At 41.9% G+C, this 118,672-nt stretch overlaps 1 protein-coding gene and 1 pseudogene across 2 annotated transcripts; both read left to right on the plus strand.

Moving 5' to 3' along the window:
• The first annotated feature begins 44,613 nt into the window (after positions 1 to 44,613).
• Positions 44,614 to 45,052, plus strand: LOC127197893 (60S ribosomal protein L27a-like; annotated as a pseudogene).
• A 2,071-nt stretch (positions 45,053 to 47,123) lies between these two features.
• Positions 47,124 to 107,020, plus strand: Rdx (radixin). 2 transcript variants are annotated; one of them, XM_051156443.1, is made up of 16 exons: positions 47,124 to 47,266; positions 61,132 to 61,203; positions 63,319 to 63,402; positions 68,096 to 68,191; positions 68,663 to 68,937; positions 70,485 to 70,568; positions 71,334 to 71,480; positions 72,173 to 72,269; positions 73,201 to 73,364; positions 77,313 to 77,443; positions 84,661 to 84,821; positions 86,086 to 86,178; positions 89,205 to 89,450; positions 90,749 to 90,909; positions 104,945 to 105,037; positions 106,671 to 107,020. In XM_051156443.1, exons 2-15 carry the CDS (start codon positions 61,192 to 61,194, stop codon positions 105,009 to 105,011), a joined length of 1,818 nt encoding a protein of 605 aa, XP_051012400.1. In that variant the 5' UTR covers positions 47,124 to 47,266; positions 61,132 to 61,191; the 3' UTR covers positions 105,012 to 105,037; positions 106,671 to 107,020. The 2 variants fall into 2 exon arrangements, with proteins under 2 accessions (XP_051012400.1, XP_051012401.1); XM_051156444.1 differs by lacking the exons at positions 47,124 to 47,266; positions 61,132 to 61,203; positions 68,096 to 68,191; ... (1 more) ...; positions 104,945 to 105,037; positions 106,671 to 107,020 and having other exon boundaries at positions 63,344 to 63,402; positions 90,749 to 91,909.
• Positions 107,021 to 118,672: the final 11,652 nt, after the last annotated feature.

Raw genomic sequence — 118,672 nt, forward strand, 5'->3', positions numbered from 1 at the left:
TTGGTTTTGTTTGGCTTTTTGTTTTTTTGAGACAGGGTTTCTCTGTGTAGCCTTGGTTGGTCTGGACTCTCTTTGTAGACCAGGATGGCCTCAAACTCACAGACAGCACCCTACCTCTGCCCCCCAAGTGCTAGAATAAAAGGCATGCACCACCACGCCCAGCCCCATAATTCTGTAATTTTAATGTCGCTTTAATTTTTTTATTTTCAAACATTATCTTTTTTTAAATTTATCTATCTAATTATCTCTTTATTTGTTTACCCTTCAGTTTTTATCCAGAGGGTTTTTCTGTGTACCCCTGGCTGTTCTAGAACTCACTCTGTAGACCAGGCTGGCCTTGAACTCAGAGATCCGCCCTCCTCTTCCTCCCAAGAATTAAAGGCATGTGCCACCATTGCCTATCACCATTATTTTTTTAATAATGATAAATAGAGTAAAACATAATCAACCATGCAACCTAGAAACTTACTGATAATTTATGGAAGACTAGCTTCTCCAAAGAGAACTGCCTGGACGAGTGATTGTATTTCCTTCTTAAATGTATGTGGAAGTGTATATATTCCTATGCATGCACACACAGTGTCACTATATGCATGTGGAGATCAGAGGACACCTTTCAGAAGTTGCTTCTCTACTTCTATCAGAGGTTCCTGGGGATGGAACTCAGTTGGTGCGGCTTGGTGGCAAGCACCTTTACCCGCTGAGCCATCTCACTGGCCAAGAAAATATTCCTAAAGAAAACAAAATGATAATAGCAATCAGGAAGAAGAGACAGTGACATCAGCACAGAGGAAGCGTTGAAAAAGTTCTGAACAATTCCAAGTGCTAGGATGGAGAGATGAGTGGGATGAACGACCACAGAAGAAGCTGCCGGCCAGGGCAAAGACTGAGCCCGTGCCTTCCCTGGGGAGCCAGAAAAGCTCCCCACTCTGTCAACAATGCTCTGATGGGCTGTGTGGCAATTATCGGTAGCCTCATTACTGAGCTGGGTTCTGTGCCTTGGGACATCTGGGCCCCTTTCCTGAGACAGGTGTAAACATAGCAAGGCAGATGAGACTTTGCCCTCAGGATAAAAGCCAGGGCAATGTCCTTTAGAAAGCCAGCAGTCAGCACACAGAAGGTGCCTTCAAGGGTCTTGTGACTTAAGAGAAGACAGGAAGAAATTCCCAAATCTTTATGATAAACTCAGAGGAAAACAGTCAAACAAGCTAAACCTGCCTCTCCACCTCCTCCAGAGCTGCCTCAGCTGCCTGCTTGTCTGCCCTTTTTAATTGACAGGCAACAACTGTACGTATTTATTGGGAGCAGTGTGGAGATTCTGCACATGTACCAAGTGCAGTCATTTCTACATCTTTCTCGTTTCTTTTTACTTGGAGCCTTCAAATGCTTTCTTGCAGTTCTTCCTAAGATGCATAACAGGGCTGGAGAGTCAGTCAGCAGAGTTCTTGCTGTGCAAGCATGAGGACTTGGCTTCCAGCCTCCAGCACCCACGTGAGAGGCGCACGACCTGGAATCCCAGCACTCAGGGATGGAGACAGGAAGATCCCAGGAGCCGCCTGGCTAGCCAGGGAGAGAGCTTATTTCAAAGGATAAAGTGGAGAACATAGAGGAATGAGCCAACAAACACACACACACACACACACAATGTATGTTGAAGCTATGTACGGTAGGAATAGGTGTATTCTATGTGTCAAGGACTAGAGCCTGTGCCTACTATCTGTCTACCTTGGAGCACACTGTCCTCACACTGCCCTCCTTGGTTGCTATTCTATTCTGCTCTTCATTGAGATGAGCTTTTATGTCCGCAGCAGGCCCTTTTAGGGGCATTATCCAGTCACCAAGTCCCACCATCTTGGATAGGGTTCCTGTTAGTAATTCTATTTAAGGATAAAAACAGACCTAAACAATTAAATAAGAATCTACAAAGCTATTTCTATCAAATAGTCTACTTAATTTCAGTTCATTCATAGGGATAAACAAGGGACCCCCAGATTTGTGAGAAAAAAACAATACAAAGTGAAAGCTTCAAGTACAGCAACATGACCTGAAGAAATTGAGATAATTCAAGCAAGGAAGAAAACTATGATTTTCTTTCTCTCCCCCTCCTTATTAATTTATTTATTTAATCACTTTACAGCCCCTCTCTCATCTCTTTCCAGTCTCACCCTTACACATCCCTCCCCCCACTCCCTCCTCCCCAGATGGGGATCCCCCCCCCAACATGAGTACCAAACCATCTTGGCTCATTTCAGGAAGACTAATCCTTTCCTCTCCCACTGAGGCCAGACAAGGCAGCCCAGCTAGGAGAAAGGGATCCAAAGGCAGACAACAGAGTCAGAGACAGCCCCCATTGCAATTGTTAGGGGATCCACATGAAGAACAAATGGTGCATCTGTTACATACGTGTAGGGTCCAGCCCATGCATGCTCTTTGGTTGGTAGTTGAGTCTCTGTGAGCCCCATGGGCCCAGTTTAGTTCACTCTGTAGGTCTTCTTGTGGAGTCCTTTATCCCTCTGGCTCCCTCAGTCCTTCCTCCCACTCTTTTATGAGATTCCCTGAACTTGGCCTGCTGTTTGGCTGTGGGTCTCTGCATCTGCTTCCATCAGCTGCTGGATGAAGCCCCTCAGAAGGCAGTTATGCTAGGCTCCTGTCTGCAAGCATAGCAGAGTATCATTAATAGTGACAGGGGTTGACACTCTCCCATGGGGTGGGTCTCAAGTTGGGCCAGTCATTGGTTGGCCATTCCCTCAATCTCTGCTCCATCTTTATTCTTACACTTCTTAGTGGCAGGACAAATTCTCGGTTGAAAGGTTTTATGGGTGGGTTGGTGTCTCCCTCCCTCCACTGGAAGTCTTGAGTAGCCACAGGAGGTGCTGACTTCAGGCTCCATACCCTGCCCCATACTAGGAGTCTTAGCTAGGGTTACCTCTATAGACTGCCAGGGGCCTCCCCTGTCCCAGAGATGCCCCCCAGATTTGTTATCTCTCTCAGCACCCCCTCTCCCCACAGCTAATCTACATCCCCATTTTCTAAATCAGTCAACTCACAAGTGATAATCAAGTTCCCAATACATGTATCATTAGATTATTGAAGAAATGAATGTTAAAGTCATTACTATAAAATGCTAATTAAGATCCGAGGACTTACTTGTGACTAGCTGCACTCTTTTTGTTGTTGTTGTTTTTGTTTGTTTGTTTTTTGAGACAAGGTTTCTCTGTGTAGCCTTGGCTATCCTGGACCTGCTTTGTAGACCAGGCTGGCCTAGAACTCACAGTGATGTGCCTGCCTCTGCCTCCGGATAGTTGCAGTCTTAAACAATTACAGTTTGCACTGAAAGGTTCTCCTCAACCTGGGGTAGTGGCTCAAGCCTTTAATTCCAGCACTCCAGAGGCTGAGGCAGAAAAACCATGAGTTTGAGGCCAGCCTGGCCTACAGAGTGAGTACCAGCCTGGGTTACATAATGACACCCTGCCTTGAAAAGGGAAATGAAAAAATTGTAGTTGGAAAACACAAGACAGTTCTTGGAAAATAAAAATAAAAAAGATCTAAGGGACTACTAAGGAGCCACAGTCACACTGAGGCCAACTGCTTGAAGAGAAAGCAAAGGAAGTAAAGCGATAGAGTTTATGTGAAAAAATTCACACAGATAAATAAATTTTGGGAAATCTAATATTATAAAAATATGGTTTTAGATAACTTAAATGACTAAAGAGAAAAATAATCTAAAGATAAGAAAGAAAATCTTTGTTGATAACTACTTAAGATTGAAAATAATACCACCAGTTACTAAGCTCCGGAGGAAGGAGAAACCCACACACACACACACACACACACACACACACACAATGGTGATGATGATGATTATGAATGCATAATGAGTATGCAGTGTGTGTGGTATACTGTCTGAGGTCTTTGCAACATGTAAGTGAATCAGACAGCACAGATCTTGCCTTATAGATCTTTTATTGTGTTAATCTTCAATCTTCAAAGTTCTATATACATTAATAAATATTGGAATATGTGTCTGGTCAGACTAGTGGTTGGATGTGAGGTTAAATACCTTTCAAAAGCAACCCATGAAGCAATGAAGCAATGCCATGTAAGCATGGTCCAGAGAAAGAACTCCAGCAAAGGAGAGAAGGCAGGAAGGAGTGATAGAGAGGAAAGGAAAGGCAGGGGTCAGAGGGAGGGAAGGGAGGCAGGCAGGCAGCAGCCAGAGAGACTGAGGGATGGAAGGCAGGGGTCAGAGGGAGGGAAGGGAGGCAGGCAGGAAGCAGCCAGAAAGAATGAGGGATGGAAGGCAGGGGTCAGGGGAGGGAAGGGAGGCAGGCAGGCAGCAGCCAGAGAGACTGAGGGATGGAAGGCAGGGGTCAGAGGGAGGGAAGGGAGGCAGGCAGGAAGCAGCCAGAAAGAATGAGGGATGGAAGGCAGGGGTCAGAGGGAGGGAAGGGAGGCAGGCAGGCAGCAGCCAGAAAGAATGAGGGATGGAAGGCAGGGGTCAGAGGGAGGGAAGGGAGACAGGCAGGCAGCAGCCAAAGAGACTGAGGGATGGAAGGCAGGGGTCAGAGGGAGGGAAGGGAGGCAGGCAGGCAGCAGCCAGAGAGACTGAGGGATGGAAGGCAGGGGTCAGAGGGAGGGAAGGGAAGGTAGTAGGCCTTGAAGCTTAGGAGAATCTCTGAATGGCAGCATTCTCGTTCTTCCAGATGGGGTTTCCACAACATTCACTGATAACTAGCCCACAGCTACAGACATTCTTAGTGCCCAGCACTGTCCTGAGTACTTCGTGCGGAATACCACTGACAACCCTCACAGACCCAATTATAACCACAGTAGGATGGAAATTTAGGCGAACATGGATACACCTGAAAACACATACACAGACACAGAGCTAAGAGGTGGGTCCTCTCACACAAGTGAGAATCAGAAGGCTCCACCCAGGGAGCCGGAGCTATAGAGTGAGAACTTATTTCAAAAAGAAAAACCAACAGAAATAGGAATTTTGATATGAGAAAACATTTAAGGATATAAAGAATAATTTTCAATATGGAGGTGTCATTTTTGGTTTCAGTTTAGTCTAGGGTTTTGTTTTGTTTTTGTTTTTGTTTTTATTTTTGGAGCTAAGAGTTTCACTCTGCTGCTCATGCTGACCTCAAACTTAAAACAACCCTCTTGCCTTAGTTTCCCTACTACTGGGGTTACAAGTAAGCCCTATGCACAGGCAAGTATAGCTTTTATTAAGAAATATAAGGACATTATCGGCACATGAGAAACTGAAATACAAGATCAGTCGTCTTTCACAGACAGATGCCAGTGGGCACTTGCTAGAGCAGATGAGTAGGGAGGCGGCTATAGACACATGTGAGTGACAACGACAAGTCTGCATGGTCAACAGCAGCTGACAACTATTAACTGCAAGATTCCAGAGAGTGTGGCCTGAACCCTAGACCTCTCTTATGCCTCTGTGAGACTTCCATAAAATAATAAGTTACTTCAATACTAAATATTTACATACCATTATGGATTTTTAAATAAGTAAGGAGTGATGCATGGCCATTGATCTTTTCTGTAAGCATGTGAATGACACTTCACACATGTATATATACTTACATATGTAACTATAAACTATCCATAATACTGGCCAAAGTTTGAAGATTTTTTAGTTAATGCATTTTAGGTCAAAAAGGATGTATTGTATTTATTGTATTTGTTATTGTACCTTTGTAACCTTTGTACATTTAAAAGAAAAAGTGAAATATTCTCTCCAGAATTTCTGACTATGGATTAGAGAAAAGTTGTAAACATCATGTCCACTAACCTTTTTTGACTTAACAAATGACCCCAAACTGCTCAACCAAACACTTTGGACTTTGCAGAGAAGGAATTTATCACCGAGGATTACTCATCTGTCAGACTGTGATAAAATGCAGCTTTGTGTTAGGTCACCTTCTTCAGCAGTTAATATTTATTGAGCTTGGGAACACTGTAGCACTGAGGAGAGAACGCAAGGGCCAGAGAGGCCTTCTGCCTCCAGCTGGCAGAGTGACCCACAGCTGCACACTTAATCTTAGTTCCTCTATCTGTGGAGCATGAAAAAAATTAATAAATACATACATTCCTCATGAGACTGTGTTGTTCCTATTAGGACCAAAAATGATCAAACAAAGGAGCCCCTTTGAAATCTGACAAAGACCTATGAGATTACAACGGAGCTCCGCCTGAGTCACAGAGTTCCCAGTTGGAAAGACCCTAGTAGCTAGCTAGCCCAGTTACAGGAGTTCAGTCTCCTCTCCCAGCCTATCACCTCCTCGGCCATTTTGCATATCTGCAGTGCTACTCTCGCAGTAGACACTGATTTAAAATGATAGCCTCAGAACTATTTCCTCTTCTAAAATGACAAGGAAACACCGGCCACAGATGCCACAGAGGACTTTGCCAGGAATCCATCTAATCTCCTTGTTTTAAAAATGAAGCAGAAGCAGCCCAAAGGGCATGAGTGGACTAAGGTAAATACAGGACCATGAACTCAGCACTTGGGTTAGAAGCTGGATTCCCCAGTGCCTAGAGACACGACCCTCTCTCCTGTCACTGCTGAAATAAGCAAGGAGAGGGCGTTTGTGAATAAGCATGCTTAATAAAGGGACAGGCACACTATCCTGATGAGATGAAACTAACTATTCTAACCATTCTTGTAATGTGAAGTTTTTGTTGCTTTACTCACAAATCAATTACACTGGATAAAACAAGCAACAAAAATATGAATTTTAAAGTAAAAAACTTTGAATTAAAAAACACTAAATCTATCCTGTAAATCTGATTGTAATTGAGCACTTGGTCAAATTAACTAGGCAACCTTTTAGTGAAAATGTGGCATCATTGAATCCTTAAGAAGACCCTCTGAAGAGAGGGGAAGAACCTAAGAGGTTAAGAATACCTGGTTTTAGCCTAGTATGGTGGGACACGCTTTTCATCTCAGCACTTAGGAGGTAGAGAAGGCAGGCAGGGCTACCCAGTGAGATCCTGTCTCAAAACTAAATACATGAATACAAAGGGGGAAATTGAGTTTTATATAACCACAGATTTAAGGACTCAGTATTATAAAATGTTTGCTTTACCACAAGATATCTATAGATCCAATGCAATCCCCATAAAAACTCTTACGCTATTCTTCAAAGAAATAGAAAAGAAATTTTAAAATTCATTTGGAACTAAAAAGACCTCAGATAATTGTTGAATGATTATTAATATCTGATGTAGAATTATTATTTTAGTAATTATCCATGGTTACTTCTTAACCAGTTTTATACCCAAATAACCAGAGACCAGGATCCATTTAATTAGCTTATAGCACAATGCTGCGCAATAATTACTCCATCTTAAACCTCCATGCTAGTATAGTTTCTTCCCATTAGATTTCCCGCATTATACATGCTTGTAAATCATCTCCTAAGCCTGGTTCATTTCTCTTAATGTTTCCCGGTCTCTCCTCATGACACCATCCTCTCCTTCCTCCTCTTTTTCCTCCCCTCACTGGATCAGGATGCCCTACCGTATTTTCTGTTATTGATCAGCATTGGCTAGTTGGTTTTATTGGCAACACAGAGAACAAATGGAGACACATTACACAAACTTGAGACAGGAGACGCTTAGAATAAACATCACAATACAGTGTCCTGGATTATACAGATAGTGAAGTAGAGGAGTCAGCATTTGAATGAAGACGGATACACTGAACACAGTCCACAAGAACATCATGCCAACAGATAATAAGGCAATTCTGAAAAGAATAACCCTGGAGGTATCACCATTCACAATTTCAGGTTATTCTGCAGAACCATAATGTCATAAATAGCATGGCATTTGCCCCAAAAAGAGACATGTAAATCAATAAACAGAACAAAGGATCCATATATAAATGTAGAGTTCTAGCCACCTGACTTTTTACAAAGATTCTAAATATAATTATTTTTAGATACTAAATTATTTGTATCTCCAAAAGTAATTAGAGAAAAGACAGCCTCTTTAACAATGTAGATAAAAAAAAAAAATATTAACAAGTATTTGAGATTATGGATAGGAGGTAATTTGATAAAAGTTATTAAAAACAGATGGCATGGGATTGAGACAGGGATCCCATGTTTGCTCCACTATGAGAGGTAATTTAAAAGATTGATATCTGCCCTGCCCCAGGTTAACTAAGGCTATTTTAAAATATAACAAGTGTCTGTGTCTTGATTGATTGCTAGCCCGGCCTACAGGCAATATAGTTAAATTTAAAAAACAATAGTTATGTTTAGAAAACTGAATATCCACATGTAAAAGAATGAAATTAGATCCTTCCCTCTTATCCTGCACAAAAATCAAGTTCAAATACATTGAAGAAGAACTTAACACAGGCCTTGAAACTGTGAAACCACCAAAGGAAAAAGTAAAGGAAACATTTAAAGATACAGGCAGAAGGAAGGAATTTCTGAGTAAGGTTCTAGCAGCTCATGGAATGAGGTTAACAATCACCAAATAGAACCTCATAAAATTAAAAGGCTTCTATGCAGCAAAGAAATAGGCAATTGAGTACAATGACAATCTATATGACAGGAGGAAATCTTTGCCAGCTATACATCTGATAGAGGATTAATAGAATGTAAAAAGACCTCAAAAAATGGAACAAGAAAACAATGAATTCAATTTTTTTCAAAAAGCTGATGAATGGAACAGTTGTTAAAGAAGAAATATGAGCCTGGTGTGGTGGCGCACGCCTTTAATCCCAGCACTCGGGAGGCAGAGGCAGGCGGATTGCTGTGAGTTCGAGGCCAGCCTGGTCTACAAAGCAAGGTCAGGGCAGCCAAGACTACACAGAGAAACCCTGTCTCAAAAGGAGGAGGAGGAGGAGGAGGAGGAGGAAGAGGAGGAAGAAGAAGAGGAAGAGGAGGAGAAATATAAACTCACAGAGATTCACCTACTTCTGCCTCCCGAGTGCTGCGATTAAAGGTGTGCACCACCATGCCCAGCCAATAACAATTTTTAAAGTGTTCAATATCCTTAGCCATCAGGGAAATCCAAATTAAAGCTGCTCTGAGAGTCTATCTCATCCCAGCCAGAGTACCTATCATCAAGGGAAAAAAATGATGACAAATACTAGCAAAGATGTGGGGAAAGAGCAATCCTTATACACTGCTGGTGGGAGTGAACACTGAGACAGCCATTAGAAAATTAGTGTGAAGGTTTCCTAAAAAGCTAAAAATAGAACTGTCATATGAGGGATGGAATGATGACTCAGGGGTTCAATGTACTTGCTGCTCTTGTAGAGGATCCAGGTTTGGTCCTCAGTACCCACAGGGTAGCTCACAGCTATCTGTACCTCCAGTTTCAGGGCAGCTAATGCCCTCTTCAGCCTCAACTGGCATTAAAGATGCAAGTGGTGTGTGTGTGTGTGTGTGTGTGTGTGTGTGTGTGTGTGTGTGTGTGTGTGTATGCAAACATTCACACATATAAAATAAAAAAAAGAATTGCTATATAACCTAGTTATGTACATACCAAACAGCTCTAAGCCAAATCCATGTTTATCACTACTCTATTCATAATAGCCAAGAAACGGACCAGGCTAGAGGCCTATCAACTGATGAATGAATTAAGTCAACATGGTACAAACACAAAGTGAAATTTTATTCGGACATAAATAAAAATAAAATTGTCAACTCTGCAGGAAAATGAATGGAATTAAAAAAGACGAGGGGAAGACAACTCCAGGAACAGTTAAAACATTAGGGGAAAACACATCTTCCCCCACCTCTGTGAAGCTTTACTCAAGGCTCCAGATCTTTCCATCACCAAAGGAAAGATTTGCTCCTTTATTCTAAGTAGGACAGCGTTTTCAGCCAATTTCAGATAATATGCCCTCTAAAAGCCGGGTTCCTTTCAGCCTGCCAAAGGTTGTTACTTGACTCTCAAGTTCACAGACCCCATGTGCTAGATCCATGTGGAGGGGTAGAGACCGATCTTGGTTACACGGCCTCTATTGTGCTGTTATCCTCCTTGCTCCTCCGACCTCCTGACGTGAGGCAGCACATGCCCTGACTCCCCCTCTGGACTGGGAAGGTCTTTCTTCCTTCTTATCCTGAAGCCTCAGTCCTCGCCCTTCAGGACTCACGTGCCTTTCAACATTTGCTTGTCTCTAACCGGCTCCAACCAGATTGGAATGTCCTATTCTCATTGCTAGAGAACCTTGGTTTTTTTTTTAACCCCTAGGAGCCAAGAGTGAGGTAATATGTCACTAGCTCCCCATAAATGTTTGCTGGGGAGGGGGGAGATTAAAAAGAAAGATGGAACAAAGAAAGGAAGGGATGGAGGGACAGAAGGGGGGAGGGAGGGAAAGATGTATTTGCTACGTTTCTGTGGCTGTAATAAACACCATGACCACAGACAGACTTATAAAGTGAGACTAGTGAGACACTGTCTAAAAACAAAACAAGGAAAGGAAGGAAGGAGAAAGAAGAATGAGCTTCTTTTAGTTTTACTATTCCACAGGCAAATAGTCTACAGGGATAGTAAAGGCACCAGGAAGCCTGGCACCAGGAGCAGGAAGCATTGGGGAGCTTGAAGGAGACAGAGAGAGAGAGAGAGCACTCAGGCCCCACCCCCAATGGCTGCTTCCTCCTGCAAGGGTCCACATCATGAAGGTACCACAAGCCAAACTCCAAACAGCATCAGCAGCAGTGGACCCAACTGTTCAAATACACCAGCGGGTGGGGGGCTCTTCTCATTCAAACTAGCATAGAAAAGCAGAGAAGGGAAAGGAAGAATAAGAAACAGATTGGTGGTTTGTCATTTTCTGAGCTAGGATGTAACGAAGTCAGTTCACTAAGTGAACAGAATCCATACGTTCGCTTATCTATTTTCCACCTACCTGTGTCTGGAAGGATTTATGATTGAAAACTCTTTTGTTTTAGTATCATAAATATTTACATTTTGGGAGGGGTGCTTGAACCATAAAAGTGGAACTGAAGACCTGAATTTAATACCAGGAGAGATAAATGTGCTAACTAAATTCACGTATCACCTTGGCTGAGCTAAGGCACACCCAAGAGCTGATGAAACGCTTGTTCTTGAGGGTGTCTTTTGGGTCATTTCTAGATGAGATCAGATTTTGAATCAGCGACGAGAAGAGAAGGTCATGTTCAGCCATGTGGGCAGGCTTCGTTCCATCCCCAGAGGGCCAGGGTTGAATACAAAGAGAGAAGGAGCTTAAATTTGCTTCCCGGCCGTGCGCTGAGACACTCATCTTCTGCTGCCCCAGGACATAGCTCTATGTCTTCACGCCCACACCGAAATTATTTCACTGGCTCTCGGATCTTCCAACTAAGCAGGTGGTACGTCATGAGGCTTCTCAGCCTCTGGAAATCACAAGAGCAAATCCCCATAGTAAAGTTTACATTTATGCATACGGTCCTCCTGTGGTGAAGAATTAAAGAAGGATTAGCTCCAGGACCTTTCCTGAATCCAAAGTCTCTTATATAAAATGACATAGTACTTGTATATAACTTACATACATCCTCTCTAAATAAGGATTATCATTTAATTTCTTTGTATGTGTTGTGTGTCATAGCACAAATGTAAAAATCAGAGAACAACTTGGGGTACTTGGTAGCTCTCTTTCTACCATTTAAGTCCTGAGGATTGAACTCAGGTCATAGGGTTTGGTGGCAGACACCTTTACTCACTAAGCTATCTCTCCAGACTTTTATATACATCTTCTTATGTAATCTAAATACATCTGTAGATGCTTAAACTATCTAACAAAATTCAAATGGTTATATTATACTGTTTACAAAATAGCAAGAAAAAAATTGAATTGTGTGTGTGTGTGTGTGTGTGCTTGTTTTTCAGATCTTTTCTGTGTTTAGTTGGTTGAATCTGTGGGTGCAGAGCCTAAGGGTAAAGAGAGGTGTAGGCATAAGGTTATTGTGTAATTCAAATGCTGATTTCTGTATCCCCTATATCTGTTTGCAAGCCTTATTCTGAGACTTTCCGGTCTTAGTGTTGTATAAACTCTGCTACTCAATTATGCCCGAGTGCCAATTAAGCAACTTACAGCCAGTTGCTGAGCGGGGGAGAGAACAGGACTGGACTTCCTGTCAGATAGGGGAGGAGGAGTTAGAAGAGGAGGTAGAGAATTCAAAAGGTGGAGAATTCACAGGCAGAGGTGCAGGAGAGATGAAGAAGGTTCAGCTGGAGCAAAGAAAGAACTAAAAGCAATTAACTTGGTGACTTTGGCAAAGATGGAGTCGGGATAACATAGAGAGTTAAAAACAGACTTAAACTGCTCACATTTGTGTTGTAAAGCTTTATAAACAAATATAAAAGAGTCTCAATTATTTGTGTGATAGCCAGGGTTAAGATATAAACTAAAAGAAACAAATACAGATATAAATAGGAGGGAGAGAGAGAGAGAGAGAGAGAGAGAGAGAGAGAGAGAGAGAGAGAGAGAGAGAGAGAGAGAGAGAGAGAGAGAGAGGAGAGGGAGAGGGAGAGGGGGAGAGAGAGAGAGAGAAGAGGAGAGAAGAGAGAGAGAGAGAGAGAGAGAGAGAGAGAGAGAGAGAGAGAGAACTTTAATAGAGGAGTAAGTACCAATCCTGTTGGTTCTGGTTATCTCGATATCTCTGATGCATCCTGGAGCTTAAAGTCCTGAATTCTTATTATCAGCTATGACCCCAGGCTGCTCTGTGATCCTGGGGTAATCATTTCTCAGTGTTGTTTAAAATGAGGGAAATTCTAAAAAAAAATGGCATTCTTACCAAGTTGCCATGACTAAAAATTATAATGCATCTTATATTGTCAACTTCCCATAGGATCCACAGAGGCGATCATTGTATTATCAGGACTTTCATGATCTTTGGATACCAGATTCTCTATTGTTTGAATTTCTTTCATTTGCGCCTTCTCCTTTACCTTGACTGACACCTCTAGAATCCATGGCTCAGGGCTATACAGCCATTTGTTCCCATTAATGTTATTTCTGAAATGGCTTTTGAATCTGTTCCTGGCCTCTCTGTTCCTTGGGACTGTCAAATCTTTAATACGTCTCAGTTAGGTGCAATAGCTCCCAAAAGCTGTTGTCTGCCTCTTGAGCCCATCATTCTCCATTAAGCCCATGCTCCTGGAACCCTGAAATGAGCTCAGACTGCCCAGGCCATTTATCTGTGAGGGCACTTAAAAGCTCAACCTCTGGCTGCAAGTCTCTTGGCTATATTGGATGCTCTCTGGTCTCTAATACCTTAGTTTTCTATTCCAGCTCTTAATACCTACCACGACTTTCCTTTGATTACCTGGATAGGTATCTCCCACTCTCTATACTCCCCACTGTGGGTAATATTGTTTTTAAATGGGAAGGGATTTAGGAGGTACGGCTCAGAGGCACAAATTTTGCCTAACTTTCATGAGGACCTGAGTCTGAGTTTAATTTCTAAGAGAGAGAGAGAGAGATTCAGGGTCTGGGATTGTTTAGTCAGAAAAGCCCTGATGCATAAGCATGAGAACCTGAGTTCGAATCTAGCATCACTTATCAGGCCAGGGATGGAGCCAGCAAGCACCTGTAACCCCAGTGCTGGTTATACTAGTGACTTGCCGGCAAGCCAGCCTGGACAAATTGGTGAGCCCCAGGATCAGAGAGAGACCTTGTCCCTCCTTCCAAAAACCAACAACAGGGAAAAAAAAAAAAAGACCTAAGTGGAGAGTGACAGAGGGAGACACCAGATTCAACATCTGGCCACCACATATGCAGATGCATGCACACATGTGCACCACATATGAACACATATACATATACACCTAAGTTTTTCATTGCTTCATTCTGGCCTTGATAAACTTATTCTAGTATCTAATCCACCCACTATGAGGAGACAGAGCAAGACTTGTCATCCCCAAACTTAGTTATAACCAGGTAGCCCCTTACTCCAGGCCAACAGTAAACTGTCAGTGTGTTTAGTCAAGAAGGCTGGTGGGACTTGATACCCTATGAGAATATATAGGGGGACGTAATCCCCCTCAGGAACAGTCATAGGGGAGGGGAATAATGGGAAAATGGGGGGGGGGAGGAATGGGAGGATACAAGGGATGGGATAAACATTGAGATGTAACAAGAATAAATTAATTAAAAAAATTAAATTAAAAAAAAAAGAAGGCTGGTGGGAAGGAAAGCAAAGGTTCACTCTTTCTTGACTGAAAACAGTCAAGGTGGAAGTGGAAAGAGGAAATGATCAGATAGGTTAGCAGCAAGAATCCTCGTTTTTAATCTTTAAAAAAAAAAATGCATATACACCTGGGGATGTGGCTTAGTGGTTGAGTGCTTGCCTAGCATGGACAAGACCCTGGGTATTATCAAAAGAACACACACACACACACACTAAATTCTTGACAACTCCATTTGTTCCTTCAATAAATACTTAGGCATCAGCTCTATCGGGCATAGTGTTAGGTGAACAATGGAAAAGGAAAGCAAGCATAGTGGCCTTCTCCTTGAGTTTGCCAAATAACTTGGCATGTATCATTCTGCTTTATTGTCTTGTCAACATTACAATTGGCTTATGGCCTACAGGTGAGGCTACAGCCGGGAGTTTTATGCATGCAATTTTCAGATGTGCTGGAACTATGTAACCAAGAGAACATTAGCGCCACCACCCCCTCCCTTCTGCTTAAGAATAATGGCACTCGTTTTAAACAAATGACTTCTTGATAGCCAGGTTTCAGTCACTCATGATTTTTGAGTATTTAAAGTGATCTAAGCAACTTTTTCCCCCAACTCATCACTTCCACATTGGCAGTTCAAAATAATCCCCGACATATGATTTTAGGCATTAACAATCTCAACGCAGTACTCAGAAATATACCCAAACATTATCCTAGCATCAAGTGGCTTCAGTGACCAAATATGAAGTTACTACACTTTTCTGAAGCTGCTTGTAACAGCAGGATCGATACCAAAATTGTGTCTAGAGGAGAAACTAATTCTTATTACTAAGAATCAGTGACTGACTACCAATTGTGGAAGGATTGTAGGCAACATCCCAGGCGAAGGCAATCTTGGCAGGTCTTGCCTTGGGACCCCTACATTGGGTGCCACTTGTTGACTCTGTTTCTTAACAATTAGACTTTATTGTACAACCCAACTATCCTATACAAGAGGGAAAAAAGGTTAAAGGGAAACAAGAATAAACCTTCTGGTATCTGTTCCACGAGATGGATCCCTAGGTGTCTCTGGCCTGCATGCTGATCTGGCCTGTACGCTGGTCCTTTCCTTGTGCTCCTGCTCAGAACCAGCAGCCTTATCCTCTCCTCTCTGCCTGCATCTCTCTCAAGGGGGCAATGGCCGGTTTCACTCCCGGATCCCTCCTCCCATCGATGTTCGATTAGAAACACAATAGGCTGGCTGGAGTCTCCAGTCTGTTTCCTGAATTCAGGACCCAGGATGGTTCCTCCCAGTCTTCAACACTGTCCATCTCAGTGGGGTATCTGTGGTGTTTCCAAGCAGCAAGCCTGAGGCAAGACCCGCCAAGATTGCCTTCACCAGGGATAATGCCTACAATCCTTCCACAAACAATCAATATTCCATAAGTAAGGAGAGACATAGGAGCTAGAAAGAGATGCATGACAGTTAAGAGCACCCAGAGGACCATGGTTGATACCTAGCACCCACATGGCCTTTCACAGTTGCCTGTAACTACAGTTCTAAGGGATCTGACACCCTCTTCTGGCCCCCTTGGGTGCTAGAGAAGCAAGTGGTACACAGACATATTTGCAGGCCAGCCAACCATACACATACAATAAGAATAAAAATGTAAAGATTAAAAAATAAAGAGAAGTGTGCTATGATCTTGGCTGAGAATGCAGGTTAATATGTCAGTTTTCCCTGAAACTAACTAAAAATGTTCATCATGGCCTCACACAACAACAAAAACATGAACAGAAATCTTTTGGAATTTATTAACAAAGACAAACAACAAGAAAAACAAAAACCATTTGTCTGGATGAATAAAAACAATCTAAAAAACAACCATGAAGGATCTAGCCCCAAAGTGCATCAGGGGAGACACTGGGAGTTGACTTAGCTACAGGGTTTACAGCTCCTGGTCTGTTGCAGGAACAGATGTGGATCCAAATAAGACTATGACTGGATTATGCAATAAGGCAATGGAAATAGATGTCATTCAAGACAACTGGCTAGTCCTTAGGAAAAGAATAAAGCTGAGTGGCTACCTTGAACTTCCAGATGGAATAAAGGTTGAAATGTTAGAAAGGATTTCAGTCTTGTGGCTGGACATTATTCCTCTGTGAAGGAAAGCATGAAGCCCGACTCTTGGCTTCACAATTTACATGGAAAGGATTTCCACTAGGGGAAGGGGAGCTGATGTGGTCCGGTGAGTGGCTTCTAGATGGGAAGGCGTAGGAGTTCAGCTCTTAGCACACACAAATGGCCTTGTGGGAAGTTCCTCGTGTGATTTTCGGATTCAAGAAGAAAACGTCAAATTATGATGGTTCATGCCTGTATTTTTGACACTCCCAAGGCTGAGGCAGGAGGATTGCAGTGAGTTCAAGGGTAGTATGGATTATGTAGTAAGCTATAGGGTGAGGCCCAATCTAAAGAACAAAGACAACAACAACAACAAAAGTAAGAGAAGGAAAAAGAAGAAAAGGTTAAGACTGGTTTTCAGGAGACTCTTCCTTGACACAAGGATGCCGCCACCACTAGCCCTGCTGGTGCAGCCCCTCCCCCCCCTTAGATGAGGCCTTGGAGAATGAATGAGAAAGAACAGCTTCCTAGAAATAGTCTTCTATGCAGATCACCATTACCTTCCTGGAAGGAAAAACAACATTCAGGATCTGATGGAAAGAGGACACACCAAATAGCCACTGGACTGGAAAATTAGACTCTGCCATTTCTTGGCAAATAGAAGACAAAGTTCATGTGGATGGGGGATGATGACTTTGGACTAGAAATAGAGAGAAACTAGAAATAGCTACTGCAGCCCAACAGGGGGGAGGGTGGTAACCCCTAGGTCACAGATAAGCATGCTGCCTCTTGCTGTGGGGTAACTGCCCCTAGTGAGGGGAGATAGGCAAGGGCAGTACTCAAATCCCTTAGGGGAGTTTAGGTCACTCTAATGAGTAAAAGCAAATTGAGAGCAAGACATCGGTTTTTTTGTTGTTCTTGTTGTTATTTCGGAGATTGATTCTAAGTGTTTTGGCTTTTGAGTTCCAGGCTGGAAGCTGCAAACCGACTGCCTGATGTTAACTTGACGCTATATTGCTCTTTTAAGCAGGAGGTCTGCCCACATTTTAGAAAAGTAGATCCTCTCGCCTACTAAGAGTTCTGCAGTTACATCACTGTCATTGGCAATCTTATCTCCAGCTCCTCAGCCCGTGCCCCCTGGTGCTGAGAGAGCACTGTCCTGTCTCTGCCTTCTCCCCAGTCTGTGGTCCCTCAGTACATCAGATGCCTCCACCTCCAGCTGCTCACATCCGAGCCCTTCTCCTACACCTTCAGCCATGGCTGCTCACCTGTGGCCATTTGCCCTCCAGGTTCTCTGAGACTACTCTAAACATGAAGCTTCTGTTCCCAAGCTTCTGAGGGGGAGCCGAGGCAGTGGCCTAGAGTACATACATCATTACTGTTTTTTCAGTTAACATTATTTATGGAGAAGCTGGAAGGTCAAGTCAGCATCCAGGCCCTTGAGTCCAAAATCAAATAACAGCCAATTAGTCCCTTTCACCTTTGGCCCTAGTCCCTGTGACTCTCCTTTTCCTGGCCAAAGGGCAGAGGAAGGCCTCTGAGTACAGAGCAGGAATCTGTTGCATTGTTCAGGACCTGCAGCTCCAGTGATAATTAAGGCTTGGGGGACCTTGGTTTTTCAACTGTATGTCAGGTTTCTCTTTTTGTTACAAACGTTAGTTATTCACAGACCAAACTCCCCCTTTCCCTGGGAAGATCATTTGCTTAGTGAATATCATATAATAAAAATATAAAGTTCTGGAAATTTCCCATTTCTTTTTTCTCAGTGATTTTTCCCCCCTCGGGAGGCCAGCATTTAGTCACAATTGTCATCATGCATATATTTAACACAACAGGATCACTGAGGTCTCAGGTTCTTTGGAAATAAAAATTGAGTCACTCTAGTAAGAACCTCAAACAGGGCAAGCCTCTATTTCAGACGTCACTATTTCCTCGTGAGTCTATTCCAGTCCTCCGTGTGCCTGGCCTCCTGTCCACTCGTAACTATGACTCCACTGGATGTGCGGCTGTGTACAGCCAATTTTTTTTTTTTTAATCTAGTTTTCTGGCTGAGCCAAATTTTTAATGCATATACCCAAGGCAACATAGGTGCCACTGGGAAGCTACATTAAAGCTTATGGGGTGGTGGGAGTGATTCTTCACACCAAGAGAGCAACTTACTAACTATTCATTTGAGATCTGAGGCAGGGGTAGGGGTGGGAGTGGGGAAGGTTGCCTTTTGATAGTATTTAATTTGATTCTAGGAGTTAGGCAAAGGAAGGTCTGAATGACTATGAATAAATAGGTAATCACGGACCTTACCTTTCCTAAAATCAACACCATTGCCTAATTGAGTGAGCAGACACAGGAAATGTGCTCAATGTACAAGACCAGTTTTCTAGACACTAAACTGTAATCCTGTAATCATGGCACTCAGAAAGCAGAGGCTGGCAGATGGCCAGTTCAAGGCCAGAATGGGTTACATAGCAGACCAACTCAAAATACAAATAAAATAATGCACACAGAACATACAGGCACACTCTATTTCTGCCTACGATTTCTCTCTAAATTCATTCTTGTTGTGTGAATTAGTAATTAGAACATGCATGCTTCTAAACCTCGGGTTCTCAGATATTTCCTCTACATGTTTACCTCGTAGTCTTCAAACACATGCAACATGAAACTTGCAATTCAGTATTCAGTATTTATCATAATAAGGGCCAGGTGTGGCTGTGCACACCTTTAATCCCAGCACTGGGGAGGCAGAGGCAGAAGGATATCTGTGAGTTGGAGGCCAGTCTAGATTACATATCAAGTTCCAAGAGAGCCAGGACTAAATAGAGACCCTATCTCAAAAGAAATCACAATAAAATAGTGGCCTTTGATAAATTTACAGATTCCTTTGTTGTCGCCTTAAAAATCACCACTAAGTCCCAAGTACTGTACAACCTCAAGGGAAATCTCATACTGTCAGCAATGTAAGTCAATTGTAACATTCTACAAATTCTTATTCGAACACTTACAGGGTGACTAAAAATGACTTCAGCTTGGAGCTGGAGAGGTGGCTCAGTGGTTTAGAGCACTGACTACTCTTCCAGAGGATCCAGGTTCAAGTCCCAGCACTCACATGGCAGCTCACAACTGTCTTTAACTCCAAGATCTGACACCCTCACACAGACATACACGCAGGTACAACATCAATGCACATAAGATAAAAATAAGTAGCCAGGTGTGGTGGCGCGCGCCTTTAATCCCAGCACTAGGGAGGCAGAGGCAGGCGGATCGATGTGAGTTCGAGGCCAGTCTGGTTTACAAAGTGAGTCCAGGACAGCCAAGGCTACACAGAGAAACTCTGTCTTGAAACAACAACAAAAGATAAAAATAAATAAAAGATACCAACTTTATTTTCATCAGATTTAGAGCACAGCTGACGGGATGGCTACAACAGGTCCTCACATAAGACAGCTGGAGTTCAGGGCTGTCCTGAGGACATTCTCGCCAAGGCTCTACCGAGCTTCATATGACTGAACCCAACAGCCATTTCAGTTAACTGTATTTGGTTTCTCCAACGTTGTCTGGTTAAACTGCACCCGTAGCCTTCCCGTTCAAACATTTCTTCCTCTGATTTCCAATTCTGCACTTTAAATGTTTATGATTCCTAGAGTTGTATTTTCAGCTTCTGTACTGTGTCCTCCTCAGTAGTCCCTCTGGGGTAGTTGGTGGGCACCTAAGTGAACCTGCTGCGCTGTGAATTCTGAATCTTCACTCTTCACAAGTCCAATTTCCTGCCTGTGCCCTAAACAGATTCCCTGTTAACAGATTTGATCCAACCCTCCATGGTCTTGGAATACTCTTGATCTTTCTTACATTCACTTTGCCAGGAAATCCTTCTGGGTTTATTTTAAACCCACATCACAATGTCCACATCCTCCACCACTCCTCACCAGTATCTCCACTTAGAGCAGGGCTGTCTACCACCTGGGCCTTCCTGGCACATTCTCAGCTGATCTCTCTGACCCTGGTCTTTGCTCTTTTCTCTCTAGAGTGAAGACAGCCTCCTAGGCTGGATATACTGCCATTTCCTCACGTACCTTCTCAGGGACTTCCTTCATACTGAAACCTTCCAAAGATGTTTTGCTTGTGAGTCCTAGATTCATATGTACAGTCTCTGCCTGCTTCTTGGCTCACCTTCTCTGCTGACCATTATTTGAGTTTTCTTTACTCATTTTGAAACTCTGCCATCTGCATTCCTTTACCCAGAATTCTATGTACCCAGATATCACTGAGGCTCTCTTCTGCAGTTCTGTACAAATGTCAGCTATTCAGAGAGACCTCTTCAAAACCACTTCAAAACAACAGTCCTATTCCTACTCTACCTCCTTCCTTCCTGGTTTTATTTTTTGTTCTTCCTGGTTTTATTTTTTGTTCTTACTGCCTCTGCACACACACTTCTCTCTCTCTCTCTCTCTCTCTCTCTCTCTCTCTCTCTCTCCCCCCCCGTGTGTGTGTGTGTGTGTGTGTGTGTGTGTGTGTGTGATACTAAAACAATGAGAGCCCAGTACATGCTAGATACCTCTTAAATATAAGCTAAGTGACTGTTGTAGCCAAGGGGAGATTATAATAAGGCACTGTATGTTGGATTGGTCTCACTACAGGTAGCGAAGGAAGCATATATCCCTTAGTAAATGTCCATAAGTTAAGATGGCAGCCATGCAAAGGCAGAGGGCTGGACTCCGTAACACTAGCTGGACGGTGGCATACTGCTCCTTGTGACCTGACTCACTGCAAGGCTATATTGAAAGAAAAAAATCAAGTGTAGCTTGTTGTTGCTCTTTCCCAGAGAAACGTGACCAGCACTATCTGATTGATCTGTGTAACAGACCTGTTTAGGAGTTGAACAAGAGAGATGAAAGAAAAGAGTATCAGTTCTGTCTTACTGTAAAAAGCAACGAAACAGAGAAGTCCTGTGACAACCCAGCTCGGTGTGTAACTGAACCGAGCTTATGATCTTGCTTCCAGGACCTGAGACGGGAGAAAAGGGCGGGGAGAGGGGAGGAGGGGGAGGGGGGGAGGAGAGGGACTATGAATGAGAATGAATTGTCTGCATATCAGAGTGAATATGGTTTTTACATATCTCTTCAACCCTAATTCTCCCCACCCCTAGTTATGATCATAAGTTCCTTAAGATATTAAGATACAAGGAGAAATAAAGGTGTAGAAAGGAAAATGTATGTGTGTGTGTTTCTGTGTGTACATCCATAAACACACTCAGGTACAACTATAATGATTGAGGCCTATGCTTATAAAATAAATTTAATTTATTAGCATGAAAATAGATTTACAGAATGAAATAGGGGATTTTTGTGGTGAATTTATTTCCTTTTTTGGCCCCTGCATTTTCCCTTTACTTTTATTTATTGAGGGTGTGGTGTGCATGCGTGCGTGCATGTTCACACTTGTGTGTGCTATGTGTGTGGTCGCCAGAAGTATCTTCCTCTGCCTTATGGGCTGGGGCAGGGTTTCTCCCTTGAACCCAGAGCTCACTGACTTAGCTAGCCTAGCTGTCTAGCTCGGTCCAGGGATCGCTGTTTTCATCTCCCTGGTCCTGGGAATATAGATGAGTCACTGACTGAGGAGAGCACTTTAACCTCTGAGCCACTCCCCTAGCCCCTCCATTAACCTTTGAAGTAACATTCCAGTTAGCACACAAAATAATGAGCTTCACTGTGACATTTCATACATACACCATTGCTCATATTTGGCCCCTTCTTCATCCCACTCTGTCCTGACCTCTGCTCTATTCTCAGCTCTATTTATGTAAAGTACTTTTTCTTCACAGCCACAGAGGCCGGTATGTGTTGAGGACAACATTATGGATACATGCAGCTGACGGTGTGACTTATGCTTCCCTGCTCCAGCTGAGGCACATGGTAAGACCAAAATAACTGAAAGAAAGCAAGGAGAGTTTGAACTGCTCCTGTACATAGCTGTAGCTCATGTTTTTGGCTGTTCTCAGAAAGGTGGTGTCCCTGGCTACCACACAGTCCTGAAGAAAGCTCCCTTTTGCTAGGTGTAGAGATCTGCAGGGCCTCGGCCTTCAGCCCATCACGATCATCTTCTTTTCAATGTGCCCATGTCTCAGCAACTCCCCCAACCTTGCTTCCAACTCTTGTTAACAACACTGATGATCCTCTGCTTCCATTTTCCCTTATTCTCACTCACAGCCTGCCTGCCCCTCTCTGTCCTTTCTGGGACCTGTAAAGTCCTGTGGTTCTTATCTGGGGTGCTACCTTCACATAACAAGTTGTTTTGACACAAGCTGTGTCTTTAGAATTAACCCTTCATTGTTTTCTACTCATGAGGGGGAGAATGGAGGATCAGGGAAGATAATTGAATGGTCACTCAAAAGAAAATCATTAGCAGACCCTTTCTCCATGGATGCCTCCCACTATAGAGCCTGAAAGGCTTCTAGGGCTGCCTTAGGACCCAGTTTGGGCCCATGAGACACAGTCGAGGCCCCTGGTCAATGGAGAACAGGTTGTGCAAAAACTCCTACTTTCCTGAAAAAATGAAGAAGACAAAGCTACTGTTGCCTCATCCCCTTTCTCCTCTTCCTCCCCATCCCCTTTCTCCTCTTCCTCCCCTATTGAACACAGAATTGATGGGGGAGTGTGATGCCATCTTGTACAACGGGAGAAAGGTCAGGAGAAGCACAGGCATGAAAACTCTGGTATCATCAACTGGAAAACCAAGATGTGTATCTAGGTATACTTCTTATTAAGGAAAACAGATCTCGATTTTTTTTTCAAGTGGCCATGAGTGGCTTTCCTGTCACTCGCAGGTGAATGGAGGTCTAATTTCTGTAGTCACTTCCTTACCACTGTATCGCAGCTCCCTTCAAAAGAAATAAGCCAGAACTTCATAAGCAAAAGGTTGAGGCTACTTATTTAAAATTAAAGTTGTATTATCCAATTCTAGAAAGGATAGGGAACTACTAAGATCTACAAATAGCTGGATCTTGAGTGCTAGGATCTCAGGAGAATTGTCGCCGGGCGCGGTGGTGCACAGCTTTAATCCCAGCACTCAGGAGGCAGAGGCAGGAGGATCCCTGTGAGTTCGAGGCCAGCCTGGTCTACAAGGTGAGTCCAGGACAGCCAAGGCTACACAGAGAGACCCTGTCTCGAAAAACAAAATACAAAAACAAACAAAAAGAAGTAGAAGAATTCCTGTGGGTGACTCTGGGCAGAGGGACGGTTCATCGTCAAGAACAGCTCTTTCTTATCTAGAGTAGGTAACTCAGGGGTGGTTTTAGAAATGGCATCAAGGAGCAATGGAAGGAGCGCGTGAGCCTCTGGCCAACATGTACACCAAGGACAATGCCTCGAGCACCCAGGGGCCTTTATGCTCTCTGGTGACTTCACTGCACAGGGGGCAGGGGAACAATAAGCCTGGGCTATGGTAATAAAGAAGGTCTAGGGCAATAAATAGGCAAGCAGAGCAGATTTAACTTTTAAAACCTGTTCGTGGCTTTCTATTTAAAGTGACTTTACTGCAGATAGCATATTCTTTCTTGTTCTCTTTTCAGTCCAGCCTTGTTTTTCTGTAGTAGCAGTGGCTCTACAGAATGAGCCTGTTTCAAGGGTGTGATACTTAGACCATGACTTTACCAGGAAGTTCAAGCTGCCCAACCTGCTTTTCCTTACCGTAAGAGCTCTAGCATGCTGGGAAGTCTGTCATGCTTAAATGCAGCAGCTGTATAGACTGCCCAACACTTACTTAATTGGCATTTAATTGCAACTACGCACAGGTGATAATAGCGATGCTGCCGCAATGCAGAACTTAAGAGCGGCTAACTCACACTGGCATGAAGCTCATCATTTTCACTTAATCATCAAACCCATCTCTCAGGGTCTTTCTCCTGGGACAACTTCAGACACCAATACCATAGTAGTCAGGGTCCACTTAGGAACTGGGGAAAGGTAAAAGAAAAAATGTTTAATAAAAGGTATTCAATTATTAAGAAAGCAAAAGTTTTTTAAAGGCAGACCCTCAAGTAGCCCAGGCTAGCCCGGTATTGTCTGTATTGCCAAACAGAACCTGGAATTTCTGATTCTGCTGTTTCCAGAGTTCTCCTAAATTCTGGGGTCATAAGCATGTCCACCCCACCTGGTTTATTCAGTACTGGGGCCTATGCCCAAGCCTGTAGTGCTCTGGGCTTTTTGCACACTTGTCATGGTTTTGTCACAGTCACCCAAAAGCTTGACTGGAGCCAGGGCTTCTGCTTCCAGGGTGGCTCACTTGTCTGGCTGGCCAGTTGATGTTGGTTGTTGGCTGGAAGCCCTATCTCCTTACATGGACCTTTCCACAGGCTCCCTGAGTGGCGACGATGGCTGGCCTCCCTCAGAGTGAGTGCCCAAAGGACACAAGATGGAAGTGTTTGGGTTTTTGTTTTGGTTTGTTGGTTTTGAATTTTGTTTTTCATTTTGTTTTTTGTTGTTGTTGTTGTTGTTGTTGTTGTTGTGTGTGTGTGTGTGTGTGTGTGACCTATGGGTGGAAAGAGACTGACTATCACTTCTATGAGGCTCTAATTTTAGGAAAAATGAAAACTGCTGTGCATTGGACGGAACAGGGCTGCAGCCTACCATTTGAAAAGAGTAATTTTGGATCATGTAAGAATTTTTGTTGTTTATTTGTAAGGTGTGATTTAATTATGCATCCCAACCTGGTCTCACACTCAAGAACCTCCTGTGTTGGCCTCATGAATGCTGAGATTACATCATTCTCCACCAGGCCTGATTTAAGGAACTATTTCAAAGCCATTACATATGGATTAGAAAAAAAATTGTTTCCTTGTAGTTATTTTGGACCTATGTTTTTGTTTTGTTTCCTGTAAGGTGAAAATTTTCCTTTAAATTTATATATCTATATCTATCTATCTATCTATCTATCTATCTATCTATATATATATATATATATATATATATATATTTTTTTTTTTTTGCCAGGTGATGGTAGTGGGCACCTTTAATCCCAGTACTTGGGAGGCAGAGACAGGTAGATCTCTGAGTTTAAAGCCTGCCTGGTCTACACAGTAGTTCCAAGATAGCCAGAGTTAGACAGAGAAACCCTGTCTCAAAATAAACAAGCAAAAAGCAAGCAAGCAAGCAAGCAAACAACAACAAAAACCAAAACAGTCATGTTGTTTCTAATTAGTGAGGTCATCTTGGGGCATGGGAACCTAGCAATGCCTGCAGTTCTAAAGAAAATGACTTCCCTAAGGTGGACACCAATTGGTGTGTTCTTCTCTGGGGAAAACTATTTTTCCTCTTCTCAGCATTCTTTCGTTTCCCATAGTCCTTTGTGTAGGTTTGAGGCCTTTTGGGATTTCACTCATGCACTTGGTTTGTTCATTTGTTTTCGAGACAGGATTTCTCTGTGTAGCACTGGCTGTCCTGGACTCACTTTGTAGACCAGGCTGACCTCGAACTCACAGAGATCTACCTGCCTCTGCCTCCCAAGTGCTGGGATTGCAGGTATGCGCCACTGTGCCCATCTTGGTATGTTTATTTTTATTGTTCTTGTTCAGCTCATGTTTAGACAGTCATGTTGGTCAGATTTTATGGATGTAGCTTTTGCAATTACTAGGAGACACGATCTCACAATTTCCATGATCCTCTGATGCTTACAGTCTTTCTGCCTCTTTCTGCAATGATCCCTTAGGTGCAGGGGTTGTATTGTAGTTTTATCCCTTGGGATAGTGCTCCACAACTTTGCATGTTGATTGGTTGTGGTTTTCTAAAATACTGTTCATTTGTTGCATAGAGAGGATACCTTGATGAGAAATGAGAACTACATTTATTTGTAGGTATTAGGACAAATATTTAGAATGTAGTTAGCGATTGCCCTTGTTTAACAAAATGGTGGCTGTAGGTTCTTCTCCAAGATCCATGACTTTACTAGCCTTGGGTAGTTCACTAGGTTTCTAGTAACAGGTGTGATTTTTCCCTGTTGTTGAGCAGGGATTATGATTGTTTAAATACAATTAGAGAGCTGTTGGTTACTGCCAATGTATATGTGACACTACTGCATCTTCAGGGTTACGGTGCTGGGCCGATTGCTGTTGTGGTTCATAGGCATCATAGCTGGGTAGGACTGTTGTTTGCATCCTTCCTTTGGAAGCTTGCACAAGTGCCTTCTGGTACCATGAAAGCTAGTCTCTGGGAAGAGATCTTCAAATCAGTCACAGCACAGGAGCCTCTGGGCTCTGTGTCTGAAGTATATAGGGACACATGAAAATTTTAATCAAAGGCTTTACAAAGGAAAACTCTCAGACCAAATGGAATTTAATAATGAATTCTATCAATATTTAATAGAAATAACACTATTCCTACAGAAATCCTGTCAGAAAATAGAGGAGAGAATACTTGTTTCAACAGTTTTATAAATAGTATTAATTTATCAATGTTCTTTCTCTTCATACAAAACCTTTTTCACAAGAAAAAAAAATACAAACTAATATTCCTTATGAACCTAAGTTTATGTCTAATCATAAAAAACGGAACAGTAGCAAACTGAATCCAGAAACATGTAGAAAAGGCATCTCAATTAGATTTATTCCAGGAATGTAAAATAACTTTAACATTAAAAAGTTAATGAAGTGATTTTTCATTTTTATAGACAAAGCTCTAAAACTATGCAATTACTGATAGACCCAGAAAACACCACCCCTGTCCAGATATCCAATTTCTTCTTTTCTCTTTGCGTACGACCACTTGATAAACCACAGCAAATTGCAACAGCAACCAGCAGCAGGAGCAACCGCAGCCCCTATGGGCCCTAGCACTTACATATCCTCTTAAGAGTCCCCAGAATTCCAAATTTCATACTTGCAGAAACTATCTGCAGGTGACAAAATCACGCCCCTGCTAGAGAACAAGGCAAATCACAGTCAGCTGCTGTGGACAGTCTGAAACAGCCCATCTAGGACTAAAACATGTTTACATACTGTAACTGGGTTTTTTTAAGAAACCAGAAATTCCACTACAAGATCTTTTACAGGAAGTGTTCTTTTGAAGATTGTGTATTTACTTATTATGTGTAATGTGTGGGTGTGAGAGTATGAACACATACATGTCATATGCACATGTGGAAACCAGCGCCCAATTTTCTTTATTTTTTATTTATTTATTTTATTTTTTATTTTTATTAATTTATTCACATTACATCTCGATTGTTAGCCCTTCCCCTGAGCCCAATTTTCTTGAGTCACTTTTCTCTTACTTTGCTGAGGCAGGATCTCTCTCTCACGTTTGTGCTGTTCTGTGTACTTCAGGCTAGCTGGCATGGAAATTTTGGGGCCATTCTCTTGATTTTGCTTCCCGTCTTTCAGTACAAATGCAGATGTGAGCCATCATATCCATCTTTTAAGATCCAGGGCTCCAGTTCAAGTCAGCGGGATTGCATGGCAAACACTTTGACCCTTGGAGCCATCACGCTTAATTTTTTTTTTGTTTCTAAAACTGCTGCACTAACATGGTCAGCCTTGCAAGCCCACTCCCAGCTGTGGGGATGGGAATCTGAGTGATGGATTACTTAGAGAACCAGATACACCACGTGAAAATGGTAACCAAATCGGAACCTGTCCTTGTTTGGCACTCACCCTGAAATAGAAAAGTAGATTGCCCAATGCAGGATGTACACTTTTAGACAAAAATAGAGTAGTTGCAGATATTTAAGTTTTATTTCTTCTCAAATCTCTGATGGGGTTGAAGACCAGATAGTTTAGTCTTACAATTAAGCCTCGTAGGTTAGGGGTTAAGATGTATTTAGTTCAAGATAGATGTTTTAAGTTAATAGAGACAAAGTATGATAGATATTGATCTTCATTCAGAAATTTAGACCCAATAAGACAGGAAAGATATTCACTTCAAGCTTGCTAAATACAAATAGCCAAATCCCTATGAATGTGACATTTATACAATTCCTGGTTGTCTTGTGCTTCTTCCTGCTGCATGTAGTTTATTTTATTCATGTGTAATAATATAAACGCATATGTTAAAAAAGAAACATAGTGAAAAAAATAGAGAAGTTGTCTGATGTTCATCATTCAAGGGCGGCAAGGCTCTGGGGGTAATTGCTCCCCAAGTTCCACGAGATAAGTCCAACACAGTCTTAAGAGCCAAGTGAAAAAAACTGTTGTTATACACAAATGGTAAACCCAACCTTAATGAACGACTCCAGTGCTCATCAGATACAGCAGTAGGAAAACAAATCAGAGAGTGTGTGGATGTATGTATCCAAGTGCATGTGTGCATGTGTGTGCATGTGTGTGCATGTGTGTGCATGTGAAGGCTGCAGGGTAACCTCAAGCGTCATTCTTCAGGTGTTGTCTACCTTGGTTTTCTGTGATAGGTTTCTCACTGCCTGGAGCTAGGCCAACTCCATCGGGCTGGCTGGCTAGTGATGCCTAGGATCCTCATTACCACTTTCCTAATGGGATTACAAGTATGCATTACCATGCCTACCTTTTTAAAAACATCATCATCATCAACAACAACAACAACAACAGCAACAACAAAACCCACATGGGTTCTGGGGTCTCAGTCTTGGGTAAACATGCAGACTTTGCAAGAACTTTACCAACTGAGCCTTATTCCCAGTCCCTCAAAGCTGGCTAGGGAGCAGAGACACAGACCTACTAGAGTACCTGCTCTGAATATGAATGCCAAAGGAAAGGCTTCCTTGTTAGCAAGACAGAAAAATAAGTTTGAGCCAAGAATCAGGAATCCATGGGAAGGAAAGTCAGTTGAGCCCAGCAGGAGCTGACAACTTGGGGCCTAATTCCAGAGAAGAAACACAGAGCAAATTCTAGAAAGTAACCAAATATTCTTCCTAAGGTTCCAGCAGAGACAGTTTGTCCCACAGTAGCATGGTGCCAGGAATCCGAGGCCTCCACCTCATCAGCCCAGACAGTGTGGAGGCCAAGGGAACAAACTGGAGCTGGGTACCCCGAAACTGTGCCAATCCACGCAGGCTGAAGATAGACACTGGTGAGATTAGAAAAAAAAAATCTGGAGTTTGTAAACTTATCCATTTGTATGCTCTTGTATTTACTTTCTTTTCCTCCAGTTTTCTTTTTTAATTCCAACCAAGTCCCAGCTGAACCAAGAGGAAAACTGATTTTGCACACCTAAATCTGGATAAACAGTGGAAATTCTCCAGAGACAGATAAGTGGGGAGGAGCCAGAGGATCTGAGGCCAAGAGCAAAGGGGCTGTGATGAGGCGGGGCTCTGAACATCAGGCCAGGCTGGCATCTTCCTTCCTAGGGATTTGGGCCTTATCGTCTGCTTTTCCTTGAAGTCCTGCTTGCACAGTGGCCCTGGGCCAGAGGTGAAAGAGGCTCCGTGACTTCCCATTGTCAGAGCAGGGGGAACAAATAAAGGATTGCCTCCATGGGATTGTGGAATGTTTATTATCCTAAAGAAAAGCATTTGTCTTGTCTCACAGGAAATCCTGTCATCTTATCTTAGAAGTGGCCCTGAAAGAAGTAGTCCCCACCGCTTTCAACAGAGCACAGGACCACAGAGGACATGCCCCTGAGGACACATCCAGGGCCAGGGGAGGTAGCTCCAAACAAACTGTCCCAATGTTCATGCAATTACAATGACCTCGAAACCAAACTTTCTTAGCTGATTTGTACTGCAGTTCGTGCCCTGTTCTTTCTTCTCCACCCTTTCCTGGGAGAAGGGTGTCAGACAGACTGCCAGAGCTGAGAACCGCACCCCATGGCTGAGATTTCTATGACTCTGTGCATGTGAGAGCTAGGCAACCAGGGCTGCCCTGGAGCTCACTATGTTTCTGTGGCACAAAATGCTTGTGAGTCCACACAGGACACAACTGCCTTCACAGTCGGGTATTTTCCAGAATCTTAGGGATTTTTGAAAAGTCCATTTCTAATATTTTTAAGTTCACTTTATTCCTTTAAGATTTCAACATTGTTTTTCCTTAATCTCTTCTGTAGAATCTCTACAAACCAAGTGTGGCATTCACTAAGTGTGGTTGATATTGCCTGTGTCTGAGGATTTTGGAACTGAGCATCAGTTTTTATGCCTTTATCCCCCATTTCTTCTGGTCCCTCCTGAGCATCGTCTATAGCACACACATGTAAAGAAAACAAACTCTTGGATTTTTACAAGCTAATGTCTAACCTGATATCATATTGGTTTCATGAACTCATTTTTGGAGGTTTGTAAAGAATGTGCTTCATCAGTTATATAATTTTGTTGATAAAATATTTCCCAGTTTACGAAGTACAGACAAGAGGATTTTGTAACTAAAATGGGAAAAACCAATTACTACAAAAAGAACATTCTTGCTCACTAATATAGAGATTAAGTAGTGAAGAGTTGAAAGCACTCCTTGAGGTCTTCGTCTCTAACGGGTGAAGCTAACACAGGAATTCCATGAGAACCTTATTCTTACAACCAGATCACTAACTTTTTTTGCTGTAAGGTTACAGAATTTTGTAACGCTATGACCATTTCTGTGTGTTGGAGATCATTAGCATAGAAAATAGGAAATTCTTATTTCAATGACATCGAAAAAGGCCGTTAATCGAAGGCTTAGACAATGAGCACATCAAAGGTCAGCGCAGCTGCTGTCCTCGTGTCCCTAAGGTAAGATGGCTTCACATGTTTCCTTGGTTTACAAATAGTGGAAGTTTACCATGCATCTTGGAAATTCCACCCAGTGGGTATTTAACAGACAAATGAGTTCTTGCTTTTGACAAGCAGAAGGAAATTTTTAAGCAGCAGACTCTTGATAAATGGTGACACCCCCCATGGCCGCTGAGGACCCGTCTGACAGGAATTGGCAACGATAACAAACAGCACAATGACGGTCCATTATCTCAGTGTGCACAGAAGGCTTGGCACCCTGCCAGGTGTATAATCAGCCTATTTTTGTTTTTATCACACAAACCAATGGGTTTTTCCAAATAATAGCAAATTAGGTGCGGCTCTTTTTTCTTTTTTAACTGAGAGGATTTCCTGAAATCTAAGTTTTGATAATATCTTCGTATATTTTCAATAAATGGTACATTATGCACCTATGTTAAAAAAAACACAGTGGGTCTGTCGTTTGGAGAATCATATATTCACTGGCTGTCTCTTGGCTGTGTTATTCTACACAGAGGCTGGAGCATCGTTACATAACACAGGAGCCGCACTGCTCTTGCAGCAGCCTGCTCCCAGGTCTCAAAAGGGAAAGATCAGAGCCGACATGCACTGCTCCGAAAACATGCCTATGAGATACAGTTTGGGGTTCCACACTTATGTCCTTTTGAGGAAGTATCTGGATTTATTAGCATACCACACCAGCAGTTGCTCCTTAACTTACACATGTTTTGTGAAGCTCTGCAGCTTCTGTTCTGAATGTTTTTTCATTGTTAACATTTTTTAAATTTTTAAAAATTTATTTATGTTTTTTTAAAAATGTATGAGTGCTCTGTCTGCATGTATGCCTGCATGTCAGAAGAGGGCATCAGATCCCATTATGAATGGGTTGTGATCTGCTATGTGGTCCCTGAGAATTGAACTCAAGATCTCTGGAGGAGTAACCAGTGTTCTTAAGTGCTGAGCCATCTCTCCAGCCTCTACCCCCCTCTCTGAACATACAGTCTTATTGTGAAAGTTTATTGTGTTGTATAGTCTTTGGGTCTGGTTAATTTTGGTGTGTGATGTTCTTTCATTTACAATATTTTTAAATAATAAAATTTAAAATAAATAAAAATTACTGCCAGGTATAGTGGTACATGCCTTTAAGCTCAGCACTCAGGAGGCAGAGGCAACCAGATCTCTGTGAGTTCCAGGCCAGCCTGCTTTACATAGAGTTCCAGGGCAGCCAGGGCTACATTGAGACCCTGTCTCAAAAAATAAACAAAAATTAAACATTTTTACTTATAAGAAATATTGATTATAATGTAAGGCATAAAATACTTCAGGATAAATTTGTCCAAGCATGTTATCTCTTGTGTGCTGAAAGCTATAAAATACTGTTGAGCAAAATTAGAGAATTAATGGAAATATGCAGTGTTTCACAAGTTGAAAGTCAATATTGTTAAAGTATCAATTGACATACATACTTAATTAAATCCTAATCAAGACCTTAGTATTCTTCCTCTACACTCCTGTGGTAATCAATAAGTTTGTTCTAAGAGTCAAAGATGCTAAGTACCTAGAATAGTCAAAACACTTTTGAGAATAAAGAAGACTAATAAGCATAATTACCTGATTTTAAAATTATTCTAAGTCAAGAGTATTAAAATTGTATCAAAGAGTCAAAAAAATACGTATTTAAATCAATAGAATCAAAGAATGAATCAAAAAATAGATGTGAGCACCTTTCCACAAAAGTACCGATGCAATTCACTGGGAGAAAGAAATGTCTTTTCAACAAATGTTGTATAAGGAAAAGCGTAAAGCCATATAGACTACTACATAGTTGGACCTGCCTTGGGAAAAAAAAAAGAAAGAAAGAAAGAAAGAAAGAAAGAAAGAAAGAAAGAAAAAGTCAGGTCATTCTAGAAGTGTTGAGCACATGCCTGGCATGCCAATGATCCTGGGCACAGTCGTGTGAGACACACTCCCCTACCTACACTCACATTTCCCAACCACCTACCCCACCCTTATGCACCTTACACCCACAAACATACCATGACTTCCTCATACCCCCACATCCTACATTCACATCCTATACTCCCCATACAAGACCCCCACCCATTCATACACACACATATATAGACACCATACAATAACACAAACAAATACTGGAGCTGAGTGTAGTAACCTGCACCTGAGATTCCAGCACTTGGGAAACAGAGGCAGGAGGATCACTTGAGTTCTAGATCTACTTACATAACAGAGAAAGCCCATCAAAGCCCCCATCAAACCAGGTATGTGTATGAGTGTTTTGCCTGCATGTATATATGTACCCCATATGTGCACCCAGTACTAATTCAGGCCATGGATGTTACAGAGGGTTGTGAGCCACTCAACAAAGGTGCTGGAAACTGAACTCAAGTCCTCTGCAAGAGCAGCGAATGCTCTTAATTGTTGAGCTATCTCTCTAGCCCCCAGAGGATCACCATTCCTTGACACATAGTGCCATATTCATCACCACTGCATTAAACTGCATATCATTTCTTTGTTATTATTGCAAGCATGTCAATCACGTCTTTTTCTTTATATGAATATGTACATATTCATAACCATAAATGCTGATATTAATACACAAGTAAATTCTTTGTTTAAAAAATAACCATTACTTGTGTATTGATCAGAACATTTTTCTCCTTAGCTTAGTATCTTGTTATAGAACCCTACTAGAAATCATTACCTGGTAAGAAGTGACCATTTCTCAGCTCTAATTGTCAAGTATGACCTCATGTGCTAGGAATGGTTAAAACTGTGAACAGCCACTCTGTCTTTAATCTAGATAGGCTTCTCGTTTTAAGTTGTGTCCTATCAGGGACAAAACTCAGACACAGGCCACATATATCTTCATTCTTGTGAAAAATTCTGAGTCCTTTGGCTCTTTATTTGATAATTCTGACCTCATGCCAAGTGACTGATGTATCCCTATTGGTCTAACCTCAAAGAGTGATTCAGTCTCAGAGAGTCTGAGAGGCTGGAGGACCCTGGGCTCTCAAGACAATTCAGGGAGGGTCAAGGTCCATAAGCACAGTGTGAGACCAGATTTCAGTTGGGCATTCAGAAAGAAAACAGAAAAGAAGCAGATAAAAAGTCACAGTGCTTGAAGCCAAAGAGTAAGTAAATATAAAGTGGATGAGGTCAACAGGAATTGCTCAGGAAGAAAGAATCTCAGATGTGATTTAAAACAAAATAATATACATACACACTGGGATATTGAAGTAGGTTTAACGACAGGTTGAAATCATGATGGTACTGAATGGTAAGGACAAGCATTTTACTTTGCTCTGGTGTCTTTGATGGTATTTGGTGCTATAAGGTATTAAGAGTTTGCTAAATGAATGGATGGATGGATGGATGGATGGATGGTTAGCTTAGAATTTAAAAAGTAGAGAATAAAAGAACCCCCAACAAAAGAAAAAGCCCCGGGCGTTGGGTGCTGCTCTCAGGGTAGCCTCTAATGTGGTTTCTCCTATGTGAAGAATGAAGGAATGAACGTGAAGATGTAAATAAGTCGCAGGCAAGTCAGTGACCCTACATCCTCTCCTTTGTACCTCCTTTCTTCTTAGACACTGTAGGGTGGGGGAATGATACCTTTCTTCTCAGAGGAAGCAAATGTCAGAGGCTTCAGTTGGAGACTAACCGTGGGATCGAAGAGTTGGATTGCTTGGATCTCAGTTTTACCAAAATGATGGCTCAGAGAAAAGTGGAAGCCCCACCAAGACTGATGTAGTCAAGTCAGCATTCCAAGGAAATGAGAATGCATGAGTAGTCTACCAAGCCTTTTAGCTACTTACAAGTTTGAAATGTCTGTTATTTTAGTCCTCCATATGCCTTTCAGTTTTGAAAGCTCTAAAATTCCCCCAGAAATACCTAAACAGAGTCATTTCCTGTCCAAGGAACAAGGGAAGGTGGGAGAAAACAATGACACTGGTTTTCCCAAAGTGTGTGGCGGTGGGAGTGGGGGTGGGCGGAGCCAAGGGTAGTACTAAAAGAAAAGCAGGATCAGACAAGTGTAAGGATAAGTATAAGAATATGGAGGCTGGAGTAGAAATAAGAGATGTCTTCAGGAGTTTACTAATAGAGAATGGCTCCTCCTAAGGCGCTGCTAGTTCCTAGACAGGAGTAGACGGTGTGCTCTGCAGAGAATAGCCATCAGCTCCTGATGTGCTTTTAAAGAACACTTCCTTCCCCCAGGCATCTTTACATCCTCACAAACGGACTTTGCAGCTCACTCTTTAGTAACCCCCATCTCAGGAGGCATGCCAGCTCTAAAATAAGTGTTTGCCTGACTCTAGATCTGGCTTCCCAGGTTACCGATCTGATTAGTATCTCTATTTGTTTCTTCATGGACAAATGAAGAGGAGAATGAAAGAAAAACAGAAGAAGGAGAGAGGGAAAACAGTACCTTCCACCAGAATTTATCGTGAAGATGAAATGAAATAACACCTAGAGGGCAGTTAATACATGTGTCAGACTCCTTACTTCTGTGACAAATACGAATGGTCCCTTAACTCAGCACTGAGGGTGGATATGACTGCAGTGGCAAGAGAATGAAGAAAAGACAAACACACAGAACTCACGGAAAGGCCAGTGTTGGCAAGTCTGATGTATTTTGATGCTAATTACTGCTTGCTGTCTCTGAGCCCCTATACTGCTATGTAACCTTGCCTAAAAACATATTTCTATTTGGCCAATAAAAAGACAACACACCTGGGCAGGGCAAATGGGACAGGCGGGGGCTTTCCCAGGCTTTTGGGAAAGAGAAGAGACCAGAAGGAGAAGAGCAGGAAGGAGGGAGGAGGCCCCATGCATGAGGTACAGGAAGAAGCAGATAGCCAGTGTGGGTAGAGATTTGGCCCGGACAAAGAACATTAACAAGTATTTGGGATTATGGATGGAAGGTACTGCGGTAGAAATTATTAGAAACAGATGGCATGGGATTGGGGCTAAGTATGGAATACCTGCCCCAATATGGAGGTAGTTTAGGAATTAATATCTGCTCTGCCCCAGGTGAACCAAGGATATTTTAAAATATAACAGGTGCCTGTCTCTTGATTAGTAGCTAGCCAGTTAGAATACCATCATAATCATAATTATAGGCTTAATAATAAACGTTATTAGGCCATACTGATATATTAACTGCAATAGGCTGGGATCATGTAGTCTGGCTGTTGAACAGAGAAACTTCAGTGCTCAGCAACTTCAGTGTGTTTATTTACAGATTTGAAGAGAAGCAGAGGCTATTGCATACAGTTGAACAAGGCAGAGGGATTATTACTTTCAGATGAACAAGGGGGCAGAGTTTATGGTATACAGCTGAATCAAGATGCCAGGTTTAGGAGTCTCTGTTGGGCAGCAGTCTTCAGACAGTAGCTGTATGGAGAGAAGGCTACAGTAGACATTTTCTGCACACGGGATTAATAGCCACACGTGGACCACAGGGAAGGCTTTGCCATTTTTCTGAGCCTGAGACTATGGGCTCCTTGACGTGCTCATGTTGATATTGACAACGCACATTCATTCTGGGCTCCCTCTTCTCCATATAAACACCTTCGAATGACTGAAAAGAGAGACTTAACTGTCATCCATGGTTTCGGAGGTTCTATTCCTCTGGGCCTTAGGAAAGGCAGACCATCATGGTGGACAGAGTGAGTAGGGAAGACGGCTGCATGTCATTGTGTTATAGATCCAGCAGAAGATAAATCCATCGATTAAAGCCCTCAGGATTCAGTTATTTCCCCCGAAGTCCATCAACTGGCACTCAAGTCCCAGGCAACTGGAAATCTATGAGTATGTGAGAGGCATCTCATACTGTAATTATGACAGCTTGCTACCTAGCTCAGAGCAGGTGAGTACTAAATTCTGCCGTGGTTCTTGTTTTGAACTCATTGGGCAAACATCTTCAGTGTTGGGGCAGGGCGTAGGATGCAGGGGCTCCCAGTGAGAAATGAACCTAGATTCAGAGTAGTGACATAGAGACAGTAGGGTATCCCCCTGCAGCCAGTGCCTCTGAGGTGCTACTTGGTATCTTTTCGCATCACCTGTTTTAGGGCGTCAGCCTCTTGTTTTGCCCTCACTGCTGGCACTGCAGTGGAACAGCCCTGTCTGTACCCAGACTTCACGGAGATGCTGTATGCCGCTGACCTTGCTCTTATGCATGCTACACACCGACTGACCACCTCTCTGAGGCTTCCCTGTGGATTCTGGGGAGATGCCACGGGAGGTTGTCATTGTCTATGTCTGCCCAACTGGAATTTCAAGGACCGATTTTCTGGTGGAGAGAGAATAACCCTTAACTGATAGCAGACGGGAGAAGTGGTAGGCTTTCTCCCTGTTCTTCACATGGGCAACCTGTTCTGAGACATTACGGACCATTTACACTCCTCTCTGAGAACTGGCCTTTAGAATAAAGCAGCCAGGTGTGCTTGGCTCAAGTGATCTCCAGCTCAGTAAAGAATTGAGCACTGGCTCTCTTTCCTTCCCCGTTTCAATATCCACTACCTCACTCATTCCTGTTTCCCTGGCTTTTAACTTCCTATAAATAAAAACCAGTATGTAAACCTTTGCCTCAGGACTTCCAGTTGATATGTTCATCATAGATATTTCCCTACCATCTACTAAAAGAGTATTTTTCAGCTGGTAAAAACCTCATGCTTGGCCTAAGACCCTGACTTCTATACCTAGAGCCAATGTAAATAGCCAGGGGTGATGGTGCATGCTTGTAATTCCAGGGCTGGGAAGGTGAAGACAGGAGCTCAAGGGCTTGCAGGCCAGCCAGCCTGACCAACCTGCTGAGTTTCAGGACATTCAGATACCCTGTGTGTCAAAGAAAGAAAGAAACAAAAAAGAAAGAAAGGGAGGGAGAAAGAGGTGGATGGCTCCTGAGGAATGATACTCAAAGTTTCCTCTGGCCTCCACACGCATAAGCAAAGATGTGTGATCCCATTCTCTTCCCTATCACATGCAAATCGTACTTTCAAAATTTAGCTAAGTGCATGACCATCCAGAGTGAAAACTATTTCATTCCAAGGCAAAACATGGCAGTAAATGTCTATAATCCCAGGAATTCAGAGACTGAAGCAGATAGGTTACAAGTTTTGTTTGTTTGTTTTTTGAGACAGGGTTTCTCTGTGTAGCCTTGGCTGTCCTGGACTCTCTTTGTAACCAGGCTGGCCTTGAACTCAGAGATCCTCATGCCTCTGCCTCCTGAGTGCTGGGATTAAAGGCGTGTGCCACTAGAGATGAAGACTCTACCTCAAAACCCAAACCAAAATCAACCAAACAAAAATCAACCAATCAAGCAAAGTAAATCACAAGCAAACAGACAAAAATAAAATAAAATAAAATAAAAAGCTACAAAGTTAACCTAATTTGCAGTTACATTTGGTTCTAGAACTAAGAGAAAACCAATAAATAATATATTTACACATAATATATGTATATGTATAGACAGAGGGAAGCAATCTGGGAAATGTCTTGAAAAGAATGTCTGTCTTTGTCTCTCCCTCTCCCTCCCAAAGCCGTCTCTCTCATCTCATGGCTTTAATGGTTGGAGCAGCTGTCTTTAGCCATGAGGTGGAAGGTGCATGTTGAAGGTGGAAGAACACAGAGGTGGGAAAGCTAATACACGTGGCTCCAGCTCTAGACTGCGAACCTGGTGTCCACTGCTGTTCTACCGCTGTGAAGAGACATCATGATCAAGCAACTCTTTAAAAAGAAAGCACTTACTTGTGGGCTTGCTTACAGTCTCAGAGGTTTAATTCATTATCATCATGGCCAGTAGCATGGGAATATGCAGGCAAGCACTGGAGAACAAGTTGAGAGCTGTAGCCTATCAGTGAGCAGAGAGGAGACCAGGCCTGGCCACGCCCCCTAATCCTTCTCAAATAGTGCTACTCCCTGATGACTACACATTCAAATATATGAGCTTCTAGGGGACATTCTTATTCAAACCACCTGGATATCATTCTGAGAAAGAAAAAAAAAGTCAATTCAAAAAATAAATGGGCTTTCTGTATGAATAAAACGAGGGTTATGTGGGGGCTGGTGAGACAGCTCAATGGTTAGGAGCACTGACTGCCCTTCCAGAGGTCCTAAGTTCAATTCCCAGCAACCACATGGTGGTTCACAACCATCTATAATGTGATCTGATGCCCTCTTCTGGCCTGTGGGTGTATATGTAGGCAGAGCACTGTATACATAATAAATCTTTAAAAAAAATCATCTGGGCATGGTGGCACACACCTTTAAAATGAAACAAAACAACACACGCAAAAAATGAGGGTTAGTAAGATAAAATAACACCAATTAGGATTTTATATGGTTATCTGTGGGTTTGGAATTTGGACCTAAGGGCTAAGCCTTTTGTCTTTATATTATACTTAATCTCAAAGACCAGCACAGTGAAAACAAACACAACCCTTCCTGGTCGGCAGCCTGGCCTAATCCAAATGTTTTCAACGTAAATGAACACATGCTGCTAGATACAGTAACCTCCACTGTGGGCCTTGCACTTATACACTCACAGTCCAGTAGCAAGTTAGCTTTTTAAACAGCTAAACATTAACAGTACAAATAGTGTTTAATATTACAGAGGAAAGGTACATGGAGTTTTATACAAGGGCACTTAACACAGGCTTGAATTATGACTCAGATTTAGAGGCTATAGCTGCCAGCAAGGTGAGCGGTGTGGAAAGAAGTACACAGTCCTGGCCGTCTGGCTGTGGAAGGCCAGGGTGACTTGAGCTTGGAGAGCAAATGCAAATCAATGGCGAGTGATGGGAAATCTACATATGGGTCTGGAGGGAACAGTGATCAGAAAGAGATGTGAGATCAGCATAATTGTAGTGCAACAAATAAACTATGAATGCAGTAATGAGAATTAATTGAATGCGACACAAGTGGATGTGGAAAAATAAGACATTATTAATGGAGACTGAAACGGCCCAGATGGGAGTCATGTAGCTAGAAAGATAGATGCAAAAGCTCAAGCCGTCAGGGCCCACTAATAGGTTGTGGTGAGTCTGTGAGGAGAGGAGGGTGTGAAGGACGGATCTTGTATCTTGCACTGAGTTAGAGAGGAAGAGAGGAAGGAAAGGTCTGAGCAAATCCCACTCCAGTTTCTATTTCCGAAAAACAGGGATGACTTTTCACAGACGTACCGTCAGCCTCTGGATTGCTTTATATAATTCAGTCATTCTTTAAAACTAAGGAGTGGCCTATTGTGAGTGAGAATTCCTTCTAAGTAAACATGTTGGTTATTTATTGTTATATAAAATATACCCAAAACTATAATGATTTAAAAAGAAACTGTCTTAGGGTTTCATTGCTGTGAAGAGACACCGTGACCACAGCAACTCTTATAAAGGAAAACATTTAGTTGGGGCTGCCTTACAGTTCTGAGGTTTATAGTCCACTATCATCATGGTGAGCAGCTGAACAGTGTGCAGGCAGGCATAGTGCTAGAGAGTTCTCCATCTTAATCCAAAGGCAGTAGAAGGAGGCTGCCACACTAGGGCTAGCTTGAGCATATAGAAGACCTCAAGGTGCACCTCCACCGTGACACACTTCCTCCAACAGGCCACACCTCCTAATAGTGCCACTCCCTATGGGCAAGCATTCAAAGATGTGAGTTTATGAGGGCTGTTCCTATTCAAACCATCACATTCCACTCCCCAGCCCCTACAGGCTTGTAGCCATAACATAATGCAAAATGCATTCAGTCCCCACAGTCTCAAACTTGTTTAAAAGTCCAAAGTCTCTTCTGAGATCCATGCAATCTTTTAACTGTATTCCTGGAAAACCAAAATGAAAAAGCAGATCGTATACTTCCAGTATACAATGGCACAGGAGATAATTAGCATTCCAAAAGGTAGGGAGAGGAGCTGGGCAAACTCCAAACTCCGCATCTCCATGTTTGATTTCAAAATGCTCTTCAGATCTCCCTCAGCTTTCAGCTTCGTTGACTGCAGCACATGTTCCATTCCCTGCTAGCAGCTCTCCTCAGCAGGTATCCCGTGGCTCTGGCACCTCTAACCTCCTGGGGTCTCCAAGGTAACCCAGGCTTCACCTTCACAGTGTCATTCAATGGCCTCTCCATGCAGAGAAACCCCTTACACATGCCTGGCCTCAGCAGCTTTCCTTAGTGTCAGAAGGAAGTTCCATAACACCTTTCTTCTATCCTTAACTCTAAAGCCAGAACCACGTGGCCAAGGCTGCTGGGTTGCTCTGCTGGCTGAGCTGGAACATGGCCCCCTTGTTCAATTACAGCTTCAGCAGGTTTTGGTTTTCAGTGTTTCCTTCACTGCCTAAGCTTGGTGGTCCTGGCACTCTATAGCCCAAGCTGGTCTTGAACCCAAAGATCTGCTTGCCTTTGTCTCCTGAGTGCTGGGATTAAAGGTGAGTACCACCACACCTGAGCCTAAGCTGTTGTTTAATTCATTTTCACAAGTTGGAAGCTTAGCTGGTGGCATCTTGCCCAGAGGTCAGCACTCTCTTTATTCCGTTTAATATCACACTTTAGTCTGTTTATCTCCTTGAACACAGGACGTAGCTTCATTCCACTTCCAGGTGCTCCTTTCTTCCTCAAATTGTACAAAATTTTCCTTGCTCAAGTTACTCCTTATTATAAGTCTGTACAAGAGTGAACACTAATAACCACTCAACGGAATTGATACTAGACTGTTTTGAGTTTTTTGTTTGTTTTGTTTTTGTTTTTTTGCCAACACAATTAATCCAAAATTTTCAATTTAGTCTCTTTCTGAATTTTTACAACCCCACTGAACTGCCTCAGACAGATTTTGTGGACAAGGGCAAAAAGTAGCCACACTCTTAGGCAGAATATCACAAGAACAGTCTCTAGGGCCATATACAAATATTCCTCTCCAATGACACCTCTTGAGCCAGGCCCCCAATCACCCTTAGCACCACATGTTCCTATTAGTGGCTTATTAAGCCCCACCTTAAAGCATTCCACTGCACTCCTAACCCAAAGCCTCAAGGGCCACATTCTTCCAAACAAAAACACGGTCAGGCCTTCCACAGCAATACCCTACTCCTGGTACCAACTTCTGTCTTAGGGTTTTTATGGCTTTGAAGAGACACCATGATTACAGCAACTCTTACAAAGAAAAACTTAATTGGGGCTGGCTTACAGTTCAGAGGTTTAGTCCACTATCATCCCGGCAGGGGAAACAAGGCAGTGTGCAGGCAGACATGGTGCTGGAGAAGCTGAGAGGGCTACATCTTGATCCACAGGCATCTCTTAATACTGCTATGCTGGCAATCAAATTTTAACACATGGATGAAGGCGCAGAGCACTGTCAGATCACAGCACACATTGCCAATCCTAGTTTACTCAACTTGTTACCGTAAGTCACCAAATACAGCTCACTTAGGGAATTCCATCTGTTAAAGAAATAACAATACACGTAAAGATTAATTTTTATGTTCCTGTGTATTCATGTGGGTATACGCTCATGTTTACTGGCACACAACGAGGTCAAAAGAGAGTTTTGTATCCCTGGGGCTGGCGTTATAGGTGGTTGTTAGCCTAATGTGGGTGCTGGAAACCAAATCCATGTCCTCTGGATGAGGAGCAAGTGCTCTTACCACTGAGCCATCTCTCCAGCCCCATATTTTAAAACACCACACTAAAGCTCTCATCTTCTGTACCCGGCACCACACAAAGTGCTGAGCACCCTCCTCAGTAGTAAATAATGCTGCTGTATAAACAGAGCCGAAAATGTGACCCAAGAGAGTAGCTGTCAAGAAGACTCAGTGGCAACAATCATGGGGAATATTTATCCACTCAGCGTTTTGTTCTTCTCCCTCCCTTCAGCAAGAGAAGGAAAATGCAACAGTGCGCAAAGCTTATGCATTTACAAACCAGTCACTGTTTTGGTCTACAGTTATGAGATTTTTATGGAAGGTGACTCTGCACATATATGTCCTGTGTATTATATAGAAGTGTGTAATGAATTCTGTACATTACATTGTTTATATGAGAATCAACCATTTTATGTGAGTCAGAGTGAGAGCTAAAGAATTTTAAAACTTGAAGAAAGCTTTCTGATGTTCTGGTCTGGCTCCCCACTTAGCAAATGAGTGTGCACACACGGGCACACACACATCCCCCTGCAGATTTCTCACTCAGTTTGAGGCAGAGAGCACTGTTGATGAGATGATCACTTGCTAATACTATTTGAGACGAAATTCAGTCCTCTTTGAGACCTTTTTTAGTCCTGAAAACTCTACAGTATCTTTAAACAATATGTGGGAGAGGCCCCGTGCTTACCTTCTTTAGCATTCCTTGCAAGTAGATTACCGAATTGTGTGAAAATCTTTCAAGGGCACTTTGTAACTTGTTGGTAGGAACTGGGCCTAAAGCCAGGCTTGCACATTCCCTCTTTTATACTCTTTCCACTCCATTTATTACGTACCTTCTGAAATGCTACTGCCATTTATCACAAACTATTGCCTTCACTATATAAATAGAATGGATTAACTTACAACTTTTACCTTGTCTTTGTTGCATAATATGCTCCTATCTATGAACACACAAATTATGTACTTATAAAATCTGACCCTAAGATAGGGAGAAAATGAAGGTAGGAATAGACTTATGGTTTTCTGACTCTTACTTAGGCACATAGCCTTCATAGTTCTATTGACTGCACTGAAATTTTATAGCTCATATCAGCAATTAACTTTGTGTGGCTTACTTGGCACACAACATCTGCGATAAGACAGTTTACTTTCCGTGAGTTTACTGAGGGCTATCATGATGGTGAACACATTGAATATGTGTGCTTAAACATGATAATGTGAGTGTCAAGAGCTGTTATTCATAATGCAAAATCTCTTATAGTTGTTTTATATATGCAGGCCTTAAAATTAGTAATATTTCTGAATTGTTACAGTTTTAAAAAGTAGTGAATAATTTTTTAGTAGAAAGCCATTTTAGTACGTAAGTATACTCTAAATTGATATCTTGTATTTTTATTACATTTATTGGCTTGGACAAAGCCTGTAGGTTTGCTTCTAAAACAGAACAAACCAAAAGCAAAAACAAACCAAAAGAAACAAAAAAATCTATCTATACATTATTTTTGTAAAAATGAATTTACTTCATTTCAGGAAGTACTTTTATGTACGCTAGTGAGAACAATGCTATAAAACTAGTATTGGGATTGCAGAAATTAAAATAAGCCAGCACATTGTGGCAAAGCCCGGTAAAAGTACACTGTAGACATTTTGGTAATAAATTGTTTTAGGTTTTTCTTTTGACATAGGGCATTACTATGTACCTCTGGCTGTCCTGGAACATACTCTGCAGACCAGGCTGGCCTTGAAAGTCTGCCTCTACCTCCCAAGGGCTGGGATTAAAAATGTGTGCCACTGCACCTGGCTGTGATTTTTCTTTTCTTTTCTTTTTTGAGACAGGGTTTCTCTGTGTAGCATTGACTGTCTTGGACTCACTTTGTAGACCAGGCTGGACTCAAATTTTCAGAAATCCACCTGCCTTTGCCTCCTGAGTGCTGGGCTTATAGGGGTGTGCCACCTTGCCTGCCTATGGCTATTATTTAAAAATATTTTATATGCCACTTAAAAATGTATCTTGAGCTTTCCTTTCTGCTGCCACCATGCCATCCAGGCTGAGGAAGACCCAGAAACTCTATATATAGAGTCACGTAAGCCACTGTCACTGCTGCATCGGTAACCACCTCAAGCACCCTGGAGGCCTTGGGAATGCTGGAGGCATGCATCACCACAGGATCACCTTCAACAAATATCTACGTGACTCTGGGAAAGTTGGTATGGGGCATTACCACTTAAAAGGGAGCCAGAGCTTCGGCCCAACCATCAACCTGGATAAACTGCGGACACTGGTCAGTGAGCAGATGTGGGTCAATGCTACAAAAACCAAGACTGGAGCTGCTCCCATCATTGATGTTGTATGATCGGGTTACTACAGAGTTCTGGGGAAGGGCAAGCTCCCCCAAATTCTTCAGCAGAAGAGCTGAAGAGAAGATTATGGGTATTGGAGGTGCCTGTGTCCTGGTGGCCACCAGGGGAGGGTAATTAAATGCTAACATTTAATATATATATATAGCTTGGTAATAATTAATACTTACCTTTGCAGAACAACAAGACTGTTCTAGGAAATTATGTATGGTATTTCTCCTCTGAAGCTGAACTTTTAGGGGCTTGGTTTTGCATCTAATAGGTAATACTGTGATGGAGTTTTTGGTTTAGCTCAGATTTTTTTCCTTCAGAAAGAACTCCAAACATGGGATAATGTGTTCTGAGTTATGGACCTTCTTAAAGATTGAATCACCCCACCAAAGCGTTTCAGAGTACCCTTTTTATCTTAGCAGCTCGAATAACGTCTTTTACTTAAGTATTTACTGATAGCCAACTGAAATGTATGACTTGGGGTGCATGCACTATTCCAGAGTCAAATATGCATTTGGATTTGCCATTTCCTAGCCAGGTTCCATTGACAAATAACTTTTTTTGAGGCTCTCCTTTTTTCACTAGCTCATTTTCACCATGAGCCCGGGGTTGCTTTAATCATTACACAAGGTAGTCATGTGAAAGTACTTCATACTGTTCTGAACGGAAGGCCAAGAGTGAACGCTCCGTTTTCAGTTGAAAGTGTACCACCTACGTTAGTTTGATTAGTGTACTATATAGGGGATTTGCATAACATTTTTACTGTCCCTATCCTTGCTGCACCCGTTAAGTAAGTACTCCTTTGGTGGGCTCCAAGAACCACATAACCTGTTTGGTTATGAAGCGCGCACCTGGTTCCCATCCTTGAGGAATTTGCACTCTAAAGGCTTCTGAGATTAACCTCAAGTCTCTAGGGGTTTTTTAATTGTTTAGCGAGGTCTCTAAGGGGCTACCATGGTTAACTCACAGAAGAGGAAGCCTAGCGAAAGTGATCTGCAGAGAGTTCCTGGAAACGCTACTGTCTCAGAAGGGGAACTCTGAGGCCAGAAAGATGAATAATTTGTTCTATAAGAGTGAAGTACACTCGTCTTTTATTTGGATTGAAAGTTCGTTTAAGTATGAGATATTAGGCACTGCAAACGCAATGCGGCAGGCTAGTTAATATTTGCACCGTGGCTGTTTGTACAGTTAAACCAAGTTGTAACTCTAAATCCCAGCAGAAAGTAAGGAGGGCTGACAACACCAAGGTAACCTCCCCAGAAGCCAACACTCTCTCCTCCTCTTCTTCTTCTTCTTCTTCTTCTTCTTCTTCTTCTTCTTCTTCTTCTTCTTCTTCCCCCCCCCCCCCCTCTCAAGTGGATACAATGAGGCTAACTTTTCCCAAGTCTAGAATAATTTAGGTTTGGCTGCCCTTTAGGCCCTACTTGCAACTTTTTCTTCTTAACCCACTCCTTCTGCCAAGGGAGTATCCCTGTTAACACCACCACCACCAAATCCGATCACATTATAGGGTCATACCACACTGCGAAATTAAAAGCAGTCAGCCTTTCCAGCTGCTTAAAATCCGCAAAGTAATGTCCTTTTGCTGCAAATACTGGGCCTATTTCCCCTTCCTAGCCCGGGGATCCTGATGCCTAGCATCCAACAACACCCAGGAGCGACTCCGCGGGTCTTCCCCCCCCTACCGTCCCCCCTCCCCTGCCTCCTCCTGCTGGGAACAGCTCCACCTCGGGGGCGCTGGAAACGCCCTCCGTGAGTTCCCTGGCACCAGCGGGAGTTTCAAGTTTCCACTCGCGCGGCGGGGGCGGGGGCTGGGGCTGGCGGCGGGCGCGCGGCGAGCTTCGGGCCGCGCGGCTCCGCGTCGTACACTGCGGGTTTCGGACTCGGGCTGGCCCGTGGCGTCCTCGTCCCCCGGGAAGGGTTCGCGGAGGCCCCGCAGCGCGTATCCCCACCCTCGAGCGGCTGAGGCCCACTCGACTCCCGCCCGTGGCGCCGAGCCTCCTTTCCCTCCGCCTGCCCCCCGCCGCCCCCCCCACGGCCGGGAGAGACGCCCTCGAAGCGGCCGCGGCGTTGGCGCTCGGGCCCCGGCCTCGCCCGCCACTGGCGGGCCGCGGGAGGAGGGGGCGCGGGGCGGCCCCGCCTTCCCCCCCGAGGAGGCGCCGGGCGGCCATATTGCCGAGCTGTCTGCGGCGGCGGCGGCAGCGGCGGCGCGTCTCCTCTCCAGCGTCCCCGGGCTCGGACCGCCGCCTCTCCGCTCGCTCGCTGCCAGTCGCGACGCCCCCGCCGAGCCGCGCCTCAGCCAGCCGGCGGCGGGCAGGGAAGGAGCCGCTCATTTTCGGGGTAAGCCCCGCTCGGCGCGTTGCCTCCGGGGTTCCCTTCCCCACCCCACCCCCCCCTACCCCCCGACTTCCCCGGCCCGGCTGCGGCTCTCCGCGCTGAGGTGGCGGCCAGAAGTTGCCAGGCTGTGGCGCCGCGGCCCGGGCCTTGGCGCGCCTCAGAGACGGGCTCGCGCCTGGCCGCCCGGGAGGCGCCGCGGTCGTTAACGGTCGAGCCAGGCCGCTTACCCGGCGTCTCCTGCCGCGTCGCGCCGTCCGCCGTCGGGCGCTGCGGGTTCCCGCCGCCGTGGACTGGGCCCTAGGCGCGCCCCGGAGGGCCGTGTGGGGGGGGGAGCGAGCGTGAGTCCGATGCTCCCTCGCTACCGGGGGAGGGAGGGCACGGCTTAGAACTTCTCCCCCGGCCTCCCGTTTGAAAGTCGGGGTGTTGGATTACTCGAGAGCGTGCGGACGCCCCAGCGGCTTTGGGGCGCCGGGCGGCCGTTCACGCCGCGCGAGCCCGCGAGGCCCAGGCCCGGGCCGTCCATACCTGGGGCTGCAGCCGCTCGCTGCCCGCGCCCTCCCGGGGCCCGTCGACTTGCCGGGGGACCGCGGAGTCGCCGCCTTGCTGCAGTGTCGGCGGACCCCACCTGGGAAAGTTCGCCATTCTGTCTTTCCGTGCTCCCAAACTCCTATCTCCCGAGCTAAGTTTGAAAGGGGGGCAGTGTGTTGTTTTCCGTTGAAATAGCGCGTCTGTCTGTTCCGACAGATGTTTTCTTTAAACGTTGCCCAGGATTCTGGGTGGGTTCCTTCACCCCCACTCCCTAGAAGAGAGGTTATTCATCGGAAATGTGTGTTTTAAGAGGTCAGCTTCATAAAGAAATACATCTTAAAGTACAGTTGAGATTTTTGTAAAAGAGGTGTGAGTGCGGTGCCCTGTTGGCTGGGCGGAGGCACCAAGATTTGAATGATGTAAATATCTAAGGTAGTAAGGGTTTATGTGATAAAATAGTACTTGGACTTGTACACTGCGGTCTATTGTTGACCGAGCATCTTTTTTTTTGGTAGCATACTTACAAGACTATGACGGAGCACAGAATAAACAATTGCCTTGTTCATTTTGCTGCATAAATAATGGCTTAATCTGCTTGCCAAAACAGCACCATCAGATCTGAAAAGAGAGGCTAATGTTTATGATTGCATTTTTTTTATCTTTAGGATTTTGTTGCTTACTTTGGTGTGTATTTTCTTTCATGATAATTTCTTCAACTATGACAAAATGCAGACTCCTTTTCAAATTGTCAGTACGCTATGAAAAGAGCTATACTGACTTTCTTTGCTTGAACCTCTTTGAATTCCCCTATTTTAATACTGGTTTGGAACAAGTAGTCACTAGCAAGTCTTCAGCTTGTTTACATGCGAAGGAGTTTGATTGTGACACTTAAAAAATGTTAAGCCCCTGCCTATATGGGTCCTACATGCTGTTTTGTTCATCCCCGTCGCGGCACACAGAAAAGAGTGTAGGAGGAGCTCGAGATGTTTGCAGAGTAGATTTAATAGACTTTGCTGTGGGAAAAACACGTTGAATCTTAATTTCGTGGGAATTCTGATTGCTCAGGTGGAGATTATATTGCTGCTTTTATGTGTAATGGTTAGAAACAACAGGTCTTGCGTTCTCCTCAGTAATCTCGGGTGAGGGGGGGTTAGGGGGGTGCGGGGGTGGTGGTGGTGAAGGGGGGGTAGACGGGGTGGTGGTGGGAGGAGAGGGGGTGGAGGGGGAGTAGAGCAAGAGCTCATTTGATCATTGCACCCATTCCCAAGAGCAGAATGGAATTTTATTAACTAGTTTTTAATCTCCGGTGAGCGGTTGGAAGATTTACAGATTTATTTCATTTTCATTTCTCGATCTTTTAATATAAAATGTTGAGTGATGAGAGTCCTGAAATTTCATTCATTTTAAATTTAATGCATTTTAACTTGAGCAGTTTAAAAACGAGGTGGTACATCTTAATTCCTACCCGCCCCCCCCCCCAAAGCCTGGGCCTTAAACTATCCCCCCCCCAAAGCCTGGGCCTTAAACTATTCCCCCCCCAAAGCCTGGGCCTTAAACTATCCCCCCCCCAAGCCTGGGCCTTAAACTATTCCCCCATTGAGGTAGAGAAGGTTGAGCTATGCTGATGGCCCTAGCTGTAAAGCATAGGCAACAGCTTCCTGTTACTGGTTCAGTCTGGGAGATTAAGTCACTCTTTTCTTGGATGGCTTCAACCTCTTACTGCTGCTGTCTGGGAAGTAAGGAAATCACTCCAGGATGGTGTGGGCCCCCTGCAGATCTAGAGCTGGTGGTGCTGCTTTACTCTGTTGGTATCATGGCTATGGAGCTGGATTAAGTTGCTCCTCTACAACATTATTTTAAGTTTCTTGACCATAGGTGTCACTAGAGGGTGTTCTGGGAAAGCCCCAACTTAAGTAGCCGGTGATGCTCTCAGTGGTGGTGGAGAAAGAGGTAGCCAGTCTGACCTCAGAGAGTTGCCCTGTGTCATGTGTTTTACAGCTGTCCCAGTCATTAAGTTTCTTTGTGCTTCTTAGTATTTTTATTGGATGAACATTATAAATCATTAAAAACCCATAAAAGTAATGCAATACATGGTAAAGTTATAACACCAAGAATGTTATAAAGCCATAGTGTGAAAAACTTGTCTTCACACCCCAGGACTCCGCAGTCCTATCCTGGCCTCAGTTTTGCACAGGTAATTAATTGCCTGCATACAGAATGTGTCAGCGCTCCTGCAAGGACAAGCAGAAGCACACCTTACTCCGCTGTGGGTCTCAGGTCTGTTAGAATATAGTTTTGCTCTAACAAATCCTGACATGATGTTTATTACTTATATTAAACATCAAGGATATTGTACTTCTCAAAATTTCATCATTTGAGTGAAATTAGGAATTTGCTCTACAATTCTCAGAAGTGTTTGTGTAAGTACATGTGCAAAATTTCTTGGTTTATGATTAGGGGTAACTATATTTTTCCCCCTTCCTAAAGTGTAGTATAAATTGACAGTAAAAGTTGCTGCGCACATGAAAACATGTATGCACTACATCACACACATAAGTACAAAATGTCTGTGACAGGTTTATGATATGGAATAGCAACGTATCTATACAATATGTATCTTTTACCTGAAAACTATTTAGAAAGGTATAGTTGTCTTGGTGACTATTTCTTCCGTCCTTAATAATAGACTCTAGGACCAGCTTAGTGGAAAAGGTGGAAATTATATATGGTTTCCTCCACACTGGACAACAGTTATACATAGCAGTGCTTGCAAGTTCATGAATTTGTTTTGTTTGTATTGAGACAGGGTCTTTCTAGCCTTGGCTGACCTGTAATTTGCTTTATAGACCAGGAACTCACAGATTTTCTGCCTCTGCCTTCCGAATGATTAGATTAAAGATGTGTACCTCCATACCTCGATAAAATAACCTAGTTTTGCTGAACAAGTACTTGGTCTACTTTGTGTATGAGTAAGCTTTGACTTTTTTCCTTTAGTTGACCTGTTAAGTATAATACTGCATTTACATGCTTTAAGTTTTATGTATACAAAGTCACTAAACTATACATCTAGTGCTGTGATAACCAAAACATGCTGATTACTTTTCTTTATGCTGTATATACATTGGAAATAATGGTGTAGTAAAGTTAATTTCCTTGGAAAGATGATTTAGTAACTGTTTTGCATATTAGCTAGTTAAAAATCAGTAGGACAAACCTCCTGATCACATTTTTACGAATGAAGTTTTATTGTCCAGGTGGTGGTGGCATACACCTTTTCTCCCAGCACCTGGGTGGCAGACACAGAGAGATCTGAGGCCAGCCTGGTCCACAGTGGAGTTACAGGACAGCCAAAGCTACACGAAGAAACCCTGTTTTGAAAAACAAACAAAAAAACCCAAACAAAACAAAATTTAAAATTAAATTTTTATTGCAACTCGTACATGCTGATTGTTTACATATTTTGGCTGGCTACTTTTGAGCCATGATGGCAAACCATATGGTTCACAAAGCCTGAAATAATCACTCTGCTTTTTTGTAGAGAGAATTTGCTTATCTCCAACATTAAGAAAAACAAGAACAACAAAAAGCTCCAGTATGTTGAAAGAATATTTCAAACTGGGCCTAGCGGTACAAACCTTTGAGTCAGGGGGATTGCAAGTTCAAGGCCAACCTGTACAACTTAGTGAATTCCCTATCTCAAAAAAAGGAAAAAAGAAGAGGTGGTGGTGGTTCATTGGTAGAGTACCTAATGGGATTTGGTCTGCATTGTTGAGGTAGAGATTGAGCATGCTTTTACGCACAGTATCAAAGGAATACTACATTATTATTTTCTCTGAGATAGCGAGGTAACTAACTTTATATATTGTACTATCAAGAATTGGTATACAGAATTTTTTTTCTAATTTTCAGGGTTTTTTTTTTTGTTTGTTTGTTTTGTTTTGTTTGGTGTTTTGAGACAGAGTTTCCCTATCCTGGAACTCACCCTGTAGACCAGGTTGGCCTGGAACTCAGAGATCTGCCTGTCTACTTAGCTACTAGTTAATTGCTTTCAGGTCCTTCGATGTTGTTTCTTTGCATGTTTTTTAAGTTTTAAAAAGTTGAAACTAAGTAAGAGACTTGTAAGTGAATTTGTAAAGTTTTGAGCCTTTACATCATGTGAGATACACTGAGTGAAAGTAAAATTCGAAACTCTGGCTGGGGCCTTTATTGGCTTAAACTAAGATTTTGATTTCTTTTTTTTTCCGCTTTGGTTAGCTGCAGGGATGAATTGAGTGTCTTGTCTAGATACAAAGTATCCACAGGAATAAGGAAGAATTCTTTTCCAGAAGCTTCTCCCAAAATGTCTTCTGCTCCTTGGCCAGGCAGGATTGGGGCATGTTCCATATCTCCAGACATTGGCACTGCTGATCAAATTTCTTTCTTTTAATTCTGTTCCATTATTTCCTTAGTCATAACACCAAACATATTCTTGTTCCCAAGTGAAAAGAGATCCAATGTGGTCTGTCATAGATTCATTAATATTCTTAACTTAAAATATGAGCATGCAATTTAACATATTCTGGGTTCAGAACTTAAATTATAAAATGAAAAACATTGATTCTTGTTAAAATATACAGGACTAAATCCAGCCTCCTTCCAGTTTTTGCAAGTAAAGTTTTATTTGAACACATTGTGGTTCATTTACTTAATTACAAGGAACTGTTGCAACATAGACCATGGCTTATGAAACCTAACCTGTTTATTTACCTAGCTCTTTACAGAAGAAGTTTGCTGAACTTTGTTTTATGGTGTCAGTTATACATCCAGGCAATTATTACAGTGTAGTAAATGATCATTGCATTTAGGCCTGAAAGATGGACAAGATACTGAGGAATTGTCAGTGTTAAAGACCAGTGCATGGGCCGTATTGAGTGTGTTACACGGGATTGAGGTATATGTCAGTTGGAACTAATAGTAGTGTGTAAAGCTCTGTGAATCTTCTGTCATGTCAATTCTGGATATTTCTTGCTTTTTATTTTTTAAAAATTCAAATCTTTTTGTAAGTTAATAAATTGTGACTTAAGATGTCTGGAGTAGATAGATGCATTTGTCGTTAAAGAAGAATCCTCCCTTCATAAAAGGAACAGTGAACATACTACATCTCACCTACGGTTAATTGACAGTGCTCTTTTCAAGTGTGTTGTGCTTGTGGTCTGTGGGCTAATATGCCTCTGGGGATAGCATCCCCACACATCTGTACACAACATTGCCATGTTGAAGTGTCATAAGTTGGACACTCATTGTATGGGGGATGGATCAGACTTTGTTAGATGTCATGAGGACTCTGATCTTAACTTTCTTAGGTCCTATATTTAGAGAAACTATATAAACTTAGTTTACTTTTAAGTGGAGGTGTATATAATAGGTTGCCATGTACACCTCATAAACACACAGGATAATTATAGTCATTATTAAATGTGACATTTACTTTTAATCTTGAATTAAATGAAATCATTGAAATAGTTTTGGAAAAAAGATCAAGGACATGAACTTGGAAGACATAAAATGAGCGTTATTATTTTTGTGTTTGTTGTCCCTTACTGATTCTTACTAGCTTGGCCTTTTTATAGCATTAAAGAGAGAAGAAAATGTTGTCTTCGGCAATAACCAACAGCTAAATTAAAGTACTATCTGTAAGCCTGAATCATCATCAAAAGCAGCCAAAAAACAAAAACAAAAACAAAACCAACCAACCAACCAAAAAAACCCAACCTAGCTATTTATGTCTCCAAATGTGTAAGATGTAGAAGTGTTTGTGAGACTGTCTTAGTTCAGCGTGAGTCTTTGGTTCTTGATTGCTACACTGTGACTTACGTGAACCTGCCTACCCTATGTGAACATTTCTAAATGTTTTCTACATGCTGTAAAAATGCTGTGTAAAATGAAGACGTTAGACTGGAGATGGCTATTGTACATTTTAGCACACATTTACAAATGATAATGGGTCATTTGCCTTTCGACTCATCTCAGTAACGTATAAATTATTTCCAAAATTTTTAGATCAGAATCCCAATTCAAGGTGAAATGTTATTTTTGTGGTTCTGTTTTGCATTTAAGCTTGAGAACTCTGAATTTTCTCAAAACTTGTAATTTTTTTGAAAACATCTTTAAAACAGACTACTTCTACATGAGGAAGTGTCAGATATCTTTAGAATTGCCTATCAGTTTGCAGCTTTAATGTCTTCAGAGGTTGTTTTTCAGCTTGATGGTAGAGAAGCTAGCTTTCTCAGCCAGCCTCTTCTCAGGCTTCCCTTCTGCTGTCTGGGACTAGCTTGCCTAAGCCGCTTACCCAAATCTTGCTTGCTTTTCAGAGCTATAGGGGTTGGAATATTCAAATAGGGTAGGAAAAGGCAGGCAGCTATGAGGGTTGGAGTATGTCTGTGTCTTTAAATCAAACATTCTGCAAATGCTAAGACAATCTTGTCCTCTGCGTTTCACTTGGGAATCATATAGGTTAAAAAGAAAAAGGCATTATTACACCATTAAGTATATATATGTGCATACATACATATATACATATGCATATATTAAGCTTATGTGTGTGTATATATGTATATATGTGTGTGTCTACACACACACACACACACACACACACCACTTCTTGGTATTTTAAAGGTTTTAAACCTGAGGGTATGTAAACTTGGATGGATAAAGTTGGGATAAAGTTGTATCCTTACTCACCTATGAATGTGGCAGTATCAGAAATACTGTTTCCATAAGACTTATCAGGGATCTTCATAGTACGTTCAGGTTGTCTCAGTATAGTATTTATAATTATCTTTACTTACGAGTCTGATGATTAAATCTAGTAGTACTGTTATTTAGAGTGTTAGAAAGAAGCACATACATTTGTGTGTTTAATATATCTGATGTAGGTTTATATATTTTCAATTTGATAATTACATTCAAGCATGATAATTTTTTTTTTTTTTTGTAATTTTAAGCATTTATTTTATAAGCTTAAACACCTTTGGGAGGTGGTTCATAGTCCTCTCCAGAAAACAATGGATTGAAGTTCCTTTGTCAGTGCCATAACTGTTGATTTGCCTGCCAGTTACCTTACTAATGCGTTGTAAACTTGTCTTTGTTGTGTTACTTCCTAGTTACCCAGTAAGTTGGCCAAGAGTTCTTTTGGAATTTTGTACAAAGACAACTATTGTGCTCCTCCATAGTTCAAATCCCAAAAGGCTGAAAACAATTACAGTTAGGCCTTGGGAAAGGACTAACTTGAAAGTAAAATTAGTTTGGTGTTAATTATTGAAGCTTCATTCTAAGCCACTAGTAGACTGACCTCCGGAGCCCCTGTTGCAGCACCTGACCTGTTGGTCTGTTGTGCCACTGCTGCAGCCGAGACCCACCGTAGCACAGGGTGGCTTCCGTTGCGTGAGGAGAGGACATCTATGAATGTTTTCTCTTGATTGTGTGGCATTGTGTTTGTTCACAGGGATAGTTTATAGGAGATGGGAGACAGCTGCTGCCAGCGTCTGTCTAAACTCAAGACTTACTGGTCTGTGGGTGGTTGTGCCACCATTGTGCTCCTGAGGAGTTAGGTGTGGAAAAGAGGGAGGGTGGAAGCTCTTGAATGTAGGGTGGGGAAACTGACGATGCTAATGAACCTGCAAGGAAGCTTCAAAACCACACGGAAGGGAAGGAGAGAGTCAGGGTGTTCTGACTACTAACCCTAGAGAAGAAGGGAAATTCACCAAAAGTTGATCCACAGCCATATAGATATTTAGAGACGGAAAGATGCGGAAAACAAAGTTTCCAGTTAGAAGTGGAATCCTCGGATGGGTATATGTGTCTTGACTTTTCATGTGTTCTTTTGTTTTTTGTTCTGCTACTAGTGGGTGCTGGTTTTATTTAAAATGTATGATCCTAGAAGGGACTGGGTATGCACCATCCATGTTAAATAGTATCTTGATATGAAGATTGTTCATTGATCACTAAATTGACTAAAACTTAAATTGTAATTTCACTTGTACGTAGGTTTGTCCTAGAAATTTTAAGGTAGAATTCTTGTATATACCACATTAGGTAAGGAAATAACGTAATGCATAAACAGATTAGTGAAATGCTTTTGAAAGTTTCACATCTAACTTTTAAAATTAGAAACTTGAAAGTAAAACCTCCAGAGAATATTGTGATGGGGATTTATGTAAAAGGAGAGCACTAACTCAATAAAGGACTGAAAATTGGTGGCCACAAAGAGATCATCTGAGTGCTCTGTTAGGAGTAACCCTGAGGTACCTCCACAGGGCTATGCAGGGCAGGCAAGGTCTCTACATTGGAGAGTTCATTAGGGATGTAAGCTCTCTAAAATGATCAGCTTCTTTGACTGAAAATCAAATTTTTAAGAGATTTGCATGTAAGAATAAAAGGATTTTAAATATTATACCATAAAAGTATTAAACATTTTTTTTTTTCAGTCAAAAATGGCTTTCTAGGGATGTGATAGATGGCTTGGTGGTCAGGAGCATTGCTGCTCAAAGGACCCAACCTTAGTTCCTGCCACTCAAATTGAGCCACTCACAGCCACCTCTAACTCTGACCTCAGTAAGAACATGCACCCACATTTCAAATAAAAATAAGAAATCTTTAAAAATGTTTCTAATTAAAATACACACCAAAACTTTAAACCATGGACAGATAGAGTATAACTGAGAATGGGGCTGGAGAGAAATGGCTCAGCGGTTAAGAGCATTTCTTGCTCTTTGAAAGGACTGGAGTTTGAATCCCAGAACACATACCAAGAGAGCTCACAGTTGCCCTTAAATCCAGTGCCAGGGGATCTGATACACTCTTCTGGCCTCTGTGGGCACCTGCACACATGTGGCATACATCCACACAAACACATAAATAAATCTTAGAACAGGAGGAGCCTGGCCTGTTGGCTCCCGCCTGTAATTCTAGGACTGTGGAGGCTAAGATGGGAGGATTGCCTCATGTTTGTGAGTCCAGGGCTGCCAGAGCTACTGTGTGAGACCTTGTGTCAGAATCCACAAACATACAGACAGACACCCAACTGTAGAAACTTCTGACTAGAGTAGTATCCTTCAGTTAAATGGATGGGAAATTTGAAAACGTAGTCAGAGATTAGATAGGAAAACTTCAGAATGTGTCCAAAAAGAAGTGTTGAATAAAAAGAGAGTGGATGGAAGCAGAGGCTGTTGCTCACAGAGCACTGGAACCCGAGAAAAGCTGCATCTCCAGACGGAGACGCTTCACAGGTAGATGTCTGGCAGTGTGTGGGGAGTCTGACACTAAAGAAAAGTGAAAGTTGTTGAAGTAGAAAGAAAAGTCAGATTAATGCAAAGGGAAATGAATTAGTTTGACAGCTGACCTCTCAGTAGTGCTAATAATCGCAAGGAAAAGAGAAGTAACTTCCAAATGTGGAGCAGGCAATGGTCCACACGGACTTCTGTGTACAGTTAAATTACTGTTTAAGGAGAGAACTCTTCACTGGAAAGATTGAACAGTTCAGGAACTGCTTACCTGATACCAGCCTAAAAACTCATGTAAGTGAAAAATTGACATTTTATAAGAAGTCAGTTGAGAAAGCTTAATGTATTTCTGTCAAATTGGTTAAGTAGAGGGAGACTAAAAAAATTAAAAACTTGTCTTAGCTGGAACAAGTCACTACCTGACCCTGCACTGTAGGGTTTAAATATCGAAACAAATGCAGAAACAACAAAATTAGCATTTTTGCCTATAGACCTAAACCTCTCAAATTTGAAAATTTGTTTTGTTTGTTTGTTTGTTTGTTTTTTCAAGACAGGGTTTCTCTGTGTATCCTTGGCTGTCCTGGACTCGCTTTTGTAGACCAGGCTGGCCTCAAACTCACAGAGATCCACCTGCCTCTGCCTCCACCTCCCAAGTGCTGGGATTAAAGGCGTGTGCCGCCACGCCCGGCTCGAATTTGAAAATTTAAAGTGGAAAAACAGTAGCATAAAACTTTCTAAAATGGTGGTTAGAAATCATGATTGGAAACTGAACATTTAGGACTTGATGATGAAAGAAGTGCATATAAAAACCAGAGCCGTATCAGGCATGTTGGAGTGGGCAGGAGGGTGACTGAGAATTTGAGATCAGCTTGGGCAGTTTAGTGAGTTCTAGGTCATTCAGGGCAAAGAATTAGAGTCTGTCTGAAAAAAACTAAACACCAAAAACAACAACAAACAAAACCCCTAATCCATTGACCTTGCAACAAAATGGTATAGCTTCAAGCATATGGCAAGTGTTTTTTTTCCCTTCTAGAAACAGTCCCCAGAAAAGGGAAACTGTATCCTTTCATTGCAAGATGCTACCTTCATTTAGGACATGCAAGTTTGACTTGAAACTTCTTTAACTCAGGTGTGTTTGGAATGCTCATGGGGCTTCTCTGATAAGCGATTTAACCTGAAAAATAGGCAAAGAAATCCAGAGCAGAAAAGCCAGGCTTGGTAGCTAACACCTTTAGTCTCAGCATTTGGGAGACAGAGGCAGGTGGATTTCTGAGTTTGAGGACTGACAGAGCTGTTCTGTCAGAGAAATACTATCTCCAAACAAACAAACAACAAAACTAGAAAAACAAAACAAAACAAAAAAGCAAAAGAAAATCCTAAACCAAAGGGGGGAGGCCAGAGAAGAAAAGAAAGAAATCTAGAACAGATTTGATTAAAGGAACCCAAATAAGCTTAAAATGTAAAACTCCCAGTTGCCAGGCTGTGGTGGCCCATGCCTTTGATTCCAGTACCAGGGAGGCAGGAACAGATGGCTCTCTGTGAGTTTGAAGCCTGGTCTACACAGTGAGTTCCAGGACAGCCAGGGCTGCACAGAGATCCTGCCTCAAACAAACACAAAATAAACCTCTAGTAATTACGATGCAGATTTATTATTGCTGTAGTATAAATGGGGTGTATATATCCTAGTACGCAGTTGTGTCTTAGGATCAAAATTTGAGTGGTAGTATGACACATTTACTTAAGATTGCTAATGTTGAGCTGGGTATTTGCTGCACAAGTGTAAGGACCAGAGTTTGACTCCCCAGAATTCATGAAAATTCTAGTCAGCTGAGTTGACTCCGCTGAATTCCCACAGCATGGAAGATGAGACTAGGAGACCCTCAGGGTAAGCTGGGCTAGCTCGAGTTCAAGGGACAGGCCCTACTACAGTGTGTAAAGTGGAGGGCAATTGAGGAAGGCAGCTGACATTGGAATCTGGCCACTACCTGCATTCACATACATTTGAACATGTTTATACATGCATGCACACCCTACCCTCATATGTGTGCAAAAAATGGTATCATAATCTTAAAAACTATTATGATCTAAGAGAAAAGTTTGATAGACAGTCTTACATGTGAGCAATAAATTGTTCTGAAAGAACTGAACTGAAAGAAACAAGCTTCCTGAGTCATTACATTATGTTGTAAACACTTAAATGTGCTACTAAATGTTACAGTTGAAGTTTAATATCCAAATGATAAAGGGAATTTTTTATATTCTTTATGTTACTGAGATTACTTTAGACTTACCCTTAAACTTGGATATATTTAACTTAGCATCTTAAAATACTAATTAGTGATGCACAAAGGTTGAAAATTATTTTGATAAATTTTAGAGAGGTAAGAAAAAGTAGAAGAAAATATTGAGAACGAATAGAAATTAACAAAAGTGAAAGATGAACAAGAGAACAAAACTGAGAAGCGATTGATTTTTTTTTTTTAAAAAACTCAATAACCTAAGCATACTTCTGTCAAGATTAATCAAGAAAAAGCAGGCAAAACGTAATAGTATTACTCTTTAAAGAGAGTCATAATTTCACATATAACAAAGACATAAAAATCACGAGCAAGTACTAGGACTGTATTTCTGGAAATATATAAATGACTCAACCTTGATAAAAAGCAGATTTGGTGCTGGTGTAAGGATGTTAGTATTTAGTCACTATGTATTTGGGACAAGCCTGTGGCAGTTGATGGTGGTTAAGGTAGTACAAAAAGTCTGGAGATAAAGATCTTAGGATTCTAAGCAGTGAATTATAAGAAAGTAATCTAGTTTTGGAAGTTTTCATTTATGTGAATTATAAAGCCCAGGCTGGCCTCAGATGTACCATATAGTCCAGGTTGGACTAAAATACCCTATCCTCCTCCTTGGGGTCCCAGTGCTGAGAAAACAGGTGTATACCACCATGCAAAACTCAAGGCCTGTTTATGATAATATCTGAACTAAGGGAGGGCACGTCAGATGCAAAGTGTTAGAGAAAATTTGGCCTTCGGAGTGCAGATGTAGGGAGTGATGGGAATAGGCTAGAAAAAGTTAAGAAATGGGGTTTTATCCTTCACCTGACTGTCATAGCCCAGTGACTCAGCTAAAGACACCCAACACAATACACAGAGCTCCAGAGCAAGTTTGTGTATATAGATAGTTGTTGGCATGTGCTTGAATAAAGTTTAGTTTTGGAAATTACCTTATTTGAATGTGTGCTAATTTAGCAGTGTCTACAAATATCTTGGCAGTGATGGTATATACATAAACTTATCTTTAAGGTCTCAGATACAGCATTAGTCACAGTAAGGGTTGATGCTGGAATTTCTTTTCCTAGACAGCTGATGATAAAGGGTTGGTAGATGTCTCAGGAAGCAAACTCATTTTTGTTGCTGTTTTTTAGTAAGAATGTTTACCCCAGGACAACAGGGTGATCTTTCTTTACTAAGATGCGTTATCTTTAAGAAGTCACACATCAGCATTGGCTTAGGGCGGTTCTAAGTTTCTGCAAGGCCTCTGGCTAGGTGGGGACTAGCACCTGTGTTGCTATGCAGGGATGTGGTTGCCTTCCACATCTTAGCAGAATAAGCTGTTGTGTATTTTTCTCAGAGTTTAGAATTTCAAGAGCAAAGTACAATTTTTTAAGAAAAAGAATTTTGATCTTTTTTTTTTTTTTTTAAATATCCAACAGTATAGAAGAAAGGTTGGATAGTATTTTGGAATTTTCCTTAGCTGCCCGTCTTTGTTTGTACTGTCCCTTTCCACACAAGGCTGGGTGTATGGATGAACTTGCATGGGAGAGGCAGTCTTTAGGTCAATAACAGCCATGTTTTCTTGCTGTTTTAATTGATTAGCATACTTTATGCTCTGCTGTTTGGGATTCTCAATGTGGTTTTTAAAGGGATGTGAAATGTCAAAGATGTTCAATGTGGGCGTAGGAGGACATGATGTCACGTCTAATGTGCTTTTAAGGTACTCTACCTTTTATCTTATTTGTGCAAGACAGGGCTAAAACCTGATGTGAAAGATAAAGGTGTGCTTTCTTTTCTCTAACAGGCTGTAATTGTTTATAGAAGTGAAGAGTTTCTAAAGAAGATAACACACAAGAAAAGGAAAATGCCGAAACCAGTAAGTGTACTTTGTTTCTTTTGGTACTGCTTAGCACTGTGTCGTTTGTGAAGAATGATCTTGGGTAACATTACAATAAAGGCTACAATTAATGAATTTGGGACCAAGCTGTCTAGTTCTATCCTGACTTTCATAGTTAATCTGTGTGACTTTGATTTAATTAATTTTGATTTGATTTCTTTTATACTTTATATAAAATAGAGATACAATTTTATTTTCTCAAAGATGGAGACAAGGATTATAGAAGAATCTAGTATACATTTAGTGCTCAATAAGTACAACTTATTGTTGTGAGAAAATAGTGAAAGGTTTGCAGGACCCATGCCTGTTAACTTTCTCATAATTCAGGCTTTGATACCATGATAGTAATATTGATAATAGCTTAGATTTGTATATTTATGATTATTTTCCTTCTCTTTGAAGTCTGTTGCCTGCCTTTGGGACCCTTTTCCCTTACTGGATTGCCTTGTCTAGCCTTAATAGATGAGGAGGTGCCTGTTGTTATTGGAACTTGATATGCCATGTCTGGTTGATATCACTTGAGGCCCACCCTTTTCTGAAGAGAAATGGAGGAGGATGGGATGGGAGGGGAGGTTGGTGGAGAGACTGGGAGGGGAGGAGGAAAGGGAAACTGCGGTTGTGGTGTCAAATACATAAAATGAAAAAGAAAATAAAAGAGGGAAAAATAGTGAAACATTCCCACAAACTGAAAAGGAAATAATCCTTGGGGCAAGACAGAAGGCTCAGTGGTTAAGAACATATGCTGCTCTTGAGAGGACCTGAGTTTCGTTTCCAGCATCCATGTTGGCCATCTTACAACCTCAAGTAACTCCAGCTGCACGTGATCTGACAGTTCTAGGACCCACTTGGCACTGGCACCATATAGTCGTATACCAGCACACAGAAACACAGCTGGCCCTGGCCCTCTTCAACTCTCTAATTTTTCCTAGAACCACCCTGTCTTCTTTTTCCTTTTTAACTTTGTGTCCTCCTATTTTTAATTGTTTTAGTAATTCACTAAGTTCAGTTTGTGTTGGGACCATCCATTGTATCATGGCCAACCTGCCATGGGCCACACTCTTAAAGAAAACAGACCCTTCTCCCAGGAGCCATCAGCTGTCAGTAGCTCCTCATGAGCTTCAGCCCACTCCATGCTAGAATGTTGCCTGGCTTGATCTTACACAAGCCATCAGAGCTGCTGAGGGTCTTTTATAACCACTCAGGGGCATTCTTTGCTTAATTTTTTTTTTTAAGCTAATAGTTTTGTCATCACACCTTTATTTCTGTTCTACTTGATTCCCCTTCCTCTTCTGGTCTGCCCTCTCTGTGGGCACTGCTTCCCCAGGCAGTGAGTCTCCTTATCCTTTCTTATCACATGTGTTCCTCTATCCTGTTCCCACCTTAAAGGTCTCCCTCCTCTCCCATGATCTGCTTCCTAGTTTCTTCTCTCCTCCCCTTCTCCCCTTCCCTCTTCACTCCTGTCTTCTCTCCTCTCCACTCTTCTTACATACATGCCCATGTGTCCTGCAGAGTTGATTCTTTTCTATCTTGTGGGTCCCAGGACGGAACTCAGGCCTTCAAGTTTGACATAGGTGTCCGCCTTTGCTCACTAGGCCGTCTTGCTGACACTTCAGCAGTTATTTTGAATGAGATATTCATAAGATTTTCTTGACCTCTATTTTTTAGAAAATAGTGTCTTGTAATAAGAATCAAGCTACATCACTTTTAATAAAATGTTAGTGATGGTGTGTGGATCAATTGTGGAGTGCTTGGCTGTTGTGTGTGAGGGTCTGTTTCATTTCCCAGTACTGTCCCCCTACCTCATATTTTTTTAACTGTATGCGTATATGTCTGTAATCCAAGCAGTGGGGAGACCTATGGGCAGCATTGCAAGTAGGCCGAGCCTGAGTTACTATAGCAAGACTTTTATCTCAAAAAACCAAGGGCTAGGGATGTAGCTTAGTGGTAGAAATTTGCATAGCATACACAAGCCTGGATTTGATCTCCAGCATCCTGCTCTGCAGAAATACTATAAATCAAAGAATTTTCTCATGCTTACTACTTTGTAAGTATATTCTCTTTCCTAATCTCTATCTTTTTTTGCTTTTATTACAGATAAATGTAAGAGTAACTACGATGGATGCTGAACTGGAATTTGCCATTCAGCCCAATACAACTGGCAAACAACTTTTTGACCAGGTATCATTTAATCCCACAAAGCATGCAGTGTTTGTACATATATGTATGTACGTGTGTGCATGTGTGTGTGCATGAGTGTGGCTTTGGTGGGTTGCACATGCGAAGGCTAGAGGGGATCAAATCATTCTCTGCCTTATTTTACTGAGATAGAGTCTGTTATTGAACCTGGAGTGGGGCTGATGGGCTAGCAAACCACAGCAGTCCTGTCTCTGCCCCTCACAGTACTGGTGTTACATGTGTGGCTGGCCAGGTCAGGCTGTTAACATGGGGCCTAGACCTCGAGCTCAGGTCCTCATGCTTGAGCAGCAAGCACTGTTAAACAGTGGGCCATCTCTCCGATCCCAAAAGGTGCAACTTTGATACCATCATGTGATGCTGTTTCATACCTCTTATGGTCCCTGTACCTTCCTTGATAATCCAACAATGTAGTGCTTGGAGTTTTTGATAGTACATATTCAGGCTGTTAGAATAACTTTAGGGATATTTATGTAATCATTTCTGTGGGATGAAATGATCCCATTTTATGGGATAAGTCTTTAGTGAATCTTCAAAAACGTACATAAAAACATAAAAGGGGACAGCAAGATGCTCTGCCGGAAAAGGTACCTTCCGCCAAGCCGGATAACCTGAGTTCAGTTCCCACTGATGGCTGAATGTTCTCTCATGACTTCAACATGCATATTGGTATTTGAGCTTAAGAGAAATTTTTACCATAAAGGCATGCTAAATGAATAGATAGCTATCATTAATAGTGTAGACTTTATACACCTGTGTGAAACATTGTTGCCTCAGCTCTCTTAGCTTCTAGTCACCACCGTTCTACTTCTGAGATAGCTCTTTAAGGTTCCACATATGACAGATCATGTGTACTGACTGTTGCATGCATATTCTGAATGCTGCTTTAGCTTCCTGATACTGCTTTCTGTCATTCTTTTCAGCAATTCATAAGTTACTGCTATGTTTTTTTATTTTTTGGTTTTTTTGAGACAGAGTTTCTCTTGTAGTCCTGGCTGTCCTAGGCTTGCTTTGTAGACCAGACTAGCTTTGAACTCACAGAGATTCACCTGCCTCTGCCTCCCAGTGCTGGGATTAAAGGAGTGCGCCACCATGCTTGGCTCTTATTGTTCTGTTTTTTAACAACTATTCTGAGCCTGAATACCAGAATCCAGAAGCAAGGTTTACCTTGGCTGTAGTGAATATGTAGGGTGGCCAGTGATTAGGTTCAGGTAAGGGCAGATGAGGTACAGCCCTCTCAAACCCATCACTTTTTAAAAATATTTTTATTAATTTATTCTTGTTACATCTCAATGGTTATCCCATCCCTTGTATCCTCCCATTCTTCCCTCCCTCCCATTTTTCCCTTATTCCCCTCCCCTATGACTGTTCCTGAGGGGGATTTCCTCCCCCTGTATATGCTCACTTTTAAAAAACTAGAATCTATTGATTTAAACAAGATTCATTTAAAAATCCTCAATATAGGAAGTTCAGAGTTAAGTTTCACATTTGTAGAACATTATTGAGTTTACACAGAAATATATATTACCTGCGTGATTCTGTCATGATTTCCAGCTTCCACAATGCATGGGTTAGGTTCTTAGCTAATATTAACACATTTCTCCACTGTGCAGAAGCATGTCATTACACATTTCCTTGCTACCTCTCTTTCCTACATCTTCACACTGGGATTGGTATTTAAACTTGTGATTGTGATGTTAGATTGAGGCCAACTGCTATGTTAGGCATGATATCCTTTTGCTTTACTCCATGTAGGACCAAATAGAGTGTCCGTATACTTAATAATATCCAAGTAGATATATTAGGTTATAAGAAATATCAACATGTTTGTATTTTTGTTTTTCTTCTTCCAAAGTCTTTATAAACATCAATGCTGCGTAGTTTACTAGCGTGTTTGTGACTCCTTTGTGACTAGACGGCCCCTGCAGTTGGTGCTTCTGACAGCTTTTTACTTACGAAGGCAGATGAGAAGTTTTCGATAGTATGTCTAGATAAAAGGAACCACGGGAGAGCACGGGCCTGTTGTACAGTTCCCCGTGTCTGTTGTGACAGTGAACCTACCTTCCGGATGTACGTTCTTGTCCTTTATATCCAGCAGCATTGTGACTGTCAAGAGCAGGGAGGCCAAAGCTCAGTCCAGTTGTTTGGTTTCATATCTCTCTGCTGCATTTCCTATTCCAGACTCGAGTTTGAATGCTTTCTTTGCTGCTGTGGAGTCAGTTACTTGTCATGTTGCTGTGAGAACAACTTAAGGAAGGAAAGGTTTATTGTTACTCACAGTTTGAGAATTCAATCATCAGAGTGAGGAAGTCATGGCAGAAGGAAGTGGAGGCAGCAGGTCACATTGCAGTCACAGTTAGGAGCAATGAGAGGTGAATGCCTAGTTTCAGCTCTTTTTGTTGTAAGTCCAGGTCTCTGACTTATGGAATGGTCCTGCCCTGGTGTTCACATTCAGGGTGGGTCTTTCTACTTCAGTTAACCTAATCCAGCTCATCTCTCATAGGCACAGGCAAGGGTTTGTTTCCGATGTGATTCTAGACCCTGTTAAGTTGACAATGTTACCATCACATTCTCTTTGCCAGAGTTAACATTTTTCAGTGTTGGATACTGTTTTGTTTCACATCATTAGTATGAGTTTTTGTATTCAATATCCCCTCAGAAGTTTCTGCTTTAAAAAATATATATGTTAATCTTTAGTATTAGCTATTTTTTCTTATTTTTTATTTGTATTATTTAAGTTAAAATTTTCAATTAAGGGAAAGTAAACAGAAGAGTTTGATAACTCTGTCTTGAAATCAGAAGTCTCTTAAGATTGTCATTTGAAAAATCAGCCAGACTGAGAGATGGCTCTTGCTGATCTAGCAGAGGACCCAGGTTCAATTTCCAGCCCTCATAAGGCAGCTCACAACTGTCTTTAAGTCCATTTCAAGAGGATCAGATGGTCTCTTCTGACCTTTGTGACACCAAGCACACATGTGATGCTCAGACACACATACAGGCAAAATATTCACACGTAAAATGAAATTAATAAATCCAAAAAGCCTTTTTACTTAAATTAGCTAAGAGTGTTTACTACTTAAGTGAAGTTAAATATTTTGTAAAGGTTTTAAATCTCCTATCTTCTGCTCATTTTCCTCATTTTATTTTAAATTCTAGTGGCTTTTTCAAAGACTACTATAATGTGTGGGTATCCTGGTGTGCATTCTAGTCCTGCTACTGTACTCCCGAGAATGCTTGTCAGTGTGCACGGGCAACATAGCTTTCCCTTCAAAGGGAATAGGCTTATTTTGAGCCCTTTAGGAATGATTGTGGCCCAGGGATGAATGCTCATGTTGTTGTGAATACATCCCACTGTAGAAAAGGTTCATGGACTGCTATAGTCACATAACCAGAAAGAAGCATAGAGCACTCACCACATACACTGGTGGGGACAGCAGGTAGATGGGGTACAGCGAGTAGGGAAAAAATTTGCTGTATATTTCAGATGTTATCTGATGACATTTTTAATTTAGGGTTAGTGGCAGTTGCTAATCTGCTGAAATAATACAGTCTGAAGGTGTTTTGTTTTGTGTGTTTGTTTGTTTTTTTAAAAGATTTATTTATTATGTATACAGTATGCATCAGATCACATTATAGATGGTTGTGAGCCACCATGTGGTTGCTGGGAATTGAACTCAGGACCTTTGGAAGAGCAGGCAGTGCTCTTAACCGCTGAGCCATCTCTCCAGGCCCCCTGTGTGCTTGTTTTTAACCAGATAGTTGAAAGGATGTCAGGTCAGATAAAGCAGTGCATGATGAATGACAGTTACAAGGACTAACAGTAACAGGGACAGTTTGTCTGTATGTCTGCAACATTTCAGCTTGCCACTCTTAGTGTTGTGGAATCTTGAGCATAGTGTGGCTCTTTCCTGGGCACTTTACATTTATTATTAAATCAGAAGACATGGGTTTCAAGATGAATAAATAAAAAAGTGGTGACACTCTGTCCTTAAGTGCTGAGACACCCTGTAATCCACTTGATATAGACTAGAGTAGATATTCTGATGTCTGTGTAAATATTTTGGGACCTTTGGGGAACGTACGATTGATTTCATTTCTATAATAGAAGAGATGTATTCACAGAAAGAGTGTTTGTTGATCTGAGTCTTAAAGAAAAAAATTATTCAATGAGTGATACAGGTGCAGAAGAATTCAGACAGAAGGAAAGGCCTCAGTGAGTAATGGTGTAGACTGGTGAAACGTAGGGCATGGTCCAGGAATCGTTTCTGTTCAGTGAAAGTACAACATTAAAGGCTCCAGACTTTGTCACCAAAGCGATGTGCTTTGCCATAGGTTCTGGTGAGGCACTTGGAGGGAATCAAATAGAAATACAGGCTCAGCACATCTGTGCTGCTAGCCTTCAGACTGTTCCTTTGTTTGCTGAGGCTGTGATGTAAATAAGCTAAGGACATGAAGATGGAAAATACTGAGTCAAAGAGGAAGGTAGAACTGACATAACAGGATCAAGAATAAAAAACCTGAATTGAAGTTTCCAGAAATGTTCTTTGGACATGTTGAAAAGAACGTGTTAAAGGAAAGCCCTTTCTTGCAGCACATGTACCTGTGTAGTTTTGTCTTTGTGGTCTGTAGTGTCAAGTGTCATCTGATTAATGTTGAACTGAATTTATCTGTTTTATAGGTTGTAAAAACAGTTGGCTTGCGTGAGGTCTGGTTTTTTGGGCTGCAGTATGTAGACAGCAAAGGATATTCTACATGGCTTAAACTGAATAAAAAGGTAAGATGTCTATAGGAACATTCAGTTAATTTGATGTGTTTATCTGTAGTGAAAGAGCACAGGGTCTGACTACTCCAGGTCTCCTTTGGCAGTTGTCCCTCTTACTCATTCACCGTTTAATCCATTGAAGCACCGTCAGCTTTTATCACACATACTCTGCGTGAGCTGAGCATGTGAGAACTAGAACTTAAAGCAGGTGTTACATGTACTAAAAGCGGAGCATGCGCCTGTAAACGGCTGAAGGATGAGCTCAGGCACACAAAGATGTCAGTTTGGCTGTTGACTGGGCTCCCTGAGCCTTTGGTGGCCTCAGGACTGCACGCAGGAGCTTCTTTAGCACCTGTGTTTGTCTACAGACTTATCATCTTACATAGCATTGCTACATATTTTCTTCCAAAAATAATTTTATTTAAATAATTTGTTTACAATGAATTAAAAGTGTTGTTGATGATACTTAAATTACTGTTCTAGGTGACACAGCAAGATGTTAAAAAAGAAAATCCTTTACAGTTCAAGTTTAGAGCTAAATTCTTTCCTGAAGATGTTTCTGAGGAATTGATTCAAGAAATAACACAGAGACTTTTCTTCTTGCAAGTTAAAGAAGCCATCTTAAATGATGAGATATATTGCCCACCAGAAACTGCAGTTCTTTTGGCTTCGTACGCTGTTCAAGCCAAGTATGGAGATTATAATAAAGAGATTCACAAACCAGGCTACCTGGCTAATGACAGACTCCTACCACAGCGGTAAGTGAAGTATGCCTTTATTTGATATTCTCTAAAGTTATGTTTCAGAAATGTATCCTACATTTCTTAATTTTTTTTTTTAGTTGCCAGACTGTATTTTTAAAGGTCATGACTTAGTCACAACGCAGTTGTATAACTGTCTGCTCTACTGTGTGTCTATAGGATCTGCAAGCAGCAGGAGGTTATAATTTGGTCTTGAGGGCAGGATATGAATTATTGCTGCTTTGTAAACATGAAACACACACAGATGTGTAGTAAACACTGTGAGAATAGTAAGTGGCAAGAGCTATCTCTTCCACAGAGTGAAGTTTTCTGCCTTTTTTTGGGGGTGGGGGAGCCGGGGTATTTCGAGACAGGGTTTCTCTGTGTAGCCTTGGCTGTGCTGGACTCACTTGTAGACCAGGCTGGTCTTGAACTCACAGAGATCCACCTGTCTCTGCCTCCCGAGTGCTGGGGATTACAGGTGTGCTTCACCACCACCCTGCTGTTTTCTGCATTTTAAAAGACTTGATACTAGGTGTAGAAGGTTTCCTTTGCAGTGTCTTCCCACCTTTGTAACCCTCAGAGCACCGCATAGGAGACAAATGACTGAAGAGTGAAGTTTGGGAACTGAATCTAATCTGTCCTTTGTGAGTTACATGGCCTTAGATTTGTGATCTCTCAGGGTCCATTGTGAACAAAAGTGCATAATTATTCTGTGGCCTAAAGAGAATTCTATCAGAATTATAGCACAATATAAGGATATTGCCTCTGCTGTGTTGGTGTTAAGAGTACAAAAATAAGAATACTCTATTTGTTCACAGATGAAACACAAAGGTTACCAGAGGAGAGGTGTATGGGGTGGATGAGTGATGCAGAGCCTGCCTCTGTATTTGGTGGCATAGGGATTAGTGTAGGGACAAATGGTCCTTGAACATGTTGTGTGGCCCACGCTGGCTTCAAGCTCAGAGCTGGCCTGCCTCTGTTTCTTAAAAGGACTGGAATGATAGGTGCTCATCACCATGATCAACTCAATTTATGTTGTATTTCCTTTTTTTAATCAAAAGAATTATCTTCGTACTCTGTTCAATTTAATCACAAAAATAGCAGATATGAAGAATAAAGGTATAATCAGGACCCAAGAATTCTATTTTCCTGTCTTTTCCTTATTTATTTTTTATTTTTTTATTTTTATTTTTTTTTATTTTTATTTTTTTTGTTAGTAATAAGGAAGCCATTTTTTCAATCCAGGGTATGATTTGTGTGAAACATTTGAGTGTTTGTAAATTATATAATACCCATTACCCATTTTAAAGCACGAATTACTGAAAATAACTTGAGCTCTCTACATCTTATCCTTTCATAGTAGCATCTTGTATGAATTCAGTATTGAGCCAGGACACTGACGCTGACACAGCCCACCACCTTGTTGTATTCCATGGTTTATATCTACAATTGTGTTTTTAGTGCTGTGCACTTTGAGCCCTGTGTATATATGTGTATTACAGCTATCACAGTCAAGTTATGAATGGAATCACAGAGGCACTAACTACATTCCCCCCTTTTAGTGTTTTGGAACAACACAAACTGACAAAAGAGCAGTGGGAGGAGAGAATACAAAACTGGCATGAAGAACACAGAGGAATGTTAAGGTATCTGGACGACTGCTTTCTATATATTTCTCTCCAAGTTAAAGTATTTTTTTTTTTTTTATCTCATTTAAAAACCTTCTGGGGCTGGTGAAGGTAGTTCAGCAAGCAGCTGAAAGGGCCTCACCTGATGACCTGAGTTGACTCCCTTAAAACCCACATGGTGAGAGAGAGCCAACTTGTGAAGGTTGTTCGTTCTCATTCTCTCTGCCTCTCCCTTCCTCCCCCTGCCCCTTTCTCTCTTCCTAATCAAAACTATTATCTACATAAAATGACAATATTAAATTTAGTCAGAAAAATAGCAGGTATGGAGAATAAAGGGGTAATCAGGACCCAAGAATTCTATTTTCCTGTCTCTTCCTAATTTTCTGTTAGTAACGAAGAAACCATTTTTTTCAATCTAGGATATGATTTATTTCTAACACCCATTTTAAAGCATGAATACTTAAAGTAATTTATCTAAAAATGTTTAGGCTTCCCTAGTAACATCTTCTATGACTGCCAGGATACTGTCTCTGACACATCCTACACAGATCCTGTGGTTCACACATGGCATCATTCACACTGCCCTACACACACACACTTTCCTAAATGAATGAGTGAACGAATGTTTAAAAGTTTTGTAATGATATCAGCTTATACTTCCCGTCGTTTGATGTGGATGAATAAATACAAAGCACTGAATATTAGCCTCAGGTAGTCTTTTAGTTTTATTTAATGTTTAGATGTGTCTCCTTTAGTGTATTACATTCAGCTGTATTTTAATAGGGAAGATTCGATGATGGAATACTTGAAGATTGCGCAAGATCTAGAAATGTATGGTGTCAACTATTTTGAAATCAAGAATAAGAAGGGCACTGAGCTGTGGCTGGGCGTTGACGCTTTGGGCCTGAACATTTACGAGCACGATGACAAGTAAGTGAACGGGCGTTGATGAGACCAGCTGCTTTTCTGTGAGCCAAGTGGCTTTCAGATTATGCTCTGCTTTTAAAAGTTGTCTTGATTGTCCTTATTGCTTTCTTTTCTACAGTAAAGAATTAGTTAATTCCACGTTGAGTTTTGGGTATAATTTTCATTGTTCACTTCTGAGTCTCTTCATTAAATGAGGGTGCATCTACAGTTGCAGGCTGCCACTTTAGTCCTTGTGAGTGAAATCTAGTAACAAGACACAGTCCAATACTCTCCTTACCAGATAAGTTTTCCTAGGAAATTTTAGGAAAATGACACATCTGTGAAAACTTTGAAAGATTACTGTTTTATGTGATTTAATTGAGTTTTCCTTTCGAAGATAGCATGAGCGGTACATTGTAATAAGATTATATGTTCGGATAGTCTGGAATGCTTAAGACTGGTCATTTACAAGCTGGGTGTGGTGGTGCACACCTTTAATCCCAGCACTTTGGAGGCAGAGACAGGCAGATCGCTGTGAGTTCAAGGCCAGCCTGCTCTACAAAGTGAGTCTAGGACAGTCAAGGCTACACAGAGAAACCTGTCTCAAAAAAAAAAAAAAAAAAAAAGACTGGCCATGTACTTAACCTGCTCCAGAAGATGCTGTATTTTTCCACCGTTTCCTGCTTCTAATTTATTACAATATGTATTTTTTTAAGGTTAACACCTAAAATTGGTTTTCCCTGGAGTGAGATCCGAAATATTTCATTTAATGACAAAAAATTTGTTATAAAGCCAATTGACAAAAAGGCACCTGTAAGTATATTTTGTTAACTTTACTTTCTGTGAAGTCACTTAAAGAAGGGCACTGGTCACTTAAGTTGTTTTGAGAGATATTCTCTTCCCATAGTTGAATTGTCCTCAGTGATGAAATGCTGTTAAAAACACACATTTCCAGGGGGTGGAGAGATGGCTCAGAGGTTAAGAGCACTGTCTATTCTTCCAAAGGCCCTGAGTTCAAGTCCCCACAACCATATGGTGGCTCATAACTTATCTAAATGTGATCTAATGTTCTCTTCTGGCCTGCAGGTATACATGCAGGCAGAATACTATATAAATAAATAAACCGTTAAAACACACACACTCACACTTCCATTTTTTAAAATACGATATAAGAATTTTAAGTGATTTAAATATAAGGTTGCTAAATAGTATTAGAAGGGTATTAACAATCATTCCTAAGAAATCATTTAAAATTTTTTTAGTTGTCAAATGAAGTAGAGGTGACCCTTGCTAAATTAACTTTGTAGTCTTGCACTCTGAACTTTTTTTTTAATATTTGTTTTTTTTAAAATTGAGATAGATTTTTTTAAAATTAGTGTCACATACTTTAGGATTCTGTCTTTCTTATCTAAAAGATAAATACTTGAAGAGCATTTCTAGATTAAAACACAGCCATGGAGAAAGACCAGTAATGGCAAAACATGCTCTCCTCTGGGGTATAAAGATAGCTGTTTGTAGTTTCTTCGGAGAATAAAAAACGACTTAATGACATTTAGTTCGTCTTTAGAAAATGGGTCAGGAATGAAGGGGTGAGGAACTTGTTGTGTTGGAGTTACGTGAGAGTTCATACTCCCTAAACTTTATCTGCAGTGATATCAGAGTTCTACTTCATATCGAAATTGAGTAGTTGTGAAAGACACTATCATTCATAAAGATTTAAAATTTTTGAATATTTTATATTCAGGATTTTGTTTTTTATGCACCTCGTCTGAGAATCAATAAGCGGATTTTGGCCTTATGTATGGGAAACCATGAACTGTACATGCGAAGGAGAAAGCCTGATACTATTGAAGTACAGCAGATGAAAGCGCAGGCCCGGGAGGAAAAACATCAGAAGCAGCTGGAAAGGTACTCATGTGTACTGTTCATTTTTAATTGCTTGGGGCCGGCCAGCTGTAAGTTATCCTCTGCTCAGTTTCATTGGTGTTCTTTAATGTTAGACTTTGAGTACAGTTCTGGGGATGGGTAAGTGTACATATTAGTGCCGATACTTCATATTTTAGTCTATTTATGTCTTCAGCATAGAAGTAGGTTGAAGCCAGTATTTAGAAACACAAACTCTAAATGAAAATATGTACATATATAAGTTGAATAATTAAAAAAAGCTTCCTGGATCAAAAATTCAAGCGACACCACATGCTGGCGAGGATGTGGGGAGAGAGGAACACTCCTTCATTGCTGGTGGGAATGCAAACTAGTACAGCCACTTTGGAAATCTATCTGGTGCTATCTCAGAAAAATGGGAATAGGGCTTCCTCAAGACCCAGCTATTCCACTCCTTGGAATATACCCAGAAGATGCTCCAGCACACAACAAGAAAATTTGCTCAACCATGTTCATAGCAGCCTTATTCATAATAGCCAGAACATGGAAACAGCCTAAGTGTCCCTCAGTAGAAGAGTGGATAAAGAAACTGTGGTACATATACACTATGGAATACTACTCAGCTATTAAAAACAAGGAATTCCCGAAATTTGTGGATAAATGGATTGAGCTAGAAATGATCATAATGAGTGAGTTAACCCAGAAGCAGAAAGAATCAAATGGTATATACTCACTTATATCTGCATACTAGCCCAAGGGGCATGTCCCACGAAAGCCTTCACTTACCAGGAAACTGGGACAGAGGGGAAGGCATCCTATTGGGACTCTAAATGAGAGACGCATGGGAGAACAGCAAAATAAAAGGATCCAGAGGGTCCTAGAAATCTACAAGTAGAACAATATGATAGGCAGATTTGGGCCCAGGGGTCCCGCTCAAACTAAGGCACCAGCCAAGGACAATACAGGAGGTAAACTTTAAACCCCTTCCCAGATCTAGCCAATGGTCAGAATATTCTCCACAGTTGAGTGGAGAGTGTGATACGACTTTCTCACGTACTCTGGTGCCTCACATTTGACCATGTCCCCTGGAGGGGGAGACCTGGTGGCACTCAGAGGAAGGACAGCAAGTAGCCAAGAAGAGACTTGATACCCTATGAGAATATATAGGGGGACGTAATCCCCCTCAGGAACAGTCATAGGGGAGGGGAATAATGGGAAAATGGGGGGGGGGGGAGGAATGGGAGGATACAAGGGATGGGATAAACATTGAGATGTAACAAGAATAAATTAATAAAAAAAAAAAAAAAAGCTTCCTGGGTAAAATGTGAGATGTTAGGACGTGGCAAAGGCACATTCAGACAGGAAGCTAGCATAAACAAATGTGTAGAGATGAGAACCTGCAGGGTTTGCCCAGGGACCTCTAGTGGACCAGGTTAGTCCTTTTGAGCAGTACACAGAGGAGGAGAGTATATCTCAATTTTAAGTGGGAGATAAGAGAATTTTAGCAGCCCTAGGTGTCAGCATGTGGCATGAGGGCTAAGTGCAGCTGTAGTCTGCTATGATCTGAGGAGGTAAGATGGGAGGCGTGCAGCTCAGCAATACTGCAAGATCAACTGCGAAGCATTTCCCCATCATCAGGGTAGCTGTCTCCTGTACACTTACTTCATTTTTCAGTAATAAAATAATGATTGTTCCCAGATTGCTTATAGCCATGTTCCTTTCGTACTTTTTCCCATCTACATATCTTCTTCCCTTCCATCTCCATAGAAGAGCAAATGGAACACCAATAGGGAAAAGCTAAATGAAGCCAGCACTCTTTCCCAAAAGGGGCATTTGTGCCATCATGCCACCAAAAAGGTTCTGAGCACTTGGGATAGGATATAACCTACAGGGCTTGAGGCTTGGTTTGTACTGAGTCCTTAAGAAGGAAGGATGTCGTTGCCCAGCAGGAAGAAAGGTAGCTGCCTCGAGGAACTGTGGCACTGCTAGACACGACTGTACAGAGTCTGGAGCAGTGGAGTAGCCTGGCAAACACTCTAGGGCTGTAGACAGCATGCTGTAGAAAAGCAGTTACTTGAAAACTGGTTCCTGTGCTTCTAGGAACAGCCTGAAGGGATAGGGGACTTTTTAAGGGAAGGAGGGCATTGGGCCCTTCTTTTGCCCAAGGAGCCTGGGGTATGCCAACTTGCCCTTAAGCCTCCTCATTTAGGTTTTCTAGAGGTGTAGAAACTCCCAGCTTCTCAAGTCTCTTGTCTGAATATAGTTTACAGAGTGAAATGAGGAGGGAATGTTTAGAGTGCCAGGGTGGATAGGTGTTGCTCTTTCTTCTCAGGACATACTTCAGACAGAGCCTAGAACCAGAGGGGAGCAGCCTATGCTTTTTTTTTTTTTTTTCCTTGTTGTTCTCTTAAAATAATTCTTTTAAGATGTTGAGTTTTTAAAAATGGGCATTGACTGCTTTGTCTCCATGATGCATGTGTACTACATACATGCCTTGTGCCCACAGAGATCATAAGAGGGTGTCCTGGCCCCTGTACCAGGGGTTCCGGATGTTGGTGGCCTGCCACGTACGTGCTGGCCATTGAAGTTGAGGCTTGCGCAAGAGCTAGTGCTCTTAACCACGGGGCCGACTCTTCAGCCTCAGGCCTTCAGTTCTAACTGCAGTGAAGTTCAGTAATTAGCAGGAGGCATACTGATCCTTCAGCTTCTGTATCAGTCTTGGCGTATCCGAAAGTCACCACCACCAACTCTTGCTGACTTATGACAGCTCTCCTCCAGAGCTCCACACTTTCTTTCTTGGGAGCAGATGCATGCCCAAGATCTGCAGAAATTTCCAAATTCTACAGTTAGAAAAAGTACTTTGATGGTATAGTTTTGTGATATGCTTGAAATTCAGAATTGACATTAGGTGGTGGTGATGCCATTTTGCAAACATTAAGGAAATGTTAGAGATATAATCCCTTAGGTGGAAAAAAATACTATCATTGAAGTAGTAATTAGAACATTGAGCATATGCAGTAACAGCTTGGTGTTTTTTATCTTTTTGGTTTTGGACACCAACATGGAGTTTCACCAAAGCTAGGCTCTTGCTAGATGTCTGATGATAGATTTTGGCTGTATTAGCCTCCCAGCTCCTCTCCCCGAAGTGATTTTATCATGTCTTGTGATAGACACAGGTAAATCTTCATGGCTTTGTTTCCCCTTTTTACCGGTATTAAACACTTGGTGCCATCCTAGTGGAATTGTGAAAGGTGATGACTTACTTGTCATCTTCTATTGAGGTATAAATAGGTTGACCCAGAAATTAAGTTTATATTAAGTTACTTACTATTTTAAATAACTTTATTTTATGTACATGGGCATGAGAGTGTCAGCTCTCCTGGAACTGGAGTTAGAGACACTTGTAAACTGCCATGTGGGTGCTGGAAACTGAACCTCGGTCCCCTGGATAGGCAGCCACTGTTCTTAACCACTGAGCCACTTCTCCAGCCCCGCATTACTTTATTTTTAATGGTTGGAAATCATTGACCTCTCATACTATTTTGCTATTGAAAGTACTTGTGTGTTCTCTTTAAGCCTTCATTATATCCCCATGGAGGGCCCCTGCTAACTCAAAGAATTCCCTTGAGTTGTGGCAATGGGTGAAGCAAGCTATTAAGATGTTACATATAGTTTGCTTTGCATGAAGATCTCCTGAGTTTTTTCCCACCTGAGTTGGCTTTGAGATCATGCTTTTGGATACTTGGATACTTGTTTTAAGTTATAAAACTGTGCTGTGTATATGGTGTGTGTGGACATGACATGTTAGTGAGCATGTAGTGTAGAGTAGTGCTAGATACTGAGGTATATATAGTGAGTATATCGGAAAATGTCAAATGCTTATGCTGTGCTTTTAAATTTTGGTTTAGGGTTAGTAAAAATAACTTGTTTCGACCTCTTTATTTGTAACTTATGGGTTGTAATTTCTTTAAGGGCACAACTAGAGAATGAAAAGAAGAAAAGAGAAATAGCGGAAAAGGAAAAGGAAAGAATAGAACGTGAGAAGGAAGAGCTCATGGAGCGCCTACGGCAAATTGAAGAGCAGACAGTGAAAGCCCAGAAAGGTAAAAGGGGTTTTTTGAGCAGTGAATTCAAGATTATTACTGTGATATATAAGGTATTCAGCTCCAGAAACATTCACACTCATACACAGACATGCCGTGTTCCTGGTTTGCTTTTGACACGGTAGATGTACTTCGTATTCTGCATGTAGCCAGAGAGCTGACATACACAGAAAGGGCACTGTTTACATTGAGTAACTTCTAGGATACATGACTTTAACAAAGCATTAGTGGAAAGAACAGAAGAAAAACTTAATTTGAGCAAATTAAACTGTTCCTTCCCAAGCAGCAGCAGCGTAGCAAGTAGTATGAACTTACTCTGTTCATAATGCCTTTGCCTAGCAATTAGGAGGAGTAGCCATTCATTTTTACTAGGACTGGTAGGTTGCTTAAGGTTTCATTCTTACATCCTGCTCCTGAGTGAAGGAGATACTGTTCAGAAGCAGTCAGAACCGTTTTCTAGTAGGCCACCTACATGACTGTCTACAGCTATTCTAATTTCAGGAGGACTGGAATATATTTTAGTAGAGACTGTTGTGGCTTTTTTCGGGGGGGGGGGGGCATTTTCACTGCAGCTCAAACTGGCCTGGAACTTGATGCTCCTGGCTCACACCTCACCAATGCTGAGATAGCTGGCATGTGTGCCTCCTTACCAGATAAATGCTTTGGGCTGGAGATAGGACTCATTGGTAAAGTACGTGCTGTGTAAACATTTACACTTCAGTTTATGTGAACATACATTAAAGTTGGAACCAGTGATCACAGTACTGGGGACGCTGAGATAGGCAGATTCCTGAAGTTGACTGTCCAGGCAGCCTCAGCAAATCAGTGAGATGGAGGGTGTGAGAGACTGTGTCTCAAAAAGTCAGGTAGCAAGTTTTGCTAGACCTCTGGCCTCCATGCATGTGTACAAATCACACACAATAAAGTGCAGCTTTTAAAATGAGCTTTATTGAATAGCTAAACCTTACCTTTCACATCTACAAATTAATTCACTTCAAAACTAAAGGGTTCTAAGGCATTTGTAGACCACAAAGTGGCAACACCGTGTAATTCTTGAATTCCAAATTTGATGCTGTTTTTTCCTCTTTAGGTGTCCTTTTGTATTTTAGACATATAACCTACATGGCAGTAAAGCCTGTGTAGATGATAGAAATACATGTATCAAACATCGATAGTGACTTACTTGGGTTGTGCTAAAGACCACGTGACTAGCATAGGTTGTGCCTTTGAAGAATGCTGGGAAGAGACGTGGATTCAGGGGCTTAGGGCATTGCTCATGGGTTGGGATGCTTGCTTACATGTATGAGGCCCTCGGTTTGGTTCTTAGTACCACACATGTGACCACCTGCATTGTCCTGAAGATTGTTTAAACAATGAAAATTTGATAGTGAAGATTGATTCATAGGACTTTTAAATTTATGTAACTCCTTTGAGAGAACAGCTACTTACTGAATTTTCAATCTCATTTATTTAGGGTGTATAATAAAGGTTTTAATGGTTTACATACAGAACTACTCAAAGAAGCACTGAAGAGTATAAGGGAGATAGAGCATAAAGAACATAGAGCACCTTTTTCAAGACAGTTGCAATCAGTCGTCCTAAGGCAAAGGACATCTAGTGTATTTATTGTTTTTCTAATAAAGCTCTCCCAGGCTGTCCTAAAACCTACATGATTGTCTTGTAATTTGTCCTAAGTTCTCATTCAAGAATTTGTCATGATATTTAACCTGTAATGTTTTTTTGAGGAAAAATTTCTATTTCATTGTCATTTTCTTTCTTTTAATGTTTATTGATGCGATTGTTTCAAAGGACTCACTATATAGAATGTAAAAGGTAGAGCAGGTGTTCTAGAACATCTTAAAAGAAGGATTGGATACCTGAAAGATGCAGTTACCAGACTTGCCAGTCATTTGCTACTCTAATAAATATCAAAATGAGTTTGGCTTCCATAGGACAGAGTATGGAAGGGAGTTGTGGTCTAGTGATTTTATTAATTGTGGGCAGATAGTAAGCACTGGGTACACTATACTGGATAGATGTGGTCCCTGCTTTGATGCTGCATACACCTTATTGGAAGATGGAGCAGTAACCTGAGCAAAATCACTTCATGTAGCTTGAATTTCTGTGGAGGGGCAGTCAGCACGATACTGTTGTATTCGAATCAGTGTTTGCAATCAGGAGCAAAGCATAATTCTGTCACTAAGTCAGAATGTGACCATGAGTGCATCCTGTTAACACCTTAGTTCTTAGGTTCCTAAATTCTGTAATGGAAATAATCCTTAATTTAGCATTCTGGAATTGTTTTTAAGTAGTTTTAATTTCTGAAAACCTAAACACGATCTCAGTGAAGTACCAACAGAGAGGTCTGTGTGCGCCTGTTAGGAGGAAGCCTCAGTTGGTTTCAGGGAAGTTTATCTCTATACCATGTAAACTGTACACACTATTGTAGCTTTCCAGAACCAGATAACGAACAATACAGCATTCTTCTTTGCTTACTACTTCCTAGTCATTTGTCATCCCTATATAATTGCTTTCATTCTGATTTTTGAGATCTTAGATTTTAGTCTTACTTTTTTTCCTCATAGCTTTGTTGAGATACAATTGACATGCTATAAAATTACACTTAAACTGCACAGTTTAACACTGTTTTAATATGTTCAGAGTGTCCAGCTATCACCCTAGCCAATTTATTAAATCTGTCATCTCTACGAAGAAATTCCATACCTTCCAAGTAGTCACCTATTTCCTCCCAGTAATCCTTTGCAGCCTTGGGCAACTGTTAATCCTTTCACTGTGGCTACAGATTTGCCTTTTCTGGACACATGACCAGATTCTCTTTCTTCGCTTTGTATTTCCTTTCCTTCCTTTCTTTCTTTCTTCTTTGTTTTTCGAGACAGGGTTTCTCTGTGTAGCCTTGGCTATCCTGGACTTGCTATTGTAGACCAGGCTGATCTCAAACTTGCCTGCCTCTGCTGGGATTAAAGGCGTGCGCCACCAGGTCCAGTTTAGCCTTGTATTTTGAAAGTGCATCTGTGTTGTAACATATATTAACATTTCGTTCATTTTAAATTATTCAGTGGCATCTTTTTTATTCATCAATTCTTGGGTATTTGCCTTGTTTCTGCTACTTTGCTGTGTTATGTCTAAGTTATGAACATACGTGTATAGGTTTATTTTTATGTTTTCATATTTTGGCCACTTTGACATATTTTGAGACACTGCTCAATTAATTTGAAAGTGGTGTATGTTCCCATAGCAGTGTGTGAATTCTCTCTCATCTTCACCAGAATGTGTTGATGCTTGCTTTCCTAAATGATTTACAGTGCTGTGTTACGGGTTTGATTTAGACACCTCAGTGCCTACTGATGTTGAGTATCTTTTCAGGTGCTTCTTAGCTATTTCTATATTTTGGGGGTGATGGTATTAAATTTTTCTGCCCTCTGGTCAGTGGAGTTTCTTTGTTGTTGTTCTAAGGATTCTTACATGTCTAGGATGTAAATTCTTTATTAAATAAACGATTTGCAGATATTTTCTTCTAAGGAAGCGAGAACCTAGATGATGACCAGGCCTTGTCTGTGTTGGCATCAAATGCTGTCATGTGACAAGAGACTGTGATTGCTCTCCCTACACTATTTCTGCGTGTTTCCTGGTGTCTCACTTATGTGTACATTTGGGGGAATTGGCAAATATATTGAAGGAAAATAGCATATAGGTTTTATGAGGCTGCTTTCCTTGTTTGCCCCTATCAAGAACTTTCCTCCTAGTTCCTGAGTAGTTCTTCAATCCCAGGCTCAACATCTTTGTCTTCCTGGCCCATTTAGAACGCTAATCCCAGGCTGGGGTGTTGCTTTGCCATTATTCCACTATTGGGGAAAGCAGATACCTTTTTGTTTACAAAATATATACACAGCACACATGAAAACGTTTTCTTATTTGTCACACGGAGGCAATTGACATATATCCTGGGGTGTTTTGTTTTAAGAGGAGATACTGCATATTTTCCAGGCTGGCCATGAATTCGAGCTGGCTGACCATTCTGCTTTTACCTCCCAAAGTGCTGAGGACTACAGGTGCATACCACTGTGCCTGGCTCTGTGTGTGTGTGTGGTGTGTGTTTGTGGTGTGTGTGTGTGTGTGTGTGTGTGTGTGTGTGTGTGTGTGTGCACGCGCGCACGTGCACCTGCCTACTATTTTATTTAAAATATTTCCATATACTCTTCACAGAAATCTTCACTTTTTTATGGTGACATATAATAATTTTATTATTGCTTAGGTATACTGTAGAAAATTAAATTTTTTTTCATTCAGTAATGCACAACCATACTGTTCTTATGAGTTCTAAGAATTGTGATTATTGAACTGTTATTTTTTTCTTCTTAGATTGTATGCTTTCCCCAGGAAACCAATAATGTAGTTGTTGATAAACCATTGCTTTAGAAAAGAGAAAGAAATGCTTAATATTTTGGGCTAAATTGTCAATAAGGCATGTAGGGTTTTTTGTTTGTTGTTTTTGTTTTTATGTTGTTACTGCAGTATGAAAGCTTCTAAACTTGGTAAGAAATTATTTGGGTTGCAAAATCATGTAATGCTGGGTTTCAAATATGAATGAGAATGAGAAGCTTGTGCAACTTTTACTAGTTTTTTACATTAATTCTCCCTGTCGCCTCCCAATTACATAGTATAACTAGCCACACTAGTCTGACACGAGTAGGGACAAAAAACAGTTTGTCTTTGTGAGTTTCAGTAGTTGTCTTGAAAGTGTTGATTTTAAATAAGCTATGCCACATCCTTTGCCATTATGCTACACCTCTAACATGGAAAGTTCTAGATTTTGTATGAACCAGATGGCGGGGAATTGATGTTTATTTTTCTTATCAAATCCTTCACCAGTCTTGACTCATTTAGTAAATATTTTAGATGTGTGCAGGATCCAAATTTACTTCAAGTTGGCTGTTGTGTGAAAGTAGTCACATGTAGCTTCTGAGTGGGAGTGCTGGTGGTGACTCAAAGAATGAATAAACTAGTCTTGGGCGTGGCCCATGGCCGAGGCTTGCTCATTCTTGTTCTCGTGCACTCTGCAAACAGCTTTTCCACATTGCGGGCGTATGATTCCTCAAGTTTCTCTTTATAGATGAGACTAGAATACTGTTCATTTTAACTTTTTAAAAGATTGCTTCTTGTGATAGACTTAAGAATTACACAAAAATCTATTAAATCTACCTTTTAAAAAATTGATAATGCAGAAAGCTGATAGAAAATAACATTAGGGAGTATTTACATCAAAATTTAACTTGTAATCCAAACTTGTAAGAATTTTGTTATGAGATAAAACTTTTTTTTTTTAACTATAGCAAACATAAAAATTTAGTGTTCTGATTTTGAAGAGCATGGTTTGAGGACATGAAGAGTCGCCGGTATAACACTTTCAGCCTGCAGTGCTAACCTCTGCCTGCTAAGCTGTAGCTCCCCAGTCACTTCTCCCTCCGCCCCTAGCATGTGCCCTTCCCTGTCAAGGGTCTAGACTGTTTTGGATAGTGAAGAGAGTCATGGAGTATCTTTTTGTGACTGGCTTCTGCACTTAGTGTAATACCTACAGGACTCATCCATATTAGGACATATTTTAGAATCTCCTCCCTTTGGGGCTGAGCATGTGTTGATGGGCCATGTCTCTTTGGAATCCTGCTTTCAGTTTTTTACTCACTTATGTAGGTGGATGATAGAGCTGTGAGCTTTTGTGGGCTCTGTCAGCCAAGTAGGATAAGGGAAGCTTACTCTAGGTTAATTTGACCAAATTTTAAATGAAAATTCAAAACGAGCCATCATTTAACTAAGCTGTGGTAACATCCTGTACTGGGTGCTTTTATAATTTGTAGCCAGATAGCTACATAGAATTTGTATGCTGTTTTGTCAAGAATTTAAAGCTTAGCCAGACTTACTTTTTTCTCTAATCCTCAAAATCTCTCAGATCTCTAAATGAAATTCCTCATACTTGTGATCAAAACAAATAAAATTGAGAATGTTAACTAAAATTTTGTCATCACAGTTACTTTCACATCTCTCTAAAGGACACTTAGGCTCAGTATCTTAGGACATTACACTCTGTTCTCTCACAGAATTCTTAGTAAGCATTTGCAAAAATAATGCTTAAATTTAATGTTTTAAAGCCATCTAAGTTTTTTTAAAATTATTTTTTGTATTAGTAATTTCCTTTCTTACTCAGTTTACTGTGGTGAGAAAAAATTATGCTTGATACATGCACAGATTACAATGCTTGTCAGTCGGTTCATTGTATATATATGTGGGTGATATAGAGATAGATATAAGTGATATGTCACCTAAGAACTTTTGTGTCAAGTTATTTTTTCAAACTTAATATCTACAATTAGTCAATCAAAATTGCCAGTGGGTTATCAAAAAATAAAAAATAAACATCTCAATACTCCCAAATCTAAATGTTTTGAATTTACATAATGTCACAAATGAAAATTGCACATTTGACGTCATACAACAGGCCTCAGTCAGTGCAGAGGCACACTGAAAGCACTGCATCAGATTATGTTCAGGTTCTGCACGAGAGGTGCATATAAAACAAATGAATGTCATGTTAAAATTCTTTCACTGTGTACATTAAATATTGAAAATCCCCACAAACCTGAAATCCAAAACACTTTGAATCCCCATGAATTTCAGATGAGGGTTACTCCACCTGTGCTTAGTTTAGGTAAGTAAGACAACATATTTTGAACATATGTTATCTTATATACTAGACAAAGGTTATGCCACTAGCTAGCCCCATAGGTCTTCAAATGCATTAATTTATAGATTTCTGCTAAGGCAAGCAGCGCAGTCTTTACCTTTGGACAGCTCTAGTGATGGTACCCTGGGCCTGTACATCCAGGCAAGTGTGTTCCTGAGTTATTCCACCCAGGTTCCGAGCTTTTCTAATTCCCTTAGGTCAAAACTTAACAGTAGATTTTCAGAAAATTAACTATGTGCTTCTAGTGTTTTGACATAGCTTGAATTGTAAGGGGCTTACATGTCCTTGCAGTTTCGAGTTACATAATTTGTAGAATTATTAGTCTTTACCAGGTTAGAATTGAAGTGTTTGTATATTTAGACCCATGTTGATGTTTAGACACTGCACATTTTGGCATGTTGCTGTAATGAGGATGATGGAACTTAACCCGTGTTTGTGGGCTGGGTGAAATGTTCAACAGAACTAGAAGAACAGACTCGGAAAGCTCTGGAACTGGAGCAGGAGCGCCAGCGAGCAAAAGAGGAGGCAGAGCGGCTCGAAAAGGAGCGCCAGGCCGCGGAGGAGGCTAAGTCCGCCATAGCCAGGCAGGCTGCTGACCAGATGAAGAACCAGGAGCAGCTGGTAAGGCCTGTGCATCCCTGGAAAAGCAAGCCCAGGGGTATAGTGCCGTCTAAAAGCAGGCCATAGGGGTAGTAGCAAAGTGACAGAAAGAAGCTGAGCGTTCTATGTCTATGTGAAAAAAGTTAAAAAACAAAATCTTAGTACCAGGACAAAATATGATAAACAGGTCCATGTGTTTTGTTTCTTATGGTTACTTTTTTTAAAAAATGAAAATAGATTTTCTTTCATATAATAGATTCTAGTTACAGCTTCCTTTTAAGTATAGCCAGTGGCCTACGAAAGATTTTTCATTCGTTTAGACCACTGGTCCCATTCTTCCTGATGCTGTGAACCTTTAATACAGTCCCTCATGTTGTGGTGATCCCTACCATAAAATTATTTTTTGTGACTACTTTATAACTGTAACTTTGCTACTATGTGAAATGTAGCATAAATATCTGTTTCCTAATGGTCTTAGGTGATCCTGGGAAAGGTCATTCAGCCCCCAAAGGGGTCACAACCCACAAGTTGAAGCACTGACTCTCAACAGCCTCTGCGGTGGGACGTGTAGCAGCTTGTGCTTTAGATACATGGGCACAGCACGCTTGGTTTCTGTATGACATCCATAAGCCATAATTGGTTGGAGTTTTGTTTATCTAATTAATATACTTCCAAAAAATGAAACTATTCATGACACAGATGAGATTCTGAGTATATGTATTAATTCAAGTGTTTATTTATTGCATGTCTTTGAGTCCTGTTTGTTTGTAGATAGAGTTTTGCTACTAACCCAGGCTGGCTTTGAACTCTTGCTCTTCCCTGCCCTACCTGAGTACCAGGAAAGCTTGGGTTCCAGGTGTGTGATAGCATACCTGTCCTTTGCTTTTTTAGCTTTTCAGTTTTTTTCTCTTTGAAAAGAGGACTGATGAGGAAGCAGATGAGAGCCTTGATAAAGTACCTTTAACATTCCAGAAAATTACATAATTTTTATCTGTTTAATAATACAAGTTTAAAGTACAGCTTTTACACGTTTAAGTTCTTACTGCTGAAGCATAAGTAATTGCCCATCTATACAATAAAAATGTTTTAACTTTGCCTTATATTTTTTCACTATCTCAAGAAACCATTGGGAACAAGCAGTAGACCCTCAGGAAATGCTGCCTTTTTAAAGTGGAAGACTAATAGACTTAAGTACCTGAAAAGTTTTTGACTGACTGATGAACATAAAAGAATTATTAAAAATACTGTCTATAGTATTGGTAATATATAAACATTTCAATTCTAGGCAGCAGAACTTGCCGAATTCACTGCCAAGATTGCACTTTTAGAAGAAGCCAAGAAGAAAAAGGAAGAGGAAGCTACTGAGTGGCAGCACAAAGTAATCACTGTTCTGTTGTGTGCAGCTCTTACTGAGTAACTGCTCTGTTAGTGTGCCAGCAGTATGCTTGGGACCTTACAGGGCTGATGGGAGATGAGCATATATGCTCAGTCACTGGCAGATGCATGCGAGGCGATCAGTTTGTGTGAGAGCTAGACAGATGTCTGGGAGATTCATAGGGTCTTGAGAAATAAATAGATTTTTTGGGAGTCAGATTAAGGGTTGATGTGTTGTTGGTTCTTCCAGATAGAAAAAACACCTGAATGACTATAAGAAGTAGGAGTGAGCTGGGTGCAATGGCGCACACCTTTAATCCCAGCACTCAGAGGCAGAGGCAGGTGGATCGATGTGAGTTCGAGGCCAGTCTGGACTACAAAGTGAGCCAAGGCTACACAGAGAAACCCTGTCTTGAAAAAAGAAAAACAAAAGGCTAGGAGTGAATATAACAGATTTGAGGATAGTCAGTAAATAGCTAACAATCAAGTGTGAGTTCACAAAAGCTAGAATGTGCGGTGACAAGTTATAGAAAACCGAGTTATGAGGGCTTCAAATAAATGCTCTACTGATGCAAATTGGTGCGATGTATGTGTAGACATCAGGTTCTGAAGATTTCAGAACACAATTAGCACATTCAAGTATGATTTTATAAAAACAACAACAAAAACCTTACCAGCCTGAATTATGGATTGGAATTTTGGGTCCTTAAATTTCCAAAGGCTGTAGCAATGAAATAAGAATGGAAAGAAAGAGTTAAACATTTTGTGATAGACTGAAAAAGTCATGACAACCAATGACCTGACATGAGGGTGAGTTGGGGGCTGTAGCATTTATTTATTTATTTATTTATTTATTTATTTATTTATTATGTTTGTGTATGCCTGACCACCAGAAGAGGGCACGAGATCTCATTATAGATGGTTGTGGTTGCTGGGAATTGAACTCAGGACCCCTGGAAGAGCAGCCAGTGCTCTTAACCGCTGAGCCATCTCTCCAGCCCCAGGGTTATAGTTTTTTGCTACTAGTAATATTTTTTCTTTTTCTTTTTTTTTTTGCATGCTTTAATTATACATGGGCATTATGCATATCTTATAGACTGACATGCAAACATATATATTATGTAGTCTGACCATATTTTCCCAGTTACTCTCTCTAGTCCCAGTACTGTTCCCACTGACCACCTTGCTCTTCTCACCTGATGTCTCCTCTTCTACTTTTCCTGGGTTGTTTTCTTTTTAGTGGACCAATGAGTCTGTTAGGATGAAATATTATTTACAGGAATATGGACAGCTTGCTTGCCAGTGGCTACAACACTGAGGAACCATCTCTCTCAGTAACTATTAATTCCCTGCTGCATAGCTAGAGGTGGGCCTCCTGGATTCCTTTCCTCAGCAACCTTTAACTGCCTCCAGCTCTTAAGGGAGCACCGGATACTGCTGAGTTTTCTAAAGAGAATTCACAAGTTCAAAATCAAGCTTGTAATTAGAGGGGTGAGTTTAATTCAGTAATATCAGCTAGTAAGTACAGTTACAATTTTAATATCCAAGGAAGGTACATGAAATATGCAGTGGTTTTTCTATAATAAAGTACTTTTACTTGTTTTGTTCTACTCTTAAACTTCTTTGTAGAAGTGTGATTTTTGGTAGGACATTTTTGATATATTATGTGTGTGTATGCAAAAAATATACATATAAATATAAAAAGGGTAAGATGTCTAGTCTCCCGGTAATACTGATTTTGTTGTGAGAATTTTATAGATCCAGTTTAAAGAAGGATTTATGAACTTTAGAGACGAAAACTTTATTTTATTTTTTTTTAGAGACAAAAACTTAAAACATGAGCAATATAAAAATGTACAAAGTCAATAAAAATTAATATAAAAAGAAAATTACATTCTTAACGAGCTAGGCTATTACTTAAAAGACATTAGTATATATCCTTTCCTATTCCTGCTATGTATACAGTTATATTAGAAATGAAATCTTTCTGTTCATATAATTCAATTTTATTGAATATTCATCTCACTTAATGTTAGATTATATTTAGATTTCAAAATTTAACCAATAAATTTGGGAACTTGTAGGTAGGCTGCTATGCCATGTGCAAAGCAGGAGCAATAGACTCTTTGTTTGCTCTAAATCTTAACACCCTTAAGACCCTCAGCTGATACTGATTTGCTGGAGGCGTCTGTGCACTGCTCTTCTTTGTGTGTGTGTGTGTGTGTGTCTGTTGCTTCCTTGTGGTGTCGTTCTTTTTATCTTCGTATCCTGAGTATTTCTTGTAAACTGAAATGTGGCTCTAAAAGCTTAAGGAATTCTCCTAGGAGACCTCCCTCATTTAGGAGACCTTTGAGAGTAAGGTAGTCTGTTCTTAATGAGACATAGGACAAGACTGGGAAGTGAGACTTCTCCAGGCAATCTAGGAAGTACTGTCCTCCAAGTCATCAGTGACTTGGCAAGTTTGTGTCGTTGCTTGTGAGATGACACTCATCTTAACCCATCATTAGGTTAGTGATTTTAATTGACCATTGTATTAGAGTAATGACAGTCTGTTTACACCATTGACCGGTTTATTTTTCTGCTTGTTGCCCAGATGTTGTCTATTAGTGTGACATTCTTCAGCAGTATACAGATTAAGTTGTTTTCCACCAAGCATTTGCACGGCAGTTACAGAAACAAAGAATAAACCTGTTGGTTTTTTGAGACAGGTTTTCTCTGTGTAGCCCTGGCTGTCCTGGACACGCTTTCTAGATCAGGCTGGGCTCGGACTCCCAGAGATCTGCCTGCCTCTGCCTCCCTGAGTGCTGGGATTACAGGCATGCGCCACCGGGCTGTTTTGTAGTAATGATATCTTTAATCAAGACATTTTTTTAAAAAAAAAAATTCTGTGCCTCCTACCTGCTGGACTTCTATAAAAATGGAGCTTTTACTAAAAGGACTGATTATTACTTTGAAATATAGTTTTTGTCACAAAGACAGAATAAATCATTTTTTTATTACCAGTTTCGCAAACTTATTTTCAATGTTCAGGCTTTTGCAGCTCAGGAAGACTTGGAAAAGACCAAAGAAGAGTTAAAAACTGTGATGTCTGCGCCGCCTCCCCCGCCGCCCCCAGTCATCCCTCCCACGGAGAACGAGCACGAGCACGACGAGCATGATGAGAACAGTGCGGAGGCCAGTGCCGAGCTGTCCAGCGAGGGCGTGATGGACCACAGGAGCGAGGAGGAGCGCGTGACGGAGACCCAGAAGAACGAGCGGGTGAAGAAGCAGCTCCAGGTACTCAGAGCGCGAAGCTGCCTGCACATTTAAATCCTTTGCATCTCCATCTAAATCAGCCTCATGAGCGCTGCAGTTCTTAACGTGGTCCAAGCTTGTGACTGGCTTGTATTTGTCCTGCAGTGTGATGTTCCTTTACTGTTTCCATTATACGACCCTGTTAGCAAGGGGCTTTGCTAACTTGTGAGTTTTCAGTTATAGATTGGCTCATTTTCCAAGGAAGTATTGTAGTGCTTTGTCAAATGAAATTAGTCTTTAAAACAGTCATGTAGGACTGGATAGATGGCTCAGAGGTTAAGAGCACTGCCTGCTTTTCTAGAGGTCCTGAGTTCAATTCCCAGCAACCACACAGTGGCTCACAACCATCTATAATGAGATCTGGTGCCTTCTTCTGGCCAGCAGGTGTACAAGTGGGCAGAACACGGTATAAATAATAAATAAATAAATCTTTAAAATCAAAACAAAACAGTGATGTAATACTTGATACCCCATCCTTTATCTAAAATATTCTGTCATTATTCATAGTTTATAATAAAAGTTCAGTTTATTAAATGTACATTTTTAGGTCAGAATAGAAAAAGTTAGCAATATTTAATAGTTTAGAAATTATCTGATTTTTAAGTTGGTAAAATCTTAATAAAGAAAAGAGATAGTTACATTAGCTGTATTAAGATTTCTAGAGAAAAAGTCCATTTTAAAAAAATCTTATAGTAACTCCTTTAAAATGACTGCCTTGAACTTGATCAGTTGTTTCAGTATTGGATAAGAAAGTTAAAGTAGTTCAGACTAAATAAACAAAGGCTGCTGGGCAGTAGTGGCGCACACCTGTAATCCCAGCACTCCGGAGGCAGAGGCAGGTGGATCCCTGTGAGTTGGAGGCCAGCCTGGTCTACAAAGAGAGTCTGGGACAGCCAGGGCTACACAGAGAAACCCTGTCTCGAAAAACCAAAAAAGAAAGAAAGAAAGGCTTTGGGCATTCCTAGCATCACATCACAATTACTAAAAAAAGAAACTTGCAAGGCTGGAAAGATGGCTTAGCAGTTAAGAACACCAGCTGCCCTTGCAGAGGGTCGGAGTTCAATTCCCAGACCCATATGGCAACTCACAACTATTTGTAACTCCCATTCCAGGGGATCTCATACCTTCAGACACACTTGAAAATTAAAAAATAAAAAAAGCTTGCATACCACCCAGAAAATGATCCCACAGTGGAAAGATTAATATATTAAAAAGTCATTCTTTAATCTGTTGTCACAATTTTATAACTTTATGTAATGTAATAATATTTTTAAATGCAGGCATTAAGTTCAGAATTAGCCCAAGCCAGAGATGAAACCAAGAAGACACAGAATGATGTTCTGCATGCTGAGAATGTCAAAGCAGGCCGTGACAAGTACAAGACTCTGCGGCAGATTCGACAAGGCAATACAAAGCAGCGCATCGATGAGTTTGAAGCAATGTGAGAGCTGTTCTTGTGATACATGTCCTTCATAAGCTGAACCACCACCAGAGAAAAGCAGGCCTGTGCAGATGCGAGGGAACGCATCCCACCTTGCCAAAGCACACCAGCTGACTGTGCTCCATAGCAGAACACTGAAGGGCGCGCTTCAGCATTAAGGCACTGTGATGTCATGTCTGGTCATTTTTCTTTTGTCCAGGGAATAGATAATGGATTTTGTCACCTCTTTGTACATTTTTCATGTTTTCTTTGTTTCATCATTTTTTCAGTTGAATATTAACACTAGTGACCATGTCTGACAAATGTGTATGTGTGCTTTGGGCACTGTGTACATTTTAGGGTAATGGTGGACATTTCAATGCATGTTTAGTTAATGAGCTCAGTTTTATTTGCCCTTTCCATGTTTACCCTGCATATATCTCCATGTTCACTCTCATGTTTTGTCAGTGTGGCCTTCTCATGCTCTGTCATGACAGCCATAATTCTGGTGTCATACAAATTACCTACTGGAGCTGCTTAAATTAGGTATTGGGGTGGACAGACACAGGGTAGATGAGACATGGGTCATTGTGTAGAAGACTGCATCACAAGCCGATGAAAACACGGACAGCACAGGATGCAGCAGGTGCATAGTTATTACAGAAATCCCTTATGTGGTTGGGTGTTTGCTTTTCATTTACTTAAGGACAGTCATCTTTAACAGATGGGGTGATGAGTGTTTCATGTCCCATAACCCTTTGGTGGTTTTCCTTGCCTGCCACTTCAGAGATGTAGCCAGTAGGCAGTTACTCCTAGGAAAATTTATTGGTGAAGCATTGCCAGTGATTGAGCTGTCTCTGAAATAAATTCAGGTTTTGTTCTTAGGTTGATTTAGAAACACAAATGTCCAGTCAGAGATACTGCTGATGACAGCTGATTTTAATTGTTATAAAAACAAACCTGGACCTTGAAATGAAAACATCAGTTCCAAGAAAATACTACTACCTCACTCTCTACACCCGTGGTGAGCGATCACACGCAGTGTGCGCGCTGCATGTTTGTTACCATAGACAGTCTCCATCATGTCCTTCATTGAATACACTTTGGAGATTCCAGTGCTAACGTTGTAAACTGCCTTTCTGTTGAATTGTTGAGATTGCATGCTCTCACTGGTATGTTAGTCCCTGAGGGGTGTTGTGTGTCTGAGGAAGTGGAGTGGCCCTTTGTGAGAAAGACACTGCCCTTGCACATGTGGAGCAGTCTCGTCCTTTTTTCTTGATGGGGTAGGTACATCGTTTTAGCACATTTGGTTTCTAAATCATTGCTAATTTTATTTGCAATCTCTAAAAACAAATTTCATTTCAATTACGTCTTACTGAAGAAGTCTTTCCAACCAGAAAGATGCTCTTATATTCTTTGATCATGAAGCACCTGAGGTTCAAGATAATGGAAAGCCTTGTTTTCTCTGTGTGGTTCAGCTACTTCCCATTTGGTATTATGCCTCAAACTTCCATTTCTCTATTGCAGTTGCCATTTTATTAAGCAAGTTTCATGCACAGTAGATTCAACTTGTGTCTGAAAATATCTCTTGTGCTGTTTTTTGATTTTTGCTGACCTAAAAAGGATTAATTTGGACAGACATTATGAAAAAGAAAGGTTTAATATATTTTTTGGACTCTGTAGGACAAATGACAACTGGTTAACCTTGAAGTGACTGTTGTACAGTGGTTGTGCACATACTGCAAAATCATTTGTCAGGGAGAGGGAGAGACGGTAAGCCTTACAGCTCATACTTTAAGCATGAGCGTTCAGTTTTCCAAAGCGTTAGAGCAATAGTCTGTATTGCTAAAACAACTGAATTCCCTTGGATTTTCGCTGATTTTTTTTTTTTCTATTTGCATTGTGTACATTATCATTGCTACACCAGTTGTTACAGTGTTGAGAGGCTACCAGTTATATTTGCTGTTAATAGTCTATTTGTAGATTAGGACTAAAGTGGGTTTAATCCATTTTTAAAGCTGTATGATTTTTTCTAAACAGGAACAGCCATTTGCAAAATGGGTTTTCATAGTGAGTGCATCAATTAACATTTATCATTAGCAGTTGAGAACACATGTTCATATAGCAATGTAAAAACACACTAATGACTTTTTGGTAATTTCCCACTAGCATAATTTCATGTTGTACAAGTAAATTACAATTACATCTCTAATTTTGGATAATATTCATTGGTTAACAATAAAGTGACAAAAGCTCATGCCTTTGAGGTCCACTGTTGTTATTTAACATGGTTTTCTCATATATTTCCTGAAATTATAATTTGAGCCATGAACTGTAATGATAACTTAGGAAAAAAGTTTGAATCCTCGTAGACTTACTCTTTATCCCCCTTTTACTATGGAGGTCACAGTGACTCTTAAACTCTTGACATCCAAAGGGTAATTTGGAATTTCCAGGCATTGCTTTATTTCACCCTGCCCAGTGTCTCTTTCCAGAAGAAGGGCAGGGTGCTCTCACTAGTAAGGCTCAGCAGTTCTTTACACTCTATGCTAGGTGCCTTTATCTGGGCTTAGCAAGGCTGTTTCGGAACAGGCACCATAATGTAGGATTGCCTTTCAGATGGCCTCTCACTAACACGTAGCAGACAGTGTTATGTGAAGAGTAACAGCTCTCCTCCAGAACACTTTAAAAGCCAACAATTGATACTTTAGTTGTTCTCCAAGAATAGGTAGTGATTTCATTGATGTTGAAAAGCAGGCATTTTTATAGAATGTTTCACATTTTATCCTAGAGAGTTTTGTTTTTAGAGCTAGAACCTTAAACTTCAGCCATTATTGGAGTTTTTCTTTATTATGCACACCATAGAAAAGTGGTGTGATACTACTCTTGTGGTTTGGAATAATTTCCATCCCCACCCCCCAATTTTCATTACTTGATGCTTTAAGGAACAAAAGAATAAACATTAAATCCACAAGTATATGTGCCCTTTGAAATCTCATCTTTTAAAAGTTAAAACTTGAACTAAAATACAAGGATTATTAATTTTGTATTAACTTGCTAACTGACCAGTGAGGCAAACGTGGCCCGTCAGGTAAACTGATTGTCTACACACACTTTTTGAAAGTTGAGTGGACTTTGTGTGTGTTTGTGTTACATCATAAATGTGCCCAAAAGCCAGATATGGTGGCCCACACCTGTGGTCACAGAATTCAGGAGGTGGAAGCAAGAGAATCAAGAGTTCAGGGTCATCCTTGGGCACACACTGAGTTCTCGGCCAGTGTAGGCTAAATGCAACCTTGTCTAGTCCCCCTGCTAGGTAAACAAATAGGCCATGCAGTCACATTCCTTGCTTTCTATACAGTAGAAAAGCCAAAACATGTACAAACTTACCATTTTTTCAACCTTGGCTTTCCAGTTAAATACTATTAACTTCTATTTTTCCTTAGTAGTAGACTTAACTCTTAGTAATGAGTCCACCTTTCAGGAATTGAAGAGCTGCCGTTTCCTGATGGGAAAGACTGTGGTTGACCTCTCTGACCCTTTCAGCTCTGTGAGTCAAGTGTTCTGACTCAAGCTTATCAACACTGCCTTAAGTATGACATTTTTCTTCTTATACACACTGCCCTTAGGGTTGAAGTGTTTTCTTCATGCATATACACACCGCCTTAAACATGGAAGCGTTTATCTCCTATAGAACTTGAAGGGAAAGCCCATGACTAAGAAAGCCCCTGGTCACTTCTCTGTCTATATGTGAAGCTCCTGAGCTCACACTGGTTCCACATTCTTTAGTAACCTTCATTTAATAAAAAAAAAAAAAAAAAATGGTTTTAATTGCTTGCTATATTTGAGAACTTGAAGCAAGATGAGAATGGCCATGGTCCTTCAAATATGAGACTTCAAATATTAATTTATCTTAGCTGTTCTATCAACTGGCGTTTCTCAATTACGGTATCAGTTTGCTTTTAAAATGTCAGTACCCTATTGCTTCCTGCTATTTTGTATGCATAGATTTCCTCCATGATTACAGCTAACCTGTTACTCCCATCTTTGAAGTTTACTTTTGTTTCCAGATTCTAATCATTCATTTTTATTTAACCATTTTAACATTGGAGGTTTATTTTGATGTTTATACACGTCATCAGGTTTGGTCCCCCTCAAAATGATGACACTGGCATCCTTCAGCCTTTCGTTTTACAGCTAAATGCCCAGTGACTAGCGTGCTGTAAGGATTTGGGCATGCTCAGATGACTTGGACCCTTGTCACACAGTCACGATGCGTACAACCTTTCCATTTCCTCAGGTTATGTGTCATCTTAGACCTAGAAACACATGCATTTCTTAGGCTCCTCAGGCAGCCTCCCCCTCCTCCTACTCCTTTTATTCATACTGAAACCTACGAACTCAAGTATAGCATTTGAATCTTCTATGCTTTTGCTCCATTTATAGAATCATCTAAGCTCTAAATGCATTAGCTAAAAGAAAGTAGTTGTGTGGTGATGAAAACTAGCTGAGCAGCCAAGAGGATAGGTATTGGGTGTGGCCCCCAGGGGCGCTTGGTCTCCTGCGCATTACAGTGTCCATCTCATGGGTCAAGCTTTAGACGATGGTTAATAAAGATACCCTAAGAGATGAATCTCTGGGTGTAAGTGTGTAAGGTTTATACCACACCCAGCTGAGAATTCAGGTAAATAGCATAATCAGCAGTACGTGGATTAAGTGGGAGCTTAATGGAAGTAGAGCTTTCGGTTGAATATTTGCGGGTTGGTTTTGTGTTTTGAGCCTTGTGTAAGATGAAGCTTTCATTTTAATCATTTCAAAGGTGCAGTGTAGTAGTAGTGCCGGCTTGTCATTGCTGGGCCTGCATCTCCACACAGAACATCACCGTCCACACTGAAGCTGTACCCATTACATGCTAGCTCTTCCTAGTCCTTGGTAGCTACTGTCTCTGAAGATTGCGGTGTTCCTCGGCACCTCATCAGAGTAAACCATTTTTGCCCATTTGTGTCTAGCGTGCTTCACTTAGTACGTTTCAGTTAAGATGATATTCATAGTTTAATGTGTTTTGGTTTTTGTTGAAGTTGAATAAATGATTCATGGTTTATGCCACACGTTGCCTATTTATTGGTCAGTTGGCATTTGGGTTGTTTCCACATTTTTTTTTTAACCATTTGATCATTTCCACAATTTTATCATTGTTATTAGTGGTACTGTGAACTTTGGTATGAAAATAACGTTAGACTCCCTAAATGGAATTGCTGGTTCACCTGGTAATTTTATGGTTAATTTTTTGAAAAACTGTCATACTGTCTTTCATAGGAAGCAACAGAGGTTTGGATATTTTGTTTATTAAGACAGGCTCTCACCTCTTGAACTCTTGTCAGTACTCCCCCCCCCCGGTGCTGGGATTATAGGCCACTATGCCTGATTTAGGAAAAGCAAGCTTTGGTGAAGACAGTACTAAAGCAGAAGGGGGCGGGGCAGTCGGGAGGCAAGATGGAAGTTAGTCTGTAGACAGGAAAAAGTAAATGGAAAATGTGAGTCACCGTGCACTGACTAGAGGGTACAGAGCTAGGAAGGTTGTGCCAAGAGCACGCGTGTTGGGAAACGTGTGCCAGGGCACGTTGGTTTGATTCAAGGACAGCAAGTGGCTTTGATAGTTCGTGTTGCAATGTACTGCATGACTAAAAAGTGCAGAGGTTAAAAAAGCCTAGAATTGCATTCTGAAGCTAGGCTGCAGGAAGGCTGTGGCCCTGAGGAGGACAGTGTCCCCTCCTGGGCGAGTCTGTCTCAGCCTCGCTGAATGCAGCAGTACTCTTCTGCTTGTTTTCTTAATGACCTGTCTGGGGACTCACAGGACCCTTCTCTGTGAGTGCTTGTGCGAGGATTCCTAGTGAACTAGATAGAATTAAGGACTCTGGGTTTTAATTCCTAGTCTAACTCTGTGCTGTATTGCTGTTCTGCTTACTGAGTTCATAATTTTGAATCCGATCGCCGTGTCAGCGCATTTCTCCAGAATCATATATGGATAAAGTTGACTTCCAGTGTATTTTTAAAAAATGTATTGGCTAACTTTGGCTAATATCCATGTACTTTTCAATTCTTGCTTATAGTTGAAAAGCTATTACCTCAATATGGTGCATATTACAGTAATTTTGTGCTCTCAGATGACCCTAATGGTCTTGTGACTGGAAAGTGTTCATCAAATACGTTTCTAGGGACAGAAAGGTAGCTTTTGCAGGTCATTGTGAAGAGTCATGATCAAGGCATGATCCAATGGTGATTATCTTGGGGCACACAACTATAGTTATGTATTGGGTGCAATGTCTTTGGGCAATCCATTCTGGAAATTTCTATAAGCACAAGAGATCAAATAATATGCAAATATATCAAGGCACAGACAGACGTGGAGTGTGTTGCAACTGCCTGTTCATATGGAAGCATTTGAAGCTGAGATTCAGAAAGCAACGTATGACAGAAAAGTCATGAGTGGAAGCAGGTTGGATGTGCGGTGTGGCCTGCTGATGGAATCCAGGGGAAATGCAGGAACCATGGGGAGCACCAACAGCTGCCAAGCAGGGGAAACTGGGGAGGGAAGAGCTCAAATCCTGAAGGGGGTTGACTCCCTTGAAGTTACAGGGCCACAAGGCAAGGGGCACTGTCACAGTTGGGATCACACTGGCATGGGGACAGTGGCTAGAAAGGGCATGCGAAGTTACCATGTAGCTGAAGTGTACAGAGTTCTGGAAGGTGTCGCTCATAACCTCTGTGTGATCCTTAAGCCTCAAAGAACAGGGGAGTGCTCTTTGTAGCAGAGTCCTCTGCCATCTCCATGGGCCTGAAGTTGACACTCCAACATGAACTCCACCTGGCACATTTGCCCCAAATCCGCAGGCTTATCTCTAGTAAAGTGGCAATTACTGTGTGAGGTAAAAATATTCCCTGTGCAACTTAACTTGATTCAGCGTGTCACCCAATCTTGCCAAGGCCCAGAGGATTCACAGCTGAGTTACCACAGCACAGTCAGAGGAGGAAGCGGAAGTGTTGATAAGCTGCGAGCAGATAGATACGTTCAGCTTCTGGCTCCCGTCAGCTGGACTATGGGTGTCAGTGTGGTCACTCCTGATGCTCTGCCCTTAGGCCAGGCAACGCTGGTGGCTATGGAGAGCTGGTCTCCGTGGGAGTTTGCACGGAGGCGTCAGAGTGTGACACTTGTGCACAGTCTCCATGCTGGATCCAAGGGCGTCAACTGTATGGGCGTGCATTGAATTTGGGGACAGAGGCCAGCTCTAGGTAAAGGACAGTGCTGAATGGTAGTGGGCTACTGTGGGTCATGGCTAGTAAAGTTCGAGGTGGTGCCTGTTTGCAGAGGCCTTGGAGAGGTTAAGATAGGTCTTTTATGGACTGCTAAAGGTCTTTGGTGGGGAGAGAATTTGCCTGCATTCATCCAGATATTTTAGTGCTTAGAGCCTTCCAGACACTGCATTGCTAGCCCTTCAGGACATCTTAGGGACATAAGGCCCTTTCCCTGAAGAGCTCACTTTCTGGAGGAAAAGCAAAAGGCTTCAGTGAGCAAAATTAAAATGCTGCACATTTCAGTATTAGGTTTAGTTGTGTGAAATGGCCAACAATCCTTGACCTCTAAAAAGTTTATTTCCACTTAATCTATGAACTCACAGGGCCGAAATAGTGAAAACTTTGGGGCTGATAACCAGGATTCAGACGGTCATAAGCATCCCCATGAAGAGGGGGGGTCTATAAATCGTCACTTAAGTCAGGCTGGTTGGTGCACTGGGCCTAGCCAACTCTGTGTGTCAGGAATTTGATGGGCTATCTCTGGGCCACACCTGGTGTCTCAGATACAGGACCCTCGCTTATGGCTGTACCACCCGATCTTCCAAGATAAGTCAGAAAGGTGACCAGAAGCAGCATTTGAGCAGCTAGGGTCAAACGGAAGGGAGCCAAAGGGAGTAGGAGGGCTCTGAGAAGTGAGGTCACACAGATCGTAAGACAGGCCCGTCACTTAGGTCATCCAACCAGCATGTCTGGAGAAAATGCTAATGTCCATTATTTCATAATATTTTTAAAAAGCTTATCAAGCCCAGCAAGATACACCTACTTACCTGAAGGATTTCACTGGCTAGCAGTTGACAGGCTTTGCTTCAAGTGTTCCAGAAAGAATAGCACACAGAAGATCTTTAGGCGACAAAGGGTTGGGCTGGCTTCAGGCAAAGAAGGGAAGGGTTATGACCAACGGCCGAACAAAGAGATCAGTATACTATGAGTTGGAAGGGCCCAGACCACATCTTTCCTGGTTCGTGGTATTTAGGCCACATGTCCACTGAGCAGTATTGCCTTAGAGGCCACATCATTCCCAGAGTTAGGCCCAAAGCAGTAGAAGTTTGAGGGACAGAAGGTGAAGACAAGTGGTGTTGGTCCAGTAATTAGTGAGCCATGCACAGGGATGCAGTCCCATGGGGGAAGGGCACCTCTGCCTGATGCACAGAACTGTCAGGAAGGCTGCAGGTGGCCTTGAAGGTAGGTGGGTCGTTGTACTTAGCAGTGCATAGTTTGTCCAAAGACAACCATCACGCCAGAGTCTGTATTTGGACTTTTGTTTGCACTGAACTATATTTGTCCAAATCTACATCTATATGTTCTATGTCTATATATGTCATGACTGTTCTATATTAAAATGACAAGACATGCTTGAATGCTTCTGTAGGCCTCTCTTGTCTGCATATCCTTGAGTGAGTATCCATTAATGTACAGGCCAAAGCTGTGAATGCATTACAACCCCATCCCTCACCCCCCTGTTTAAATGTAACAGAGAACGGTGGTGACTGGCAATTAAAACCATCAGTGGATGGCTAGGTTTATCCAGCTGCTTCATCATCAACATGAGGAGAACATGGCTTCGATTCACACTGAGACAGGTGATTGGTCCTGCAGGGGAGAGAAGACATCTTTTCATTGCCCGTTAAAACTCCCCAAATCAAAAGAAGCACATGGCCCCAAGAGGTGATCTTAACCTAGGTAAAGAGCTATAGGCAATTAATTATAGGCTATGGAGAGCCGGAGACTCAGTTTCTTCTAAGGATGAACCCTCCGGTAGGTTGTCTTCCCAAATGGTCAGGCCTAAACAAACACACACACACACACACACACACACAGCATTAAGTGTACTCAGCAGATTATGTGTATTACATATGTATGAGCCGGACATGAGAGAAGCCCCCAGGAGAGGGAGGGATAGGAGTGATGTAAATAAAATATTTACTTATGAAATCCCTCTTAAAGTTAAAAAAAAAAAATTTATAGAAGAATACAGTTGGAGAAGTGAAGATGGAGACTAAACACAGGCTCGTGCACATTCCCACTGCGTTTTGAGAAATGTTGCAGGGTCAGCAGAATTGGGGCATAGGGACTGAATTCCTGCTGGGGAAAATTCAAGAGGTTGAGGTTGGACGGAAGAGATGAGGGAGGAAGGAAGCCCAGGGGCCAATCTGAGAAGTGAGGTCAACCACAGCTTGAACAGGACGATGCTTCCCTGTAGCTGTGCAGTGAAGGTCTGTGGCAACAACAGAATGCTGAATTAGCTCTCAGAATGGAGTGTGATTATTTTATTAAGAGTCAAGTTGTTAATGCCTTACTAGAATATTTGAAAAGAGAAAAATAGCATAGTAACGTTTTACAGATGTTCTCTGTCTGCAGATAAACATGGACTGAATTTGCCTTTGTGTACCTATTAAACTAGAGCATTTTTACTTGTGGAGTTGAAATGAAAAGCACACTCTTAAGGGAAAATCAGTAGAGATGTGGTTAGATTTTTAGATGTTAGTTATCAAGTTAGAGCAAGCATTGGCAAATGATCTTTTGTTTGAGACAAGGGCTCAGTCTGTAGCCAAGGCTGGTAGTGCTCTTACCTTGCTTTCCTGGGTGCTGGGCTTACAGGTGGGAGCCACCACACCTGGTATGGCCAGTACTGTTAAGTTTTGCCTTTGTGAGCCAATTAGTAGTGACTGTCCCATGTGTGGCTGTGGCTTCTCCATAGGTAGCACCTGCTGTGGGTGAAGGAGCAAGCCTAGGTTTCAGCATGGTTATATTCACATCCAGATTTCATGTATTTTTCATTGTTGGGGAGGCTTTAGATTTGGAAGCAACAGGGCGAAAAGCTTAAATCACTCTTGGAACAAAACTGCTAGGAAGACAGTGGACAGATTCACTTCGTCCACAGGCTGGCTTGCTGGATTTAAGAATCCTTGGCCAGGCAGCTGGCTCACACCTCTTATCCCACAGTTGGCAGAGGTGGCGGGTGGGTTGGGGGATGGGAGGGGTGGGGTGGGAGTGATAGGGGGGTGGTGGTGGGGAGGTGGAAGTTGGAGGTTGGAAGAGCTCCTTAAGTTTGAGGCTAATCTGTTTTACATAATATATTCCTGACTAGCCAAGGCCACACAGTGAGACCCTGCTCCTAAACACAACAAAACCACAAATGGCCAGTGGTGTGCATTTCTCAGCTGTCCCAGGGGCTTGATGGGGTCACAGTGGAGATTTGTTGTATTAAAGGGCACACTCTGCCCTTTGAAAACCTTTTAACATCGACTTAAACCAACATGCCCTCTGAGTCAACCTGGAGGTTGCTGACCTTTGCTGTGCTCCCCCCCCCCCCCCATCTTCCTGGCCTGGTTCTGTTTACCGTGCCATCCATTCTCCTGGTGAGGCTCTCCACTGAGTTTGAGTTCTTGAATTCTTTTATTTCCAGCACCATTTAAGAGTTTAAGTTGAGTCGTCTTCAGTGCTTCTCCTCTGCTTGTCTCCTATTTTTATATCTTGGATTGACTTCCTATCCCCCGCCCCTTCCTCCCCCTTTCTCCTCTTGGTGTGTATTCAGGTCTTGAGTAACTGTAACAGTTATAATCAGTCTTTGGAATTCTTCGGTAGTTCTTCCATGTCATTTTTGTTAGGCGTCATTACTATGGGGTTAGGGACTTGTTTGGGAGCCACATTGTCTTAGGTTTTCGGATGTTTGCACATCTGGAGTCGTTTGTTGGCTGGTTTCCCTCTTGTGTCCTTCAGGGGAGCTGGCCTGCAGTACCCAGGAGAGGACTGAGTCACGGTAGGGTTGAAAGCTATCCCCTTTTCCCCCCCGCGGGGCTGCTGCAGCAAGTCCTGGAGTCACGTGGGCAGCCTCCAGGGAGGGGAGCTCAGATAGGCTTGGTGGAGGAGGCCATGGCTGCTTAGGCCTCCCAGCGTAGGCAGGGGTGCCCAGTCCCTTCCTCGCCACAGGAGGCTCTCTTTGCAATCTCCCTTCTGGTTGGCACTGCTGCGCCTGCCTTTCGGATCTCACTGTCAGATCTCACTGTGTGGCTCAGTAATCAACAAGCTGCCATTACTCCATCCTGTCTTAGTTTGGCAGGTCTTTATCCCTGACAGAGTTTACTTCTGAAGTTTCTCCTCTTCATTCCGATGCGAAATTGCTATCCTGGACTCCGCTCTTTTATGTAAATCTTGCAATTAGTGTAAGTTTATGGTGAAAAAGTGTTTGATGAGAAATGTTTGGATTAGATTAGTCTGGGAAGAGATTCCGTTGGTACAATATGAACGACTCCTAAGAACAGTGACATCATCTCAGCTCATTAGCATCTTCATCATGTGGTTAGGTGAAGTTGTTTAAATGGTTAATAATGGGACTGTGTGTCTCTTTTGTTAGGCTTATTATTAATAGTCTCATCTACAATCATTTAAAGGTTGTCACTGAAAACATTCATTGCTAGGGGAGAGAAATGAAACTAGTTTTTGTCTCCTGGCCTTTGTGTTCCTGAATCCCGCCCCCCCCCCCATTTTTTTTTATAGTTTGCAAGTCGTTTTTGCAGTAATGACGGTTTTCAGTTGTTTTTCAACATTCATAATTTCTGTCCTTTTGCTTCTTGGATAAATTTTCCAATTTAGTCCTGAGAATGTTGGTGGCATCTCATTCCTCTTGAGATCGGTATTTCTAACATTTTGCCACTCTGTGTCCCAGGGGTGGGAACATGACCTTTACCAGGTGAATGAAAATTCCTTTTATAGACCTATCCATGTTTTGCTAAAAGGTTTCCTTACAAAAGAGGGTTTCAAACTCATGTCATGTAATTTGTGTGCATATTGAGATAACTGTGTCCAAGAATTTTTGGTTAATCTTCCGAACTAGATGAACATTTATTTAACGTTAAAGTAAATGTATGTGTTTGGAATAACGCACTATAACATATGTCCTAGCTATGGTCAGTGCTCCACATGTCTCGAGTCACCTGTCCTGGGGCTATCCTGCCAGTCCGGTCAGTATGTGCCTCCCTCTCTTCCCCTTCCAGGAGCTGGTCTTCTAAAGTAGTGTAATGTAACAGCGCCACCTACTGGCCATCTCGGGAGTTTCTGCTCACTTCACACCGGGCTTGCTTTATTGGCTTAGTCTTCTTCCAGTCGCTCCTTTTTCTCTTTACTCCCCATTCTCCTTTGTCTAAACGTTAACATACATATTAAATCATTCTTTTCCTTCCTTTGCTTTCCTTCTCTTTCTGTTTCTGCGCCAGTCTGAGCCTCCTTCAACAGTGATTAATGATGACGACCATAAGAACTGACAACCAAAGGAAAAAGTACATTGGAAAGAGTGAAAAGGTCCTCAGTACCACAGGGTGCCAGCTCAGTACCACAGGGTGCCAGCTCAGTACCACAGGGTGCCAGCTCAGTACCACAGAGTGCCAGCTCCACTCAGCTAACCAGCAGCATCCCTCCATGGGCTTGAAATCCCCTTAAAATGGCCTCAAGTTTAATTGTTAATCGTTTTCTAATTAATTCTAATCAGTATTAAAGAAAAAATGTTTAACTGTTAGTAACTTTCATTATTTCTATTCTTGTATTACCAGATTTGACAAATTTGGAGTTTCTTCTGTGTTTTACTATAAGGGCTCAGTTTTTCGTTATGGGTTCAACGACCTGCCTGCAGAACCACCATCCACAGTAGCTTTTAGGGAGACAGTTCCCCCACCCCCACAACAGGTGCCTTTTGGAATCCAACCCACTTATGAGACAGAGACTTCTGTTTCTAGTTGCTTAACTCTCTACTGCAGAAAATGCCATGAGCATCAGTTTTGGGAGCTGGCTGGTGAGTAGGCGTGGCCAGTGAGTAGGCGTGGCTGGTGAGTGGGCGTGGTTGGTGAGTAGGCGTGGCTGGTGCAGTTGTCTCCTGGTTGGGTTAACCTTCACCTTGCTTTTGGTCCACATCTGAGAATGTCAGTTGAGTCCAATAAGGAAGGCACTGCGGCCAACAATGATCTCTGTAGCTAATGCCAGTGCAGCTGTGAGGACATCTTGTTGCTTCTCTCTCTACACACACACACCAGCCTGCTGGGGGACAGTGAGAGTATGTTTAGGCACCACAAAATCCTTTAGGCCCGTTAGGCTGGTTGTTCCCTGACAGATATGAACAGTTCTCCAATCACGGGGGAGAGTGTCACGGGCTGGGGATGTAGCTCACTTGGTAGGAATGCTTGGCTAACTTGCAGAAAGCCCCGGGTTTCCATCCCCAGTGCCACATGAAACCAGATAGTGGTGTACACCTATTGCCCCAGCTCTTAAGAGGTGGATCAGGAAGAACAGAAGTTCAAGGTCACCCTCAGCTACACAGTAAGCCAAGGACGCCCTCAGTTAACGTTCTGATGTGAATGGCCTTAGAGCGGTGATGGTTGTGGACCCTGTCTGTGGATGGCTGCTGAAGTTCTTAGAGAACCTCCAGTGCCTGCCTCAGAAGGACCCTCTGCCATTCTTATTTCTATGTAGAGTTTCAAAAGTGACTTTTAAGGAGAGTTAGAAAGGAGATCAGATTAGCAGTTGAGTTCCCCAGTTGGTCCTCTGATATCCAAGCTAAAAAAAAAAAAAAAAAAAAAAAAAAAAAAAAAAAAAAAAAAGAACCAAGATTTTCCTTGCTTCGAAACGGCTGAGCATTCTGCGTCAACCCCACCCCGCCTATCCTGTGCCCCCTCTGCATTCGTATTTTCTAACCTCTTGATGTCTCTCTCAAAAGGTGGGGACCCAAACTATATGCACTGTTCCAGATGCGTTCTTGCCAAAGCAGCATAAAGCAGATGTAACAGGGCGAAGCCTCCCTCCTCCTGAGGTAAGTCTCGCTGGCAGCTGCTGCTGGAGCCCCTGCTCCCAGGAGACGTGCACGGATCCCGGGGGAATGCCCCATGTCTGCTCACCTGCTGGCCAGAGTTTTTAGCTGCAGGAGCGGAGCCTGAGTGCACCGCAGCGTCCCATCCTGCCCCTTCTGGACCTTCTCCACAGTCCCCATCTCGCAGGTTCTGACGAGCTATTCTTATTTTTTTATTAATTCATTCATTTTATATCTCAATAGTTATTCCATCCCTTGTCTCCTCCCATTCCTCCCTTCCTCTGGCTTTCCTCCCACTCCCCTCCCCTATGACTGTGACTGAGGGGGGTCTCCTCCCCCCGTATATGCTCATAGGGTATCAAGTCTCTTCTTGGTAGCCTGCTATCCTTCCTCTGAGTACCACCAGGCCTCCCCATCCAGGAGGCGTGGTCAAATATGGGGCACCAGGAGAACCCAGCTATTCTTATTCCTGGCATTTGAATAAAGCTCTCTGCTGGGAACACATCCTAAACATTCACAGATTGCCACCAATAGTATCCTCCATAATTTTTTACCTTGAAGTCCTGTCTCCTGGCGTAGAAATTCCTTCATCTTATTTTGCTTGATTAGTGAAAATTCCCAGATTCAAATAGGCTGGATGGTCTCCTACCTTCTCAGTGGCTCCTCCCACCTGTTAGTCCTGTGCCCTTCAGAGGGACCCTTCAGAAGGAGGCTGTCACCAAGCTACTATAGTCAAGAGCAGAAAAAGAAAAGGTGTCTGTGTGACCCCCTGCCCCCCAGAGAAACCAAACTCAAAGGACAGATTTTTGAATTATCCAGAGATGAATTGATGAAGCGAACAAGGGAGCTGGCTGTCACTGCATCTTTCAGCCTGAAATGTCAGGTAGCTGTCAGCCTTGGGAGGGCTGCGGCCTCCACTACCACTTGTCACTGGAAAAGGACTGAGTTGTCCTTTTGGCCTTCGTCCTTCTTCTCTCTTTAGGGCTTTTCTCCAGACCTGTCATCCTGCCCACCTGTGGGATTCTGCAGGCAGGAATTTAAAGGTGACATCCAAATCACAAACGGGAACTAGCTGGCCGGGTTGCCGAGTGGTGGACGCCCCCCCCCCACACACACACACAGTCTCAGGACCAGATTATAACCTCTGCCAGGCTCTGGACTGATGTTTGTTTAAAAGGCCAGGTCAGATGTAATCTCAGGTTTCTCTCTGCGGGGTACTTGAATATGAAGTGACCTGAGGCGTGTGCCACACAGAGCTGCTGTCAGTGAGGTGAACTCACTGCTCAGGCTGTTCTCCTACCCACTCCTCCTTCCTGTCAGCAGTGTCTGTGCCTGTGACGTGGCGGGCAGTGTTTAGATCGTTTTACATCTGTAACATGATGCTGGGGTCAGAATATTCCCAAACCTGCCTTTCTGATTTCCTTTGAGGCCCCAAACAATTCCTGCCCCCCTGAGGTCAGGGGGCAGTGCCTCCTGGCATTTTCCTCAGCAGCATCCCACCCCTGCACAGCTCCCAAACATTCCCAGAGTGCTGAACATGAGTCTTCAGGCCTGTGCCCTTTGCAACCCATCCTGCTAATACTTATGTCAAAATTTCTTCTTGCTCTCCTGACTGTCCCATCATCTTTCCATACAGGACCCTGGTGGCTGACCCGTGATGAGCTTTAAGTTAAGGATGTACTGAGGCAGCCCTGTGTCTTGAACGCATACACCCCCCAAATTCTGGATTCTCCGTCAGCCAGGGCATTTGCTGACACTCCTCTCCTCACCCCTGTTTGCTATTGGTTTTCTTCTTGCTGTTGTTATCTTCTTCACTGCCTTCCCTAGGACCAGACCTCAGGTGATGGACCAGGACTTGGGATGCTGCAGCCCTACAGTCCTGAACTAGCATCTGCGGAGCTCAGCTCTTAAGATGCCATTTTTTCAAACAGATGCTGGAAGGCATGAGCTTCTGGAAATCTGCCGGCTGCCCCTCCCCTTTTTGTTTCTGCATGACCAGCTCATAAGGTGGAATATATGGGAAGAATTTGCAAGACTTGAAAACTTTTTCTTTTTTCTTTTGAAAAGTATGCGACGTCATCTTTGGCTTTTATCTAAGAACAAACCTGGTGGCGTGCATCTCCTTCTGTGTGTACTTCCATGGAATCTGCAGAAACCGATGTGACATACCCGCTCCTGTCTGGGCTGTTTGTATAATTGTATATAAATGTAGCAATAAATATATTCTAACAGTGTCTGGAGCCTGGATTCCCACTTCATTTTGTACATCGGTGGCCGGCAGTGGCTGTCTAATCACACTCACAAAGAGGTCCTGCTGACCATGGGGACCTCATCGGTCCATCTCTATTTCTCATCTTCTCTGATTTCACCGAGTGTGTGCTACTAAGAAACAGGGTGGTATTTGGAGAAGGGTGAGGGGGGTTCAGTTGCAGAGCTGGAGTGTGGAGCAGCATTAGTAATCCATGCAGTGGCACCGGGCCCGGCTGAGGGTGCTTTGGATTTGCAAGGACTGAAACGCTGGGTGACGGTTTGCAGTGTGACTCAGCTGTCTGACATGAGGGTGACTGTTCAGATAGCTGAGTCACACTGCAAACTGTCACCTTAAGAACGTGCTGTGCTGCAGAGATCTGTTGAGTCTGACAGGTACTTGCCAGGCACAAAGGTAGACTAAGAATTTTCATAAAAGTCGTGCAAAATATGTCATGATAGGATTCTTCACTGGTCAGTGGTTTTCGGGGTACCAAGGCAAAGCAGAGGGTACGTGAGCAGACAGCCGTGTATCTGTCAATCATAACACTGTTCATCTACTGTCAAAGGATGTGTATTTACACTGTCCTCTCACATGCTTAAAGTCTTTCGTTATCAGCATTTCTATAACTTATAATCACGTGCTTTGCTGTGGTGGTATCTTATCAAATTTCTCAGTAGTCTTCTCCCTGGCCGTAAAGAGGAATTGGCACACAATCACTCAGTCAAAAGACAGGAACCCCAGATTGGAACGTAGTGTGCAAAGAGGGCTGGAGCACCTGAAAGGCTACTTTTTGTGTATTAAATAAGAATAAATAAATAAAAAGGCCCAGAAGCAACTGGGAATCATTGGCTGTGGGTTCTGAAAGGTGGCCATGCTGTAGGACTGTATCACAGTCCTTAATTCCACCTCTTAGCAGACTCTCCAGAGACTCCAACCTTGGGCTCCAGAAAGAGCCTGCTTTCCACAGTCAATGCTGCTTTTCTGAACAGATCCTTTCGGGCTGGGGCTAGTGACTGACACAGGCAGAAGGCATTCGAAAAGAGATGGCTGTGGTGGGATATGGCATAATCCTATTGGGAGATTGCCTGGAAGCAGGGGCTGAGGAGACCCCTCAGCTGAAATTGTGCTGAGGATTTCCTCAGCGGGTGGTAAGTCTGGGGCCTGCAGTGTGTGCTCTGCTATACATTTGTGGGGATTAGTGGCTGGACCTCGGACCAATTACTCCAGCCAGGGACCTTGCCCCTCTGCTGTAAAGTGGCGTGTTTGGGTTGAAGGGATGAGTTCTATACCTCCAATTCTACATTTAATTTCTCTTTGTCTTCTTGGAAAAGGGAAAGAAGTTGGGGCTGGAGAGATGGCTCAGTGGTTAAGAGCACTGGCTGCTCTTCCAAAGGTCCTGAGTTCCATTCCTAACAACCACATGGTGGCTCACAACCATCTATAATGAGATCTGGTGCCCTCTTCTGGCCTGCGGGTCTACATGCAGGCAGAGCACTGTATACATAATAAATACATACATCTTAAGAAAAGGGAAAAGAAGTTCCATAGTTTTAATATGATACACAAGGTGGCTCCGTGACACAGATGGGCAAGTGAGGCAGGAGAATTAAGAGTGTTTTTGTTCAGATGTCACCAAGTCAGAGCTCACTGAGTCCAGCCCTTTATGCGGAGAGCACATCAGGCCCTCACTGTTCACTCTCTATGGCTGGTTTTCTGATCCTTCTGCACATCATTTAGACAAATGGCCCAGAAGCTGACAGCTCAGACCCCCAAAGCCTGTAGTGTCACCATCAGAGAGGGAGAGTACGATGACTTCTAGTCAGCAACAACCCCTCTTGTACCACAGTTGGAGAGCAGCGGGTAGAGAGGCTTCCCTTCTTCACATAGAAGCTACACATACGATGAGTGCTCAGCCCCAGGCCTAGGAGGCACTCTGCATTCCTTTCAGGAAGATGCGGGCATTGACTGCAGCCTTTGTGGATGACCCTGTTTCTCATGTTTTCTTTTGGGGGAGCTGGCTGGCTGCACAAAGCCCATAGTTACCCCCACCTCTTGCCTCACAGAGGTGACCACAGGGAGGGTGAGCCTGACTTCTTGGGATTTGGTGGTAGATAGGAGATCGATCTGGCTGTCCCAGACTAGGTCTGCACACTCTGGCAAGGCACTTCAGTCAGGCTCAACGTGATCCTCCAGCCCTACCTAATTAATCCTTTGCTGTGTTGCTCAGTCCTGTGTTTCTCATTAAACGGACATCTGACTCACCTGGATGGTTTGCTAGGAAACATGCTGGAGTCATTTCTCAGACTTTCTGACAGTGCAGACTACAGCCTTGCCTTGAGCATTTCCATTTACAGAGTCTTCCTAGGTGAGACCAAGGCTCCTTCACCAGGAACCACATGGAAGGCCCAGAAGCACTTGTCCGAGAGGAGGAGTTGGATTTATTGTTCTCCTCAGACACCACAGGGACCAAATGTTCTCAAGGCTGAGTCAGCTGGGTGGCATTTGCTAAGCGGAGGCCAGTGAACATTCCTTGGTCAGCATGAGTAAGCCTTACAAATCAATATCCTCTTCTAGCCATGGCCTTGGGGGCAAACAAGTGGATATGCATTACACTGGCTTCAGACTGGGTAGGACACTAAATGGAAGCCGGCTGGACGTCTACACTGAAATCGCAATTTAAGGACAGAATCCCATTTTCTCTCAAGAAAACTAAAGACATGGCCCTGTGCACGGATACACAAACATAAAACCAGGTCTTAAGCAAGGATGGGAGACGTGGGTTGTACAATTCAGCTTTTTTCACTGAGTTATAAAAGTTAGACCATCACATTCACAGATCAGGAGACAGCGTGACAAATCCTCACAATGGGAATGCATCTGAGGAGTCAGTTGAAGAGGTGACACCCAACTGTGCACTTACCAGACCCCAAGCCTTCCCCGAAAGGGGTATCAGCCCTGGTTGATTACACTTACTGGAGCTAATGTGTGTACATTCTGCAGTGTCTAATTTTACTCAACAAACACACTAAAGAATTCCTTCAAATTCCTTTCACCCCTTTGGCTGTAGTGACAACCATATAAATGGTTCTCCAGTGTTTTCTTTCCATCAAGGCTGCTAGATGCCAAGCCAGTGAGGCCTTCCAATGTCACAGCCCAGCATGGCTTTTGAGCCAAGTCTCTGTAGATTTCTATGCCTAGACTCCCCCAGTTTCTAGTCTTCCTGCAATCTGGTCCACTCCAGTGAAAATGCCTTCTTTCTAGCCACTCCATTTGTGTTATGGAAAGGCTCCACAAGTTGCCTGCAGTGGTCCATCCACAGCCTCAGATACCCTTTTTTGGAGGACATTTTCCAGGGCATTTTGGCCCTCACCATTTCCATTGGAGTAGCACTTTCCTCTCCCACCTAATACAGTGCTCAGAAATAGCCAGAGAACCTCTTCTAGGGTACACACAGGGAAAGAGTGAGCATGGGCACTGTTTGGTGAGGGTATGCTGGCTAGTTTTGTCAACTTGACACAGCTAGAGTCATCTGAAATGGAGGAGCAATTCAGAAAAATGCCTCCATAAGATCATGCTGTAGGCAAGTCTGTAGGGCATTTGATTGAGGTGGGAGGGCCCAGCCTATCGTGGTTAGTGTCATCCATGGGCTGGTGGTCCGGGGTTCTATTAAGCAGGCTGAGCAAGCCAGGGGAGCAAGCCAGCAAGCAGCACCCCTCCATAGCCTCTGCATCAGCTCCTGCCTCCAGGTTCCTGCCTGGTTTAAGTTCCTGTCCTGACCTGTCCTTCGAGGATGGGCTATGATGTAAAAGTGTAAGCCAAGTTGCTTTTCGTAATGGTGTTTCATCACAGCAATAGAAACCCTAACTGAAACAGAGGGCCTTAGCCTATCCCTTCTGCTAGACTATAGGACATGGATACTCGACAAAAGACATTTGACTTGTGAGTCTGATCATCCAAACATCCTGGCTCATGAGGCCTGGGGTGCCCATCACTCCACCAGTGAAGAGACAGAAAGGGACTTGGCTAAGTGCAGAAGGGCTGAGAGCATCCCTCCTAAGCTTCCTGAGCCTATGAGAACTAAAACAACCCTTCTCAGGGTGGTATCCTGGGACTTAATCACTTTCCATCAAGTCCCACCTCTTAAAGGGTACACTGCCTTCACATTGCCAATTAGGAACTAAAGTTCCATCATCAGAAACCCACCATTACCAAACCACAGTGTGCTCATCTGATTGTCCTGGTATCCAGACTTGAGCTCTTGAGGGCCTCCATGTGATGGTCATGCCTGTGCTGTCATGCCTCTAGTGTGCATGTTCTATACACCCACTAGCACCAGGGGATATGTCTGGAGACACCATTGATTGTTAGGATTGGGTGGAACTGACATCCAGGAGGAAAACCAGGAGTGCCACAAAGCATCTTGCAACGTGTAAGGGACTTCTGTAGCCTTCAATATCCACCCATCATAGCTGTCACCTACACTTTCCCTCTCCCGGTCGCTGGCCTCTGTGCATGAAGGTTGAAATGGTATGGAAAGCACTGAGCTTGGACTGAGGCCAGGATGGGCAGTAGGCTGTGGCCTACATGCCCGGCTCCTTCAATGGGGCCAGGACCAAAGTAAAGAAGAGATCAGGATAGGAAGGAGGGATCTGTGATACTCAAAATTGTCTCAAAACTATGGAAGGCCTATCAGCGGGGCTCCTCACCCCCAGGAGTCCTCCCTCCCTCCTTCCATGGTGGTCCCACTGTGAGCCAGAGGATGCCCCTGAGAGGAACCAGCAGTCCCAAGCATGTACACCAGGCTTCTTGGACCCTGAGCCACACATATGCTGCCATCACTGAGTTGGACATCTGTGAGGTGGGAAATTATTCCATCTACAATGGAAGGCATAGCCAAGCTTCATGATCAAAGTCTTGTTCACATGGGAGCGCTGCTCTAAAGCTCACACTCCTGCCACCGTGTCCTTGCTCCAGTCTCTTCCCAGGGAGTCTGTCACAGTCTCTGTGCTAAGGTCTTGTAAGGGGAGATGGAGAAACTTTCAAAGCTGGTCTTCCTACAATTCCTGGCAGCTACCTTATCCCAATATCTGTTACAACTTTGGTTGGGTTGTTTCCCAGATGCAAAGTTGAGAATGCTTTCACCTTTGTCTCAGAACGAAGGGATGACAGGAGTGTGGCAAAGGCCCAGGTCCAGATATTTTGTTTTGAATAAACTCAGCATTACAGTTGCTTTTTGTGATATTCCTCTTTCACGTGTGTGTGTGTTAACTTTCCTCTTCAGACAAGAAGATTGGACCTGAAAGAAATAGAGTACTATATGTGGTTAGCACTGTAGTAGTCTCCTGTTCCAGGCTCAGGTAGTCCTGGGAAGACTGGAAGTCTCTCCCACTAAATGTTGCTTTTGGATATGTTGAAGTCTCTGACAACTATGACAGCACCAATATTCAAATGCGCATGTGCGGCTTGAGCCAAACACAGTAAGTTGGCCAGAAACTCCTCACCTCATGCTGTTAAGTGGATTGGCCAATGCAAAGTACCAATTTTAGGGATGTCAGATGGAAAGCAAAGGTCTGCGAAGTGAGAGAGGAGGAAAATCCCACTAGAATTTAATCAAAACACCATCAGAACATCTTGTTATAATGACCACAATGGAAGTGGAATATTTCCACTGACCAAAATAAAATTGGGTCAGGAAGACACAACTCTGCAGAACAGCAGGGATCAAGAGACGTTTCCTGTCTCAAGGCTCAAAAGCAGGGCCAGGCAGCGTGGATTTACTTGCTCCTACCCTTGAGCTCCCCTCCTCATCATGTCCTGGAAACAGGAACCTGTAAATCTGTTAATATCATTTTACAAGGGAGTTTGGGAACGACTCTGAGAGCTGATTTCCTTGACTCGGCTGACTGTGTGTGTGGTGTCTCTTACTATTACTAACATGTGCAAGATGGTTTCAAGCACATGAGTTTCACATGTTAACCTCTGCCTGCTGTCTCTTCCAATCTCTGGAAGAAATGAGACATTTATCTACAGTGATCTAGGTTTTCGAGCCTCAACTATCAACAAAATAAACTTATCTATTATTTGTTTGGTCTGGTTTTTTCTTTTAAAGAACTTACTCATGTTGACTGTATTGCTTTTAGACTCCAGCTTAACTTACAAGAATGAGACCCTGAAGGATGCATGTGGAGCCCGTTTGGGGTTCACATGCATCAGTTACCCCTCTTGGTGTACCCTCCCAGTCTATACCACCCACCACGAGAAGCCTTCTCAGCACCTTTTAATCCCATGCTGGCCTTCATGAGAACAAGGACACCTACAGCAGTAAGCCTTTCTGTAAACTCAGTAGACAAGGTCCCAATCCACAACCACACTGTCTTAGCCAGACAAACAGATACTTCAGAATCACCAGACTTAGAGACAAACAGAAAGAAATCACTCACCATGTTTTGAGTCATGACTAGTTGTTTTTGATATTTAAATGCAGTTTAATAGGGATTAATTATGGTTCTAACAATTACATCAATGCTTAACATGTGCACCACTTACAGCGGAGCCCAATGTCATTAACCACAGAATTTGGGAAAGCCAGGGGAACAGAGAAGGAAGTGCTTTGTTTATTTAGCATCTATGGTGTTATATGAGACCTTTTTTTTTTCATGAAACAACAGCCTACCACAGGAAAAATAAATATTTTAGTATTTACCCCTCCAAGGCAGCTGTTTCCACTGCTTTTGAGATTGTAAAAATCCCATTACAGAAAAACACAGAACAGACAGATACTGTTTATCTGTTAACATAACAGAACAATATGTTTATAAAATGGTTGCTCTAAACATATTCATTACCTTATTTTTTCCTATAAGAAAAGCTTGAAGGATCAATAAGGAAATTTTCTACCAGCATACAACTATAGTTGGGAGGAAAAGGAAACTTGACAGAAGGGTACACCATGTCTGTAGTATTTAACAGAAGGTTGAAATTTATAATTTAAAAAAACCCAGAGGAAATATATATATATATATACACACATACATATATAGATATATGTGTATATACCTTATAAAACAACCGTTGTACTTTGTTTTCTTGTGAGATATGAGCTGCTCTAGAGAGAAGTGGGGTAAGCTTGGCTGGGAAACATCTTGTTCACCTGAAGTACCTGGACAGAAAGTTCAGTACGTAGATTAAGAAATGAATGTCTTAGGTTTATAAAGATTGAAAACATGCATAGACATTTCCTACTGCCAAATGGTCAAAACCTGAAATTGTTTAAATCTGAAGGATTGAGGATCCTCGGGAAAAAAAGCCATATATATAAATATGACAGTATTGTCATTACATGAGTAACAGGCAAGGAGGTGAGAGTATTATAGAAAAAAAAAAAAAAAACAAAAAACAAAAAACAAACCAATAAACTGTTAAAACCAGAGTTGCACTCCAATTTTAAAAGAGAGTGAGACTACTTAAGTAGGTGGTGGTTTCCGTTTTATTTAACGATCCTATGGAGACAGTGTTATTGCTGTGATACCATGAAAGAAGTGTGGTGGTGAGCATGCTCAGTGTGCTGCACCTTCAAGTCAACCAGACTTCCAGGTGATCGTAAGAACGTCACTCCCGTGGCAGTCCCTAAGGTATCTAAAACCTCCATCGTGACATTTGGACAGAGAAGACATACGTGTTTCTTATTGAGAGAGACAATACACTCATTATAGCTATTAGACTAGTCAGCTTTAAACATTACAGAGCAAGCCCAAACTGTTAAATTGTAATCTTTAGACCCACTGATAAAGGAGGGTAGGCCTGCCAAGTATCAGAAGACAAACATTCGCAGAAAAATGGAACTGACAAATGCTGTTTTTGAAAAATTTGTGGCTGAGTTTTTAAAACAGATTGGTTTTTGGTCCATGGGGCCACTGAGAAACAAAAGATGAAGGATTCTTATTCACAAATAGAAACTCAAGCAAAAATCCCAATTCTCATATCATCTTTACAATTTTTTTAGTGGTTAGACAAGTAACACCTCAAATGATGGGTATGATTTAACAAATGCATTAAGAAGCTTTGATATGCTGTCGCACAGTCATCTTCTGAGGGACCCCAGTGACTACCTCTAGATGGTGGCTGAGATGCAGTCATTATTTGTTAGATTAACATACGTCAGGATTCACTGCTGAATATGTCTGGCTTCTACCTCAGGAACAGAGCTGGGGAATGGCCCACAGCTAAAAACTGGCCTGTTGCTTCTGTCTGTAAATAAAATTTTATTTTAAAAAAGTCACATTTATATCTGTATGTTGCCTGTGGCTTCTATACTTGTAAAGGCAAAGGTGAGCAGTTAAGAGCCTGTATGACTCTCTGAGGAGCCTCAGTCATTTACTACCAGGTCTGACACAGAAAGAGTTGCTGGCACATCACCTAGGGCTTTCTTCCCAGGGCATCGAGAACAACGCATGCTTCTTTGCTTTCAGAGCTACCTGGCTTCCTGCATCCTGGGATGGATGTGACTCCATCTTTATGCTTATTTTGTTCATTGGTGTGTATTCTGAAACTTTTCCATCACAGCTGGGGTTTTTCACTTTTAATGTATTTGGAACATAATCATCATCTCTAGCCATAATCTGCTTGATGTCAGGCATTCTCTAAGAACTAGACTTTAATAAAATGGAAGAACCATCCAGCAACGGAGACTAGAAAACTGTACCTCTTATTTTATCTTGAATAAGGAATGAGGATAGTAAAAGGAGGAGAAAAAAAAATCAAATACACTTTAAATACCAGTAAGTCAGGGAAAAGGGTTTCAACTTTCAAACACAGAAAGGCAGGCAGCAGATAGACACATATAGATAGACACACGTGTGACCACGTGCATATATACACACACAGTCATACATCTAATACAAACTAAAAACACAACAGAAAGTATATTTGTTTTATAAATATATTACTGTCTATAAACATATAGATACATCCATAAAAGACATGTTAAATAATCATTTGTATAATCAATACTACTTTTTGTGTATTTAAAAATTACACATTCTATTAAAATTATCAAAATAATCTTTAAAAATATCAAGAATATAACCAAGTGTTTCTTTCCACGTAAGTGGTTCTGAATCTCATCATTGGTCAAATCGACCCTAGACTTGGTCATTCACAACTCAAAGAAATAGTTCAGTCAGGAAAATGTTGCCATTAAAGGACAATCCCTCATTTTTAATACTTCATAACAAACATGTGTATATATAAAACACCCTCTTTAGGTATATTATATATTCTCATAAGTGTATTTTCATAAAAACAAAAATTCAAGTTTCCACCAGTGTCAAATATTTCACACTGGTGACCATTACTTGCACTGTTTAGGCCAGTGACAAACTCCCATTAGGATAATGAGACTGAAAATGTCTGTATTACATGCAAGAAAAGAGGAAACTCTAAGGGCCATTTTGGCCAGTTAGGTACTATTCCCTCTGGACTAAGACACAGGGACAACGAACTGCTAATTACTGCATAAAGTACAGTCAACTGTCTATTATTCAGGGGCAGAATATTCCAGTCTGAGTCCTTTTTAATCAGCTGACCAATTCTGACATTTTTACTACTTATTGGCACATCATTTTCAGGTTATTTATTTTAGCAAGTCTGGTAAATAGAATTAGCAATTGGGAAGACAGATTTTTAGCTAAAATTAAGGTTTATGATCAGCTAGGAATTTGATAATGGACTCCTTTATTTATAACTTGAGATAGTTGAGAATTTAACGTAGCTAAAGCCTGCCAATTATCTTATTCTTTCTTAAACTAGGCAAGCAATGTTGGTGCTTCATTAAAGGGGGCAAACAGACTGCCCTCCCGTCGTAAGAATGCTTTTCCTTAGCACACAGCTAATGGCACTGAGAATGTAGGTGGGGGTGGGGCAGAGCTGCCCACTCCATGACACACACTGCAAGGATTATATTAAAGATGAAAAAGAGGGCTACTAGTCAGCTAAAACATAAGAAGGCCGAATTTTAAGACATGTCCTTTTTTAACCTAAGATCTCACTTAAATAATATTGGTCATTTTGCCCATTTCCAAACAATCACAGTGCTAAAATGAAGCAAAAGTGATGTGTTCATTTCAAGTGACTTCCTAGTCTAGCCTCACAGTACAACTGCGTAGGCTGGGGAAGAGGAATCCCACGTTTGCAGCCTTGTTTTTGGCATTCATTTATCCTCCACATTTCAACCTGTCCTTCAGATAACCACAAGATCGAGGACAGTTTCACAAGTTGGCAGTGTCACTCTCAGACAGACACTACTTGGAATGGCTGGTATGGCACCCCCTGTATCACACTCTGGGTAAAGATGTGTGCCACCCTCCCTCAAACACAACAGCAGTAACTGTAGAACATCACTTTCCTGAATTAAGTTTGCTGAACATGGTTCAGATTATTGGATATGCTAATATGCACAATGCCATTTAGAAGCATTTACTGTGTACCCAAATCCTACTCCATGCAACACACAGTGTCACACAAGTAGTGAAAATGTTATCCTAGTCGAAGATGCTTGGACGTTATTTTCAGGCAGCATTTTACCTTTATTTTAAGTTCACACTAGGTAAGTTTTAGGAGAAAGAAAATGCCAATAAATTTATTTAATATATTTTAATATATAAAACTAAGACAGACACCTTTATTTACCTTAATTGTTACTTTTATTTTCTATCCTATTCTAGACTTCAATTTTTCTTTAAAATTTTGTATTTAAATAAGGGATAAAATGTTGCCCAAAAGTCTAATTATAGTTACACATTTGTGTTTTTAACTAGATCTACAAATCAAAATAGCTCTTATTGTTAAAAAGATACAATTTGTATCAACAGTAAAAGGTACTTTCTGGTTTTCAGGGCTTTGCCTCTCTCAGACTGCAGGACCATCCAGACCAAAGCATCCAGCCTAACTACAGGAGCAGAGCTGGCCTTGTCCTTTATGACAAGCAAAATCAGAGGCAACTTCGGCCCATCACAAGACTGTCTGCACTGATCATAAATCAATCTCCCAATCCTCAGGTCACTACAGCAAGCAAAACCCATGACTTTGCAACCAGAAATATCCCTTACTAATACTAGAACAGACTTTAGTCTGTATCTAAACTACACTATTTGTGGCAAGAGTCTGGCCTTAATAATGTAACAGGCCCCCCCCCCAAAAAAAAACTACCTGCAGGAAAATGGAAAATATACAATATCTTACAAAAAAATTAAGTTACCATTTACAAGTCCTTTGTTGCCATTTCTATAGTGCAGTGTCAGTAAATGTTGCATATCCTCAACACATCAGATCATCTCAGGCCAGCCTCGATAAATAGCAGGAAAGCTAAGTGTATTAAATATAAAAGTTGC

This window comes from Acomys russatus, chromosome 14 (genome assembly GCF_903995435.1).
Source record: "Acomys russatus chromosome 14, mAcoRus1.1, whole genome shotgun sequence".
In the NCBI taxonomy this organism is placed as follows: domain Eukaryota; kingdom Metazoa; phylum Chordata; class Mammalia; order Rodentia; family Muridae; genus Acomys; species Acomys russatus.

Excerpts from the sequence above, each read along its gene's own strand:
- Rdx (XM_051156443.1), top strand. Across the intron at positions 71,481-72,172 it reads ATTTACGAGCACGATGACAA|GTTAACACCTAAAATTGGTT; the intron begins GTAAGTGAACGG and ends TATTTTTTTAAG. Across the intron at positions 77,444-84,660 it reads GACAGTGAAAGCCCAGAAAG|AACTAGAAGAACAGACTCGG; the intron begins GTAAAAGGGGTT and ends AATGTTCAACAG.